Genomic DNA, 143,122 nt, shown 5'->3' with positions numbered 1-143,122 from the left:
GGTGTAGTCATTTCACAATAAAGAGATATCTAGGCTACCTTTCCATATATGCAGCGCATCAAAGCGAGGCTGAAGGTATAAGCTCTAAAACTGGGGTGCTCGCGGGGATGAAGATGTTCGCTGGTACATTTCACCGTGTTGTTGCTGGGCAGTGTCAATCCCCATTGGCGTACCCTTGACCGCTACTGGGGTTCAACGGTCCAACCGCAGGGGAAGGCTATTGTGCTGTGAAAATGTGAAAGAGTGACGAACATCAGTTCTGCGCCACCCCAGCTCAATATTCCGTAAACATCACAAATAACCAAATGCTAATTGTTACCAAAATGGAGGACCATGAGTGACAGTTTATGGATCCTGGATATTTCCTCTATGGACCCATCGTACTTGGCAGCGATTCCCATTCCAAAGGCATGCACTTGCCACAGTTCTTAGGCAGCCATTTAGTCACCTCGAAGAGGTTGTCTTAGCCCCAATGAGCGCAATACTTTGGGTTCATAAGCTCCAGGGAGGTTGACAGAGTACGGCTCGGGCGTACGGCAACTACGAAAATCTTAGGTGAAGCCTGAAATTGTTCCTACCTAAGAGCAGGCAAGCATTGAACCCAGGGACAGAAGATGGGAGCACACTAGTTCCTTTAGGTGCCAATAAGGCATGGACCCAGAAGTCACCGGAACTCGGGGCTTAGACTAGGAATCAACCTAGACAATGAATTGACGCTTGCGTGGGCGGCATGGACTATGTGAACTAGAGACCCTGCTTTGTCCACAAGAGTCATGCCTCGACTGGGAACCCAGCCGCACGAGTGGTAATGCTAATGTGGTCACTTTACTGGGCGTGACTTGGTGCGATGCCTTGCTTAAGCAAGACAACATGCGCGCAAGTGCACCAACCCAGGCCACTATTTCACCGGCATTTACACCTTGATCATCCCCGACTCCTCTTTTTGGGTCTGTTCGGGCCAACGCTCTTGAACTCCCACTGCCTTGTTTTATAATGCCATCACAGTGTTTCTGGGCGTGACGACCTCATTTCTGCAGGGCAGGCAACGATACATGTGAAACTGTTTGCTCTCTTTCCTTTTGCAGGTGATCAACATTCTTTCTTTAATGCCCGTTATTGATGCAGAAATATGAAGGTACGTATCAAAACGTCCGACCTGATTATTAATCCCTACTAGACTTGTTTCATTGCACCAAGTTGGCCAAAAGCCGGCTACCAGCCACTACCTCAAGAAATCCCCTACTGGTATATGATAAGGTATGCGTTCGGTCTTAACAGCCTTGCAAGTTAGGTACGAAGAAATACAAAAATCGAAGTCATCCTGGTCGCAAACGTAGAAGTCTGGTTTTGATGCCCGGAATGATTAGCGTCAGAGCCACACTACAGGTTTAACCAAGGCATACTTGCACCAAAGTTCCACGTCTTTTGTGATATCAACACTTAATCTATTGCAGGTTGTGACACCTTTGAAGTAGAAAGTTTTACTTCTTAAACTCTAATGCAGGATGGTGGTCATTGAGGAGGTTATGAAGCACGATACGCAACGCCTGCCAGATGAAGCTGGCGTGCTTCGGGTTTGAACAACGACTGCCACTAGCATAGCACGAGTAGCAGATTTCAAAACCGTCTCCGTCGCAGTTGCAGCAGTCTATAGTGAGATGTGTCAGGATAACGGCATTATCCAAAGGGCCAAGGTAGACCTGACGAAGGGGGAGGGGGCGACTTGCGGTAAAATTCTCCTTGAGTGATTATTTGACGACATTCGCCGCAGGAAATATTTCCAACCACTCCAAGTTGTAATAACCGACAGTCATTGACGATCCGGGGGTTTGCAACGCAGTCTAGAGCCGATGGTATATTCAACAGTATGTGATCTCCATTGCGGGACTCGCCCCTTGTAGAAGCAGCTTTCGCAAAGATCAAAGTCACTACAAAGCGAGCAGTCTGAATGCAGTCTTAGTACGGAGTACAAAGGCTGGTTCGAATCTGGGTAGCAACTCAGATTAGCTCAACCCATGGAAGAAGATACTTCCGCGTCTGTCGCAGCAGAATAGCGGATAATGCTGGTCTGAGCTTTAACTTGATATGGTCAACTTGGTTTTGGTGACTGCCCATTGGTCATATATCCGATTTTCCCACTTCGGCAGGGATTATTATTTACAGGTTTCTCATCCGATGGGTTGATTCACCACAACGCCCTCCCTCGTCGTAGCATTTGCTGCAATAATGGTAATTATCATTACACCCACAGCAGTTTTAAATGACCAACAGTTTAGGTTAGAACCACACCCACATCCAGGGAACTTAAAAGCCACATGACCAAAGCTCACTCCAACATTTTCCTGACCGGATCACGCTCCCGCAAGCATCGCAGCACACATTCCTCCCCAGGCCACGAAGATATTGCCCCCTGTAGACCGCCCCTGATGGTGTCAAATACCCTCTACTACCATCCACGCCATCTGGCTGGACGCAAGTTTGATTGAAACCTCCTCGCTCGACGCATTAAGCATCGTGCCTTGGTAAAACCCCATACGTCTCAGGCAACGAATGTCCCTCTAGCCAAGCCACGTCTTGGTGCAAATTAAGGCATTCCAAACCCGTCCATGGGGGCCCAAAAACTTTTGAAAAGCCCACGGGCCAACAGCCCATGAGTCCGCTGCTTTTTTTCACTGTGGAATTTGTATTTGTTAAAGCTAAAATACATATTAAGGTGCATGCCCCACAACATGCAAATAAGACGGGGGCCCGTGGGTTCCGGTACTTTTTGGCCCATGGGCCCCCGTGGGCGCCCGCAACGGGTTTTGGAATGCGCCGAAAAGTCTTACCTCCCTGAGCTGCTCACACACCCCGTCAAGAGCGCCCTCGACAATCGTGTAAATCGCACGGCCTGGATTTGCGATGGCTTACTGTGCCAGCTGTTCGTTGGCGTCTAACGGAAGCTGGCTGTGGAGTGGCACTGCGCTGGTAGTCGAGGAGATGACATCCTGAACGCCAAAACCCAGCCCGGCGCCTATCAAACGAGACATAAAGGGTATCAAGCAATCCCGATTGTGTAATTAGTGCACATGTTGCGCTTCGTAAGCTCATCCTCAATCATTTTGAGCATTGTTTGGGGTTTCGGCAACCCAGGGCGGCCACACCCAAAGACCCCCGGAATTTTGAAAGTTACGGCGGCAATGCCAGCTGAAATTGTGCAAGAGGTGAAGAATAGCTGCTGGGTCTTTCTTATCTCACGGTCTTTGACTTGGGGTATTTTGTGTGGCGTTGTGGCTTCGAAATTTCCTGTGTATCGGTGGTTATTTGCACTGTAAAAGTATCCATATGGCCGTAAATTAGTCAAACCGTGGCGGTGAAATAACCACACCGTTATCGTTTTTAACTTTGGACAAATACGGAAGCTTATTTGTAAATGACATGTTCAACACAGCAGGATCTCTACATAGCATTACACGATATATTAACAGCCTTTTCCTGAAAATAAATATGATTATGTACCCAGTCGCCTTTAAAGGGCTTTACGCCCATGACTTATATTTTAAACGAGTAAAGCAGTTTATTACGCGGGGGATCCATGGCCATTAAGCTCCGTTTCCTAATGTATGGAGAAAAGAAAGTTTAAAAATATATAGTAATAAACAAGGGACTATTTATTTTTATTTTTAAAAAGGATAAAAGAAAGTCTACAAATCTATAATAATAAACAAGGGATTATTTATTTCAAAAAGGATAAAATAATACCGCAATGTGTGGCTGAAAAGTTTCTTCTTTACGCAAGATTTTCATAGCGGCGCTTTTGGGAAATATTACGATTTAAAACTTGTTTAATTATAAAAGCGAGGGGAAATTAAATTGTAACTACCTGGACTTTTAGCCAGAACTTGGGGTAATACTTTTTATTTTTAACTAAACTGGCGCGCTAGCAGTTTGATTTTAAAAATCTAATTATGTTCAATTTTTAAAGGAAATTTCGATATTGGTTCCAATTTTCGGAGGCGAAAGAAAAACCCTATTTATTTCTCAACTCATAAAAATAATGTTGGTTTTTCTAATCCAGTAAACATTTTCTCACTATTAAATATGAGATAGAATAGATCTGTTTACTTAATCTTGGATAAAAGTTTATATTAATATTTGTTTTAATATAAACTTTTCATGTCGAAAGGTTAAATGATAATAGTGTTCGAGTTATTTATTTAAATTTAATGTGAGGGAAATATATACTATTTTTAAGATACTTGATAAACTTATAAATCAGCTAAATATAAGTACTACTATATTTAGCCTTTACTATCATGCGTCTTGTATCGGCAACCCGTGTCGGGGATATATAATGGTGCATATTTAAAGGGAAATTTCTTATATATAAAGCAATAACCATTTTGTCTATTATATGCCGATCCTTCAAACAGTAGCTAAGCACCACTCACTTTTCTTACACTATTAACTCCGACTTTCTTTTAAGGTACACATTATTTGCTAGACATATTTTCCAATTACAGGCTTCGCCGCCATGCAGCTAGGAACTACCGCGTTTATTATCGCTTCACTTGCTGTGCAAGTTACTACCGCTTCTCCTGTCGCCGATAAGCCAGGGGCCTATTTTGATGCTTGCGAAGTTAGGCTTAAAGATCCAGGCGTACGTGGCGCTGACTGGGACGGCCAGCCTAGATATCCTACGCCCGGGGAAAACGCTGTTTTTCGCACGACCTTTTACTCATTCGAGATTCAGACAGCGGCGGATTGTGAAAGTTACACCATTTTGAAATCTTGGGTCGACGAGAGGGATAATCAATACAGGAATCGGGAATGGGTTATTACGATCAAGCCAACTATTGTAAATCCCTATGATCGCGTTGCGTATCGTGGCAGGTCTTCGGCCCATTAAGCAAACTCAGCGTCTGTCAAACGGCAAACAACCATCGAAATCTTTTGTTTTGTTTTGTACAGAAAGACAATATTAGGGAATTGGAAAATAAACAGCGGAACTTGAAAATCACATATACATAGGGGAAACTCGAGTTAACAGCCTTGCATAATGCATATTTGGATTTTTCCGGGGTTATATAACATTCCACAATAACGAGGAGTTTTCTTATACTATTCCTTTGTTGGTTCTCATTCTCGATTGGGTTTGTGTAACCAATTTAAATTATTGGTTTGGTGACTTTTTCTTTTCTTTTCCTCGTCCCCCCCCCNNCTCCCCCCCCTCCTTTCCTTTTTCCCCTTTTTTCCCTTGCTTTTTCTTATCGTATATTATTTTCGGGCTTATTATTTCTCTTATTTTTACGTTTTATTATATTATGTTGCTTTGGGTTACTCACTTTCGGTTAATTTAGTAAAATTTAGGCAAATAAAAATGCGCATTTGCATTAAAACCAGGCGCCTCACCCCGTAAGTCAAAAGGTCCAACTGGCACGCTACTATTAATTGTTTCGTGGAACAACTGTGCGCAACCTCCGCCAATCAATTTACGACGCAAATTTATTAAACGCCACCGATAGCCCGTTTTATAAAATTGTTTACTTAACCCAGGAGACATGTGTTACGACCAGGGTTGGGACCGACACGATTGGGCAAGGACGGAGGAAATGTCGGAAACCCAGGTTAAAATTATTAGGAATTATGGACCAAAAACAAAAAAGGGAAAACACGAAGGTCACGTAACGATAAAATAAGGAACCTTAACCCGATTATTAAAACAAAAATAACCACAATCATTGCCAAAAAAGTAATTAAACCAGCGGTAATTACCCTAAAATAATTATAATTATTTATACGAAAATAATTACATTTGGAATATAATTTATATAAAATACGTTTATTACCATGTAAATAAATTTAATTTTAAAATTGTTTAATAATAATCAAATTTTAATTAATTTTAATATTTATTTAAAACCGATTATAATTTTACCCCAATTATTAAAAATATCTAATTCCCAATTAAATATTGAATTATTTTAACCCATTGTATTTTATTATAAAAAAAATTACCCCAATATTTTAATCGTAATATTTTAATTATTTTTATTTAATATTTTATTTTAAAATATACCAAATAATACCGCCAAAATAATATTTTCCAATAAAACCATTTTTTAAATTTTTTTATTATTAACGTTTCGGCCAAGGTTAACGTTTTACGTTAAATAATTATAACGTTCCAAACCGAAAATCGATAATTCCAAAAATAAATAACCAAATAAATTAACCGAATTAATAAAAATAATATTAAATATTTTTTATTTGCGTTTTTCGACGGTATTATCAATATCTTATAGGGATTTTTCACGGAAACCCGGGCTTATTTATATTTTAACAAAAATAATTTCGACAATAATATAAATAAAACTATTTACGCAATTTTACTTTTAAAAAACGACGCGTTCGTTTAATTTAAACCCATATTGCGAAATTATTTGGACCATAAAAAAAAACCGTAAAATTAAAATTAACCGTATTTTCGATAATTACGATAATTATAAAAACTATTTTGAAAAAATATTTGGCAATTTAAACGAAAAACGCACGGTTAAATATAAATTAATACGTTTTATCCAAACCAAATCGGTATTTAAATATATTAATAAATTTCGATAAATTACCGCTAAATTATTATAAGGCCCCAAAACCTTAATAATACGTTTTTATACGGAATTTAAGACAAAAATTAAAAACGAATTTATTAAAAAAACGACCCAACACCCTAATTAAATACGTAAAATTAATGATTAAAATTAATAACCGATAATACGAAAAAAAATTGGAACGACGCGAAAAACGTAATATATAAGGACTAATTTTGCGATAAACCAATACCGGACGTAAATACCAATATTTTAAACCGTTTTATTAATATAATATTTTATATGGAACGTATAACGGATTTATAAATTTTAACGCGATATAATATAAAAAACCTCGCAAAAATTTTAAAAATGGTAAATATTTTAAATATAATAAAATAGGGTATATGGCCAAAAATTGCCTTCAAAGTTAAAATAATATTCCCGATTTTATTTTTAATTTTAGGGATAAATTCGAAAAAATACGAAAATTTGACGTTATAAATTATTAATAAATATAATTTAATTAATATAGTTTAATAAATTGGACCATTTATTATAACGATAATTATATAGTTTATAATATTTTTAAAATAAACGTTAAATAATAACTTTAAAAATTAAAAAACACCCAAATATTAACAATGGAAAACCAAATATCTATAAAAATAAAATCACCAACCAATTTATACCGATAAAACGTTATACTACCCGAATTTACAAATTCGAACGTTTTAAAAAAATCCAATACGAAATTATTGGAATAAACCCACCGTATTAAGATAACCAACCAATTTTTAACGAAAAAGTTTTTTAATAACGTTTTAAAAAAAGATTTAAACGACGAAAATTTTTTTTTTAAACCGTTATAACGCGGAAAAAACCAACGATTTTTACAAATACGTTAAAAAATAAATCGATTTATACCAAAACGACCAATTAATCCAATTCCCAAAATATAATTCGGTATAATAAAAATAAATTTTTTTAAAAAATCCGGATTTTACGTTTAAAAACCATCCAATATTTAATGTTAAATATCCGGAATACCCACGTGTTTTTTGGGCCGAATATTTCCAAAATAATTACGAAATTTATATAATCAAAAAATTACCCAATTGGGAAATTAAAATTTAAATTACGGAACGAATTAGCAATTGTTTTTACGCTATATAACGAATATTTTATAATATATTGCAACCAATTAAATTTCCTATAATACAAATATATTCGTAATATATATAAAATTTATATATTAACCAAAATATAAAATTAACACGTACGGAAATAACGATATTAAATATTTACATTTATAACTAAAATTATATGAAATCCGAAAACGAGAAATAAATAAACGCCCACAAACGTACGTAAAATATTTACACCAACCAAATATTTATTTAACGAAATTAAAATAAAAAATAATTTTACACCCAAAAATAAAAAAATAAAAATCCCCTACGCGAATTTAATAAACCAAAAAATTAAAATAATTAAACGGTATAAAATACCAAATGACGACGATAAAAACGGAATAAAAAACCTTAAACGTTACGTAAAATACGGTAATAAAATATAAATATATATTTTTTAACGTACGATTTAATAAAAAACCCATACGAATATTTTTCGATAATAAAATATAAAATAATCATATATCACCAAAAATTATAACGGAACGATAAATATTTTAATAATAAAAAGAAAACCATATTAATTGCAAACCGTGGAAAAAAAGGCAATTTTATACAGGAACGGTGTAACGGATTCGTGCTAAATACACGTATCTGTGAAGGGGTAGGCCAACGGCCCTGCAACTGTTGGGTTCCCAAATGGAGTTATTATTAAAGCTGAAGGGTAAAGGTGTAAGACCGTTGTTTGTTCGTGCTGGGAGGGTGTTTATATAAGGGAGGGTCACGTGTGTCCCCGTCGTTCTAACACGTCATGTGATACGTGCATTCAGCACGAATCCGTTACAATATCATATAACCTTTTTGTGTTAAAACAAGGGGAATATATGTAACCCCCCCTTATATAAACACCTTCCTAACGCGAATAAATAACGGTTTTATATTTTTACCTTTTAATTTTAATAATAATTCCATTTGGAAACCCAATAATTATAGGGCCGTTAACCTACCCTTTTATATTTATTAAAATTCGTTTTTTTTCAATTATTTATAAATTTACTATTAATAACTAAAAATACCGTCCCAATAATGGAAATCGCCCTTTAAAAATATGGCGGATAATTAATAAATTACAAAAAAAAATCCAATTTTTTTAATTAAACGTTCCAATAATATTAACCGCGGTTAAAATTCTTTAAACCGCGTTACCGCCTCGACGGAAATTTTTTCGAAATCCCTTATTATACGACGGTTTACCAACGTTATTTTCGGTTTAATATTATATTATAAAATATAAATTACGGCGGAACGCGGATTTTATCGGTAATTACCGAAATTAATATAAATATTTTTGGGCAAATTTGGAATTCGCCGTTTAAAAAATCGTCCGTTTTTATTATAAAATCGGCGGTAAAAATAAAATTTATAATTACGTCGATTTTTTAAAAGATATAAAACGTATATATAATAATTTTTATAAATATACCCAAATTTTCGCCAAATTTAAATTATTAAAAATAAAATTAAATCAGTTTTTTTGTCCAATTTATTATAATTTTCGAAAAATCTTAATAATAACGGGCGGGTTTTTTTGGTCGCACGAAATACGAATAAATCTTTTGCGTTTTAAAATTTCGGCCCAAATTAAAAAAAATATATATAAAATAGAATATTGTAAATAATTTATATCTTAATACGGTGGCGATTTATCGCCGTATAGCCCAAAATTTGAAGGTTTTTGATTTGGAAAAACGGTATATTTAATACCGTATTTAAATAATTTCGATCCCAAAATTTGCAAATAATAAAAATATTCCAATAATAAACGTTAACGTTTTAAAAATAAACAAATATAATTTGCCTAAAGATAAACGCCAATACGAACGTTTTCCGGTTTTAATAATAACGGAAAACGAAATAAAATAACGCGTTTTTTGGATTTTATAGAAAAAATACCAACGGCGGTGTAAATTAAAAATATATTTCCGTTACGGAAACGTTATTTACCAAATAATAAATTATAAATTCGCAACGGTATTACGCCCAAATACGACGGTTATTATAATATTATTTAAAGTTTTTTAATAAAAAAACAAATAACCCCTAATATAAAATTCAATTAAAGGTTTAAACCGGATAATATAAAAAAAATAAAACCGTAAAAACGGCAAAAATAATAATCGACGGCGGCGAGGAGAAAATTTACCAAATTATAAATAATTTACCCTTTTTTATTTCCGTTTTTTTAAATAATTAATTATTCGTTAATATATAAATAAATTTAGGTTATAAATATTACGCGGCGATAAACGAAAAATACGCGATTTGGTTACGGGTCGACAAATTTCCGTTACCCGTTCCGCGTTAATTAAATACCGTATTAAATCGCGCGTTTCCAATAATACAGAAAATTACGAAATATAAAACAAACGTAAATAAACAAATAACGCTAATATTATTTTATATTATTCCGGATTTAATCCGGAACGTAATATTAGGTTTTTTTTTGGATAATATATAAAAAAAGTTTTTTTAAAACCGACCATAATAAATTTTATATTGGGGTAATAAAAGAAATATTGGTCCGCAAATTATCGGCGCGACGAATTTAAAATAAATCCACCGTAATTATCGGTAACGTATTTTTAACAACCTGTAAAAAAATAAAACGAAATATCCCCGAACAAATGGAATTTATAATAATTTTTTTACGTAAAATGGCCCAAATTTTAAAAATAAATACCATCACCACGGGTAATTCCGGACCGACCAAATTATTTAAAAAATTGGCCGGTTTTAAAAACCTGTTCGACCAAATTAAAACGTCCGAATTCCTCCTATATAAAGGGTAATTTAACCATTATATCCAATTATAAAAAAATAATTAAAAACGTATCCCGGTATTATTTTAAAAACGTTTATATTATATATTTAAAAATTAATTATTGGAATTAGGGAAATAATTTGTAAATATAATGGATAAAAATCAAATCCGAGCAAATTTTTTTTTCGGCGGCGGTATTAATATTAATAATCCGTAGAACGTCGGAAAATTGGCGTTTTTATTTTAATTACCGAATATTTAATAATATTATAATATAAAACCGTTATCCGTTACCGTTAATTAAAAGAATAATCCATTTTTTTGGTAAAAACCAAATAATTTACAAAAATAAACGTGCGCGCCGTTTTTTATAAAATAAAAATAATAAAAAACGACGAATATTTAACGGCGTTTTAAATACGGTTTAAATTTTTTAAATAATTGGTATATTTTTTTAGCCTAACCGGGGCGTTTATAATTTTCCAACGTTATATTAACGGAATATTGGAAATTATTTTGGGTAATTTTACGTCGACGTATTTAAATGATATATTAATTTATTTATTAAATTTTGAAAATAATTATTGGCGGAAAGTTTATTTAATTCTTTAAAAATTAAACAACGCCGGATTAAATTTGGATTTAAAAAAAAACGTATTCGCGGTAAAAAAATAAAATATTTGGAATTTATTATTAAAAAAAAAAAAGTTTAAGCGGACCCGGAAAAAATCCGAATAATATAAAAATAAAAAATACCCACCCGGTTAAAAAATTTGCAAAAATTTCTAAAATTTGCCAATTTTTACCGAAATTTTATTTGAAATCATTCCATTTTAACCAAACCATTATTATCGTTAATAAAAAAAAAGTATTTTTCCGTTAAATTCCAAAAATTAATAACGTGTTCGAAAAATTAAAAAAACCTTTTTCCAAACCCTAATTTTCGCCCAATAAAACGATATAATAAAAATTAAAATCGAAATAAATTGTTCCAATTTGGTTTTAAACGGTTATTTATTTAAAAAAAAAACGGACGAATTATAAAAATTAATAACCTTTTATTCGGCGAAATTATTTCCAATATAAAAAAATTATACGATCCACGATAAAAGATTTTTGGCGGTAATAATATATTTAAAAGTTTGGAACGTAAAATTATAAAATATCCGTTAACCGTTTTTAATTTTAACGGATTATAAAATATTAAAATATTTTTTCAAATTAAAAATAATATCCGAAAAACAAATACGGTGGATAAAAATATTCGCCAAATTTTATTATTATTTTTGTTTTCGTTTTAAATAATTTATAATAATTTTTAATACGTTTACCAAAAAAAAGTAAAACAAATATTATAAACTAAAATTAACTACCGTATTACGTTTTTCCTACCCGGTAATAATATTAATATTAAATTAAACCAATTTTCGGATCCAAATTAATATATTACCCATTATTCCGTTTTTATAACCGTATTTGGCCGTTTTTTGGTAAAAAACGTTGCGGAAAAACTATATATATTACGTACGTTTAAAAACGGTTAATAATAATACGTACCGTTTCCCCCCAAAAACCGAAATAAAAACGTAAATTATAAATTACGCGGTTAATGCGTTAGGTATATTTTTATATTGGAAACGTTTATAATTATTAAATTAAAAATTTTTAACCACCGTTATCCTTTAAAAAACTTATAAATCCCCTATTGTAGGCCATATAGGCCGGAATAATATTTTCGCCATTTTGGTAACAAATTACCATTGGAACGGGATGGTAAAATACGTAAAACGATTTATCCGTAATTATAATATATACCGAAAATCGAAACCTTTCCAACGTTTTCGATAAAAATTATTATAACCCTTACTAACGCCGGATAAATATTAAAAATAAATTTTTATAAATTTTATAATAAATTTACCCAAATACGACGAAACCGCCCCCCGGTATTTAATAATTATAACCGATAAATTATTTAAATACGTATAATTAAAGGTAATATATTCGATAAAAATAAAAAATTACGTTATAAAATTTAAAATAATATAATAGCGATTTCAGGGTTTTTCCGACCAAATTATTTTAAATAAAAAATTAAATTAAATGGGCGGATTTTGGACGGAATTATACAAATAAATAAAAATTAAATAATTTTTTTTTACAATATATTATCCCAAAATTAACGGCGGTATAAAATAAACAAATTAAAAAATGTAATATTATTTACGAATTTACGTGGCGTTTAACCAGGGGAATTGGCCCGAATATTTAAATATAATCCAATTAATTTTTTATAATAAATTTCTTTTAATTACGGGTATTAACCCGAATAAATTATTATTGGGGTTTAATATTAAAATTACTTTGTTCCGGTAACCCCCGTCACCCGTTTTTTTTATAAATTTAAAAAAACGCGTAACCCATTTTATCGAATATTTACGCCAAAATACGGATATTATCCAAATTATTATAATATATATATAATAACGATGAAAAATTAGGGCGAATTCGTTTTAACGCCCAATAAAAATATTTAAAATAAACGATAAAATATATTTTAGTTTCCGTAATATTTGTAATAACCGCCCGTACCGCAAATTTAATTATATTTATAAAAAATATATAATAATCGCAATATTTACGTTATTAATAATTACGTTAAACGTACCGGGGGGTATTTACCCGATTTTTTACGTAAAATTAATCAAACGCGTAGTTACCGACCCGTTTTTTTTTTAATTACGTACCAATAATAAACCAGGGCCGGTAATAACGGCGGACGGGAAAAAAAAAATAAAAAAAACGAATAAAAAATGGAAAAAATTTTATCCGTAAAAAACCGCAGGGGAAAAAATTACGACCATATAATATTGGTTAAATAAATAAATTATAATAATTTTATATGGAAATTTTTAAAATATTTCGAAAACGTATAAACCGTTAACCGATTCGAAATATAATAAAATAATATATATATAAATAACGGTCCGGGGGGTAAATAATTCCGACAAATTATTATAAAAAGCCAAAAAATCCAGAAATATATATATAATGTTAAAATTACGCGAATTACGTATTTCGTAATATAAATATTAAAAAAAATAAAATAATTTTTAAATTTTTGGTGGGGCGAATATATATTATATTGGTCCGAAAACCGGGTAAAATCCCTTATTAAAAAATTGGCGATAATATAAAAACATATAAAACGTAATAAAAAAACTAATTTTACCCACCCACCTATTTACGGAACGGAAAAAAACCCATTTATTTATCCAATAATTAAATTATTATAAAAACCCTACCACGGATATATATTAACGACGGCCGTATTCGTCCACTTTTCGGTCCAATTTCCGGTCGTTTAAATAATAATCCGGAAATAAATTAAATTTAAAATTATTTAAAAAATCGCCTTAAAAAAACCCGTTTCCGGGGCGGAAATTTGCCAAAAATAAAAAAGAATTGCGATAAAACGGTTACAGAAAACGTTAAATCGGTTATAAAAACCGCGGTAACGAAAATTACCAAACGTACCGGTATTAAAACGGCGGAAAAAATTACGGCCGAAATTATTTTTAACGGATTCGAAAATTTTAATATAATAATAATATTGGAAAAAATCGCGGAAATAAATTAACGAACGCGAAACGGATTATAATTACCGGATAAAAACCGGCGTTTAATTTTATTATTAAATAATGGTAAAAATAAAAATAACCGTATTAATTTCGCGTTAAATAATAATAATTTTACGCGTGTAACGCGCGTATATTTTAAAATTTTTAAAATAACGTTAATAATTATATTTTTAAACGCCGATACGTTAACGCGGCGAAATAAACAATTAAAAAAAACGGGATTTATTTCGAAATAATTTATATTTTAAATAAACCCACGGACAAATTATTACGTAATTTTATTACCATTATTATTATTATAAATAATAATTATATTATTATTATTATAATTACCGTTTAAAACGGTTACGTTTTCGGTATTACGTAAACGATAATATTTTTTTATATACGCCGCGTAAATAATATAAAATTTATCCGTTATATAAACGCGACGGCCTAATTTTATAATACGGCCTCCTTTTTTTCGTAAAATATAATAATGGCGGCGATATATTAATTATAATATATAATTTTTTATAGTTTACGAAATTTGCGGCAGAAAAACGGATTTTTGGTATATAAAAATTTTTTATAATTATAAACCGATTTTTCATTTTTGCGGTATTTATTATAAACCGTACCGTTAAAACGGGGGGCGTAATGGAAAATACCAATAATTTTCGCCGCGTTAATATATGGAAAATAAAACGGAAATTATTATTTAAATATAATAAATAATTCGTCGTTAAAATTATTTTTAACGATAACTACGTTTATAATACGGCGAAGTTTTTATACGATATATTAACGGAAAAAAATAAACGAAAAGAATATACCGGTATAAATTTATTACGGAAATATTGGAATTATTATAATTATTCGATAAACCAAAAAAACGTTAAAAAAATTTGCCTTTTTTTCCAAAAATATTAACCATTTTACCATTTAATTAAATAATAAATATGATATAATAAAAATAAACGGCGGCGTAATAATAAATATAAATAAAAAACGTATAAAAAATAAATAAAAATTAAATCGAGGTCGAAAAAAGAATTATCGCCGAATTAAAAAATAAATTGTGAAAAACAAAACGTAACGGTGAAATTACGCGAAAATAAAAAATCGTAATTTAAACAAAAGAAATAATGGAGAAAAAATTAACCGAAAAAAAAACAGAAACGCGGAAAAAATAAATAAAATAAAAAATTTATTCGCGGTTATAATAATAAATAAAAAATACGAAAAAAATAAATAACGGGCGGGTAAATAAAAAACCTGCTTATTACCAAACCGAAAACGGAATAATAAAAGGAAATTTGCGTCCCGAATTAATTTAAAATACACACAAATATAAGCGCGGATTAAAAATAAAATAAAAACGAAATAAAAACGAAATAAAAACGAAATAAAAACGAAATAAAAACGAAATAAAAACGAAATAAAAACGAAATAAAAACGAAATAAAAACGAAATAAAAACGAAATAAAAACGAAATAAAAACGAAATAAAANTTTTATTTCGTTTTTATTTCGTTTTTATTTCGTTTTTATTTCGTTTTTATTTCGTTTTTATTTCGTTTTTATTTCGTTTTTATTTCGTTTTTATTTCGTTTTTATTTCGTTTTTATTTCGTTTTTATTTCGTTTTTATTTTATTTTTAATCCGCGCTTATATTTGTGTGTATTTTAAATTAATTCGGGACGCAAATTTCCTTTTATTATTCCGTTTTCGGTTTGGTAATAAGCAGGTTTTTTATTTACCCGCCCGTTATTTATTTTTTTCGTATTTTTTATTTATTATTATAACCGCGAATAAATTTTTTATTTTATTTATTTTTTCCGCGTTTCTGTTTTTTTTTCGGTTAATTTTTTCTCCATTATTTCTTTTGTTTAAATTACGATTTTTTATTTTCGCGTAATTTCACCGTTACGTTTTGTTTTTCACAATTTATTTTTTAATTCGGCGATAATTCTTTTTTCGACCTCGATTTAATTTTTATTTATTTTTTATACGTTTTTTATTTATATTTATTATTACGCCGCCGTTTATTTTTATTATATCATATTTATTATTTAATTAAATGGTAAAATGGTTAATATTTTTGGAAAAAAAGGCAAATTTTTTTAACGTTTTTTTGGTTTATCGAATAATTATAATAATTCCAATATTTCCGTAATAAATTTATACCGGTATATTCTTTTCGTTTATTTTTTTCCGTTAATATATCGTATAAAAACTTCGCCGTATTATAAACGTAGTTATCGTTAAAAATAATTTTAACGACGAATTATTTATTATATTTAAATAATAATTTCCGTTTTATTTTCCATATATTAACGCGGCGAAAATTATTGGTATTTTCCATTACGCCCCCCGTTTTAACGGTACGGTTTATAATAAATACCGCAAAAATGAAAAATCGGTTTATAATTATAAAAAATTTTTATATACCAAAAATCCGTTTTTCTGCCGCAAATTTCGTAAACTATAAAAAATTATATATTATAATTAATATATCGCCGCCATTATTATATTTTACGAAAAAAAGGAGGCCGTATTATAAAATTAGGCCGTCGCGTTTATATAACGGATAAATTTTATATTATTTACGCGGCGTATATAAAAAAATATTATCGTTTACGTAATACCGAAAACGTAACCGTTTTAAACGGTAATTATAATAATAATAATATAATTATTATTTATAATAATAATAATGGTAATAAAATTACGTAATAATTTGTCCGTGGGTTTATTTAAAATATAAATTATTTCGAAATAAATCCCGTTTTTTTTAATTGTTTATTTCGCCGCGTTAACGTATCGGCGTTTAAAAATATAATTATTAACGTTATTTTAAAAATTTTAAAATATACGCGCGTTACACGCGTAAAATTATTATTATTTAACGCGAAATTAATACGGTTATTTTTATTTTTACCATTATTTAATAATAAAATTAAACGCCGGTTTTTATCCGGTAATTATAATCCGTTTCGCGTTCGTTAATTTATTTCCGCGATTTTTTCCAATATTATTATTATATTAAAATTTTCGAATCCGTTAAAAATAATTTCGGCCGTAATTTTTTCCGCCGTTTTAATACCGGTACGTTTGGTAATTTTCGTTACCGCGGTTTTTATAACCGATTTAACGTTTTCTGTAACCGTTTTATCGCAATTCTTTTTTATTTTTGGCAAATTTCCGCCCCGGAAACGGGTTTTTTTAAGGCGATTTTTTAAATAATTTTAAATTTAATTTATTTCCGGATTATTATTTAAACGACCGGAAATTGGACCGAAAAGTGGACGAATACGGCCGTCGTTAATATATATCCGTGGTAGGGTTTTTATAATAATTTAATTATTGGATAAATAAATGGGTTTTTTTCCGTTCCGTAAATAGGTGGGTGGGTAAAATTAGTTTTTTTATTACGTTTTATATGTTTTTATATTATCGCCAATTTTTTAATAAGGGATTTTACCCGGTTTTCGGACCAATATAATATATATTCGCCCCACCAAAAATTTAAAAATTATTTTATTTTTTTTAATATTTATATTACGAAATACGTAATTCGCGTAATTTTAACATTATATATATATTTCTGGATTTTTTGGCTTTTTATAATAATTTGTCGGAATTATTTACCCCCCGGACCGTTATTTATATATATATTATTTTATTATATTTCGAATCGGTTAACGGTTTATACGTTTTCGAAATATTTTAAAAATTTCCATATAAAATTATTATAATTTATTTATTTAACCAATATTATATGGTCGTAATTTTTTCCCCTGCGGTTTTTTACGGATAAAATTTTTTCCATTTTTTATTCGTTTTTTTTATTTTTTTTTTCCCGTCCGCCGTTATTACCGGCCCTGGTTTATTATTGGTACGTAATTAAAAAAAAAACGGGTCGGTAACTACGCGTTTGATTAATTTTACGTAAAAAATCGGGTAAATACCCCCCGGTACGTTTAACGTAATTATTAATAACGTAAATATTGCGATTATTATATATTTTTTATAAATATAATTAAATTTGCGGTACGGGCGGTTATTACAAATATTACGGAAACTAAAATATATTTTATCGTTTATTTTAAATATTTTTATTGGGCGTTAAAACGAATTCGCCCTAATTTTTCATCGTTATTATATATATATTATAATAATTTGGATAATATCCGTATTTTGGCGTAAATATTCGATAAAATGGGTTACGCGTTTTTTTAAATTTATAAAAAAAACGGGTGACGGGGGTTACCGGAACAAAGTAATTTTAATATTAAACCCCAATAATAATTTATTCGGGTTAATACCCGTAATTAAAAGAAATTTATTATAAAAAATTAATTGGATTATATTTAAATATTCGGGCCAATTCCCCTGGTTAAACGCCACGTAAATTCGTAAATAATATTACATTTTTTAATTTGTTTATTTTATACCGCCGTTAATTTTGGGATAATATATTGTAAAAAAAAATTATTTAATTTTTATTTATTTGTATAATTCCGTCCAAAATCCGCCCATTTAATTTAATTTTTTATTTAAAATAATTTGGTCGGAAAAACCCTGAAATCGCTATTATATTATTTTAAATTTTATAACGTAATTTTTTATTTTTATCGAATATATTACCTTTAATTATACGTATTTAAATAATTTATCGGTTATAATTATTAAATACCGGGGGGCGGTTTCGTCGTATTTGGGTAAATTTATTATAAAATTTATAAAAATTTATTTTTAATATTTATCCGGCGTTAGTAAGGGTTATAATAATTTTTATCGAAAACGTTGGAAAGGTTTCGATTTTCGGTATATATTATAATTACGGATAAATCGTTTTACGTATTTTACCATCCCGTTCCAATGGTAATTTGTTACCAAAATGGCGAAAATATTATTCCGGCCTATATGGCCTACAATAGGGGATTTATAAGTTTTTTAAAGGATAACGGTGGTTAAAAATTTTTAATTTAATAATTATAAACGTTTCCAATATAAAAATATACCTAACGCATTAACCGCGTAATTTATAATTTACGTTTTTATTTCGGTTTTTGGGGGGAAACGGTACGTATTATTATTAACCGTTTTTAAACGTACGTAATATATATAGTTTTTCCGCAACGTTTTTTACCAAAAAACGGCCAAATACGGTTATAAAAACGGAATAATGGGTAATATATTAATTTGGATCCGAAAATTGGTTTAATTTAATATTAATATTATTACCGGGTAGGAAAAACGTAATACGGTAGTTAATTTTAGTTTATAATATTTGTTTTACTTTTTTTTGGTAAACGTATTAAAAATTATTATAAATTATTTAAAACGAAAACAAAAATAATAATAAAATTTGGCGAATATTTTTATCCACCGTATTTGTTTTTCGGATATTATTTTTAATTTGAAAAAATATTTTAATATTTTATAATCCGTTAAAATTAAAAACGGTTAACGGATATTTTATAATTTTACGTTCCAAACTTTTAAATATATTATTACCGCCAAAAATCTTTTATCGTGGATCGTATAATTTTTTTATATTGGAAATAATTTCGCCGAATAAAAGGTTATTAATTTTTATAATTCGTCCGTTTTTTTTTTAAATAAATAACCGTTTAAAACCAAATTGGAACAATTTATTTCGATTTTAATTTTTATTATATCGTTTTATTGGGCGAAAATTAGGGTTTGGAAAAAGGTTTTTTTAATTTTTCGAACACGTTATTAATTTTTGGAATTTAACGGAAAAATACTTTTTTTTTATTAACGATAATAATGGTTTGGTTAAAATGGAATGATTTCAAATAAAATTTCGGTAAAAATTGGCAAATTTTAGAAATTTTTGCAAATTTTTTAACCGGGTGGGTATTTTTTATTTTTATATTATTCGGATTTTTTCCGGGTCCGCTTAAACTTTTTTTTTTTTAATAATAAATTCCAAATATTTTATTTTTTTACCGCGAATACGTTTTTTTTTAAATCCAAATTTAATCCGGCGTTGTTTAATTTTTAAAGAATTAAATAAACTTTCCGCCAATAATTATTTTCAAAATTTAATAAATAAATTAATATATCATTTAAATACGTCGACGTAAAATTACCCAAAATAATTTCCAATATTCCGTTAATATAACGTTGGAAAATTATAAACGCCCCGGTTAGGCTAAAAAAATATACCAATTATTTAAAAAATTTAAACCGTATTTAAAACGCCGTTAAATATTCGTCGTTTTTTATTATTTTTATTTTATAAAAAACGGCGCGCACGTTTATTTTTGTAAATTATTTGGTTTTTACCAAAAAAATGGATTATTCTTTTAATTAACGGTAACGGATAACGGTTTTATATTATAATATTATTAAATATTCGGTAATTAAAATAAAAACGCCAATTTTCCGACGTTCTACGGATTATTAATATTAATACCGCCGCCGAAAAAAAAATTTGCTCGGATTTGATTTTTATCCATTATATTTACAAATTATTTCCCTAATTCCAATAATTAATTTTTAAATATATAATATAAACGTTTTTAAAATAATACCGGGATACGTTTTTAATTATTTTTTTATAATTGGATATAATGGTTAAATTACCCTTTATATAGGAGGAATTCGGACGTTTTAATTTGGTCGAACAGGTTTTTAAAACCGGCCAATTTTTTAAATAATTTGGTCGGTCCGGAATTACCCGTGGTGATGGTATTTATTTTTAAAATTTGGGCCATTTTACGTAAAAAAATTATTATAAATTCCATTTGTTCGGGGATATTTCGTTTTATTTTTTTACAGGTTGTTAAAAATACGTTACCGATAATTACGGTGGATTTATTTTAAATTCGTCGCGCCGATAATTTGCGGACCAATATTTCTTTTATTACCCCAATATAAAATTTATTATGGTCGGTTTTAAAAAAACTTTTTTTATATATTATCCAAAAAAAAACCTAATATTACGTTCCGGATTAAATCCGGAATAATATAAAATAATATTAGCGTTATTTGTTTATTTACGTTTGTTTTATATTTCGTAATTTTCTGTATTATTGGAAACGCGCGATTTAATACGGTATTTAATTAACGCGGAACGGGTAACGGAAATTTGTCGACCCGTAACCAAATCGCGTATTTTTCGTTTATCGCCGCGTAATATTTATAACCTAAATTTATTTATATATTAACGAATAATTAATTATTTAAAAAAACGGAAATAAAAAAGGGTAAATTATTTATAATTTGGTAAATTTTCTCCTCGCCGCCGTCGATTATTATTTTTGCCGTTTTTACGGTTTTATTTTTTTTATATTATCCGGTTTAAACCTTTAATTGAATTTTATATTAGGGGTTATTTGTTTTTTTATTAAAAAACTTTAAATAATATTATAATAACCGTCGTATTTGGGCGTAATACCGTTGCGAATTTATAATTTATTATTTGGTAAATAACGTTTCCGTAACGGAAATATATTTTTAATTTACACCGCCGTTGGTATTTTTTCTATAAAATCCAAAAAACGCGTTATTTTATTTCGTTTTCCGTTATTATTAAAACCGGAAAACGTTCGTATTGGCGTTTATCTTTAGGCAAATTATATTTGTTTATTTTTAAAACGTTAACGTTTATTATTGGAATATTTTTATTATTTGCAAATTTTGGGATCGAAATTATTTAAATACGGTATTAAATATACCGTTTTTCCAAATCAAAAACCTTCAAATTTTGGGCTATACGGCGATAAATCGCCACCGTATTAAGATATAAATTATTTACAATATTCTATTTTATATATATTTTTTTTAATTTGGGCCGAAATTTTAAAACGCAAAAGATTTATTCGTATTTCGTGCGACCAAAAAAACCCGCCCGTTATTATTAAGATTTTTCGAAAATTATAATAAATTGGACAAAAAAACTGATTTAATTTTATTTTTAATAATTTAAATTTGGCGAAAATTTGGGTATATTTATAAAAATTATTATATATACGTTTTATATCTTTTAAAAAATCGACGTAATTATAAATTTTATTTTTACCGCCGATTTTATAATAAAAACGGACGATTTTTTAAACGGCGAATTCCAAATTTGCCCAAAAATATTTATATTAATTTCGGTAATTACCGATAAAATCCGCGTTCCGCCGTAATTTATATTTTATAATATAATATTAAACCGAAAATAACGTTGGTAAACCGTCGTATAATAAGGGATTTCGAAAAAATTTCCGTCGAGGCGGTAACGCGGTTTAAAGAATTTTAACCGCGGTTAATATTATTGGAACGTTTAATTAAAAAAATTGGATTTTTTTTTGTAATTTATTAATTATCCGCCATATTTTTAAAGGGCGATTTCCATTATTGGGACGGTATTTTTAGTTATTAATAGTAAATTTATAAATAATTGAAAAAAAACGAATTTTAATAAATATAAAAGGGTAGGTTAACGGCCCTATAATTATTGGGTTTCCAAATGGAATTATTATTAAAATTAAAAGGTAAAAATATAAAACCGTTATTTATTCGCGTTAGGAAGGTGTTTATATAAGGGGGGGTTACATATATTCCCCTTGTTTTAACACGTTATATGATACTGTAACGGATTCGTGCTGAATGCACGTATCACATGACGTGTTAGAACGACGGGGACACACGTGACCCTCCCTTATATAAACACCCTCCCAGCACGAACAAACAACGGTCTTACACCTTTACCCTTCAGCTTTAATAATAACTCCATTTGGGAACCCAACAGTTGCAGGGCCGTTGGCCTACCCCTTCACATTACGGGCCGATAAATAAATAAACGAGCTACGATAATTATATAAACAATTCCAGCAAAAATTAAAATCGTACGAAAAAAAATAATAAAATATGCCAATTAATATCGGATAAAGGAGTTATCCTTTAAAAAGGAAAGTAACGTTTATTTTATTTAACGTAATATCAAAATATAACGACCAAACAACAAATTAAATTTTAAAAAATTGGGACCTTTTAAAATTAATAAAAGAATTAACGACATTAATTACCGATTATCGTTACCAAATATTATAAAAGTTTATCCAATATTTTATATATTATTATTGGAATTAATATTATACGGCACCATTATATAAAAAATAATCGAAATCGACGTATAAAAAACCTACGAAATAAAATAAATATTCGACCATAAACGCAACCACGATAAAATAAAATACCTTATTAAATAAAAAAATTATAGACACGAAAAAAAATTTTAAGAAATTTTTAACCATTTTTAAAATTACCAAAAACCGCTCCGCCAATATTGCCGAAAATTAAAATTACGAAAAAATTAACCAAAAAAAAACAACCAAAAAAAACATTATTTACCATTTTTAAAAATTAAATTTGCAAACACCCAATTTTGCGAATTAATACCCAATATTAAAAACCAACTAATAATATTAATATAATCCAAAAAACGTAATTTCGGGATAAGGCCAAATTTAAAAGGACCATTAAAAAGCAATTTATCAATTCCCAAGCAATTCTTTTTTACAATATTTTTTACCGATAATTCCGTATTTAAACAAATAATTTTAACCTCGTTGCGAAATTAAAAAAACGTTTTTATTTGCGTAAATATAATAACCGATTAAATTTTTCGGACGATTTTCGCTGCAAACGCGCAATTTTTTATTATATACGGAAAATATCGGTTTTAATTTTAAATTTTTACAATTCCAATTTTTTTTTTTTCAATTTAATCGACCTATTGGGAAAATAAATTAAATTAAAATCCTATATACGATAAAAAAACCATTTATACTTAATAATAAAAACGGAAATAATATTATATTTTTAACCACGATGGATATATTTATTATATTGAAAATTCGATAAAATTATACAATACGAATAACCGCGGACTTTATAAAAAAAATACGGCATAATTTCGAAATTTTCGAAAATAATGGTTTTAACCAAATATTCGCGGCGAACGAAAAACGCGGAAATTAGGCGGACGAATTACGACCATTTTTTAATTCGAAATAATATTACGGTTAACGGAAAAAAACGAAAAAAAATTTGGAAAAAAATAATAAAAAAATAACCTATTTATAAGGCCACGGAATTTGGTTTTGGGAAAAAAAACCTAATATTACGACCAGGGTTAAAACCAACACGATTAGGCAAAAACGGAAAAAATATCGGAAACCCAGGCTAAAATTATTAAAAATTACGGACCAAAAACAAAAAAAAACACGAAAATTACGTAACAATAAAATAAAAAACCCTAACCCAATTATTAAAATAAAAATAACCACGATTATTACCAAAAAAGTAATTAAACCAGCGATAATTATTTTGGAATAATTATAATTATTTATACGAAAATAATTATATTTGGAATATAATTTATATAAAATACGCTTATTATTATATAAATAAATTCGATTTTAAAATTGTTTAATAATAATTAAACTTTAATTAACCTTAATATTTATTTAAAACCGATTATAATTTCACCCCAGTCATTGAGAATACCCAGTTCCCAGTCAAACGCTCAATTGCTTCAACCCACTATACTTTACCATAAGAACAGGTTACCCCGATACCTTGATCGTAACAACATGCAAATATGGATATATTCGGAGCGCCGAATGTTTGGAAAATGGCCGGTCGAGCAGGCTATTATATCACATTAATATTTTAAAACTGTCGGCGTTAGCGGTTTGCTAGGCCACGTGGCCCGGCAGTGGGCACCGCCCGAAGAACGAATATAAAATTTTCAAACATGTAGTTGATTATTTTTTGGTTGTAAAACCCCATAAACCCTGTATTTACGTATTTGTACCAAATTTCTTTCTATTATAAGCTAATAAGGAAGTTGTAAACTTGGGTCCGTAATTTCAAATTTGGTTTTTTTCCCCGGATATTAACCTTAATAACCTCCCTTTTTAATCCAGGGCGTAAATTGCACCCTTTATATGTGCAAATTAATACAAAGAGTTTTAAGCTCTACGATGTGCGCTTTTTGTAAAACGAGTTTGTAAATATTACGATTAAAATATCCGGGTAACTTAAAAGTGTGCGGGTGACCTTGTCCAACATATTTTAATGGATTACCCAATGGGATTATAAAAGCTTTCCTAAAAAGAAAGAAAAAGGCTTATAAGTTGCAAAAAAGCATTGGTAAAGTATGTTTACGGTATATATATTGGATAAATTTAAGCGAGTATAATATAACGAGTAAGTGTTCTAAATTATGCGATAAATTGGTAGGAAATGCTGGGATATTAAAGTAAATAAGTTTAAAATATATAATATATAATTACTTATGATTTAAAGTTTAGTAGCAGATTTTTAATTTAAAAGACATAAAACAGTATATAAAGGGTGTTTTAATCTGCTTTTAATTAAACTTAATTTAATCCTTTTACTTTATCACCTTTAAAAAAGAACCATTTTCCCTTTAATTTACACCCACCTTTACCTTATTTTTAAACATTATTACGATTAAAGAGCTGGGTAATTTAAAGACTTATCCCTTAACTATAAAGCTTCATTAATTAAACCGTGGATTAATTCGTGGCTTTGCTTATACCTGTGGGTTTAAACCAAAGATTACTTGGGTTTTAATCTAAGGATAATTTGTAAATTTTCGTCGTTTATAGCGATATTTTCGATAATTCGACGATAAATATCCCGTTATAATTAATTAAATAAACGCTGCAAAAACAAATAATTTGCACATTAAATAAAGGGGCTAATAAGATAATTAACAGCAATTTAAATTATATTTTCAATATACGAATTGGTCTAATTAAAATATAAGTCGGTTTAATTTATTTACAACGGTATATTTTTATTAAAGAATTTAATTTTCTAACTTTACTTAATGATTATTTTGACTTTAAAATACGTTTAAACGCTCTTACACGTGGGGGTAATATACGCTATATATTTAAAATTATAAATACTGGTTATAATATTATATAATATAACTTATAAAATATATAAAATAGAGAAAAGATTAAATATATTTTACAATTAAAACGGGTGTGCATTTTTACCAATTTTAATAATAATAAGCCCGAAACTTTACCGATTATATATTGGTTATAAACAAGTATTCTCGTAAAACGTTTATATAAATATAATTTAAATTGGCCGTTTTATTTACGAAATTATATATATAAATTTTAATAAACTTTTTTATTTTTATTTTTATTAATTTTAAAAGTTTAAATAATAATAACGCTATTTTATATTTATAATGAAAAGTGTTTAAGTTTATAATTTATATATATTAGTTTAGTATTTTAATTATTTGTAAAAATATATATTATTATAATAAATATTAAATTTTACAATATTTATAAATGTTCATTAATAAAATAGTAATAAAACGTAAAATAAATTTCTTACTATTAATATACTATTAATTTGTGGAAATTATATTATGTTCCATTTGCGGATATAATGCGCATATAATATTTACATTATCGCTATAAACGACGAAAATCGACAAATTATCCTTAAATTAAAACGGGCGCGATTTTTTTGGCCCATTGAATTAGCCAAAAACAAACACTCGGAAATAAATCCTGCCTTTCTCTCGATAAACTTAATTAACCGCGAAAACCAAAGCCGGTTTATATAACCGGTCAGGCCAAATTAGTTCGTTGGTGGTTGCCTTTAATTTGGCATAATCCCCCAACGCGGTTGGGTAAAAGTTGAATTTTTTAAAAGGTACTTTCCGTTGTATATTATTCCAATGCCCAAAGGTAATAAATAGTAATCCCCCTGAAAAACTGCATACCATTTTCCTATTAATTTATATATATTCAAAAACGGCCAGGGCGAGGAATTTTGCAAAATGCAAATCCATTTAAAAGTACCCCAGTTAAATGCCGGAACATTACGCCGAAATTACCCTAAAGGCTCCGCGGGGGCAAAAGCCAATAGGAACGAGCCCGTCACAAAACGCACAGCTGACGGCCAGTATTATTGCACCCCCAATTTTTCGTTATACCTGCTTAAACCTCCCTGTTTAAAACCAAATGGTTTAAATATTTCGCAAATAGTCGCCTGTTGGAGGTAGGAAATAACGGCGGGGAGCCCGGGTCTTTGAAAATACTCCTGCAAATTGTAAGTGAGGTGCCCAGACGTTGTAGCTCCCTTTGTTGTTAATGGGGGAATGGCGCAGTGGTTAAGCGCCATAATTGTTACTTGTGTAACGTAGGTTCGAATGCTGCTCCCTCCACATCCTTTACATTTAACGTGACAAGGATAACCGGCTGTTTATCGACAACAATTAAACCCTTAAATAGGGCCAGGCACGAACCCGGCCAGGCTCGATTCGTGTCTATCTCCTTGTTTTCCGCTGTGTAAATAGAGAAGATAGAAAACGCGTCAAGATACCTTTCAGGAGGTTGCTACCTGCTGGTTAATAAGCCGGGCCGAGCCCAGCATTAAATAATACTACTGCCGTTGATAGAAATAAAATAATCGCTGCGATCGGTAAAAATAATAAAGCAAATTTACTATGGTGTCGTGCGAAAAAATACCCTCCCCTGCCACCGTACGTGTATGCGTGGGCCTTTACCAGTTTTACTGTTTGCGGGAGGAATCGAGTACCTAAATTATTTTTTTCTCCAAAATTATTACCAAAGTCGGCAACGCCCACAAGGCCCACATCACTGGACGACAATGCCAGGGGAGGGATTTTTACCCTCACCACCATAGTATTACGGGTGCAGGCACAAAAAGACCACCCCTTGCCACCGTATGTAATATGCGTGGGCCTTTACCAACCTAACTGTCCGCGGGGAGTTTCAAGTACCTACCGCATAATAAATTTTTTCTTTTTTTAAAAACATTCCCAAAATCGGGAACACCCACAAGGTCCACAGCGCTGTGTTAACTGTTCAGGAATGTGGACTTTTACCCCTACCACAATAGTACTGGTATTTTTGTACATGGTATTTATTTATTAGTAGCTAAGTATGATCTTGTAGAGGTTCGGTAAAATTTATGCTACGTGTTTTAAAATTACATATCTCGACACGTAATTTACCCACTCGTATATTTGCCCATAAACAAATAAATATTACTATTATTACAATTATTTATATAAAGAAATTTTAATTAGTTTTAATATTAGCTTTATGCTTATAATTTATTTTTAACTTGCATTAATATTTATGCAACTAGTCGTTCCTTTATTAATATATTAATATTAGCATAAGTATTAAAATAATATTATAATATATGGTGACGTATATTAATTTATATCGTAAAAGTTGGTATATTACGGGATTAGGCGCATTGCAAACCCCTTATTACCGTATATATAAATATATACGTGGGCCGTGCTAACCTAATTGTCCGCGGGAGTTTTAAATATATACCATATAATAAATTTATTTTTTGCCAAAAAGCTATTACCAAAGTCGGGAACTCCCACAAGTTTTACAACGCTTTATTAACTATTTGAAAATGAGGGCCTTTACTCCTATTATTATAATATTAATATTTTTAATTTATATTTATTTGTATATATAATATATCGCCACGATAAGGAATAAATAAATAATTAACCGGGCAAATATAACCTTCAATTATTTTAACTTATTATACTCTTATTTTTAAAAATAGGCTACCCCGATCTTTAAGTCGTAATACCGGGATTCTTACTTTTATTATTTACAAATAAATGCCCTTTATATTATTTAATTAGGGTATTAAATGTAAATATTTACCAGCTTAGTCAAGGTATATTCAAACTTTTAATAAGAATAATAACTTACTTACATATTTATTATAAAAACTCGTTTTTCTCACCCGTTTAACTTACCTTAACTTTGTTTTCCTCACGTTCCAATATTATATTTTCATATCTCTTTTGGATAAAAATGCACTTTTCAATTATTATTTACGCCTTAGTTGCGACTGTTGCAACCTCCCCAGTACCGGACGAAAAAGCGAATTTAGCGTCCCGGGATGTTTTGAATCGGTTGGAAACCCGAGGTCTTTGCGGAAAAACAGATGATGCATGCGTTTGGTACACATTTTGCTGCCCTGGCTATTATTGCCGGAGTGGTTATTGCGCCCCAATGTTCAAACATCCAGTGGTTCCTTTTCCCCCTAGGTGAATAAACAATCCCAAATAATATGTATGTGAAATTAAAGCCCAATAATTAAATTTGTTAAAAAAAGACTCGAGGGTTAAATGTATTTTATACGCCTCACGAATTTCAACCGTTATAAAAGCGCTGCTAACCTCGCGTTATTTAAACACCGATAGGTTGTTAAAAAAGTCAATGCGGAAATTGGATATATCTTGCCGTCCGTATTTATTCATGGGCAAATATACGAGTGGGTAGATTATGTGCGGAGCCACCTAATCTTAGAACACGTAGCAGATATTTCAACATATCGCTGCAGAATCGTGATTAGTTACAAATAAATAGTTACCATAAATGAGAATACCGTTGTTTTGTTTAATTGTTTTTACCCATCGCAGCGATTGCTTTGTTCCTATTAATAGTCGGCCCGAAATTGGCGAAAAAGGGCCTAACGGACGTGTTTCGGCCGCAGTCCTCGGGGTAATAACCTCCGGGTAATAGCCTTTGGGGTTGGATGTGGCTGCCTTTCCTTCTCCATTAAACGCTTGGTCTTAAATTTGCCATATTTGTTGGTTTATGGGCAGATATGCGCGCGGGCAAATTACGTGTGGGAACACGTGATTTTAAAACACGTAATAGAGATTTTAATGGATTTTTACAGGATTGTAAATAGTTATAGAGAGATAAATAGCATGTATGAGAATACCGTTAATTTTGTTTTATTGTTTTTACCGATCGCAGTGATTATTTTATTCCTATTAACAACATTTGGATATAATTTAAAAAAAGTCTCGACAGGTCAACCATATTGCGTGTTACGGCCGGGTATATATTGGAGAACTTTGGTGTATTAGGCGCTATTAACGAAAATTCTAAATTGAAAATGTCACGAAAGCGATTTTAAAGAGATAATGTTCCAATATAGGGGCGATTTTTATTCGAAGATTTAAAGTTAAATGTGAAAAAAAAAGCACGCAGTACTAATCGCGTAAGCGCGCCTAAGCGAACAAACAACAAACGAACCCTAGCCCCATATCACGTAAGGTGGAACTAGTCACGGTTGGCAATCGCCCAGGCACGCCACTCCGTAATACCGATAATATTCCTTTGGGCTCGTTGTTTAAATATTTCAAAATGTAAAAAAACATTTATTGCAGCCTAAGAATTTATTATACAAAAGTAAATGTGCTATATATTGTTTGGGCCACGTTAAAGATCACCCACGATTCCTTAGCCAGCACCCTTTTTTGATCCACACAGCAGATGTCTGCACTGGGTACGTTTTGGGTGGGGTTTTCGGCCAAACTGGACAGAATGCATGAATCAACAACAGCGGGCCTGGCCAACAGGGATTAAAATCAAGAACAAGGGTTAAGATTAGGGTGGTTACGTGATTTGAATCAATTGGCAGAATTTTAAAGGGGTAAATGGTGCGGTCGGTGGTAGGTATTGCGGTAGGTGGTAGGTGGTAGGTATTGCAGTAGGTGGGTGTAATAAATGGTGTGGTTTGGGAGTTGGGAATAGCTTCATGTAATTGTTGGCCGAAAAAACGGGTTTACCGCCTTCGGCAAAATTTTCACCGCCTAGTGGCAGAATTCGATCCACAGGTGCAACATGGGGTCGGACGGGGTTGGGTGGGTTTTGGGTGGGTAAAAGTCTCGAAACCGTATCTACCAGTGTTCACGCTGTGTGGATCAAAAAAGGGTGCTGGATAAGGAATCGTGGGTGATCTTTAACGTGGCCCTATTGTTTAACTAACAAATTAAATTTAATATTTATATATTTGTAAAAAGTAAACCAAAGCTTTTGTTAATAGGATTAAAGTAATCGCTGCGATCGGTGAAAAGCATTAAAACAAAATGACGGTATTTTTATATATAACAGTTGTTAATTTGTAACTATTTACAATTAAAGCCTGCCAAAGCCCGAAAAGCTGGGGGGCCGGCCCGGCCTATTCACCCGTGGGTATGGTATCAGGGCCCGTGAGGGCCCGTGGGTTTTCTTAGCGGGTTAATGGGGGCCCGCGGGCTTTGGGGCTTAACCCGAATTGGGTAACCCGCGGGCTAATTAATTTGGTTTTGGTGATTACCAAGCAGTTATATATCCTATTTCCCGTTTCGGTAGGGATTATTTTTTGCAGGTTTTTTATCCGTTGGGTTAGTCCACCATAATACCCTTTTTCGATATAATATTTTGTTACAATAATCGTAATTATTTATATAATTATAATAATATAAACGATTAATAATTTGGTTAACACCATATACAAATTTTGGGAATTTGATAATTATATAACCAAAATTTACTCCAATATTATTTTTAATTTAATTACGTCCCCGCGAAAATCGTATCACATATTAATTCCCCAGGCCAAAAAAACATTGCCTTTTATGGGCCGCTTTTAATGGAATTAAAATACCTTCGGTACCATCCGCGCCATTTGGTTGGATATAAGGCTAATCAAAACCTCCTCGCCTTATACGGCAACCGCCATATCTTGGTAAAACCCCATTATCTCGGGTAACGAGTGCTCCCGTGCCCATACAGGTTTTAATGCAAAACCGCGACGCTTTATTTAAACCGAGGCACCACCCCCTTCGTAGCAGCCGAGCCAAAAATATCACTTCCTTAAACTGCTGGCACACCGCGTTAAAAGCGCCCTCGACAATGGTGTAAATCGCATCGCGTGGATTTGCGATGGCATACGGGTTCGGCTTTTCGTAAACGTTTATCGGAAATTAACTTTGGAGTGGTATTGCGCAAATAGTTGAGGAGATGTTATGAACCTTAAAGCCGAGGGCGGCGCTTATAAAATAAAATATGAAAAATGTCAAATAATCCAAATTGTGTAATTGGTGCATATGTTACGTTTCGTAAATTTATTTTCAGTTATTTTGAGCTTTCTTTGCGCGATATAATAGTTACGATAACCCAAGGCGACCACACCTAAGGATGCCCAGAATTCAAATGCTGCGGCGGTAATGCCAGTTGAAATCGTGTGCGAGGTGGAGAAAAGCTGCGGGGGTTTTTTTACAGCTCACCGTGTTTAACTTGTGCATCTGTTTTGCGGGCCACGTGCTCGGCGTACTCCCACTTGCTAAAGTCAAATAAGTCACCGTAGCTCATACTCGTAAGGGGAAAGCTTGCTGGGAGTTGAATGTGATCAGGCTGTATGGGACCAATATAATTAGAGCTCCATCTTCAAATTTGTGAGGAGAAATCCGCAATGCCTTAGGAACTTGCTTTTGGAAAGTCCGCCATCCGGTTTAACGTAGATACAAACCAGTTTATCACGACATTGCAGATAAGTTCTTTTTCAGCCGGGGCTGAAGGAACATTCAGATACTTGAAGAAGAGTGTGGGTAAGTAGCCACCACGAGTATACCAGCACGTCGATACTTTAAACAATACAAACAAATATCGGTACATCAACGCCAGAAAAGAATTCTACACTTGTAACCGTCACCTTTGGTACCACTTTTAGCCTACTTTATAATCGATCCATTCTATGCACAACTGGCAGGAAGCGTCTCTCATTGGGGGAAATATTGCCTGCCGCCTAATCGGCTTGGTTACACTTTCTCAACCAGGCTTGGGCTGAATCCTGATAGGCATTTGGAACCGAGCACAAAGACTAAGGCAAGCCACACTTGAGCCACGGAGCGCTGCCTCAGCACAATGCAACTTATGGCTTGTGCCAGTATTTAAAGGGTGTGGTTATTTCACTAGGTACCACCCCTGCTGGCGGCCCAAATGGCAAAAGCAAAGTTGAAGGAGATCCTGTGTTTTGTCACAACTATTTGGGCTAGTATAATATTCTTATGAAACCCCAAATTTTGAAAACTCAAACTTCTATCAGTTGGGAGGTTGGTGGCTTTTGGCTGGCGTAGTCCGAGCGGCCGTATTGGGAGTGTGGGGGGCTGGAAGCCCAGCTCGAGGGCGAGGAAAACGACGTGGAACGTTGTCGAAATTGGCTAACGACGAATTTTATAAAAATTTAAAACGGGTTATTTGAAAACATTTAGAAAGATTCGCCAAATTGATTTGGTTTTTTGACCAAGATTAACATTTAACAAAGTATAATTATATATTTACCTAGCTGGAAGGTGGACCTGGTGGCATAAAGCTTGCATGAGCTAAGTAATAAGGCCATGCTGAAGATCATTGCAGTGTATTGCACTGTGTGCCTGGGCTAAACCTTTGAACCACTATCCTTCTCAGAACCCATTCCTTACTCACTTATTTTCTACCAATCCCATGAAAGGCCTCAGGGGCTAGGAGTAAGCGGCGAGCAATCCGATTGATTTGTCGGCATGGGACGACAGATTGCCGGTTCCGCCTTTTGGTGCAGACTAGAGAAAGTNGGGGGGGGCAGCAGGCTGGCAGCTCAGAAAGAGAATAGAGGATAGGACTTTACAGGGCGCCTGTGTGCGTGTATGTGTAAGGTAACTTAGGTACCTATGTTGTGTTACACTGCATTCACGTCCCAAACAACATCACCCCGCTCCTTTGTACCAAAATCCTTCCTACAAAACAATTTCACTCACAGAAAAAGTACTCATCAATACGGCAGCACATCGCCCACATCCAGGAAAGCAATTTCCTCGACCTGATTACAACCCCAAATCTTGGGACTAGAGCTTTCGCCATGGCATACAAGGTACATATCCCGTATTTCTTTTCAAGTCTCATCATCCTTTCCACTTCCCTCTTCCTACCGAACCTTTATGGATTTAAATCCAAGGTCCAATCATCTTTAGCCAAAGGTTGATTTCGAAAGTATAATGCCACCAGATCTTTTAATTAAACCGACCTCTTATATACCGGCGTCAAACTTTGCACGCCTCACATATCGTGCAATTTGTGGGTACGATCCTTAACCTGTAATAAAATTAAAAGGTGGAAAAAGCGTGCATGCTAATAACTTAAAATACGCCATCAGAACGTCTTTAATCAAGGTCGACCTGATAAATTATATGGGGAAATGGTGCTTACGGTGCCAAAATTTTGTTGAAAGCGTCAGTGTACGGAAAACAGGAACCGCATTAATTTAGAAGGCGGGTTACCAAAACAAATGGTTATAAAAGCGTGTCGCTGAGGAGAAACTTCAAAACTTATCCGTCTAGTTCGACCTGGAGCATAAAAACCCCTCATTGACATCCAAAGGGGGAAATAAAACATCTTAAAGTCTAGTTGTCTAAGTGAAGCATCTGCAGGACCATTTTAGATTAGGTTATTGCCCACCAGAAATAGGCGCCTCATGATTTCCATTGCATTTGTGGCCCTGAGAAGCACTCTTCCATTATCTTCCATCATAGAATAACGCTCGTTTATCTCGTAAGTGCCCTTCTAGACTTCAAAATCTAACTAGGTGCAGATTAAATGTAGATAACTGAGTCTTGCTAATGCTTTATTGAACCTTGTTTTGCGGTTGTGCGTATTAGTGCCTAATGGTGGAATTGGAGAAGATTTGACAGGCCTTCTTTTAGTTTGCTCCTAATGCGTACTACGGTTTCTGACTTTTGCTGATTGTGATCCAGTCAAAGTACTACAGGCTGCATTTTTCAAGGCCGCACTTGCGTCCAATCGATATCTATTAGAGATATGAAGGAATAGTCTGTGGTCACCTTTGACAAATAATGTCTGGTGCACTTAATTACTTACTTGTTCTTGTCTTTATTCATGGGTGCGCTGATGGCGAGCTATCCGCTACTTGCCATAATTTAACTCTTATACTATCTGGTAATTTTACGTGACTAGAAACAGGTGAATAATAAAAAGATCATCATCGAATAATAAAATCTGTTTATTTCCTAAATTTCACTTTTAACCCCGGACTACGATTATTAATTTTCCACACCCATGAATTACTTATTAAAGAGTAGCTATAATGATTGAACTACTGGGCTGTATAACCGGCTGATTAAGTACTGTGGTTTAAACAGTCGAGCGGGTAGTTGATAACAGGAGTTTTAACTGGAGTTGAAGGTAGAATCGAACTTAGTATATAACAAATATCGAGGTTTATGGGATTTTATTGCTGCTAATAAACCTCAAAGTAACTCTATCTACATGGTAACGAGCGTGCTTTATATAAACAAAATTCCAAGTCCTTTTTTTGTCGTTTTTACTTTTTTTCCAAATCCGCTTAACTTGTAATTCTCAGTTGAGATTTGACAAGTTAGAACAGGTGATCCTTCTGGCAGTTACGTAAGGCTGCGTAGCTGCGTCCTTATACAATCCTGGCTTTGTCCGTCGGTATTTTCTTTTGGGTATATGTCGTTCCAACAGGTGTAACCCCGCCTGGTTTCCTTGGTACTGGCTTAACACTCTGGTCGTGATAATTTGCCATAATTACTGTTCGTCTTTAACGTATACGCCCTTATAATAAATTTTGCCTTTCTTCTCCCAATCCGACCTGACCACCTGGTAATCATTACTCGGTTTAGAACATTCATCTTCACAGAACTTTTTGAGAGTGTTAAAATCCAGGCCTAAACCCTGGAGAGATTGTTTACAATTCTCAACACACTGATTATAAAGGCTTGTTTGATAACTTTGAGGGCCTCCTCTGACTTTGGCATCGGGTTTGGCAGACGAACTACTAGCCGAAACGGCGGTAATCGTTGCAAGGATGGTAAAAAAAGCGGCTTTTATTTTAAAAAAGTGTAAAGTAAGAAAGTAAAATCGAAGACTGGAGTAAATAACAGGTGAAGATTCAAATTATTATTCGGTATTTTTATAAAAGATAATCGTGTGGCGGGATACATAATATTTACTAAATAAATTGGCGGGAGTTTGTTCACCTAATATATTTGTTTAGTAATTTATATTTCTTAATATATTAGGTAGGAAGTATTAACTTTTCCCGCCGTGTTGCATATTTGGTTTTCTTTCCCCAAAATAGCTCGTTGTAAAATTAAACGTATAAATTAATAAATAACTAATACAAATAATAAATAGCCATAATAATATAAAGAGTTAATACTTTTATTTAATTTATAGTACTTATATTATTGATGTAATATTAGAATATTATTTGAATATATTTTTGCAAAAAGCTTTCCTTAATTACAGGGTGTTTTAATAATAATTATACTTTTAAAATAATATAATATAAGGCTAAAAAAGTTTTTCAAATTACCAAATATATACGTCGTTTTGTAATAATTTAATTATTTATTAAAGTTCATATTAAAATCGGTCAAGTTTATAAAACTTATACGAGGGAATCTTATTTAACGGGATTAACTTGTACGCTTAACATTATAAGTGTGGTTATTTTACCGCCACGGTTCGATTAATTTACGGCCGTATATATATTTTACGGGGTAACTAAGTAACTAATATTTATAGGAAATTTAAAAGTTAAAGTAACGCCATATAAAATTCGCACAACACGTGATTATACGTGCGTAAACCCAAATTTAAAAACTTTGCTGCATTATTATTTGCACTATTTATATTATTTACTATTTACACCACTTACTCCACCTACATTATTTACCGCCTATATAACCTGTATTATTTACATTATATGCAGTATTTGCGCCACTTCCGCCACCTTGCTTACATATATTAGTTGCAATTTTTTATACAAATAAGAAAGAATACCAATGGTGTAAATGGTGCATGTGGTAAATAATGTAAATAGGAGTGCGGCAAAACTTTTAACTTTGGGTTTGCGCACGTATAATTACGTATATTGCGGATTTGATGTGGTGTTCGCACCGGAAAAATACAATATTGTAGAAGTATCCATATGGCCGTAAATTAGGCGAACCGTGGCGGTGAAATAACCACACCCATTATTATATTAAATATAATATTGTTTTATTTCCGGGACAAGATTATAATTCCTCCAAATTCGAGTACTAATTGAAAGTTGCTTAAGTTTAATGTTTATCGAATAATATTAATATAAACCCCGAATTGCTTTTTTATAATTATAACAAAATGACAATTATAAAATATAATATTAAATTTTACAATGTTTTAACAATATAAGCGCATGCCTAGTGTTAATTTATTATCTTTTGTAAATTTGAATACTAAATATAAATTAATTCGCTTTACCGCGTATCGCACGATATATACTTTAATAATAGGGATATAATACCCCGTTTTAAATAATCAATACAGGGCTATAAACTTTATAAATAGTTCCGACTTTGCTAATTATTCCTTACAAAAAGCTAAATTCATCATACGATAAGTATTTAGGGTTTTCTTAGATAATTAGGTTGGTAAAGGCCCACGCATATATACGGTGGCAAGGGGAGATTTTAATTAATTGCACGCGTAGTAAACAACACCAGGATTAATTTATGCAATTATTTTCAAACTTGAAAGTTAAAAATATCATTATTTTAATATAATATATATTCGCGATATGGAAATAAATCGCGGTTATACTCTAATCCGTATATATAATAGCGTTTAAACAATTTAAATTCTATGCGTAACTTTCAAATCACGTTCTTTTACACCTCGTATTATATTAGAGAATATAAGGCCGCATTACTGGCAATTAAACTTTTGCACATTATATTAATGCATTAATGGTGCGTTAACTTGCTATTTAATTAGATTCACCTCAATTGATATGTTTTGCCATTTTTATAACATAATTAGTTCCCTTTTAATTTTCACGTGTCTGTACCTTTTTCAAAAAAAAAAATTTCAAAGGACTTGAAACTTGCTTCCAATATAGATTCCTCTTTTTCTACGCTGTTGCCTTAGACTGCATGGCTAATACCATCTGGCACATTTTTTATCTTATTTCGAACTGCGGTCAATGTACCGCTCGCTTAAGGCCTGCCAAAACCCGCCTATGGGGGCCCGCGCCGGCCCAAATAAGTGGGTCGGGGGGCCCGCGCCGGCCCAAATAAGTGGGTCGGGGGGCCCGCGGGTAGACTGTGATATTTATGGGGGGGCCCAACCCGGCCCAAATTTGAACGCGGGTTTTTTTGGCAGCCCGCGGGCCCCCGTGGGAAAAACCCGTAAATACGTAAATATTTTAAAATTAATGTTTGTAAAATTCCGAAGGAAATTATACCAAAATAAACGTAATATAAAATAATATATTTTCCAATATAATTATTATTGTTATTATTATTATTATTATTATTATTATTATTATTATTATTATTATTATTATTATTATTATTATTATTATTATTATTATTATTATTATTAATTCTTGTTTTTTCGTATATAATAAATTAAATTATAATAAAATTAAAAATAACAAATATTAATTATAATATTTTTGTTTTATTAACGGAATATAAAATACGAAAAAAAACAATTTATTTAACAGTATTTTATATTTAAACTTTTTTAAATTACGTTTATACAATATATTATTCCGTACCCGTTTTAACGCCCTGGTTAAAATTTCCATAAAAATTTTATTATATTTTAATCCAATTTAAATAAAAATAAATAATATAAATATATGGTTAATATTAGCCCGGATTGGGGTATTATTAACGTTTATTTCGATAATATTATTTTTATCGGAATTAAAATTATTATTTAATTTACCTAAATTGTGGATAAAATCGACGAGTTCCGTAAATTTATCGTATTTAATTTTTTCGTTTTCCGGGTTTAAATATTCGTTTTCCACAATGGTAATTTTAATACCGATTAAAAAAATAAATTGTTTTTTAATCGAAATATAAATAATAACACGATCACCAATGGTAAATAAATTTAAAAAAACATTAATTAACCCCGATAAAATTATTTGACCATAATTATAAATATTCGATAAAAATTAAAATAATAAATATAATCAAAATATCGCGGGTAATTTGGACGAATTTTGGGAATTTTATTTTATATATAACCTATTAATTAAAAATATTATTATCGTTTTTAATAATTGAATATAAATAAAGATTAATATATATAATTATCCGTATAACCATTTATATTTTAAATTATAATAAAATTAATATATTACGTATTTTATATTAAAAATATTTTAATTTTTAACCGGATATTTTTTTCGACGGATTAATCGATAAAATATAAAAATTTTATCGGGTTTAAATTTTAATTATTTACATATTTGGATTTTTTCGAATTTGGTTTACGTTATCAAATAAATAAAACCGGATTAATACCCGGTTAAATTAATTTTTTTTTCGAATAGAAATTCGGATTTCGTTTTTTCCAATATGATTCGGTTAAACGTTTAATTTTTTTGGCGATTAAATTTTCCACGTATTAATTAATATATTTTATATAATACCGTAAACGGTTTTTCCGGGAATCCGTACGCGTTGGGGAAATTAAAATAACGATTAAAAAATATAATCTTTAATCGTAATAATATTAAATTAAATCGATATATTTATCTAATTTTATTTGCACCGTTAAAATTGCGGTTTCTAAATTGGTGTATTATCCCGTTCGTGGATATTTTTGAATTTTTAATTAAAATTTGCGTTCGAAATTGGTAAAAATTATACCGATAATTTTTAATTTAAATAATACGTATATAATTATTTCCATTTTATTTATTTTAAAAACGTTACTAAAAACCGCTACAATTTTAATCGTCGTTAATGAATATTTCAAAATAATCCCATTTTCGTTAAAAATTCGAAAATTAATTTAAATGGTAATAACCGAATTGTTTTAACCATTTAACGAAATAAAATATTATTATAGAAATATTTTTATAATTTAATAAAATTAAAAAATATACGTAATAATTAAAATGGTCGAATTTTATTTAATTTGGATATTTTTAATTAATAATCGAAAATTTCTAAATTTATATTTACCGGTAAATTATTACAAGTTGCAAAAAATATTATCTGTTTAGGGCTTTAATAAAATAAAACCGCCAAATATTTTAACTAATATAAAATATTGGTATTATTTATTTAAACGATAATATATTTTGGAAAAATATTCCACGTTGTATTTTTATCCATATTATTAATAATTAAATTTTCGTCGTTATAAAAATTAACCAAAAAAACGCGGAAATTTATTTTGGTAATATGGAAATTTTAATATATAATCTTTTCCACAAATTGTAAAACGTGGATTATATAAAATAATTGGAAAATTTTTAATTATATTTATAACTGGAAATTATAAACCCGAGATTCCGCCATTATATTATTGGCGCGAAAATTGGATATATTATCGGCCGTAATAACCAATATTTTATTTTTTAATTTATATTTTACAATAATTTGGACCGTAAATTTTTGCCAATTATTTTTTCGTTTTGTTAGCGTTAATTATAATAGAATTTAAAATAATATAACGGCGTATTTAGTTATTATTTACGTAAACGGCCATAATATTTTAAAAAACGTGTTTTAAATTTAAATTGGTCCATCCGTTAATAATTTAAAATATTTTTCCTTTTCGGAAAATATTAACCAACGTTTAAATAATAGTATTTTTAACCATTATTTTGTATTTTTTGGTAAATATTTGTGGCGAAAAACTTTTTTATCGGTTATTTTGGGTTTATACGAATAATTTAAATTCCGAATTATATATAATATTAAATTCTTTCCGCAGCGAAATATAAAATCGGACGTAAAATTTTTCGATTTTATTTTTCGAATATTATTATACGTTTTTGGCCTATACGAATATATAATATTTTATTAACAATACGTAAATAAAATAATAAAATATAAAATAAATAAGTTTAAATTATAATGGATGGTTATATAAATAACTATATAACTGGTTATATTTTTTTAAAAAGAATAATTTACCAGCCGAAAATCGACGTTAATTAATATAATATTACCGGACGTCGTTTAAATTTCCAATTTTTTTCGGGTATAGGCAATAATATTATAATACCGTGTAAAAATATTTATTTCGTTATATTATTATTGGTTTTTTTTATTAAATTGGGGATATTTTAATATTTATATATATATTATTTGTAGATAATATATAATTCGCCGTTATTTCGGGAAAATTTTTATTGGTAAAATTTCCAAATTTTTGCCAATTTGGGTTTTTAAAACGTTTTTAAAATTAAATCGATTTTTTTTTAAAATCCAACGGCGAAATTAAAAATTAATAATAGATAAATTAAAAAAATTATTTTATAATTTAAAAATATATAAGTAATAAATATTGTTTTTTCCGCCGTTTATTATAAATTTATCATAATCGGTAAATTTATAATTTGTAAATAACGTAATAATAAATTCCGTTTCGGTATTTTGGTTAAAATTTAAAAGGAAATTATTTTCGTTTTAATTTACGTTAAATTAACGTTATACGGGCGTTTTTACATTCGTAATTTTATTATAAAATTCGTTAATAAATTTAACATTTAAAAAAGTTCAATTTTCGATTAATTTCCCCAAAATATTTATTAATTTATTTATTATAATTATACGGTTAAAAATTGAGAAAAAAAAATAACGATCGGTTTATAATATAAAGGGTTAAAAAATTATTTATCGATTTAATTCGTTTGTTTAAAATTTAATATGAAATTGTAAATAATCGATATTGGATTTATTTCGGTTAACCTTTTTTTTTTAAAAAAAAAAACAAAAATTAAAATTTGGAAAATTGAAAAATTGACAAATTCTTTTTCCCCAAATTATCGCCATTATTTGTATAATAAATTATAACACGAATAAAATAAAAATATCGCGGACAATTACCGGTTTTTAAACAAAAATTTCCAAATATTTAATAAATTTTTATTTATTTAATTTTTATTTTATATTGATTAATCGAAATTGAATTTTTTATACTTATTAATCGTATCCAATTTATACCGTTCAACCCGACTAAATAATTAAATTTTCAATTATCCGTTCGACCACAAAAAATACCAAAAATACAACCCCCAAATATAATTTTATTCCAAAATCCAATTATAAAACGAGGTCGAACGGAAAAAATTGCGAAAAAAACGACGGAAAACAAACCGCCAATTCAAAAAAATGGCCGTTTTAATAACCGAATAGCAAAAAAAGGATAACGGACGAAAAATTGTGCAAAACGGTTTAAATTTAAAGATAAATATAAATTATAATAATTATATTAAATGGTTATATATTAATATACTGTTTTAATTATTACATTAAAAAATATTTGCCGTTTATAATCGAATACGGATTTATTAATATTTAAAATCGTTTTTTAACGTAAAATAAAAAATCTAATAAAAACGGTTGCGTTTTACGTTTATTTATATATTTAAATTAAAATTTTAATGGCTTTATAAAAAACCGGGAAAATATTTTTAATATAATTATATACGGTTTCGAATTTGGTTATTATTTACGCTAAACGGGTTCCGGTATTTACCAAAAATATATTTTTATCCAATTCATTTTACAAATAATGGGGTATAAAATAAAATTTTAATAAATAATATTTACCTATTTTTATATTTATTTATTTGTTGATTTTTTTATTTATTTAAATTATATTCGTTTTATTTATTTTATTGGTTTAAATTGGTTAAAATATATTAATTTATTTAACGTAAAACTAGAAATAAAAAAGATTTTAATTTAAATCTTTTTTACTAATTTTAAAAAAGGTTAAAAAATAAAAACCCTTTTTACCGTTATAATTATATTATATCAATTTTAATAATTATTATAATTTAATTTTTTATATTTTAATTTTAAAATTTAAAAAAATCCCGTAATTATTTATTATAACCGTATTTAGGTATAATTTTATATTATAAACAAAAACTTTCTGTTGGAATAGCCTCACTCGCGCGCGCAGCGGAAAGGAGGTAAAGCCGGGCCGGAGCTGCGGCCCCGGCGATTGGGTGACTAAGCAAGGAGCACGGACCGCATGAAAGACTTTTCATCCGGCCGTGAATAATCAAATGCAGTCGCACGACTTAGGTAGAAGACAGACCGAATATACCCAAATTGCAGAGGTATAACGTTCTCACCCATTGATTAAGTCTACCACGCAATGCATTGTTAGTAGACCTGCGAGTCTACGAACACTGATCAGTGAGTAGAAGTACGGCAACCAGTCGTACGACGCTCACAGATTGGCTACGTGAAGAGATAAGCCGCGCGCACGAAGGCCCAACCCATTGGTTGTTTAAACGCCGGAGTCCGGTTTATGCTACTGCCCGAGATTTAGATTGGATGCTTTCCCATTGGAAAAACCAGAGATCTAAGGACCGGACGAATCTAGCGCCCTTGTACTAAAGAACTAGATTGCACGCTGTCGTGCGAAGACTATTTAGCTTCTATCCAAGCAACCAACCATTGCAAAGATGGCATCAACAAGCAACACACCAGAGACGCGCGACGAGGATCACCACGAACTCGAGGAACAACAGCTACCTATCGCTAGGTTGCTGCGCACGCCAGCCTGGATGAAAATGATCGAAACGAGCGGGATCAGCGATACACAATGGCTAAGATATATCGATCCGCACGCCTGGGATCAACCACCACCCGACCTCACGCAACCACTGGAACCAAAAGTGGCATCTACATACTTCATGCAGTCATACTATGAAGCAGTAATCAGCGTGCGCAAGGCACAAGCAGCGGGGAGAACAACCCCAAAGCAACGGTTGCGCGAACGCTTCCAAGAAGAGCTTGAGGGATGGACAAGTTACCAGTTCGACCAAGTATCGCGCGAGATCCGCAAGGCATACGTCGATTTGTTAGAAGAAGTGTGCGGACCTTTACAAGGAAGGAGAATCAACGATAAACTCGTGCGATTCCTCCAGGATGAGGAGGAACAAGCGGGAGAAGGCCAACGCGCGATGCCCACAACACCGCAAGTTGTGCTCCAGTCTGTGGAACACAACGGATACCAAAGTCCACCCGCAGAGCCGCAACGCGCACAAAGCATACCTTACCCAGGGCCGAATCCAGGTATTGCTTATGCGCACGAACCAGGAAGAGGCACAACAGCCATGCCCGGAAGCAGGTTAACACGGGAAGTGCAAACATACCCGCAGTTTGACCCGGAAAGGGGCCGAAACGCGACCTACGCTCATCGCGCGACCAGTGAAGGGCCAGGAGTACCAAAGTACGAATTACCACCCGTGCGACCCGTACCAAGCGAGCCCATAGACCCTATAGTTGCAGACCGCTTTATTAAGACATGGAAGCAGGCAGATAATTATACGGGAAGGCCGTACGACATACTCCTGGATAGAACTAAGATTTTCGTCCAGACGTGCGATAGGCGAGGAATCTCGGTAAACCAATATCATGCAGTTTTCCCTGAGATTTTGGCAGACCGCGCGCGCGACTATTGGACCAATTTCTCATGGTTAGGCATGCGATGGGATGAAATGTACACCATGCTGGACAAGCACTTTAACACCGAGTTGAACCATGCGCAATATTATACAGATTGGACGGCAACCACCTTCGCGCGTATGAGACAAGATAATACAGACAAAGGCGCCCAAGAAGTACTGGAATTATTACTGGACAAGCTAAGACTCGTGCAACGAGCACTCGGAGACGAGTACCAAGGGGAACGCCAACTGCACACGGCAGTGGTGCGAGCCTGCCGAGGAGTGCCCGAGTTTGAAAGTGCATTAATGGTCCAGAAGGGAACATGCGAAGCACTATTCTCTGACCTGCGCGCGTCACTACAAGTGGCACAAGATAGAGCTGGAAGACAACACCTACTGCAGGAAAAGGCGCACGATGCCCATTTCACTGACAGGAGATACCACCGTAACCAGCAAGACCCAAGGCCAGGGCGCGCGCACGCACCAAAATGGAAACCCAACCTTATCCCCAGAGGCAATACAAGATCACCAGGGCCAAGGAATGGCATGCGCACGCATGCAAGTCCAACCACACTCCAGGATAAAAGGGCAGACTATTGCTTCGTATGCAAGAAGCAAGGCTGCAAATCCTGGAAGCACACCAAGGAAGAAAAGGAGAGCGCACGCCAAAGATACCACCAAGCGTGCGAAACCTTGGGGGAGGAACACGAGGACTTTGACCAATTCCTTACCAATTGGGAGGCAAGCAGACCTCAGCCGCACGACGACACCAGCGAGGCTGACGACGAGGAGGAGAATGAAGACGAAAAGTACCAGATCGCACAATTTCTCCAAAGCCAAGCATACCTCCATCGCGCGACAGGAGAAGATGTGTATTCTGTAAAGCCCAAACAGCAAGCGGATCAATTCGTGTTACATAACCAATATAGCACGACATATCAAGGAGAGCTATGGGATACAGGAGCCGCGCGTGTGTCCACAGTAGGAAAGTGCCAGGTGTTAGCATACCTGAGAGAAAACCCGCGCGCGCGTATAGATTGGACACCGGGATCGACGGAAGTGCGATTCGGAGGAGGCAAGGCAGAACAGGCTATCGGCACAATGACCATGGAAAACGCACTGGGAACCATTACCTACCACGTCCTAAACGCACAAACACCATTCCTCTTTTGTTTGCACGACGCAGACAAAATGAAGGCGTATTTTAACAATGTTAAAAACGTTATCGTGCGCAAGGATGGCATCATGATACCAGTGGTGAGGAAATGGGGACACCCATTTTTCAATGTTAGTCGCACGGAGGCGGCAACATTCTTTACTGAGCAAGAACTTCGAAGGCTGCATAGGAGGTTTGGACACCCTCGCACGGAAAGGTTATATAAACTCCTACACGAAGCAGGCCACCGAGAAGTGCGACAAGATATATTGGAGAAAATAACCAAGATTTGCCACCAATGCCAGACGCACGACCCAGCTCCCCAACGATTCAAATTCTCCATTAAGGACGAGTGCGAGTTTAACTATGAGATTATCGTGGACGTACTATGGCTGGATGGCAAGCCAGTACTACACGTTATCGATAGTGCGACGGGATTCCAAGCTGCAACATTCCTGAAGGATATGTCGGCACACACGACTTGGAACGCACTATGCAGGATTTGGATCCATGTTTACCTCGGTCCACCAGATGTTATTACGCACGACCCAGGGAAGAACTTTGCATCAGAGGAGTTCCACAGCAACGCCAGGATAGTAGGAGCTGCGTGCAAAGAGATGCCTGTGGAAGCACATTGGGCATTAGGAAAGGTAGAACGCGCGCATGCCCCGTTAAGGCGTGCGTTCGACATCCTATCCCAGGAGTTAAAGGGTAGTGCGGATAAAGAAACCATCCTGCAAATGACAGTTAAAGCACTAAACGACACGGCTGGACCAAACGGACTAGTTCCAACCTTGCTAGTATTCGGAGCGTACCCCAGGATTAACGAAGATTCTGCACCATCAGCAACTATCGCGCAACGCGCGATGGCGATGTCAAAGGCAAGGAAGGCATTGGCCAAACATCGTGCGGAAATAGCTATCAGCCGCGCGCTTAACACAAGAAACGGACCGCGCGCGCAAGAAATGTTGGAAAGCACGATTGGGAGCGAAGTGTTAGTGTGGAGAGAGGGTAAAGGATGGCAAGGACCATACCAGATTCAAGCTGTGGATCAGACGAATACCACGGTAACCATTAACAACACTCCAAAGACCTTCCGCACGACACATTGCAAACCGTTCCACCGCGACCCAGCCGAAACACAGGAACCGCACGACCTAGACAGGACGACGACCAAGGACCAAGCTGACCCGGACCGGGATAAGACGCAAGACCAACCCGACCCGGACCTGGACGCGCACGACAGGCCATGGACACAAGCAGACCTAGATCGAGCTTTGCAAAAGGAGAAACTTGTGATCCAATTACTGCAAGGAGATGCGTACGTCACAGAAAAAGAGAAAACAGCGTGGGACCTAGCTATCGCACTACGAGCCAAAGGCAAAATCAACACACCCGGACCGCCGTTCGAAACGTCAGACGACCAGGAGATTAATAGCCTGATAGCAAAGGGTGCGATCGAGATGATAAAATATAGTCCGACTCTCCATAATGGCCGGCTGTGGAAGACAAGGCTAGTGCGAGAAATTAAAGGACAGACCTCCGCGCAACCATATGAGAAATCCAGGATGGTGCTACAAGGTTATAATGACCCAGAAAAGGAAGAACTGTTGACGCAAGCACCAACCATCCAACGTATGAGCCAAAGGTTGCTACTGGCGATCGGAGCCGGGTTAATCGCGCGATTAGACATGAGGTTCGAACTGCGGGATATCACACAAGCATATGTGCAATCCGAGGATTTCCTGCAGCGCACGATTATCGCACAGCTACCAAAGGAGATTCGCCATCGCTACCCACCTGACACGGTGCTATGGATTAAAAAGTCGTTGTATGGATTAGCGGAGTCGGGAACATATTGGTGGAAGACATACCACGCGCACCACCGCAACGCCTTAGGAATGAGGCCATCGACGTACGACCCATGTTTACTGCATACAATAGGGGAACCAGACTGTTTTGGTATTACGGGTATGCAGACAGACGACACGCTTACAGTTGCAACTCCGAGTTTTTCAAATCTGGAGGAGGAGAAGTTGCACGCAGCAGGATTCCAGGCAAAGGAGAAACAATTCCTTACGCACGACAACCATTTGGAATTTAACGGATGCAAAATCCAACTGCAGGAAAAGAGCGTGCACATCACCCAAAAAGGGCAACTAGCGCAGCTAAAACTAATCGACCACAAGGCACCAGACGCAGCACAACAATTCATCGCGCAACGAGCCAGAGGAGCATACATCGCTACTATCTGCCAACCAGAGGCTGCGTACGACTTGTCAGTGGCAGCACAAAGCAGCCAACAGCCAACCAAAGAGGCGATAACCGCTTTAAACAAGCGGTTAGCATGGCAGATGGAAAACCCGAACAGGGGGCTTGTGTACCTGCCCATCAACCTGGAGCGCGCGAAGCTGTACATTTTTACGGATGGATCGTTCGCCAATAACAAGGACATGACCTCACAGCTAGGTTATGTTATTGTGTTGGGGGAAGAGATCGCGCGCAGCAAGGAACAATTCCAACTACAGGGGAATATCGTGCACTGGTCCTCTACCAAATGCAAAAGGGTGACAAGAAGTGTGTTAGCAAGCGAGTTATATGGTATGTCCACAGGATTCGACCATGGTTTTGTCCTTTCAACAACGATCGCACGCATCGCAAATGCTTTGGGACAACCACATATCCAAACTATCGTTTGCACAGATTCCAAGTCCTTGTACGACTGTTTAGTGAAACTAGGTAGCACGACAGAGAAAAGGCTGATGATAGATGTAATGTCGTTGCGCGAGTCGTACGAAGCAAGGGAGATAACAGAGATCTGCTGGATAGACGGACACGATAACCCAGCAGATGCCATGACAAAGAAGGATCCCAACGATGCACTCACCAAGCTGATCTCGACCAACAAAGCAACGGTTAGGATCGAAGGTTACGTCGAAAGGCGCACGACTGGGTAACAACATAATCACATCACAACACAAAAGGGAGGTGAACGAGAAAGAGTGTATAATCCTTTGTATTTATCGAAAAAGAAAAATCCAGCGCACGCGGGCGCGCGCAACAAAAACAAGCAGAAAACCCATTAAAGAGGAAAACCCAGCGCACGCAGGCGCGCGAAACAAAAACAAGCGGAAAACCCCATTAAAAAGAAAAGAACCAAACCCCGATTCCCCAGTATAGGAATGTCGCACGCGCGCGACAGTTACTCCAAAAAGATAGGCATGCCAGCCGAACCCAGCGCGCGACCACCATGTTGAGAACCGCCATGCTGAGAACCGCCGTGCTGAGAACCGCCATGGTGCGAGCCGCCGTGCGAGCTACCGCCATCAGACTCGGCCGGAGGGACATTGCCGGCGTGGTGGTGCGAGCATTGAGCAGCACGGCTTTGCCAGACGCACTCAGCACAAGCACCGTTGTGGTAAGGAGGGAGGCGCACGCAATGCCGGAACTTGGGAGAGGCATTGGGGTTGCCACACTTGGAGGGACAACGGACAGCGGTGCGTCCGCGCGACTGGATCAGAACAGCGCGGAAGTAGCTCTCGCGACGAATGATGGTCGCAAACAGGTGCCGGATTTCCTCAGCCGAGCCAGTAGAGACCTTGATCTCGATGTCGCGCGACGGCAAAGCGGCGAGCGCGCGTTCAGAATCCTATAAGACGTGACGTTAGCTTTAGCGCGCGATAAGAAAAGAGAGTCAGGGAATATTTACATTGATGGCCAGGTTGCGGAAGAAAGCACGATTATTTGCGGACGCAGTGGGCAAAGTGATCCAGATCTCATTCTGGGTCCTGCGCACGACAACGGGACCGGCGATGGAATCGACGGTCGAAACAGCAGGGCCAGCAGGGACGAGAGACATGACGACGATCTCGAGTGCGCGCGCGCAAGATGTTGACGACGAAGATCGAGAGAGAGAGAGATGCGGGCGACAGAGAGTGAGAGAGAGAAGTGAAGATTGTTGATGATGAGGAAGAACTGAGCGTGCGACCGATTGTTGATGGAAAGTTGATAAAAGTGAGGATGAGGAGGGAAGAAGTTGAGGGCCGAATCGAGGGAAGGAAGGGCCGTTAATATAGACGGGAAAAGGTGAATCACCTCGAGCGGTTAACTGATCGCACGCGCCTTACAACAAAGATTCGTCAGCAACAAAGAACGAATCACCTCCAGTAATCAAAAGAGGTGCGCAACAATCACGACCAACAAAAGGTGATTCACAGGTCGTTGGTTGAGCGCACAACGGATGATAATGAGAGGCATCTAGCCGTGATTCACGGCGGGAGAATAAGGCACGCGCGCACACGCGCGGTCACGGGACTATTTGGAAACGACATCCCATTTGCATTATTTTCCTTATTTAATATCCCAACCATTACCTGTTGCCGGATACAATAAAAGCGATGCGCGCGCACCCAAAAAGAAAAATTGCCAGTGTTGGAATAGCCTCACTCGCGCGCGCAGCGGAAAGGAGGTAAAGCCGGGCCGGAGCTGCGGCCCCGGCGATTGGGTGACTAAGCAAGGAGCACGGACCGCATGAAAGACTTTTCATCCGGCCGTGAATAATCAAATGCAGTCGCACGACTTAGGTAGAAGACAGACCGAATATACCCAAATTGCAGAGGTATAACGTTCTCACCCATTGATTAAGTCTACCACGCAATGCATTGTTAGTAGACCTGCGAGTCTACGAACACTTTCCTTTAAATTTTTCAAATATTTTATTATAAACAGGTTTTATAACCAATATTCATAATCTTTTTATTCTTTTTATTTATTATTTCGCCAAAATATTTGTATATATTTTATAAAATGTTTATTTGGCCCAAATGCGGCGTATAAGGGTTTTGCAATTAAATATTTTATATAAATTTTACGCGCGGAATTTGGCGGTATTTATAATATAAATATAATTTATAATTAAAAATTTGGGCACGTTATAACAAATAAAAACGCGTAATAAAGTTTTTTAATAAAAATAAAAAATTAAATAAACGTAAAATAAACCGTTTTATATTATAATTATTAGATTTGGGGAATATTTATTTTATTTTATTTTCGAATATTTGGTATATTTGGTTTATATTATAATTATAAACCGTAATATTCTTTGCCCAGTAATATATTTTGGTAGCTAAACACGCAATTAAAAAATATTAACACTAATATATAATATAATAAACGGAATTACGTATTATTTAATATTGTTAATTGAAAAAAATAGTAATTATTTTATATAATTATTAATTATTTACTAATTTAGCCATTTCTGCTTGGAAAAACGTTAATATATTATTAAATGGTGATTTTATGGCGAATTTGGCGTATTATTTTACCAATTTTTATAATATTAATAAACGAAATACCTTTAAAAAAGTTGTGAAAAATTTGGCGGACCAATTTATTTATTTTATTTTGGTAATTGGCCTATTATAATAATAAAATAACGACCTTTTTTTTATTTAAATATTTTTTTTTCAATTTTTTTAATAGGGATTTCAAAAAAGGTCTCGAAAACGTTTTTTAAATTGTTAAAATTGTCCACGTTTTCCCACTATTCGTTATTAATTGGGGTGGGGGTGCGTATTTTTAAACCAAATTTGGATTATAAATTTTATTAATATTAATTTTAACGTTTTTTAAATAATTATAAAAAATGGTTAGTATAGTTTTATTATTTTAAATAATTATATGGAATAATTATTTATTTTCCATTTATTTTTAGTTAAATTTAATTAATATTATATATTTATAACCAACGCGCAATTTCGATTTTTGCCGCGATAATATTATATTAAATTGTTTACGCGCGCGGTTTATAAATAATTTAATTTTATCACCATTATTTGCTTATTTTTAAAAATTTTCACTACGGTTTTGTAAATTTTGGGCTTTACGACCGATATTGTTATTTATTTTACGTTTAAATATTATTTTTGGTTAATTTTCAATTATAATTAAAATTATTGTGGAAAATATAAATTTTTATTTATATTTATTAACGATATTTATTTTTGCAAATAATGGTTTTTCCAATATAAAATAAAACCGCGATTAAATTATAAAATTGTAAAATTTGTAAAAATTTGAAATTTTTATTATTGCAATTAAATTCCAAAATTCGGAAATTTTTTTACAAACGGTATTTTTTAATTGGGTTGGCCCCATATCCACCCCGCATTTTATTTAATTAAAAAAACTTTATTGTTTAAAAAAATTTTACGTTAATTTTAATCGGGTTTAATTTCGTTTCCCCATAATTTTTATTTTTTTTTGGTAATTCCGCAATAATTTTCGGTTTTTCACCCGATTATTTATCCAATTTTAATTATTACCAATTTAAATTACTTATTTGGTAATTATTTTTTATGATTATTTTATTATTTAATTTTAATTAATTATAATATTCTCATTTTTTATCATTTATTTTCGTTAAAACGTTTTGTCAAAATTTTAAAATAAAAATAATACGCAAATTTTATACGGGTAAAATATCCAAAACATTTTTTAAAACCGCGGATAAAAAAAATATTGTTAAAAAACGTAAAAATATACGTTTTAAATCCGGTGATATATTTTTATTTTTTTATTATGTATTTAATTTATTTATTTAATTTTATTTTAATTATTATTTTGTAAAAAATTCAAAAAATGCAACAAATTCTCGAATTAATTATCCCTAAAACACCTTTTTAACCTTTAATCCAAAAAATTATTTATAAATATTTATTTAATTATAAACTTTTCACGTTTATTATCGCGGTTTTGTGAAAAACTATTAAAACGTTTTTTATTAATTTTTTTATTGGTAAATTGTTTTATTTTTTTACGTTATAACCATCCATTATAATTATTTTAATACAAAATAATTTCCAATTTTTACGTTATATATATTTACCGTATTATTATCCAAATTAAAAATATAAATTTCGTTAAGTTTATTTTGAATATTATAAATAATGGGACGTATTCGCACGTTAATATATAATTTAAGTTTATATTTTATAATATTATACCCGTTAAAAATAGCCCCAAATTTAAAAATAAAACCAATCGCCCATTTTAATATAAATAAGTTTTTTGGTCAAAGATTATTATGGCTTTTTATTACGTAATATCCGCTAATAAACGGAAAAATAAATAATAAAATTTTTATTGTTGGAAAACGTATTATTTTGGAAATTTCTTTTAAATTTTTCCTTAACTTTTCGTTTAAAAACCTATTTCCGGTCCAAAAAAAACGAATTAAATATTTTACCGTTTAAATTATTTAATTTTATTTTTTATATTATTAAAAATTTTTTTGGCAATAACAAAATTTCTTTTGGCGATAAAACCAAATCCGACGAAAATAAAAAAAAATTAATTTATTATTATATTCGAAAAAAATAATAATATATTTTTATTTTAATTAAATAATTTAATATAATATATAATAATTATAAAAAATAATTACAATTTTTTAAAATTTGCGTTATTTTATTTAATTAAATATATAAATATTTTATTTTTTCCAATAATTTTTTCGTAAATTTTAATTTTGTATAAAACCCGCGGGTTACCCAATTCGGGCCAAATCCGCGAGCCCGCGGGCCCCCATTAACCCGCCAAAAAAACCTATGGGCCCTTACGGGCCCCCATTCCATTCCCATGGGTTAATGGGCCGGGCCGGGCCCCCAAGCTTTTCGGGCTTTGGCAGGCCTTACGCTCGCTCATGCTTTCGAGCATCTCCCAACTTACTGCAGCGACTTTTTAACTTCTTCCAAAACCTAGGCTGAAATTTATACATTGACCTTACCTTACCAGAAAAGGGAAACTCTTGGTACTATTAACATGAAAGAAATAACAGGTATATTCGAGACTTAAACCAGAGCCGTGACCAGTGGCTGGCGTGCGGTCGAAAATGTTCCTTGGAAGAATGTTGTAGCCAGAACTCCAAATTAGAGATGCAGTGCGCCGTACTGCATAGAATTATCATTTTCTGCTGTTATATACACTCCTTAGCATACCATGGATAGGAATATTTAACTTTTTTCTTTGTTTGAGCCTATATATGGTGAAGTGAAGCAATCTCCTCTGGGGCAGCATTTACTAACCTTTTTTCATGCTCTAGTAACATGCATTTTCGAATCTGGTTCGAACAGAGTATACTTGAGGCGTCGTAACTCGTTCACCAGTTTCCTTTGTTTATTTCCGACACCAATAATACTCGAGAAACTTGACACAGTTGTCGAGAAAGGTGGGAAACGTGTACACAGACGGGTCTTTGGTGGCGGCGGTTTGGTCAAACCGCTCGTGTCTTATGCATCGGTTTGTCGTCAAATGATATTCTATACTGTGAATTCGTATCTTTTTTGAACACAAAGAAAAACCAAAGGTTTGCTCGTGTAACTAATGGGAGAGTTGGGGGCACCTGTGAAAACCTTAGCTACTGATGATATTCAATCGCTGTAGGTCGAACTTTACCGGTTTCTTTTTTTTTGGCAGTTTTGCTGTTCAACTTTAAGAGGTTTGAATTGACAGGCGATTGTGGAAAGTAGTTGAGCAAATGTAAAAGACAGACTGGCGGAGGATATGTTAACGAAAGGTGTCAAGACAAATGGTCCCAAAAAGTGGGTTTCATACGAATTCCATCTGTTTAGTGGATAAAATGGGTAGAGTAAAGAAGGATAATCCCGGATGCCTAGTTTTGGTTCATAATGGTGACAGGCTTTCCCCTTATTTTGGAGGGCCCATATTAGGGACTAACGTGCCCGACCGAAGGAATTGCTGAACTATTGAAAATAGATGATTAACCTTGAACAGAATGAGAAACACTTGAGCAAAAGTAGATAGTGCCTGAGCAGCTTGAACAAAAGTGAGACAGATTATGTGGTAGATTCTAGTAATGCAGTCGTCCAGATTCGTCGCCTATAACAGGATTTGTGTCCAATATCAACAAAGTTTCATGTCGAATTATAAATGTTCACTTTCTAATATTAGATTTGATAGTTGCTATATCCATCCAAAGTGTGTATTGTTGTGCTAAAGCACGCTCACATCGTACATGGCGATTTCAAGTTCCCACCTCGGCAACACATAGTAACCAAAGCAGACTTTGATGCTAGTCTGCTCTCCACGAACCCCCAAACAAATGTTTTGCGAGGGCCCCATCGGGTATACTTCCGTCATTAGTACTGCCTGAATGTGACTGTCCCATCCCAAACCCATCAATGGGCAGAACAAGTACATCATGGAACAATCTTGGGGGACCAAGGGATGACAGGTTCCTGATGTCCGTTAAGGTGTTGTCGGTTTCTTGCAAGTATTCCCACACAACATCCGTCCATGCTGCTGGGCCGGTGGAGTTCATAACTTCGAAGCTTGTCAATTTCCAAGACGGGTCTTCGCCGACGGTGTTGATGTTGTGCTTTTGCTTCAGCTCTTGCCAAGATTGAATCACTCGGGATATCATCATCTGGAAAATACGGTGGCCAGGTGCGGCAGCAATAGTCCACTGGCAAAACTGAAGAGCGTGAGGGATGTCCGCCCATCTACCTCCGTCACGTTGGTCGAATTCAATACCGACAACAAGACGGGTCTCGTTGCGGAATGGCTTCGGTATCCAGTCGTCAATCGGTCTCAATGCGACAGTGTCCGTGTCTGTATAAACACCACCTTCAATATAAAGAATGAGATATCGAAGCAAATCGGACTTCATGCCGACATTAGGCAAAGAGTTGAATGTGGAGACGATAGTCTTGTTGTATCCAAAGTGGCGGTTGACGAAATCGTTTCCACCATCCTGGCCCACCAAAGTACTAAACAATAATTAGTTAAAACACTAGCAACCAAGTAAGCTTGTAGCATGGCTGGGTGTTGCGATAAGGGTTGACTGTACTTACTATACATAATCTGGGTTCATGGCCAACCAGGTAGCCGTCTGCCTCAGGGCATCTGACTTAACCAGAGACTTCTCACCAAAAACTTTGGGGAGCATAATCTGCCAAATGCTCGCAGGAATACGGTGGCCTGAGTGTGCTTTGACCCAGTCCGACCTTGCTGAAGCTGAAGCATCGTCCAAGGAGCCGTAATCTTTCGGACTAGTGAAGTCATGGTTGCGACGTTGACCAGTTTGGTGCAGATTTGACTTGCCATACAGTAGCCAGCAGATTGACAGTATCACCAAGGCGAGAACCGCCAAAAGGCGGGTGCGGTATCTTGGCCGTAAGAAATGCTGGACGGCTTGATCGCATTGCGAGAGTATAGTGTTTGGATTGGCAAGCCTGATCGCCATTTAATGTGGAAAAAGAGAGGTAAAAGTGAAGTATGGATATGTGGAACCAGCAAAGCAACGTGTGTCCTCTTCTTTTTTGCTTTTTTATATGAAGACGGATGTGAGTCTTGCGCGAGAAAGAACGTAAATACGGAGCAAATATGGGTAAAGGAAGAGAAAGCGGCGGGCCAATCGGTCGGTTTGGCGGAAACAATCAAAAAAGATAAAAAAAAACAAAAAATTAGACATGGAACATGGAATGATAGTTGACTGGAATGATAAGAAAGGCTTCCTTACGCATGAACACGTGAACACGATGGAAATTCCACCGTCTGGTGGTGATGGCGGTTGGTGGTGGTTCAATACTTAGGTTAAAAAGAATCCAGACCAGAGGTGGACAATTGACAATGGGACCTTGACAATTAACCAACATGACAAGGGTACAAACCACCTTGCCACGTAGTGAGGAAGACAGGGTAGATGGTATTCTTCTGCAAGGGCTGGCTGGGGTTCACAGTGGCGAGCCAAGGAATGTTTCGTATTTTCTCCGTACCAAAATTTCTTTATTCAGTGGGGTTTGCTGCACTACTATTGGTATGTGCGAAGTAATTGTCCATATATTCGATTAAGTCGCCCAAAAGCCAATTCGATCCGGCAACCTCCCAAGCTTCCCTCCCTACCTGCACCCGCAAGATACACTGTATTGCTTCGAAGTACATACCAACATACTGCGTAGAGCTGACCTTAAATTAGGTGCTGGTGTCGGTTCACTGCATGCCATGGGCGGCAACAAGATTAGAACGGCTTAACCGGCAAGCCGGCAAGCAAACGACATGGTTAAGGCGACATGCCACCTTCCTCATTGGTCTTCATGTTGGTCATCACGCCACTTTTTGCGTTCTTGGCGGGTAAGGGTTCGGCGACAAAAATAGTTTCTTATTGGCTTAAAGAGATGATAGTCTCTCCACTATGGAGTCTCGGTAAGGCTAAAGCAATTACACGACGAGGTACGAAAAAATAAGAACCCCCACCCCTTAATGAACAGTCCGGCGCTTGCCGCTTCGTAGACCGTGGTCATATTTATCTCCATCGAATCCAGATCGAAAGATGAACAAGCAGGCAAGGCTGGGCTACGTATACTATGTATGTTATTGCATTTTACTGACGGAGCCTACAGTGTTTAACCCCCTGCGTGCCCCTATGGCCTTTCCAACAGGCCCACTCCAATGTGAAGGGGGAAATTTTGGACCAATCAGCTTTGGGGTGTATGGACGACATCTTGGCTGTTGGTGCAGGGAACCAAATGAATTGCATGAGTACCTACATAATTATCGCTCTCGCGCTTGTAGTTTTATTTGAGCATCATCTCGGTCGTTTTCCATCCTTCCTAACAGTTCCGCTCGTGTAACTCGAAAAGGAAGCAAAGACAAAGCCCACCAACCATGGCACTCATTTGGGACACGGACGCTTTACCGACGATTGCTTCAACATGGACTGCTCCAACATCATGTTTTGCCAGTACACTATACTACCGCGTCTTTTACAAAGGGAATTTCTTCAGTAACCTATACGGAACGCCGACACCTGTTTTTGAGGGCAATACGCCCACTGGCGCCTGTGTCCCCCCTTCTTTTACCATGAATGTGCCTTTTCGAACAGATGGTGGTTGTCCTACAGGATACACGACTGCATGCACCGGTACCGGTACAAGTCGGTTGGGCACACAATTGACCACGGTGACCTGCTGCCCTAGGTACGTCTGTTGCCTTTAATTCCCATATTTTAACAAGGTCTCAAGAATCGCAATGCCCTCTTCGGGTCGGCAGACAAACTCCTCTTGTCAGCTAATAAGCTCTAAAATAGTGTCACCGGCGGTGATTTCTCCTTCATGTGTAAAGATCACCAGTACGGCTGTCACGCAACAGCAACAGTTGGTGCCGTATGGACGGGGGCCATCACAAATCTCGAAAACTCGAACTTTGAGTCTGTGACACGTACACCGTCGACAAACGAGGGACTTGAAGCATGGGGGATAAGGTTGATTTCAGTTAGTCATTTCAATACTGCTTCTAAGATATTAGATGTTTCCGTACCAGTTCTGACAATAATAGATCGCTTCTTCAACAGCAACCACAACATCTCCAACCGCCTCAGCAACCACAACCCCCGTAACCACAGCTCCAGTAACCGCCACTCCAGCAACCACAGCCCTCGCAAGTCAGACACCAGCCACGACGAGCGCCACAAGCGGCGACAACAACCCTACAGATGGTATTTCTACTGGTGCTATAGCAGGCATTGCCATTGGTGCCGCTGCTGTTATTGGTATCGCTCTTGCTGCTGTCCTTATCTACCGCATAAGACGCAACCGAGGAGCTACCTACAGCAACCATGACAGCCATGAGGCAACAGGAGAGGAAGGCATGGCGTACCTACCAAACAAACACCATGATATATACGCCTACCCTAATGGTACTCTTGACGGTAGAGTACATGAAGCAGCTGTACAAATTGATAATGGAGGAGTACACGAAGCTCCTACACATCTGGGTCGGACACAGCCTTGGGAGTTACAATAATGAATTATGAAGAGTAGTCATGTCGTTTCTTCTCTGGATGACAACCAAGCGCATAATCAGACACTACAGTACATTTCCCAGCAGGTATACTTTTTGGAGCGTGTGTAGACAACAATAGAGACGGTGCTTGACAAAGCCACTCTCTAAAAGTGCGAGGGCAATACCTAGTTTCGCAGGTAACCCATTTGACGTTTGGCGCCCGTGTGGGCCAATCCAGCTTCGCCCACCATCAGCAGTAAGAGGCCATCACCCTGACCGCGATCAACGTTTTACCAAGTCCTCAAGTCTACAAGCTTAGTCAGTTTACCGCCCGCAGCGATCAAAATGGTGAAGTCCTCCCTCGCTATGTCCTACTTCCAGACTTGGTCGGTTTTCAAAGTTAGCTAAGTCCGTCAAGGAGCAGTGCTCGGACACTAGTGGTAGACATATAGAATGGGCACCGAAAAGCCCGAGAATGGCCACATCATCACCACCATCACGACTCTCAATGCGGCCTGGGCCATGTTCCCGGCCGCCGCACCAATTCATGATCAAGAGTGATGTGCGGAGTGATAAATATGTCCAGATTGTAGGGGTACAGAGTTTGAGCTTGAGATACAGCATGTGATTCATGTATGTAAACTGCAAAAATATCAAAAACATACAACACCGAGGATTCCCCAGTGGTCACCCACCTGAGTACTAGTTCGGCCCTCACTGGTTTGACTAAGGGAGAGCGGACGGGATCCCGTATATTCCAGTGGGTATGGTCGTATGTGGCAGTAACATTAAGCATTGTTGATTATACTACAAGGATACGCTTCGACATAATACGGTAGCAGATAGGTGGGCAGTGGTGGAAAACAACAGACAACTCCTCGAAAAGATAAAGAGTTCAACCCCCTTTCGGGGTGTTCAACACAGATTTCGTTCCTTGTCATGGAATCTAGGCATCTATCAGTTCAAAATCAAGAGCTGTAAATCCCTAATCCGTTTTCCCCCTTCCCGGTCCACTGAGCAAAGCAGACCATTGGGTATGCATATCTCAAATCAAGTCGAGTGTCAAGTGTGCCACAAGAAATAATATTGACGTCGGTGGTAGATTGAACAATCAAATCTGAGTCTATTTAATGCCGCAGTATGTTTAAGAGAAACAATGATGAGTGAAGAAATTAGGTAGGTTAGTGTACATACAATGCATGCATTGCCCCAATCTATAATAGTTTTCTAAATGCAACCTTCCGACAGCGCCTAAAAGCTTTGGCGTCTAACCCTCCGAAATCTAATCCTTGTGCAAATTATACAAATCCCTAAAAACGGAGCCCTCTGTGGCCAGCAGCTTCCTGGGGTTGTCGAACTCCATGACCCTGCCCGCCTCGAGGACGAGGACCTTGTCAAAGTCGAGGATGGAGTCGAGCTTGTGCGCGATGGCGAGCACCGTCCAGTCTGCGAACCACGTCTTGACCACGCTGTCCACTATGGCGCTTGTTTCCTTGTCCAGGCTGTTGCGACATTTTGTTAGTATTATTGGGTAATAATGCAATTTAGAACGAGGTGGGGCCACATACCTGCTCGTGGCCTCGTCCAAGATCAGAATCGTTCCTTTCCTCAGCATGGCCCGCGCAAGGACCAGCAGCTGCGCCTGCCCCTGGCTCAGGACGCCGTTTTCGATGGTCGCGTCCAACCCGCCGAGGGCCTCGACCCTATCCCAGAGCCGCACCTCGCGCAGCACAGTATCAATCTCATCGTCAGTAGCGGCGCCGGCCGGGTCCACGTTCAGACGCACGGTGCCGTCGAAGACGTAGGCGGACTGTGGGATGGCCACGAGCCGTGAGCGCACAAAATCCGGCGGCAGGGTTGCGGTGTCGACGCCGTCGATCAGGATGGCGCCGTCGTCCAGGTCCATCATGCGCAGCAGGCACATGGTCAGCGAGGACTTGCCGCTGCCGGTGCGCCCGCAGATGCCAACTTTTTGTCCCGGCTGGACCGACAGGCTGACGTCGTTGAGCACGCGGCCCGAGGAGGGATACGAGGCGGCCAGGCCGCGGAGCTCGATCTCGCCGCGGGCGGGCCAGGACGCACCGCTCGGCTCGGACCAGGATGCCGGGAGGTTCTCGGGCCGCTCGGTTTCGAGATCGAGCGCGAAGGAGCGGATGCGGGACACGGCGCCGAGGGAGATTTCCAGGTTCACCCACGAGGTTATGGTGGACTTCATGGTTGCGCTAAAGGCCAGGATGTTGCTCAGTGCGATGCCGATGAATCCCGGGCCGATTTGTTCGCGGAGCGTCGTCGTGAGGACGATCAGGATCAGGGCCAGAAACATGATGAGCATGTCCACCGCGAAGACCAGCCAGCGCTGCAGGCAGTAGAGGATGTACGACGGCCGCTGGGAGTCGTTCAGGATCGCCATGTTTCTCTTCACGCTGCCGTCCTCCCAGCCAAAGGCGCGGATCGTGGCCAGGCCGTCGATGGTCTCGATGAACTGAGAGTAGAGGGGCGCCTTCAGTTCGATGTCGAGGAGACGCATCTGCCGCGACGTGCGCAGGTAGAAGTGCTGCACCAAGTAGAGAGACCCGAAAAAGAAGGGGATGATGATGCCCAAGTATCGCGACGTCACGCATATCAGGAGGAACTGCGCCACGCCGAAGCAGAGCGCCAAGATGGTTCCCAGCGCGGCGACTGGGAGTTCCATATCGATGAGCTGGAGGTCCTGACTAAAACGGTTCACGGTTACACCGCTGTCCACGGTGGTGTGGAAAGACATGGGTGCGCGCGAGACCTTTTCAACCAGCACTTCATGGAAATAGAGCCCGGTGCGGTTAATAACGACGATCAAAAGCTGGTATGTGCCGACGAGGCAGGCGATGACGGCACCGATGCCAAGGGCAACGTAAACGCCGATCCACTTGCCCAGGTTGGAGAGGGGATCCGCCGACGCGGCCCACCACTCCAGCCAGATGCTCGGGAAGGCGTCGCAAAACGCAAAGATGAGCATGGCCAGGACAAAGGTGATCATGACGAACTTGCCTGCCGCCTCCGCGTAGAACTTATAGACGGCTGGGTTGCCGAGCTGCCTTGCGGCGTTGGCCGCGGCCTCGATCTCGTCAGCGTTGGCCAGAACGGGCACCATTTCCACGGCGGTCGCCTCTGCTTGCTTGGTCTCTGCACGGGGTTTGCCCGCGCTGGTCCTATCCCCAATATCGACGGTCTGCTCCATCCCCGTGGGCGCTCCGAAATATCGAACCTGTCCCTTTTCGTTCAAGACAAGTACGGCGTCGGCATCATGCACACGGTAAGCGTTGGAACTGGCGAGGACCACGGTGATTCTGGCACTGCGAAGCAATCCGTTTTCGCCAAACAGGTTGTCGAAAATCAAGTGCTCTGTGTTGGAGTCGAGGCCGCTGAAGACGTCGTCCAGGACGATGAACTCTTTCCTCGAATACACAGCCCTAGCGATGGAGATGCGCTGACTTTGGCCACCGCTGACAGACATGCCTTTGGTTCCGACGGGGGTTTGATCCCCCTGAGGCCAGTTTGCAATATCAGTCTCCAGCGCGCAGGCCTTGGTGACGGCGTCGTACCACGCCTGGTCCCACGTAGAGTGTCCGACGATAATATCACGGATCTTGAGATTCGGCAGCCATGGGTTTTGGCTGCTGTAGGCGACGCCTGAGTAGTAGGTCCGAACCGTTCCCTCGAACAGGGAAAGCTCGCCCAAGAGACCTTTAAGAAGGGTCGATTTGCCACAGCCGACGGGTCCCAGGACCAAGGTCAACGCCCGACGCGGAATGTAGAGTTCATCCTGGATGTCAATGACCGGCTCGCTGTCCTCTTTCCACGAACATTTGCCCTGGAGAGCGACGATGACGTCCGCATTGTCCGTCGATACACTGTCGCTGCCAGCCCTAATGGTTCCGGCAAGCTCGTACTGATCTTCGGGACCGTTTCCTTCCAAGAGATGCTTCGTAGACTTGGACTCGCGGGTCTGTATCCCGCTGCGGCGCCGGTTGGAATCTCGCCCTGCCGGAGTCCTCTTGTCGTTCCTCTCACTGACATTGAGGTGATCCTGAATGCGCTGACAGGAGGCCATGGCTCCGGCGAGGAGGGGAAGCGCAGAGATGATGGCTGCGAGCGGTTTGTTCAGCAGGACGATGAGGGAAAAGGCAGTAAAGGCCTGCGCGATCGTGAAGCTGCCGTCGCTCTTGGAAGCGATGCCAGCATAGGTAGAAAAGGTTACTACAGGGCCGAGTACGGGGGTGCAGATCGCCAGCATTAGGGAAGTGCTCAAAAGAACCCTGAACTGTTTCGAAATCACCAGCTCCTTGGACCTCAGCTTGGTGATGACGGAAAACGCCATGTCGTTCAGGCCGGATATCCTGAGCGATTTGATGCTCCCGAGGGTTTTGGAGGTGGCCTCGACTCGGTTCTGGGACGCCTGTATCCAAGAAGCCTGGTGCTTGCCCGTAGGCACGGCGAGGAATCCGGTGCCGACCATGACTGCGATGGAGAGAGCGATGGGCATGGCGCAAGCGGCCCCGAGCTGTCTCCAGATGAGGTACATAGACAGTGCGATTTCTACCAAGCTGGCCCAAGTTTCATGCAGTTGGACGATGCCGTTGGCGATGGTCTCTATGTCGGTACTCATTAGGGTCAAGGCGGCCGAGGGGGCGACAGTGGACGCCGTGCTGTCCAGGTGGAGAGACTTTTGGTAGATGAGCGGCACCAAGCTGCCCCTCATCATGGATGCGGCACGGTACATTCGCAATTCGTATTGTCCAGTTGTGACCTAAAAACCGTTTAGCATCCTGGGACATGGTATAGTATATTTGGTTGTGGCAAAGGGCAGGGAATTCAGTTAGGACTAACAGCTATACCGGTGTACACCAAGAAGTAAGCCCCTATCAGGCCATATCCCCTATTATTGTAGGGTTGTTCTTGAGGAGTAACCGCGAGGTCGATGGCGGCGGTGATCAAGAACGGCTGCGCATATGTGAAGCCGATCTGAAGCAACTTGGGAATGATGGCCGCCATCAACGGGCCGCCAAAAGCCGACAGCCAAGCGTTGAACAAAGCACCGGGGGCGGCCCGGTCGGGAACCTTATCCCACACCTCGACCAGGCGTCCATACAAGACTTCGGAAACCATGGCCTCGTCGAGGGGATACAGGTCATTCAGGGACAACACCTTACTGTAACCTCTAAGGAACAGCGTGGAAAGCCAAAAGAAGACGCCCCTGTTTAGCGGGCCGCTGGTCACTTCGTGCGAGCATCCCTTGAGCTCTGGCAGGAGGATGGAACGTTTCTCCGTCGACTCGAGTACTAACATGACGGACCGAATGGCCAATGATGCGGTGAAGACGGCCGGGATGGTGCTAGAGTCCCCCAGCATCCAGAGGGTACGGGCCCGGGCGCAATCAAAGAGGATGGACAGGCCGAGGTACGCCGAAAGGCAGGAGGACGGCCGGATGGACCGGCTGTGCTCAAGCCATGAGAGGATGGCGTAGGCCACAGACGATACAAACGTAAGAGCAGCGCTGGGGATGGTTGTGCTGGTTTGCATGGTGCCGGACCCCATGTCACTAGCCCATAGGCCGAGCAGGGCGGCGCTGAGGCCAAGGTAACATATTGATGCGATCTAGACACACGAAGCAAAGGAAGAAAAAAAAAGAGAAGAGGAAGAGAAACGTCAGTCAAAAGATATTTATTGCAGGATTCGTAGAACACACCTTTTTTTGCCAGCCCAAGAGGCCGTCAGATACTTTAATAGGCTGGGCAATCAGGCGAATTAATTCGGTGGGTAAGAAACACAGCAAAAAGATGCCCGACACAGGTATCGAGAGTATGCTTTCTTCAAAGAGAAGCGTAAAGTCAAAGCCTCCGCGGCAGTCCGGCCCGGCCCAGGGGCCAAAGGATCGGTCAATGGAGACTGGGCAGGCCGTCTCGGGACCGAATGCCGACATGATCGGCGCGATTGATCAGCGACGGCGAACCTGACAAAAGAGAAACGGCAGGCAAAGTCCGCCGGAAATAGATTAGCGTGGGACTACTCGCTCCGGATAAGCACTAGAGAAGCAGAGAGAGGAAGACGAGTACCTGCACCGACTATTGTGAGGCAGGCCAAGGAGACAAGTGAATGGTCAGGGGAGGATGTTGTGGGGATGCGGATAGTAAGCCAGACAGTAAGCCAGTCAGTCATGCTTCTCCACCTTGAGAGAAGACTAATTTAACTTCTGTGCGTAAGGACCCCGTTTATATCGAAGCGACCCAATAAGAGCATTACGTGTGGGTGTTGGTTATCGTTTGCATAGACAGAAAAAAAAAAAAAAAAAAAAACAGAAAGAAACGAAACGACATGAGCTAGCCCCTCGGCATGGTTCGGGATGGTTACTTCCGGGTTTATGACACGCCCTGCAAACGAAATACACCACCCACATATGGGCGCCCTACCAATTGCATGATTGTTCTTCATTGATGCTGTGCGTACAATGACCGCCACACTGGGTCTTTGCATTTACTCCAACATATTGTACTCAATTGAACGCCCTCCTTGCCGTATCACGTGATGCCCCCTTTTCACTACATCCGGCCGGCGCTAGTTGGCCGCGCCGGGCTTAGACTGCAGGTGCCGGTTTCGATACCGAGCCGATTTTCGACCGGACTGCAGCCGAGTCTATCGGCGCGTGCACGCCCGAGCCGTGGTGTGCGCTTCGCCTCAACGTCCGAGGCTCCTCCCGCCGGCAAGACCGTACCCGTCGACAAGGGCGAGAAGAAATGGCACGAGAAGCTGTCGGAATGGAACAAAAAGCTCAAGTGGTACCACCACGCCGCCATAATTTTCGTGGAGCTGGCCATATGCGACTACTACTTTGACAAATGGGTCCTGGGCAGCTCCACCATCCGCACCGCCGACGCCTACGCCACGTTGGCGCTAGTTGGGGTGGATTACAGGCTCAATTTCGGCCGAGACTCTTGGATCGGCGGCTCACATTACGCCAGCGGCTCCCCGGCGGAGAGGGAAGCCCACGAGACCGCCCTGCACCGCCGCAACGCCGAGCGCGTCGTCGCCATGCTGAAGCGAAACGGCGGCCTGTATACCAAATTCGGCCAGGCCCTCGCCATGCAGGGCGGCGTACTACCCGAGGAGTACCAGCGGCTCTTCGGCGAGATGTTTGACGACGCACCGCAGGCTTCCTGGAAGGACGTGGAAAAGGTTGTGCGCCGGGACTTTGACGGCCGGGGAGTCGAGGAGGTCTTTGGCGTGCAAATAGTCGAGGAGGGCGATGTCAGCAACGCGCCACCTGGACCGATGGCCTTCTTTGAAAAGTCCCCCAAGGCGTCGGCGTCTATTGCACAAGTGCACTACGCACGGTTGGCCGACGGTAGAGAGGTTGCAGTCAAGGTGCAGAAACCCGAGGTGGCGAAGCAGGTCTCGTGGGACCTCTGGGCGCTCAGTGTTATGGCCAAGTGGACGGCGTGGTCGACCGGCCTGCCCGTGACCACCATCGGCGATTTCGTGGCCCAGAGGGTTATGGAGGAGACCGACTTCCGAAACGAGGCCGCCAACGCAGAGCGCATGGCCGAGCTGCTCGCTACGGATCCGAGCCTCGGAGACCGTGTGCACATCCCCAAAGTCTATCGCGACCTAACTACCGAGCACGTCTACACAACCGAGTGGATCCACGGCGTCACCCTTTGGGACAAGGACAAGATGACCGCCGCGCCTGCCCCACCTCCTCCCCCGGGAGCTGAACACAAGGGTGGCTTAGGCCTTCGGCTGGACGATGTGATGCGCACCGTGATAGAGCTATTCTCGGTGCAGATGTTCCGCTGGGGCTTTGTGCACTGCGACCCGCACCCGGGCAACATCCTTGTTAGGCAGCACCCATCCAAGCGCGGCCGGGCGCAGGTGGTGCTGCTCGACCATGGGCTGTATTTAACGCTATCCGACGACCTCCGGCGGCAGTACGCGCGATTCTGGGAAGCCATGGTGACGGGAGACGAGGCGGGGCTTAACAAAGTGTCAGCCGAGTGGGGCATGGATAATGTCGATGCGTGGGCGGAGGCGTCCATGTACCGTCCGCTGAAGAAGACCGAAGGGCAGGACGGTGCGGGAAAGAAACGGTCTCAGGAGACGGCCAAGGAGCGCCAGGACCGCATAACGCGGGAGGCGGGCGCCTACTTTGGCGAAGAGGGCAAGTTCCCCCGCGAACTGCTATTCCTGGAGCGTAACATCGCGCTGGTGCAGGGCAGCAATCGCTTCCTCGGCGACCCCGTGAACCGCATCAAGCTGATTGGGCTTTGTGCCATGCGTGCCCTGCGGAAGGACGAGCTGGAGCGCGGCAGCGGCCACGTCGGCGTGACCGGCTTCGTCGGAGCCACTTTGCGGACGATGCGCGGCAGGTTCACCCTGGCGATGCTGGACGTGGCGTACAGCTGGAGCCGGATCAGACAGTATTTCGGCTACGGCGACGGCTTCGAAGCCGATTTGAAAGAAGCCGAGGAGAGGCAGCTGAGGGAGATGAAAGATACCGTTGCGGAGCTTTTCGGTGTCACTGTTGACTGAGACCCGATAGTAGGCTTTTATTTGGTTTTTTATGTTTTGATTTTGTTTTGTTTTAGTATTGAAATCTCTCTACTGGGTTGTGGTCCTCATCTCATTTGGATAGAATGTGTAAAGCAATATAATAGAATGTCATGTTTTTTTTAAAAGTCTCTCCAGCAATAGCCGTAAATAGAACCATATTGAGAAAACAACAAACACCCTCAAGACTTCACGACATCGACGTGCATGTTCTCCAACCCAGCGGAAATAACCTCTCCGGCCATCACGATCTCATACTCAATATCGTTTTGCGCCTCGACGTACAGCCAATTCTTCTCGCCAGCCATTCGGAAGTTGGACAAGGCCAACTCGTCCGGAACGATGCATTTTTTCATGTCGGGATTCGCAGCACAAGCCGCCTCCACCCGCAGCTGGATGTCGCAGCTGCGATCCAAAAGTCCAAACAGGAAGTGCGCCTCGTCGACCGTGTGCCCCACGCTGATCAGGCCGTGGTTGAGCAGGACGGCGGCCTTGCCGCGCGGGCCCAGCACCGAGGCCAGACGCCGCCCTTCCGCCTCGGCGGTCACGATGCCGCCGTAGCTTGTGTCGGTCGCCAGGGCGTCGCCATACAAATCGCATATGTCCTGGGTGAGCATCTCGAGCGGCCTCCCCAGCGCGGCCCAGGCGCGTCCCGCGATTGTGTGCGCGTGGCAGATTGCGTGGACGTCAGCGCGGGCTTTGTGGATTTCGGCGTGGATGTGGAAGCCAGGTTTGTTTGCGGGGCGGGCCTGTTGTGAGTTTTAGTGTCAGCATGGTTTTGCTCCAGGTGTGACCAAAAAAGAAAAGAAGAAGAAAATAGATGAAATGAGTACAAAGAAAACAGGAAAAGAAACAAAGAGCTCTTACACGGTTCCCACCAACAACAACACCGGAATCAATATCAAAACACAGCATATCATTCGCGTTCAACAGCCCAAAGTGCTTTCCTATCGGGTTCATCCATATGTAGTTGGGAAACTCCGGGTCGCGCACACTGATGTGGCCCGAGATGCCCTCAGTGAAGCCAACCCGCGCCCAGTTACGGAACGCGGCGGCCATGTGCACCAGTATGTGCTCCCTGTGCTTCTGGTGGCTGTCAAAGTTTGGGATACCTGCGCTCATCAGTTTCACATTTCTCCAAGCGCTTGGCTCCCCACAGACCGGTTTTAATTTGGACGTACCTGTCAGCGGATTGGGTCCCAGGCTGAGCTCGTGAAGTTGACACTCCATCTCCGGCTCGCCGCTGGCCATCTTGGCATCTTTTAGTGGGATTTCTTCCGGTAGGTTTGCGGACGGTGTCATTTTACGTATTTTCTCTTTTCTTTTCAAAAAAAAAATAAAAAAATAGCGGTAATCCTTGGTTGCTCAGAAGATGATAGAAGGTTGAAGCGGCTTTACTCAAAGGTAATGCCAACACCTAGGTACTGGCAGTTGGTTGTTGGTTACAGAAATGTAACCATAATGTCACCTCCAAGTCCCAAACCAGACTACGCGAATCCAGCGCTTACTTCTAGAATGTCGGTAACCCACCCCATTTTTGGATGGTTCATCATTAAAAGGACTGATAATGTTTTTGCTCCTGCTTCCACAGATAGCCAGATAAAACCTGACGAAGCTTACAAAAGATAATAATACATCTAAGGTGGAGCATGGACAGTAAGCCACCTTACACACGGACTCAGTAATTCACACGACCGATCGGATTGTAGTAAGAATCTCTAAAGCGTTACTGACACTCGCAGTCACATGCGCAACCTCCACAAATATTCAAAGTTAGTGTCTTGCTTAATCCCAGCATACAGCAAACAAGGACCCCACTTACATTTTCCTGATTGAACAGACCATAGTGATGCGACGGCGTATCAATGACAGCTTTGATGAAGGACAGGTGTTTGTGATCCCACCCCAGCATCGTCTCATCTCGGAACACGTCCACACGGCAGGGAACACCCTTGTCGCCGCCCTTGGGGGGTGCGCGATCCACGCTCCGCAGCAAGACCCCCGGCGGTAGTATCGCCCTGCCTGCTGCCTGCTGCGAGTCTGTCCCTTCAAAGCTCCCGGTCTCTACCGAGGTCCACTCCCCGCCCAGCGGCTTGTACATGGCCGACCTGCTGGGGACCAAGAAGCTCTTTGCGCGCTTCTCCGTCGTGAAGCGCACGCTCTTGCCGCCGCACGCTGCCCCACCCCACGTGGGGAGCTCCCAGTCGTGCAGCATGTCGTGGCAGTTGTCCAGGGACTTTTGCACGAGCTCCGGCAGCTGCACGTCCGGTGGTGGCGTGTCGCTGGGCAGCTTCGCGCCGCACACGAGGAAGGGAGAGTCCATGAGCAGGATGCCCGCTACGCGTATGCGTGAACTGGGTTCGGTGGCGAGGGCCCGGGCGATGGCCATGGAGAGGTAGCCGCCGAGTGACCAACCTTTTTGTTGTATAGGGATTTCTGCATTAGTCCGATACTGTTGTTTATATAGGCGTCAAGTGGTGGAGGTAGTTTGACGAACCGCCTAGGAAGATGGTACCGCGAATGCCGGCACCCTTGATCAGGTCAATGTAGTGCTTCACCATCTCGTCGATGCCGCCGTCCCATCGCTCCGAGGTGAAGTACTTGGGGTTGTGGAGAGCCCAGACATCGCGACCCAGGCTGCCGAGGGAGAAATAGCTAAAGGTTGTACCGCCGCCGTCGTGGATAAGCACGAGAGGCGTCGGGCGGATTGCCTGGCCTCGCGGTGCGGTTTGCACCTTCATGGGATTCTTGTCGTTCAACATGGCTGGGACGGGATGGAGGAAGATGTTGACGACAAGTGTAAGCTACAGCCGTTCAAGACAGAGGATAACAACGGATGCGGCTTTGATTATAAGGTCCGGTGGGAACTAGAAAAAGAACAAATAAACAAAAGGACAATATACTTGACAGAAAGCGGGTACCTATACAACACCTGGGACCAATAAACAAGGTACAAATGTATTACATGATGCACACACAACCGATATTATCAGCAAACAGCCTCCTACTGTCCGCCCACCGGCCCCACCGGAACCACAACCGTCTCCCCCAGCTTACACACGTCAAACAGACCCTCAGCGGGCATTCCCTTCCTGGCAAGGGCCAACCGAAGCCGCCTCGGCGGGTCTCGCACGTCCTCGTCGCCCATGACCCACGTGCCCCAATGCATGGCCAGGCCGCGCCCGCACCGCGTGTCCCGGAAGATCTCCACGGCGTCCGCGGGGCTGGCGTGGATGCTCGCCATCAGCCCTCGCGGCTCGTAGGCGCCGATGGGCAGCAGACCCAGCGCGAAGGGCCCGTGGAGCTTGCCGATCTGCGCAAACGCCGGACAAGCGGGAGGCAGCTCGTCCACGTGGGAATCGTAGTACTCGTCCTCAAAGTCGGCGTCGACTTCGGTTTTGCCCTGGGCCTCCGTCTCGGCGATGCGTGCGGCTTCGGCGGCGGCGGCGGCCACGGCGTGAGGGATGGCTCGGTAGCCGGTGTCGCCGGCGAAGAACACTTTTCCTCCACCTGATTCGACCGCCCACGAGGCCCACAGGGTCCGGTCCGTGTTGAAGGGCGTACGGCCCGAGTTGTGCTGTGCAGGGAGGCAGGTCAGGCGCGCCGAGATGCCGGCCCCGTCGAGCGACTGCCCGGCGATGACCACGTCGGCTTCTCGCCACCAGTCTAGCTCCGTCACGGCGGTAATTCCACAGGACCTGAACCAGTCGGCGTTGCCGAGGGGTGCAAAGAAATGCGCGTTGGGGTGGTGTTTTTGGATCTCTGCGATGGTCGGGTAGCTCATCTAATTTGATTGTAAGCGGTGGATTGGTTGTGGGAAGAATCAAAAAAAGAAAGAAAAAAAGAAAAAAGAAAAAAACAAAGGACGAAATACGCAGCACACGCCGCAGACACATACATGGTCATAATGATTGTGAGAAATGACAACAATGTCAACAATTGGTATGTCGCTGATCGTGCACGGCGCCTCGGTGAACCTTTTCGGGCCAAGGAAGCTCACTGGCGAACAGCGGTCCGTCATGACTGGATCGAACAATACCCGCAGACCGGATGGGAACTCGACCAGGTAGCATGCGTGGCCGAGCCAAGTGGTGCGCAGCTCGCCGTCGACTGCCGCCGTTCGTTGCTTGCCTAGGTTTGGGCGCATCACCGGCATATCTGCATGTGCTACAGATGGACTTTTGGGATTGGTTGGAGGAGTCAGCTTCACCGTTCTACTTTCGCTGCTTCTTGGGGTATTCCTTGATCAAGTATGCAGTATGCAAAACCTACTGCGTCCAAGTGCTTCCCCATTTCCGTCTGTTTGTGCGTTAGCATAATCATGTTTTGCCGGGTGAACAGGAATGGTTAAGATGTCTGTATACTTCATCAAATGAGCTTTGACTGCTTCGGGATCCCAAGGCAGCCAGCTAGCCCAGGGGTTTTGAAAAGTTCCATTCTTTTGGTGGTGTTTGCCGATTTCGACCCCTTCCGGAATCGGACTATCCGATACAAGCTTCACTGAAATGCTAATTTCAGTCATGTTGAACTAACAGTTTAGCGTGGGTTGCTGCTGTAATTGTGAATTGAGATGCCTTTCAGTGGCTGTCTGAACTTTTCTTTAAGGGTGTTGGTGTTGCGATTACGTGGTGAGTGGATTATTTCTTATACCTAATTAGGAACTGGGGTATTACTCCGAGCCTTAGTAAGTCCAATCAAAGGGCGGGATTTTGGGGAGCAAACCCTGAACATGTAAGTGCAACAAGCAGTTTTACTCAAATAATTAATTCATATTTCACATACAACTTTACAATATACGCCCTACAGGTAAACACGTTGAAAAGCGCGCCTCATCCACAGGCCCCACATGTTACTCTATACTGTACGAAACCCTACTGTTCCCTTTGGACCTCGAAATTTTCTTCACCGTAACCCTGCCCACGAGCCCCGTGTCCCGCACATGCGTCCCACCACACGGGTACGCCCCAGCGCCCTCGATATCCACGGCCCGCACCAGCCCGCCGTCGCTGGGCATGACAACCGCCTGTGGGACGGTGGCACACCTCGCTCTAAGTTCCTCCTCTGTCCAAAAGTAGACCTTGACCGGCAGCGCGGCCGCGACGAACTCGTCGACCTTGCGCTGCACTACGTCCTTGCACGACCCGTCGATGGTGCCCTCAAAGTTCACAAAGGCGCTCTCGGGTGCGTGCGAAGCCCCCAGCTCCACCACCGGCGCGGGCATGCTGTCGGCCATGTGCCGCACCGCGAGCGCGACCAAGTGTCCGGCCGTGTGCACTCGCGAGTGTAGAGTGCGGCGCGCGTCGTCGACTACCTGCTCGACGGCCTCCTCGCCGTCCACAAACTGCGTGAGGCCGGCGAAGCTGCCCAGGTGGAGGATCTCGCCGCCGTCGACGGCGTTGCGCACGGCAGTGACGCGGAACTCGGCCCCGGTGCTGCCTCGCATGACGCCCGTGTCGTAGGGTTGGCCGCCGCCCTGGGCGTAGAAGATGGTCTCGGCCGTCACTACCACCAGGTCTTGGGCGGTAGCCTGTTTGAACAGCAGCTTGTTCTCGTCAGAGAGGGCCGACACGGGTCGCACCGACCTCACTTTGGTGATGTGGCTCCGTAGCGACTCGTCCCGTTGGTAAAGCGGTATGGTGCCTGTCTGGGTTGTGCGTCAGTTTCTTGCTTGAGGTCGACAAGCGTAATTCTCGTGCGTGATGCTATCGAAGAGTTCTTACCATTTTGCTGACGAAACGTGTTGATATGAAATGCGATGATGCAAGGAACTGATGTCTGAGTTTGAAAATGTGTCTTGCCAGCGTGAATGCCGGGGACTTCGCGAGCTATTTTGTTATGTTCGAATGCCGTGATTCAAATTACTACCGCCCGCAGGCTTCTTTTGAATGGCCTGGTCAATTGATGTCTTGGGAACTTGACACTTTTACCTGTCATTCCACCCCACTGTCTCAGTCCGGCCCCTGTCCTGGTCTGACCAGCCTTTGGCCCCAGAGTATTAGTAAATCAAAGCCCCTCTGACATGAAGCTCATCAGCAATTACCGGCGGGGCATAATTCACTTGCACCCTTAAAAGCAGGGGCACCAGTGAAATACTAGTCTTGAACTAATGGGGACACCGGTAAATATCATAGGCGAGGCCCGTCAACTGTCGAAACTTTGTCCGCACCGAATTCCGAATTTTCCTGAATTATAGTGATAAAATTTTCAACCATTTTGTTCTTAGCTACAATGGGTTGGAACGCTGCTTCATCATCTTCCCTAATTCTTAGCCCTGTATTAACAATACTTCGCGTCGAAAAATAAAGATGGCACAGACAGCGGTTTCGAGATTACATTAAATGGTAAAGTAAAAAGCAAACATAACTTGTAAAATTTTAAGCCAAATAGTAAATAAGATATAAAGATTGATTGGGTACATAAGAAAAAATCCCGAGCATTTTGTCTGCAGATATGCTTTGTAGCAAAACCGATGAAAACCAAAACAAGTATCGCAACAAGCAGATTAACAAAAAGGGAAATCATGAGGATGAGTTTAGACAATAAACAAGGAAAAAAAGAAGGGAAGAAAAGAGAAAAACACAAGCCGATACACCAGACCGTTGCGTCTACAGCCCTGACCGGCCAATGACACGCGCTCCCACACCGTTCTCGAGATTTCCGGGTTTGCCAATGAAGCCAACACTTTGCAGGTACCTCACGTTGCTGACAATAGCCCTTTCAACTGCCGAGGCATCCACGGCGCGTCTCGAACGGCCACACCTCTCCCGCCCGGACACCGACACGCCGAGACCCCCTCCGGTCATGAAATGCTGCACCGCCCAGAGCGGATGCTTCGCACCCACGGCCTCGACATCCACCAGCACCTTCTTGGTCCACTCCTCCCAGGACAAAGGCACGAGGCGCTCCGACACATCCAGGGCAGAGTTGACAGAGGCCCAAAACAGGGGGACCGAGACTCCGTCCTGGAGGTCCACGAACGGCTCGACCGCGCCGGGCGAAAACACCTGCGCCAGCACGGTGCGCGCCACGGCCTCCGAGTCGGCCGCGTACATCCAGTGCGTGTCTGGCTCGATCGGGTACGCGCCGATGGCGCACGCGCCCGCCACGACCCTCCAGACGAGGTCGTCCGTGTTGGCGACGCCCCCGCCGGCCTCGGACCCGATGACCAGGCCGGGCTTGACGACCGAGACGCGGTTCTGCGCCGCGCCCAGGCGCGACGCCACCTCGCAGACGGCGCTCTCGGCCACGAACTTGGACCTCATGTAGCCCGTCACGCCGTCGGAGGAGAGCAGGCCGGCGACGGCGGCGCGGTCCGCCTGCGTGTCCAGACCCTTGGGGCCGCCCGAGACGAAGACCATCTTGGCGCGGGAGTGGAGGGCGGCGCGGAGGAGAGCAGAGGTGGAGGAGACGTTTGGAGCGCGCAGCGTGGCGAGGTCGGCGTTCCAGTTGACTGTGGCGCCGTTGTGGATGATGGCGTCGACGTTGGTCTCGAGTGCGTCCCACTGGGTGGTGGACAGGCCGAGGCGTTGGCGGCCCAGGTCACCGGTCCAGACCTCGAGCTTGGCGAGGAGGTCGGGAGTGGTTGACGTCCACCACCCGGCGATTTGTGCTGTTTGTGTAACGCGCTCGAGGCCCTTTTCGCAAGAGGCCGCGCGTACGAGGGTGATAATGTGTTTGGTTCGGGGAGAGAAGAGTAGTTGACGTAGTATCTCGGTGCCCAGGAACCCTGTGGCTCCTGTTAAGAATACAGTAGCTTGGGTTGGGAGCCATGTGATGGGCTCGATGGTAGGAGGGCCGCAAGAAGAAAGTGAAGAAGTGGCCTTGTCTGTTTGACGCCAGGCCATCTTGACGGCTTCATCGACCTCAGTCATGAGGTCAACTTTGCTTGTGATGCTCGCTGCGTTGCTTCCACTGCCAAAATCCCGGATAGTCGTAGCCAGCAGCTGAATAGTGACGCCGCTGCTGTTGAGTCGAGCGAGGTTGAGCCTCACCTGGTACTTTTCGCGCACTTTCTTGGCCATGGTGACGATCCTGATCGAGTCTCCACCGAGATGGTAGAAATTGTCATTAACCCCAATAGTTTCGGCCTTCAGACCGAGGACTAGTGACCAGATGTCCCGGAGTTCCGACTCTATCAGGCTCGACGGTTCCTTGAACTCGGCGCCCAAAGTCTTGCCACCTATTTCCTCACTCCTGGCAGCGATAGCGTCTTGTTCATTGGTCCACGCAGGAACCTCAAGCTCACCCACTGGCCGAACCTCCTCCACCCTTGTGCTTCCATCATCTCCCATCACCAACTGGCTTGTAATTCTCTCGAAATCCTTGCAGAGGGCTTGCATCTGCGCCTCAGACAGGACGCGGTCGTCATAAGTCGCACGGATCTCGACTTTCCCACTGCTACCCAGCATGCACTGGAGCACGAGCGGGTAGACGTGATAGTTTTGATTCTCGGTCGTCCCGTCGACAAAGCGAAGTCCGTTGCTCAGCTCCTCCTCCGCACCTGACACGTCCGTGTCGACACTGCTGAGCAGGTTCATGGCCGGTTGTATAATCAAAAGACTGTGAAAGTTGCACGCGTCCCGGGCCTCGGCGCTCAGCCTGGCGATGGTCTGCAGACCCGTGTGCTCGTAGGGGATCATGGAGTTGGACTGCTTCTGCATGTTTGTCAAGAACTCGGAGATGGTGCCGCTCTTGTTCCCATTGGTCTCGTCGCCACCACCACAACCGACTCGTACACGCACCGGCAGAGTGCCGATGGTGGGGCCGAGCATCTTGGCGATGCCTTTGACCGGCGCGTTGCGGCCAGACACGGTGGTGCCGAAGACGACGTCGTCTGCGTCAAGGTACCTGGCCAACAAGATGGCCCAGGCGCCGCGGAGAACGGTGGGCACAGTGCAGTCAGACCCGTTGTTCGCTCGACCAGCCACGTCGAACCGGTACGTCATGGACTTGTCGGGGCGCACACCGCTGGCGCGCACGCTCGCCGGCACCGCTGGGAACTTGGCGGGATTGGCGCCTGCGAGCTGCGACCGCCAAAAGTTCTCGGTGGCATCTCGAGGGGTGCGCAGCGTATACCGGACGTAATTGGCAAAGGAAGTCGGCAGCTCAATGTGCTGGCCGGCAAAGGCGCGCTGGAAAATATCCATCATGGACATCAGCGACCACGCGTCAAAGACGGAGTGGTGCATGTCCCAGACCAGATATCTCTTGCTTTCCGGGCCCGCGTTGGTCAGCGCGAAGAAGGACAGCGGTCCGCCGTAGCTGACGCGAGGAACGGGGTGGTTGTTGAGCACGTCTGAAAGGCATGGGCCGCTCAGCTCCGTCCAGCGGATGGGCTCGTCCACCACCACCTGCACGTGTGACTCGCCGGCGATGACGACGCGCGTGCGCAGGTTGTCGCAGGCGGCCACCATGGTCGCCATGGCGTCTCTGAAGCGGGTCACATCCAGGATCGGCGCCACTTCGAGTATGAAGCGCGCCATGTAGGATCCAGGCTGCGTTTGCGAGATGGCGACCAGTCCCTCCTGAAGCGGCGTGCAGGGGAAGACATGCTCGACCTGCTCACTGCTGATTTGGCACTGCACAGCGGCCTCCTCGCGGAGTTCATCTTCGATCGCATCTTGATCCTCCGTAGCTGCAAGCTCGGTGAGTTCTGAGCCCACAGCTTGCTCTTGCTGCTCTACGGCGGCAGCCATGCGCCAGAGGACAGGGCTCTCGAAAGCGACTGCGGCACTGAGGTTGAGGCCTTGCTGATGAGCCAGTTGGACCAGCTGGATGATAGCGATGGAATCACCACCGAGTTGCAAGAAGCTGTCGTTTTTGCTAATCATGTCCGGCGAGACACCCAAAACGCGCGCCCAAAGATCGCAGAGAGTCAACTCCACCCGAGTGGTCGGGGGCTCGAACGCGGCCCGGCTCCCGCGCAAACGTGACGTGCACGAATATTCAGCCAGCTGCTCAAACGACAAGCCCTGGGCGAGAGCCTGGAGCCTTTTACGATCGAGCTTCTCAGAGCTGTTGAACGGCATCTGCCGAAAGGCGAGGAAGACGGTCGGGACCATGTAGGACGGCAATTTGGTCCCGAGGTCGTCGACCAGCGCCTCAAAGATGCGCCGCGTGGAATCCTCTACTGGCAAGATGCTCTTCAAGCCCTCGAAGCGACCCTGCTTGTCTGCGGAACCGGCAAAAGAGACAAAAGCGACCAACGCCTCACGGGAGTCCCTGCGCACGACGCTGACGCCGACGTGCTCCACGGCGTCGCCGGCCAGAGCCTTGATGTGATGCTCGATCTCGCCGACCTCGAGGCGCTGCCCGCGGAGCTTGGCCTGCCCGTCGCGGCGGCCGAGGTACTCGACGGTGCCGTCCGGGTTCCGAACCACCAGGTCGCCCGTCTTGTACAGTCTCGGCTCGACTTTGTGGCCTGCAAACGCACTCTGCGGGTGCGCGGGCAACCAGTCGGCGCTTTCGATAAACGAGCTCTTGGTCTTGCCGTCGTCGTTCAGGTAGCCCCTGGCCAGGGCGTGCGACTGCATCACGAGCTCGCCGACGCACCCGATGGGGGCAAGTTTGTTGTGGTTGTCCGGGTCGACCACCCAGAGGAGGCCGCTCGAGCCGCGCCCGCGCGCGATGGTGGTGGGTGGTTGGTCGGCCGACTCGAAGACGTGCGTTGAGCAGTAGATGACGGCCTCGGCAGGACCGTAGCCGTTGACGAGGCGCCGGATCCGGCCGTGCCAGGTTTGGAGGTTATCCCTGGTCGGGGCCTCGCCGCCGAGCACGAGGGTCTGGAGCTCGGGAACCTCGTCGGGGTCGATGGTCCGCGCAAAAGACGGAGTCAACATGGCGGTGTTGACGCGGGCCTGCCGCATAAAGGCGGCCACGTCGTCGAGTCTTTCCTCGTCCGACGGCACGCACACCGTCCCGCCGGCGACCAGGGTGGCGAGGATCTCACCCAGGCTGACGTCAAAGACAAAGTTGGAGAACTGCAAAGTCCTGGTGTTTTTAGTAAGAGCGTATGCGTTCTCGTCGGACATGGCCAGGACGCTGGTGCAGACGGCTTGGTGCTCGACAACAACGCCCTTTGGTGTTCCGCTCGAACCCGAAGTGAAGATGACGTAGGCGGTATTGCGAGGTGAAGGGCTTTGTGTTGGCGATTTCGGTCCGGCATCTGTCTGTTGGGTCTGTTTTTGGAAAAATTCACGAGATAGAGAAATGATGTTTGGTGCCATTGTCTGGCAAGATGAGACGGAGTGGGGGGATGTGATGATAATATTTGCCTCGAGGTGATTGCGGATAATTTCCCGCCGACGACCCTCGGGGTGGGTGGGATCCAGTGGAACAAAGGCACCGCCTGCTCTCATAATACCCACCATTGCGACGACTGCCCACACTGACTTCTCGAGGCAGATGGGGACCTTGCTCTCTGGACGGACACCCATATCCACCAGCAAACCAGCGAGTGTTTGCGAGAAGCGGTCGAGCTCCTCGTAGCTGAGGCACTCTTCTGTAGAGTAGAGTGCCTCCCGCTGCGGCATGCGCGAAGCCTGCTCCAAGATCAAATCATGCACGCAGTTGTCAAGCGGCGCGGGGAGGGCGGGTGAATTCCAGGCCATGAGCTGGTCGAGGTCGCGTGGGCTGCACATGTTTATATCAGACAGGCGCATGGCCCCATCTGCCGTGGCGAGCTGTTGGATCAAGTGCTCGAACTGGCCGCATATGGCGGCGGCGCGGGCGTCGGACAAGACCCGCGGGTCGTACGCAGCGCTGACGTCGACGCGTCCCTCACGGCCGAGCAGGCACTGGAAGACGAGCGGGTAAGTGTGGTAGCTCTTGTTGTTGTTGGTAAGGTCTGATATTTCAAACTCGTGGCCCTGCTCCTCATCTTGGACAGCGTTTGCACCCGAGAGGCCGGGCTGGATGATGAGGAGGTTGTGGAAATTGCACGCCTCCTTGGCCTCATCGCTCAATTTGGCAATGTGCTGAAGGCCGAGGTGCTCGAAAGGTATCATGGCATTGGACTGCTCTTGAACCTGGGCCAAGAAGGCGAAAACCGTCTTCTGCCGGGCCTGAATCTTGACCGAGAACGGAACCGTGGCGATGGTAGGGCCAACGACGTCTTCGATGCCCGCGATGGGGGCGCTGCGTCCAGAGACGGTGTTTCCAAACACGACGTCTTCGGTGTCGAGGTAGCACGCCAGCGTTAGCGCCCAGGCGCTCCGGATGAGATTGGCCGCTGTGATGCCCGAGTGGGAGGCTCCGTCGACTTGTATCTGGCGGGTGAGCTCGCCGTCGCATCGAACGTCGGACATGTTACTCCCGCGCAGCTCTGGGAACTTGGCCGGGCTGACATCGGTGAGCTGCGAACGCCAAAAGTCGCATGCATGCTGCTTGGTAGATATGGTATATTGTAGATAGTGTGCAAAAGGCACAGGGGTAGGTAGTTCTTGATCCAGGGCGGCCTGGCGCAGGATGTTGAAAATGTATCCGACGGTCCAGCCATCATACACACTGTGGTGGAGATTCCAGACGAGATAGTGGCTCCCGTCATCGTCGGAAACAAAAGCATATTTGAAAAGTGGAGAGCCGTAGTCAATATCTAATATAGTTTGGCTTTTGATTCCAGCCAAGGTGGCGTCGGATAAGTGCAGGACGGAAGCGGCATCTTCAGAGAGAACGATCTGGAAAGAACCTCGAGATGTCATGATGATGCGCGTCCGAAGGTTGGGGCAAATCGAAACCGTCTTGACCATGGCCTCCTGGAAACGATGCACATCAATGGACTCGGGCAGCTTGATGAGGAAGCGGGCGGTGTAAGAGCCAGCCTGCTTCTTGGAAAGCGCCATAAGGCCTGACTGAAGAGGAGTGGTAGGCAGGACATCCACGATGCTATCCACGTTGACATTGCACCTGCGAGCAGCATCGTCAACGATGTCAGAATTGTCGTCCGCAGGTAGCAAGCTGAAGTGATGGTACGCGTCGACTTTGGAAGATTCGGTCTCTGGCACCAATGTACGAGCAACGGCCGCCATCTGAGCCAGCCGAGGATTTTTGAAAATGTCCGCCACCGTCAGCTCCATATTGTTTCTCCTAGCCAGGCTGACAAGGTGGATGGCGCGGACCGAGTCGCCTCCAACATCCAAAAAGTTGTCGTATTTTCCGATGCGATGTTCACCTAGACCAAGGACCTGAGCCCACAGCTTTCGAAGCTCGACCTCTAGCCCGCCGGAAGCTGAAAAGTCGGTGGCGTTTTCCGTCTTGTCGACTCTGTAGGCAGACAGCTGTTCGACCGTCATGGTGGTCAACCTCATGGTGAGTGTGTGGCAAGAGACGCCGTGCAGAGGAATGAAATAATGCGGCATGGTAACAATGGGCAGCTCGCTGGCCGCAATGCCCGCGGCCAACTTGGCGACTCTTTTTTTCAAGCTATCAGGTTGCTCCCCGATTTGCAGGTCAAAGTCCACCAGGGCGACGACCTCCCCATTCGAGAGGATTAGCAACCTCGAAGTCGTCACCGACGGGTCGATCTCCTTGGCGCGTATGTGAAACTCGGTCGAGTATGGGCTGTGCCCTACACCCTTGGGCCCCAGATACTCCACGGACCCATCTGCACAGAGTCTGGCCATGTATCCTGTCTTGAAGACGCGTGCCACGAACTGACTTGACGGCATCCAAGGGGTCTTGTCGCCGATGAATGGGCTCCCCGTGGCATGCTCCTCTTCAAAATACCCGCGCGCAACGGTCGGGCCCTGAACCAGAAGTTCTCCGGCGCAGCCGACTGGGGCCAGGCGCTCGTGGTCGTCTCTCTCGACGACGAAGAGGTTGGTGCCGCGGCGACGCTTGCCGTCCGAGCTGCTTATGGCCCTCCAGATGCCACATGAAGTTTCGAGCGAGGCCCAGCAGCCGAACATGTTGGCGCTTCCGAGCCACCTGTCGCAGCCGCTGTAGGCGGTCGAGAGTGGCTCCTCGTCCACTAGGAGCAGCGTCCCAATTTCGGGAGCATCTTGCGGGGAAAAGGCTGACGCAGAGAGGGGAGAGAGGATCACGGCATTGATGCCCGCGGTGTTGATGAAGTCGACCATTCCATCCATGTCAAGGTCTGGCGGGGGGACGCAAAGAACCGCGCCAGAAAGCAGCGGCATCAACGTCGGGAGGATGTGGGCAGGGTCTTGTGGGGAGAAAGGCAAGACGCGGTGAGATTGGTCGAGGCTCACGAGGTCAGCGGCAGCGAGGTGGCCGGAGCAAATGTTTTGATGCTCGACGACCACGCCCTTGGTCTGATCGTCAGAGAACAAGACGCACGCGGTATCGTCCGGGCTTGCGCTGGAGTGCCGAGGAACCTCAGAGTTTAGCGATTGGTGAAGCTCGCGACAAACCTTGACGATGTTTCTTGCCGAGCTGCGCATTTTGTCGGCCGTCCGAGAGCAGCAGAGCACAACAGTGGCGGCAGAACGAGCGATGATAGATTCCCAATGCAGTTCTGCAGTGACGTTCTGAGACGGCGTGCCTAGTAGTACCCAGGCGGCACCTAATCTGTTAACGGCAATCATGGCAACGTACTGCCAGGCTGATCGGTCGAAGCAGATGGGGATCAGGCTGCCGGGCTTGATTGCGTAGCGTAAAGCCAGATAATGTGCCAACCTATCGGCGGCATCGATCAGCTCTTTGTATGTCAATGAACCGTCGTGAGCCTCGATAGCCTTGAAATCTGGTTTGTAAGCTGCCTGTTCCTCAATGAGCCCATGTAAAGTGATGGAGGGCATCTGAGCAGGCTCCGTTTCATTAGACTTGAGGACAACTTCAAGGTCCCACGCGCCAACCAGAGACACTTGACCGAGCAACTGCTGCTCAGCGGGGGCTAGGAGCTGATTGATAACCTGCTCCAAATGTATCGACATTGCTTGAATCTGTGCCTCATTAAGAACACTCGAGTCGTACATCAAGTTGAGATCAACATGGTCCTGGTACAAAAGCCCCTGGACCGCAAGGGGATAAGTGAGGTAGTTGTCCAGGCTTTGGCCCTCCCCAGCGGCAGTCTCGGGAGTGATGGGCGTCAATATGGCCTCGGTGAGCGAGTCCGCCGTGACGATATGCGCAGGTTGGATGACCAGCAGGCTGGAAAAGTCGCAAGCGGCCTTGGCGTCGGGACCGAGCCGAGAGATTGTTTGCAAGCCGGTCTGCTCGTAGGGGACCATATCTTGTGCCTGTTTCTGAACGTCACTCAGGAACGATAAGACGGTCGCCTCGCGGTCCAGACGGATGCGAACGGGTACGGTGGCCAGCACCGGTCCACAAATGTTTGCGATGCCTCTGACGGAGCCCTGTCGTCCCGATACAGTGGTGCCGAAACATATGTCGCCGGTGTTGGAGTAGCGTGCGAGTACCAGGGCCCAGGCTGCACGCAAAACTGTGGCCCTGACAATTGATGTGTCGGTAGAGGATGGGAGAGAGGAAGGGAAGTGAATGGTGCGGGCGAGGGAGCGGGTTACGTTTCCGTTGTTTTCCGTATTGGGCGACGACTTGCTGCTGCTGCTGCTTGTGCGAGCTGGGAATGAGGCGCGCTTGGCTTGGTGAAGCTGAATCCTCCAGTATTCCCGGATTTCTTCCTCGCTCTGCTCCCCAAGGTACTCGATCAACCTCCAATAAGGCTCAACCGCTGGCATTTCATCCCCATGGTAGGCACGGTTGAGTGCGTCCAGCATGACCTGCATGCTGAAACCGTCGTAAATCGAGTGATGCAGGGCCCAAATAAAAATGTAACCTTGTTCAGTCTCCCGGATCTCGTAATGGCAGAGACGTGTTCCGTAGCCCATGAAAACCTGCTCATCGTCCGTGCTGCTAGACCATTCAACGTCGTCCCTGAGGACGGCCTGGATGGTGGTCGTCCCGTTGATCAAAACGATTCGAGTCCGCAGGTTTGGGCAGTGGTACACCACGTCCTCAAAGGCTTGTTTGAACACCTCGACGTCTACTCCAGACGAGAGACGGTACGAAAACCGAGCCATGTACGAACCCGGCTGTTTGGCAGCCAGTGCCATAAGACCCTCTTGGAGTTGCGTGCAGGGATACGCATCCTCCACCTCTTGGTCATGGGTCAGACCGCACTGCTCGAGGATCTGCTCAGTAATCGCCTGGCGCTCCTCATCATCGATCCCCAACAGGTCCCACCCGGCTGCCACTCCCAGCTCATCCTCGTCGTCGTCTGCCAATGGCTGCGCGGCAGTCGCCACGGCAGCCAGTCTGGGATCTCCAAAGATCTGGCCAACGTTGATGAAGAAGCCTTGCTCCTGCGCTGCTGTGGTGAGTCTGATGGCAGCGATGGAATCACCACCAAGAGCGATGAAGCTGTCGTCCCGGCCAATGGACTCCCTAGGCACACCTAGAATATCGCTCCACAACCCCTGGAACAGAACCTCGACAGGAGATTCGGGAGCGCGCTTCACCGAGGCGACGAGCGAGTATTCCATCCACTCCTGCTGCGAAAGAGCCAGGGTCTTTTCGCGAAGCCGCTTCCGGTCGAGCTTCGTAGACGTGATGAAGGGCATGTACCCACACGGGATAAAAGTCGTTGGGATCATGTACCGAGGCAGGGCCACCTGCATCTTTCCGAGCATGACCGCCAGTTCACCCTGCAGGTCGGACGTGACGGGCAGGAAAACCCCAGCGAGGTCGGCGTCGAGATCGACGCCGGCGGTGCGCGAATCGTTGAGGAAGGAGAAATATGCAACGAGACGGGCGCCGCCAGCCGCCTGGACGATGTCGACGGCGACCTGCTGGACGCCCGCGAGGGAGGAGCGGATGCTGTGTTCGATCTCGCCCAGCTCCACGCGCAGGCCGCGGATCTTGACCATGTTGTCCTTGCGGCCGACGTATTCGATCGTGCCGTCGGCGTTGTAAAGGCACAGGTCGCCTGACTTGTAGAACCGGTTCCAGTGTTGCTCGGTCCGGCGGGGAGCCCAGTCGGGAAGGCTCGAGGCTTGGAGCGTGGTGGCTTTTGTTTTGGCGGGGTCCGCCAGGTATTCGCGCGTAGTGGTCGGGCCCTGGATGACGACTTCGCCCACGCACCCGGCGGGCACGAGGCGGCAGGGGTCTTCGGGGTCGACAATCCAGCAAAAGCCACCGACGGGCCGGCCTACGGTGACGGAAGACTCGGCCAGGGACTGCCACTCGTGCAGCGTGCTAAAGACGCACGTTTCCGCAGGTCCCCATCCGTTGACGAGCCTGACCTTGCCGAACCAGCTGTCCAGGATATCCTGACCGACCGCTTCACCAGCGAGCAGCAGCAGTTCCAACCCGGGAAAGTCTTGGGGCTGCATGGTCCGGACAAAGGCGGGCGTGAGGAAGGCCCAGTTTACCTCCATCTCGCGGATGAAGTCTGCCAGGTCGGCCAGGCTCATACGCGTCTTTTCCGGCGGCACGTTGACGCACGCACCAGTAATCAAAGGAGCGACAATCTCACCGATACATAAATCAAAAACGTACGAGGCAAACTGGAGGATCTTGACATCGGGAGTAAGACGCAGCCTCTTGGCGATGGCGGTCTGGCTGGTGCACACCGATGCGTGCTCCATCACAAAGCCCTTGGGGACGCCCGTGCTGCCCGAAGTAAAAAGCGCATATACCGCATTGGACGGCTTGACCGCCGACTTGAGCACCTGGGCAGCCGCCTGGGGTATGCTGGAGGCCAGCTCCTCGTCAAATGCCGGGCTGATGTGGATGACGGTCTCCACCAAGCCGTTGCAGACGGCCGCGGTGGCTGGGGAGGTCAAGGCAAGCCTGGCCTTGGTCTGACCGACGACCATCTGCTGGCGAGCCGCAGGGTGCGAGGGGTCGAGAGGGACCCAGGCACCACCGGCCTTGTTGATGGCCAGGATCGAGACGAAAAACCACGCCGACTTGTCGAAGCACACATGCACCAGCTCGTCCGGATGCACGTCGAACTTGTGCGACAGATGGTAGGCGAGGCGGTTGGCCTTGTCGTTGAGCTCGGCGTATGTAAACTCACCGTCCCACGCACGAATCGCAAGGGCGTCTGGCCGAAGACGAGCCTGTTTTTCAAACAGCTCATGGAAGCACGCGTCCACAATCTCCGGGTCGTCTGCGTTCCAGGCTTTGAACTGGTCCAGCTCGGCGGCGCTGACAAGATTCAAGTCCGCAAGAGTATCAGAACGACCGTTCTGGGCACGCTCGATCAATTGGTCGACGGCCTGCTCAAACTGGCCGACGAGGCGAGCAATCTGGGACGCGTGGAGAATGGACGAGTCGTACGTGACAGTCACGCCAACGTCCTCGCCGCCATCGGTGAGATGCGTCTGGAAGACCAAGGCGTACGTGAAGAAGGCCTTTTCCATATCGGTCTGCATCTCATCGACGGGGCGCAACAGGTGGTCGAGCTCGCGGTTCTGCACCGCCGCGACCAGGGTGGGTGGGTGCACGACCAACAGGGTCTGGAACTCGCATCCTTCGCGCGCGTCGTCCGAGAGGCCGATTATATTCTGCAGGCCGAACTGCTCGTGCGCGATTAGTTCGGCCGCCTGGGTCTGCGTCTCGAGGAGGAACTCGGACACGGGCCGGGTGGAATCGAGACGCATGCGGAGGGGGAACGTCGCCACCACCGGACCCACCATCTCCTCGATGCCCTCGACGGGGGCGCTGCGACCAGAGACCGATGTGCCGTAGACTATGTCGTCGGATCCGGCATAGCTGGAAACGATCACGCCCCAGGCCGCCCTCATGAGGGATGCTTGGGTCACGGTGACTTTCAGCTTGTTCCAAGCAGAGGGAAGCTTGATTGTAAAGTGGCCGGCCTCGTCGGTGCGAGGTTTCTTGGCCAGGGTGGTGAGACGGGGAAAGTCAGTCCTCTTCGATCCCTGAAAAGCCTTGCGCCAGTACTCTGCACCGAAGGGTCGATCGACGAGGGTTTGTGCGATAAAGTCACTGTAGGGGGGCGGTTGGGACAATGATTGATTCTGGTAGGCACGGCGGAGCTTGTCAAAGACAAGTTCCAGACTCCAGCCGTCGTAGACGCTATGATGCACCGACCATACGAAAAACGTAGAGTCGCCTTCACTTATCAAGGCGTAGCGAGACAACGGACAGCCATACCCCATTGGTTTGGTGAGATCCGAATCCTGGTACTCTTTCAGCGAAGAGTGCGCCTCCCATTCCGGAGTATGCCGCAGCACAACCTGGATAGACTGTCCGTTGTGAGGAGGGAGGATGCGCGTCCTCAGGATCGGGAGGTTCTCAACCACGGCCTCCCAGGCCTTCCTGAACCTGTCGACGTCGGCATCGGGACTGAGGCGGAACGTGTTGCGCGCAATGTATGTGCCAATCTCCTTTTCGGTCATGGCCACCAAACCTTCCTGGAACGACGTGCAGGGGTATGCATCTTGAACATGATCCACGCGGACCGAGGGACAGAAATTCCGAACCATTTGGTCAAGGGCGTCTTTGGAGAGGATCCCATCCAAGAGACGGAAAGGTCCGTTGTTGTTGCGACCGATGACACCCTCCGTCTCTTCCTCAGTCCGGAGCATCACTGCAGCTTTAGCCATGTCCTCAAGACGTAGGTGAGCAAACACGGTCGCTACATCAATGCCGAAGTTTGCGGCGCGCGCGTTGGTGACCAAGCGGATGGCCGAGACGGAGTCACCACCGACGGCCAGGAAGTTGTCGTCGAGCCCAATATCCCGGAGCGGCACTCCGAGCGTTAAAGACCACAGCCCCTGCAGGCGCGCCTCCATCTCAGTGACGGGCGGCCGCTTCTCCACATCGGCCGAGGAAAGCGAGTACTGTGCAAGCTTGTCCCGCTTCAGGGTCGACGCGGTCTGCTGGAGGCGCCGGACGTCCATCTTGCCGGACGTGTTGAGCGGCATGGCCAGAACCGGGAGGTACAGAGTAGGCACCATGTATTCGGGAAGCACAGCGCCCAGGCCCCGGGCCAGCTCGCTCAGCCTGTCCGACGTGACAGGGTCGACCGACAGCAAAAGATCCACCGACGGGTCGATGGGTGCAGTTTCTGCGGAGCGATGCAGACATACAAACGCCGCAAGGTGGGTCTTGCCCGGTGCAGCACCCTCGACAGCGCCGACGCTCTTGAGCAGGGTCACCAAAACCTGTGCGTCTGGGCCGAGGAGCTGCTTGATGTGGTACTCAATCTCACCGGCTTCCAGACGCTGTCCACGCAGTTTGATCTGCGTGTCGCTGCCGATGCGGCCCATGTACTCGATCGCGCCGGACGAGTTGTACCGGACCAGGTCACCGGTTCGGTAGGCTCGCTCGCCGAGAAAATCGGGTATGCAGAAAGCGGCATCGGTCTTGGGTTTGTCGTTGAGGTACCCTAGCGCGAGGCCGGGTCCTTGGATGAGAAGCTCACCCGGGCACCCCACCGGCGCCAGCGTGTTGGGATCCTCGACGTTGGTGATCCAGGTTCTGCACCCGACGGCGCGGCCGATCACGGACACGTCGTCCATGCATGTGATGCGGTTGTAGACGGTGGCGACGCAAGCCTCGGTCGGGCCGTACGCATTGAAAAGCGCCACGTCGTCGCGGAGCCAAGTGTCAATGTTCTCCTTGCGGACGGCTTCACCGCCAAGCACCAGCACCGAAAGGGTCGGGACGTCGGCGGAGGTTAAAGTGGTTGCAAAGGTGGGTGTGAAGAGGGCCCATCCGGTTCCGGTGGCTCGCAAAAAGTCGGCCAGGCCGTTGACGCGGATGGTTTCGGACGGGACGGCGACACAACCTCCGCAGATGAGGGTGCCGAATATTTCAAGAATCGAGGCGTCGAAGACGAAAGAGGCGAAGTTTACAGCTCTCGTGTTGGAGTCTATAAGTAGCGCCTTGGTTTCGGCTACCATGGCCGAGCAGATGGCACGGTGCTGGATGACGACTCCTTTTGCGTTGCCAGTGGAACCGGAAGTGAAATAGACATAAGCAGCTTGCTCCGGCTTGCCAAATGGCAGGCTGGCCTCACCAACGGTTTCAAGCTGGAGAGAATCCATAAACGAGGTGGAAATTTTAATTAGTCTGATGCCCTCACCCAGCCGAGCTTCAAACGCGTCTACCGTGATGGGATCGACCATGAGGACCTTGGCTGAGATGTCGTCAATTATCTGGCACCGACGATCGATAGGATGGCTCGGGTCCAGCGGGACAAAGGCAGCTCCGGCCTCCATGACTGCCAGCATGGCGACCAATGCCCAAGTCGACTTTTCCATGCAGATAGGAACGAGGTCACCGACTTGAACGCCCGCGTCATTCCCCAGATGAATGGCCAGGCGGCGGACCGCCTTGCCCAGCTGGGCATATGTGAGCGAGTGGTCCCACCCGCAGATGGCTTCGGCTTCTGGACGCTCCACGACGTGACGTCTGACCATGTCGTGGAGGCACTCGTCGACCTGCTGCGGGGCCGGGTCGGTGCTGTTCCAGCTGTGAATCGCCTCCTTGTCTTCAGCGGAGCAGAGGTCCATACTGGCAATGGTCTTTGTGTTTTCCACTCCCATCGGGATGAGTAGAGTCAGGGCTTGACGGAAGTGTGCAATGACGGTCTCCATCATGGGCTGGCTGATGCTGGCAGCGTCGAAGTGGCAGTCCACAACAACGTTATCCCCACGCACACTGCACTCCATAGTGATGGGGTAGGACTCGAAGACGTGGCCAGCTGCCGCCGACAGGTCGGGCTGGCTTTGCAAGATGTCATCATCGCCTTTGTCTCCTGCGTTGTCGTGACCAGGCCCCGCTGTCTGTATCACAAGAAGGGTCTGGAAGGCACACATGTTGCGAGCATTCGGTCCCAACTGGCGGATATTAAGCAGTCCGTACTGCTGGTGGTTGGTAGCATCAACCGCCGCCTGCTGCACCGTCTTGAGGAAGTTGCCCACCGCTAGCTCGGGCGAAATCGCGAGGTGAACCGGGACCGTGGCAAATGTCGGACCTGGGATGCGCTCAATGTCCCTGACGGGCACATTTCTGCCAGACACGGTGACGCCAAACACCACGTGCGCCGAGTCCGCGTGGCGAGCGAGCGAGATTGCCCACGCAGAACGCAGAAGCGTGTCCATGGTGACGTCTCTGTTGCCGGTTGAAGGCGGCAGAGCAAGCGTCTGGTGGATCCGGGTCCACGAGGGCTTGGGGGTTTGAGCAGCAGTAGCCGCTCGAGGGAACGACATGAGCTCGGCACCGGCACTCTGCTGCTTCCAGAACTCTGCCGAAGCCTCTGCATCCTGTTTCTGTATGTAATTGATAAAACGGGCGAACCGAGCGGGTATGGGCTCTTTTCTGCCGTGGTAAGCAGCCTGGAAGGACTGCATAATCAGACCGGCGCTCCAACCGTCGTAAATGACGTGGTGGAGGGTGAGGACCATGTATCTGCGGGAATCGCTCTCCGTTATGATGGCGTACCGCACCAGCGGCTTGCCATAGCCCATGGGGGTGGTCTTGCACTTTTGAATATAATTGTTCAAGTCGTGCTCGAAATGCCACTCGATCTCATCGGCGACGACGGCTTGCACAGTGTCAGTGCTAAGGGCAACCACGCGTGTGCGGAGAATCTCATGTCTCGCGTGCGTCTCGTCCCAAGCCCTCCGCAAACGGTCCAGGTCGACGGCCGCCGGAATGGTAAAGATGTTGCGAGCCACGTAACTCTCTTGGTTCTTGACCGAAAGGCTGAAAATGCCTTCCTGCAGAGCGGTGAGGGGATACGCATCCTCGACGCTGCCAACGTCAACGAGACATTGCCGGGCCACTTGGGCCTTAACGTCGTCGGCGTCTAGGAGGGGCAGGAGCGCAAAAGGCGCGAGGGGCTCTTCATTTTGTTGTGGCTCCATCTTAGTTGCGACCTCGGCCATACGGGCCAGCTGAGGGTGCTCAAAGATGGACGAGACCGTGAGCGAAACTCCCTGTTCAGCAGCCGCGCCGACTAGTCTCATGGCAGCGATCGAGTCTCCGCCGAGGCGGAAGAAGCTGCTTTCCAACCCGATAAAGCCAGGGTCAAGGTGCAGGACGTCGGCCCACATGTCCCGCAGGACGACCTGAATTTCCGTCTCGGGCGGGGTTACGGTCTCTTTATCGAGGGTGTAGCAGTGCAGCTGCTCTGGCGAAAGGGCGGCGACTCGGGTCCGGAGCAGTTTGCGGTCGGCCTTGGTGCTGCTGGAGACGGGTATGAAAGAGAGTGGGAAAAAGTGGGATGGGATCATGTAGTTGGGCAAATGCGCCTCGAGGTCGGCGACCGCCTTGGCCAGCCGTCGCTCCAGGGAAGGATCCAGATTCAGGAGCATGCCGGTGCTGGTGCTGGTGTTTTCGGTGTCGGCGGAGCGCAGGTCGTTGGCTTGGCAAAAGAACATGGCCAGTATGTCGCCGGAACCGCAGCTCAGCACGTCCACAACGACGTGGGCAATCTCCTTCATGATGGCGCGTACGTGCTGTTCAATGTCGCCGAGTTCGACTCGCTGTCCGTTCATTTTGACCATATTGTCCTTGCGACCTATATATTCAATTAGACCACCTTCGGTGTACCTGACCAGATCACCTGTGCGATACAGACGACCATTGCTGGCATTATCAGACGTGGCCCAAGACGGTGCTTCAATAAAAGCTGCTTTTGTTTTGGCATTATCGCCGAGATACCCAACTGCCAAACAGGGGCCCTGCGCCAAAAGCTCTCCGACACATCCAATCGGCGTCAGGACGTCGGGCTGGTCGGGCTCAACAATCCAGGTACGGTAGCCAACGCCACGGCCGATCAAAGGTGCATCACGCGGGGCCTGGATTACATTGCTCGTAATGACGATACAGGCTTCCGTGGGGCCGTATGCGTTAACAACGTGGACGCCAGCCTCCAGCCAAGGCGTCACCGAATCCACTGTTACCGCCTCACCTCCCAGCACCAACGTCTGCAAAGTGGGTGTCTGCTCCGGGCGCATTAACTGGGCAACTGTCGGGGTGAACAAAGTCCACTCGACCCTGGCGTTGGTCATGAAACGTGCCAGCGCGGGAGGGTCCATCCGGTCCGCCTCGGACGGCACGCACACAGTCCCACCATTGAGGAGGGTCGTGATGATTTCGGATATACTGGCGTCAAAGACGTGTGATGCGAACTGCAAGACGCGACCGCCTTTCGTCCTCGCGAAGCCAAGCGCATCCCAGTGGTTCCTGCTGGCGGTGCAAACGGCTTCTTGCTGCAGGACGACGCCCTTTGGCGTTCCAGTGCTGCCGGAAGTGAAAATGACATAGGCTGCGTCGCCTGGTGTGCAAATAGCATTCCAGTCCGTGACCTGGGGCGGAGGACAACGCTGCAGTCTCTGGTCCAGCTCAGCATCTACTATAACGAGAATCATGGTCGAGGCCAGCTCGGCGGAGCTTTCGATGCCCGAGAACGTGCCAAGAAGAATGGTCGAGGTGAGCTGCTCAATGACCTCACGTCGGCGGCGCAGAGGATGCTGCGGGTGCAGTGGCACAAAGGCCGCGCCGGCCTTGAGTACTGCCAGCACGGCCACGATGTACCAAGCGGTGTGGCCGAAGCACAAGGGAACCTGCATCCCAGGCAGGACACCTAGGGCTATGAGATGGCCGGCCAGCCTATCGGACGCCGCGTTGAGTTCTGCGTATGTAAATCTACCGTCGAAAGAGTATACTGCTTCGGCTTCGGGATTCTTGCCAACCACCTCGGAGAAGACTTGCTGAATCGTAGCAGACTGGATGGCTTCCGTATTGCTGGCGGCATTCCATTCGGAAATCAAATACTGATCATAACTGCCAAAGAGCGGAACGTTTTGAACGGACAGCTCTCCCGCACAGCCGACAAGCTGAGCGACGACGTGCTGGAACTGGTGGCATATCGCCTGTGCATCATGGGGCGGCAAAACGGCCGGATCAAAAGTCACTCTCAGCGAGACTTGATCGCCAGCCCCAAGCAGGCACTCGACAACCAGCGGGTACACGTGGTAGCCGCTGTGCTCCTCGATGGTGTGCACGACTTCAATGCCTAGGGCGTTGTCGAAGCCGTGCGCAGGCTGGACGACGAGCAGATTCTGAAAATCACATGCGGCACGCGCCCCGGCACCCAGCCGCGCGATGTTGTGCACTCCGACGTGCTCGTGCGGCAGCATGGCGTCTGCCTGGGCCTGCACGTCTGAAAGCAGCGTTTGGACGGACGTGGCGCCGTCGTGCCGGACGCGGATCGGGACCGTCGACAGCGTGGGGCCCCATATTGTTTCAATACCGGGGACGGGGGCACTGCGGCCTGACACTACCGTTCCAAATACAACTTCTTGGGATTCGGTCCAGCGGGAGAGGACCAATGCCCACGCGGTTCGGAGGACGGTTGACGTGGTCACGTCGGAGCTTGCGCGGCGGGCCGGGCCGACGTTATGATGCAGGACCTGGTGGATCTTGGGAGCTTTGGTTTCGGCTGTCTTTTTGGAGCTCGGTGTTGGGAAGTGCTTCATTTGAGTGTTGTCTAGCTCCTCACGCCAAAAATCCCGACTATCCTCCTCGCCGCAAGCCAGGATATAGCCGATGTAGTTACGGAACGGGACTGGCTTATTCACGAGATGATGTTCGCCGGACATAAATTTGTCCAACATATTAAAAAGCTGACCCAGGAACCACCCGTCATAAACGGAGTGGTGCACAGTCCAGATAAAGTAGACGCGGCCGCCGTCCTCCACGATACCATAGCGGGATAGCGGTTCGCCGTATCTGATTGGAGTCGACGCCTCGCGCTGGACAAAGGCCTTGATGCCACCGCCGGGGACCGGCTCCCGCCAGCATGTAGGCTCTTGAAGGACAACCTGAACCGCATGGCCATTGCAAACGACGATCCTTGTACGGAGGGTATCGCAGCTTTCGACAACGCTCTCCCACGATTGACGAAAATGGTCGATATGAATGCCGTTTGGCAGTTTGAAAACGTTACGCGTGGTGTAGGACTCCGGCTGCCTGTTGGCAAGGACCATCAGGCCATCCTGCAGCGCCGTGCACGGGTAGGCGTCCTGGACCACGTCAGGGGAGACCCTGCACTTGTCGGCAAATAATTGCTTAATATCATCCTCAGAAGCAATGTTGTCACCCAAACTTTCTGGCTGCAAGAGCGCAAACGGCTCTACATATTCGGGGTACTCTCCTGCCCAGTCATCCACTCCGTCATCCGCGGCTCCTTTGGCATCCGCCGTGGCAGCTATGGCCAACAGGCGAGGGTCATCAAATACCTCCTTAACACTAAGCTCCAGCCCCAGGTCACGCGCGGCGGTCACGAGCCGGATGGCTGCGATAGAATCGCCACCCAGGCGGAGGAAGTGGCTTTCTCTGCCAACGGCGTCGGGTGCGACTTTGAGAATATCTGCCCACAGCCCTGCCAGCTTTATCTCTGTTTCGGTCTGGGGAGCCTGCCTTTCTTGAGTCCCGTCCTGCAGGCTGTACATGGCCAGCTGGTTGTCGTCGAGGACGGAAGCAATGCGGGACAGCACGATGCGGTTGATCTTTTGCGATGTGACGAGCGGCATGGATCGCATGGTGATAAAGACGCTCGGAATCATGTACGGTGGCAACACGACACCGAGGCTGCTGGACAGCGATAGCATGCGCACGCGGAGGTTGTCGCCGTCTTTATTATTTTCATCAAAGGGCTGGAGCAGCTCGTTGGCGAGCTCGCCAATGTCGTCCACTCCCGCCGGGATAACCCTGGTGTTCTCCGAAAAGCAGATATAAGCAGCCAAAGTCACAGCGCCAGCCTTGTTCTTGAACGTGTCCACTGCGATCTGCAGCGGCTCGTTTGCCGACGTCGCGGACTCGCCGAGCTTAACGCGGACATGATGTTCAATCTCACTAAGTTCGATTCTGAACCCGCGGACTTTTACTTGGGTGTTGTTACGGGAGACGAAAGTCATGGTACCATCTGGGTTGAAATAAGCCAGATCTCCAGACCTGAAAAACCTGCCGTAATGTCTCGACTCTGCCGGCGCCCAAGACGGCAGGTCGGTGATTATCGCGGCGGCCGTCTTGCCCGGGTCGCCGAGGTACTCGCGCGTCACTGTCGGGCCCTGGATCATGACCTCGCCGACGCAACCGATGGGGGCTAGCCGGGAGGGGTCGTCAGGGCGCACGATCCACAGGCGCGCTGCTACGGGGTGGCCTACATTGAGGGGTGACGAGCCTGGGAGCGTCGTCCACTCTTGCAGACTGCTGAATAGGCACGTCTCGGACGGACCCCAGCCGTTGAGCAGGCGCACCTTGCCTACCCAGGTCTGCAGGTGGTCCATACCAACCGCCTCGCCCGCCAGCAGGAGGAGCTTGACAGACGGGACCTGCTCCGGCTTGAAAAGACGCGAGTATGACGGTGTAAGGAACGCCCAATTCACATTTTGTTCACGGATAAACCGGACGATATCATCGGCTCTATCGTCATCGGACGGCACGCAGACGCAAGCCCCCGACACGAGCGGCAGCAGGATTTCGCCGATGCAAAGATCAAAGACGTACGACGCGAACTGCAGAATGCGGACCGATGGGTCAATACCCGTCCGTTCTCTAATGGCCGTCATGGCCGTGCTGACGCCGCCATGCGTCATAACCATACCCTTGGGCAGACCCGTCGACCCAGATGTGAAAAGCACGTAGACTGCGTGGTGTGGCCCAACCCCGGAGACTGGGCAGGGAGGGTCCCTGCCGAAGGTGGCCATCAGCGCATTGTCCAGCTCGGCTGACACCTCGACGACGTCGGCGTGCAGGGAAAAGGCGCGCTTCGCCTGCGCGGGGGAGCAGAGTACAACGCACGTGCGGGTCTGTTCGACGATGGACTTGTGCCGTTGCTGAGGATGCGAGGGGTCAAGGGTAACCCAAGCGCCGCCGGCTTTATTAACGGCCAGCATGGCGACGAAAACCCAGGCGGACTTTTCAAAGCAGATGGGAACCAGAACGTCGGGTCCCAAGGCCGGGAATCGGGGGACGAGGTAGTTCGCCAAACGGTTGGCCGCCTGATCGAGCTCAGCGTAGGTGAAGCTAGCGTCCCAGGCCGAGATGGCGGGCGCGTGGGGTCGGAGCTCGACCTGCTTGACGAACAAGTCGTGGATGCACTGCTCAACGAGCTCGGGCGTCGCTGCATTATTCCAGGCTTGAAGCTGCGTCAGGTCGTTGGCGGAAACGGCGTGAATATCACCGACCTTTATCTCGGGATCATCAAATGATGAAGTGAGCTGCTGTATTACAGCCTCGAACTGATAACCCAGATTCGCAACCTCTGCCTCCTCCAGCAGACCAGTGTCGTAAGTAATAGTAACCTGGACCTCATCGCCCTCACCCAGGTGAGCCTGGAAGACCAAGGGGTAGGTGAAGAAGCCGCTTCCGTCCGCCACGGTGAGATCGGCACGAGGCTGAATGTCGAGCATGGCCTTGCCCTGCTTCTGGGCCGTCAGGCGCGGCGGGTGCACAACAAGAAGGCACTGGAAGCCGCAAGACTCTCGCGCATGGCTGCTGACCTTGGCGATGTTCTGCAGGCCCAGCTGTTCGTGCGGCACCATGGCGTTGGTCTGCCTCTGCACGTCGGCGACGAACTCCCCGGCCGCCTGCTCCGGGTCCAGCCGGACGCGGATCGGCATCGTGGCGATGGCGGGGCCGACCATGTTCTCGATGCCGGGCACCGGTGCGCTGCGGCCCGAAACCGTGGCGCCAAAGACGACATCGTCCGCGTCGGCGTAGCGAGAGACGAGGATGGCAAAGGCCGCCCGCACCAAAGAGGCTCTGGTGGTTGTAACCTGTGTGGTGGCCGCTTGCTGCACGTGGAACAGCCGCTGCCAGATCTCGCCCTGGCCAGACTTGTGCTTGTGCTGCGCGGGCCGGGGAAACGGCGTCGTGGACGGGGCCTTGTCGAGCTGCTCGCGCCACCAGTCGGCCGACTCTTCAGTGTCTATACCCGAAGTGTAGCGGATAAAGCGCGTGTAGGGCACTATTAAATTGGCGGCGGCGTCCACAGCTTCTTTGTCCTGGTAAATACGATGGAACTCTTCGAGCAGGATCCGCAAGCTCCATCCATCGTACACGGCGTGGTGCATGGTCCAGACAAAAAACTTGTGCCCGGTGGAGGCGTCGTTGATTAGGGCCCAGCGGACAAGCGGCGAGCCGAAGTGCATCGTCGCCCGCCTGTCCGAGTCGATGTAGCCGTCGAGGTCGGACCCGTATACCCACTGCTGTGCCTCATCCAAAACAACCTGTATAAAGTCGTCCTCCCCGAGGCAGACTATCCGCGTACGCAGGATGTCAGCGCTCGCCTCGATAACCTTCCAGGCGGTTTCAAACCGAGCGTCGTCGATATCGGGCGGCAGCTGAAACACGGTCTGCATTATATACGCGCCGGCCTGCTTCTCCGTCATGGTCACCATGCCGACCTGCAGCGGCGTGCAAGGGTAAGCGTCCTGGATCCTGTCGGGTGTTGCGCCGCAAACCTTTTCGACCTGCGCCTCGACCGCCTCGACCGGGACCGAGGCCGGGAGGAGCGCAAACGCACACCCGTCATCCTCGTACTCGTCGCCTCCCGCGCCGCCCTCGACTAGTGTAGCGACCTGGGCCATGTCGCACAGGCGCGGCGAGTCAAAGACGTCGCCGACGGTGATGCGCACGCCCTCGGCCAGCGCGGCGCTGATCAGCCGCATGGCCGCGATGGAATCGCCGCCCAGGTGCAGGAAGCCGTCGTCGAGCCCGACGTCCTCCTCCGCGAGGCCGAGGACACCTGCCCACAGTTTTCGCATGCAATGCTCCATGGCGGTGGTCGGGGCCCGCTTTTCCGTGTTCCCGGCCAGCGAATACATGGAAAAGCCATCCTTGCCGAGACCGCTGACAAAAGCCCGCAGGAGTTTCCTGTCCGTCTTGCCCGATGGCACTGTCGGGACCCGGCGGAAAGGCACGAAAAGCGCGGGGATCATGTAGTGCGGCAGTCGCTCTCTCAGTGCCGAAACGAGCCCGGTCAGACGCTGGCGCATTGCTTCGTTGATGCGCAGGGGGTCCGTGGGCTCTGCTTCTTGGGCGGCGTCGTTGTCGTGAAGCAAGTCCGAGTCGGGCTTAAGTGCGAGGAAGGCGGCCAAGATTGCACTGTTCGGATCGTCCGTCACAGGAACCACATCCGCGACGACGCCGTCGACGTCCTGGCAGCTGTTAAGTATGTGGTGCTCGACTTCGCTGAGCTCTATACGGAGGCCGCGGAGCTTGACCTGCGTATCCTTGCGACCGAGACACTCGAGAAGACCCTCGGGCGTGTATCGGACCAGGTCGCCCGTCTTGTACAGTCGGCGCGGGTAGTCGGGACCCTGGTCCGGCAGCCAGCTCGGACCGTCGATAAAGGCCGCGGCCGTCTTTTCCGGGTCGCCGAGATAATGGCGCGCCATAAGGGGTCCCTGCACGAGGAGCTCTCCGATGCAGCCCCACGGCACGAGTTTATCGTGGTCGTTCTGGTCCGCAATCCAAAAGATGGTGCCGATGGCGTCGCCGATGATGGTGGGCGAGTCGGCGGCCGACTTAACCTTGTAGGCTGAGCATACAATGGTCGTCTCCGTGGGACCGTAGGCCAGGATCAGCCGGGGTGATTCGGCTGTTCCGTGCCACGCTTCGACGTTGTCGGTCCGCACGGGCTCGCCTCCGAGGCAGATTGTTTTGATTCCCGGGACAGTCTTGGGTGTGATAAGTCGGCCAACGGAGGGGGTGAGCAGTGTCCAGTTGACGTTCATGGCGTTCATAACGCCGACGAGGTCGTTAATACGACCCTCTTCGGACGGAATGCAAACGGTACCGCCGTGGCTGAGGGTCACGACCGTTTCAATCAGGCTGGCGTCGAAGACGTAGGAGCAGAACTGCATCACACGGGACGAAGAGTCGAGGTTGAGGCTTGGACCAAAGGCCTGGGCGGCCGTCACCAAAGCCTTGTGCTCCATGACTACACCCTTTGGCAATCCAGTGCTTCCGGAAGTAAAAATGGCGTAGACTGCATTTTCCGGCTTTGTATCTGGCCTGGCTGTTAATGCCTGGGGCATGTCGGCCACGCTCGCGGTTGACAACTCGACCAGGTGCTCCACGTCGGCATCTAAACACATCGCCTTGGTGGAAGGACCCACCAGGAGGACACGAGCTCCGGCCTGGGAGATGATGGTTTGTCGACGCGCCGCTGGGTGGGAGGGATCAAGCGGGACGAACGCAGCCCCGGCCTTCATTATAGAAACCATGGCTATGATGGCCCAGGCGGACTTTTCGATGCAAAAGGGCACCAGCGACTCTGGCCCAACACCGAGGGAAGTCAAATGGGCAGCGATCCTACTCGATATATCGTCTACCTGCGAGTAGGTGAAGCTGCCGTCCCAGGCGCAAATGGCCTCATGCTCGGGTCTCTCTGCAAAGTGGCGAGCGATCAGGTCGTGGAAGAGACCCGGTTTGGCCTGTGGGAGATTGGCGTTTAGCTCTTCGATGCGCTGGCGGTCGTAAGCGCTCAGCATGTCCACCTCCTTCAGCGGAGCCATGTCCTCGGCCGCCGCGAGCTGAGTGATAACATGGGCGTACTGGTTTAGTATCGTCTGCACCTGGCCTGCGGATATTATCCTGTCGTCAAAGCGGCAGATGATTCGCACGTTCACCGTAGTACCCGCATCGCCCTCGCCAGGGGGAACCACGCACTCCAAAATGAGCGGGTAGCTGTAGAAGCCCTCGTTAAGAGCCTCGGTAACGCTGTCCATGCCGAGCAGCTCGGCGCGGTTGACGCCGGGCTGGACGACCAGCAGAGTTCGGAACCTCGTTGCCTCGCGGGCGTCGGCGCCCAGGCGTGCGATGTTCTGCAGACCCTTTTGCTCAAACTCGATCATTGCCACGCCCTGCTGCTGCACGGCACGCAGGTAGTCGCGCCGTGGGCCGGATAGTGTTTCCTCGTCGATCCTGACACGCACGGGCACTGTGGCGATGGTGGGGCCGATCATCTCGTCGATGCCGCTCAACGGCGCGTTGCGGCCAGATAGCGTGGCCCCGAACACGACGTCCTGCGAGTCCGTGTAGCGAGCCAGCACCACAGCCCAGGCGGCGCGGAGGGTGGTGGCGACGGTGATTTCGGAACCGGCGGCACGCCTGTATGGCAGCGAGAGTTTCAAGTCGTTGTTGGCGCTGTGGGATGCGGGTGCGTTCTTGGGCAGGCGCGGGAAGTCGGTTACGCTGGCCCCCTGGGTCTGGGCTCGCCAGTACTCGTCTGACGCCCCTTGACTGTTCGCCCCGGACAGGTAGTCGACGAAAAGGTTGTAGGGGAGATTCCGGAGTGGCTTCTGGCCGTGGTAGCACCTCTCAACGTCCTTGAATATCAGCGGAAGACTCCCGCCGTCGTAAACAACGTGGTGGATGGTTATAACCAGGTTCCAGTGCCCGTCCTTGGGCGCAACGGCGAAGCGGAGAAGAGGAGCACCGTAGCGTATGAGACTTCGCGAGTCTTGCGCGAGGTACTCGTCCAGGTCTTTGACGGTCTCCCACTGGAACGAATCATGGAGGACAACCTGGACGGCAGAAGGCTGCCCCGAAGGCAGCTGCACGATTCGGGTTCGCAGGATGCGCTGGTTTCTAACGACAGACTCCCAGGCTCCGCGAAGCCTCTCTATATTGATCGATGACTGGATTCGTAGCACATTCCGCGCCACATAGCTTCCTGGTTGTTTTAGGGACATGGCCATGAGACCTTCCTGAAGGGCCGTGCAAGGATAAATATCCTCGACGTCGCTGTCGAAATCGGCTGAGCACTGCTCCTTGACCGATTTTGCCAGATCTGTAAAGTCGACCGAATCGGGGAGTAGCGCAAAGGGAGAAATCTCCTTGTGTTCTTGGCTTTCACGAACAGCCAGCAGAGAGAGCTTGCAGAGCTGGGGATGTTGGAAAATGTTGGCTACGGTCAGAGTGATACCGACCTGCCTAGCAGCCGAAACCAGGCGCATGGCCCCAATAGAATCACCGCCGAGCTGCAGGAAGCTGTCGTCCGCGCCGATTGACGCGGGGTCTTTTTCAAGCACCAAGGCCCAGAGATCACGAAGCTCCAATTCTATGGACGTGCTGGGGAGTCGCTTTTTAGAGTTGTCGGTCAGAGACAAAGAGTACTCCTGTATCTGGCTTGCGGTCAGTCTCTCGGCCATGGCGACAAGTTGCTTTCTGTCTGCCTTTCCCGACAAACTGAGAGGGACCTTGTCGATGGGGACCCAGAGGCTGGGAATCATGTGTCGAGGCAGCACAGAGGCCAAATTACTTGTTGACTCGGCAATGGCTGTGTACATTGCTTGGTCGATAGGAAGGCAGCGTGGCTTTGTTGCTGCGTCTCCCTCCGCGCAGGTGACAGGGAAGAAGGCTGCTATCAGATCACTCTGAAAGTGTCGAGCAGAGCCCTTCTTGATGACCACAACCGTGACTTGCTTAATGTCCTTGGAGGCTAGCTCGATATGGTGTTCAATCTCACCCGTTTCTGTCCTCTGACCATTGACCTTGACCTGCGACGAATCCACTCGCCCAATGTACTCCAGGTTACCGTCCACATGCCGGCGGACTAGATCTCCAGTGCGGTAGGCACGCTTCGAAAAACCACCACAGTCAACCACGTCGGCGAGAAACGGCGGGTCCAGAAGGAACGCGGACGCCGTCCTCTCCTCGTCGCCAAGATAACCCCTGGCCAGGGACGGACCCGTGGCAAAGAGCTCACCCACGCACCCAACCGGGGCGAGCCTGGACAGGTCAGAGGGGTCGACGACCCAGCATAGGCTGGCTGTGTTCTTTCCGATCGTGGCTGCTGGCGCTCGCGAGCCGGCGCTCATCTTGTGGACCGAGATGATAACGGCGGCCTCGGCAGGACCGTAGGCATTGAAGACGTCCACGCCCGCAGCCAACCACGGCGCAGCGCTCTCGTGCGTGACGGCCTCGCCACCCAGCACCAGCGTCTCGAGGCTGGGGATCTCGTCAGGCCGCACGAGGCGCGCGAACGAGGGCGTGAAGAGTGCCCAGTTGGCGCGCATCTCGCGCGCGGCGCGGGCGGCGTCGTTCATACGCTGTGCTTCCGTCAGCACGCACACGCAGCCGCCGGCCATGAGGGTCGTGAGGATCTCGATAATGCTGGCGTCGAAGCCGTGCGAGGAGAACTGCAGAGACCGGGTGTGGCGGCCCATTCCGAGGGCCCTGCCGTGGTTGTGTGCGCTGGAGCAGAGGGCTGCGTGCTCGACGACGACGGCTTTCGGCTTTCCTGTCGACCCGGAGGTGAAAATGGCGTATGCTGCTGAGGAGGGGGTGGCAAGCGCGGTCAGGCGATGAGCCTTGGGGAGTTGAGTGATGAAGTCGTTTGACACCTCGATGACAGCCGAGGCTACGTCTTTGAGCGAGGACTCGGAAAAGACCTGCACCGTTGTCGGCGTGACTAGAAGGACCTTGACAGCACCACTATCTCCCCCCAGCTGCCGGATGATATCAAGTCGTCGAGCTTCGGGATGCGAAGGTTCGACCGGGACAAACGCGCCTCCAGCCTTCATAACGGCTAGCTGGGCGACGACATAGAGTGGAGACTTTTCAAAACAACACGGCACAAAGCTGTCGGCTCCCACACCCAAAGACCTAAGATGCACAGCCAGACGGCCGGCAGCGCGATCCAGTTGTTGGAACGTAAACTCAACCCCTCCTTCGGTCGAAACGACGGCGGCATCGTCAGGGTTCTCTTCGGCGCGGCGTTCAATCACCTCGTGGGCACACTCCATCACTGCCACAGGGAAGTTTGATCCGTCACCGGGGGAGTTCCACGCGAGAAGCCGCGTGCGTTCCTCCTCTGACACGAGTCTGAGATCGGCGAGCTTCGTCCTCCGCCTGAGGCCTGAGGGTGATACCGCTTGCATAATCTGTCCCAGCACATGTTCAAACTGGACACCGATGGCCTGTACGAGCTGTTCCGAGAGCAGGTTGGCGTCGAAAGCAAGACTGACCAGCACCGTATCGTCATCATCGTCCTTGGCCATTCGACACTCGACCACAAGAGTGTGCGTGTGGAACCCAACACCAGACATGCTGGGGTTTTCCAACCCGATCAGCTTTAGCTGCGCCTCCGTTTCTGCGTCGGTCTCGTCGCCCTCCGAGCTCTGCACGACCAACAGCGACTGTATGGACGAGACGTTCTCAGCCCCTCCGCCCAGCTTGGCCATGTTCTGCAGCCCAAACTGCTCAAACGGTATGGTACTGGTGCTAAGATCCTGCATCTGTCTCAGCACCTGAGCGACGGGCTGGTCGGGCTGGAGGCGCAGGCGGAGAGGGATGGTCGCTATGGTCGGCCCGACGACCTTGTCGATGCCCGGAACCGGTGCACCACGGCCAGTCACGACGGAGCCATAGAGCACATCGTCGGTCGAGTTGTGCGCGGCAAGCACGACGGCCCACGCCAAACGCATGATGGTGGTGGCCGAGATGTCTGCAAAGTTCGGGGCCCTGACCCGGGAGAGGTGCATCTTACGATGAACCTCGCCGTCTGTCCTAGCACCGCCATGAGGAGGAGGGGCCGGTGGGAAGGACAGCCTCGGCGCCTCAGCAAGCTGGTGGCTCCAGAATTCACCCGCTTCCGACGTGCTGCCGCTCTGCTGCACGTGGCGGATGAAGGTGGAGAAGGGCACCGCCTCAACCCCGTCATAATCACCATGGTATGCTTTGGCGACCTGCTTCACAATCAGAGGCACGCAAAGGGCGTCGTAAAGAGCGTGGTGTGCAGTCCAGACGAAGAACTCGTCCCGGCCATCCTTGACAATGTCGAAGCGGCTGAACGGACGGCCCATGCGGATAACTATCTGGGACTCGTTGTTCAAAAAGGACTGCAGGTCTGTGCAGGTTTCGTGCCACTGCATCTCCTCATCCGCCAGAACGACCTGGACAAGGCCCGCCGTCTTCGAATCGATGATCCGCGTGCGCAGCATATCGTTGCTGCGCTGAACGGTCTTCCAAGCATCCTTGAAGCGGGCCGTTTCCAGGCTCTGAGGCAGCCGGAACGCAATCCTGGCCGTGTACGAGGATGCATGCCGGTAGGTGAGCGCAACGAGACCGAGCTGCATCGGGGTGCAGGGGTAGACGTCGACAATGTCGAGCGGACGCACGTCACAGAGCGCGGAGGCCTCTGCGCGGATATCGTCGACGTCTGCTTCGTCCTGAAGGAGAGAGAAGGGCGCAGGTCGGGACACGGGGCGGGTGTCCGGGCTGGTTGGCTTGGCGGCCATGTCGCGTAACGTAGGAGACCTTAGGATGGTGGCCATGTCGAGGAAGAACCCCCGCGCTGAAGCCGCCGTGGAGAGCTTCATGGCGCGAATCGAGTCTCCACCGAGTCGGAAGAAGTTGCTGTTTCGACCAATAAGCGCCTTTTCGAGTCCGAGGATGGCTGACCAGACCTCACGGAGCACCGTCTCCTGCGTCGTTATGGGCTCTTCCACTGCCTCGATCACCTCTGGAGAGAAACGCAGACGGTCCTCAACCGTAGCAGCGCTTGCCATGGCCACTAGCTCACGTCTGTCAACCTTGCCGGATGTAGTCTGCTTGGGGTTCCCGGAAAATATGAGATAGAACGAAGGTACCATGTACAGCGGGAGGAGCTCGACAAGGCATGAGTGTACACTGGAGATGGTTGTGCGCATGTCATCCGAAAGGGTGTCCACCAGCCGTGCCGGTTCGCCGGGCTTCAGATCTGGTCCCTGCGTGTACCAAAGCAGCGCCACGAGCTTGTCGTCCTCACCCTCCGATTTTAACACGCTGGCCATTCCACTCATCTCTCGGGGCAGGAGCTCGTCGATATGGGATTCAATCTCGCCGAGCTCGACCCTCTGACCGTGGATCTTGACCTGCGTATCCTTGCGACCAATATATTCAAAAGCTCCGTCCTCCCTCTGACGGACGAGGTCACCAGTACGGTAGACGCGGGTGGTGGGATCGACTCCCGGAAGCCAGTCGACCCCGTGAAGCCAGTTCGCCATCTCCTTCGCGCTGGCCCCCGGCAGGTAACCACGGGCGAGCATCGGGCCCTGGACCAGCAGCTCACCGATAACACCCAGGGGCACGAGCTGCTTGGTATTGGAGGGGTTCACTACCCAAAAGGCGCTGGAAAGGGCCCTCCCGAGGTTCGTGGGCTTCATACCGCGGGCGCCGAGGTCCGGGTTCACCGCACAGATGGACGCCTCGGCGGGACCGTACACACCCTGTAGGGAAATCCGACCTCCCCACCGGTCGATGGTCTTGCGCCCGACTGCCTCGCCACCCGCGCCCAGGATCTTGAGAGACGGCACGTCGGCCGGGTCGATCAGGTCTGCCACTGTCGGGGTGAGGAAGACCCAGTTCGCCTGGGTGGCGCGGATGGCACCCGCGATGTCGCTCATCCTTTGCGCGTCTGATGGGATGCAGACGGTGCCGCCGCGCATCAGCGTCACGATCGAGTCGAGTATGCCCACGTCGAACGTGTATGCGCTGAACTGGAAGACGCGCGTGCCGGGCCCAATGTTCATCAGCGAGCCGTACGCCGCCGCCGTCGCGCACGTTCCGCGGTGCTCCATCACCATGGCTTTGGCCTGTCCCGTGCTACCCGAGGTGAAAATGACAAAGCTGGCGTTGTGGGGGCCGACGGTGGACTTCACACCGGCACTCGACGGTGCTGGGAGGGTCGATAGCATTTCCTCGTTGATCGCGAGGACGCTAAGCCGCTGCGCCGTGTCCATGTTTCGAATGGTTGCCTCGAAACTCCCGGGTGCCGTCAACACGACAGTGGCTCGTGTGTCTTTGAGGATCCCCTGCAGTCGGGCAGCTGGGGCTTTTGGATCCAGGGGAACAAAAGCACCACCAGCCATTAGTACGGCAACCATGGCGACCACGGCGTATGTAGATTTAGGGAAACACAGCGGGACGAGAACTTCGGGTCCAACGCCCAGCTCACGCTGGAGTACGCTGGCCAGCCGAATTGCCAAGGCATGGAACTCGGCATAGGTTAGGTTGTTGTCCCAGGACGCGATGGCCTGATCGCTAGGACGGACGCGGACCTGTTCCGCGATGAGCATGTGGACACACGTCTCGGCAGCTGCACTAGTAATACCATTAGTAGAAATATCAGGGAAGGGGTTTGGAGGCAGCAGTACGGACTGCTGTTGCTCCTTGCGAATGCGCTCTAGATCAAATGCACTGATCACATCCGCCTCTTGCGGAGCCGAGGAGGTACTTTTGGTGATCAGTTGCAGGATCTGAGCAAAAGAACCAGAGAGGGCCGTGGCGGCTGCTGGGGACATGACGCTATTTTGATAGATGAAGGATATAGCAATGTTCTTGGACCAGGGCGAGAAGTCGATGCTCAGAGTCACATCATACTATTTTGAATTTTTGAGACATTGTGGTGAGGTCGAGTTAGCTCGTGGCCGTGATTATCCAACATTGTCAACCGTAATTAGCCAGGTGGTACGAAAAGTGACTAACCTCGCTCGTGGCAACTGTTGTAATCTTGTCCAGCATGATGCTGGACTCTGTATTCGGCTGTCCCAGGGGGGTCTGGGAGTATATCATGGAAACGAGGGTATTGAAAAAGGAACCTCCGATCGCCACATCTCCTAGAGAGTTCTGAATCTCGGCCAAGCTGCTGTACTGGTTTTGCAGAGCAGGACCGAGCTCTCCCTGCAGCCGCTGCAGCAACCCAATGAAAGAGTGGTTTTGCTCGTCCTCAAAACGAACCCGACAAACCAGAAGATGAATCAAGCTGCCGATCATGTCTTGCACACCAATAATTGCCGGCTCGTCACGGCCCGAGGCCAGATATCCAAAGCAGACATCTTCGGTTTGAGTATAGGTGCGGAGGACCGTGGCCCAGGCGGCCTGCATCAATGTCGGGATGGTGACGCCGTTGGTTTTGCAGAATCCCTGCAGAGGCGCTGCTTCCACTTCGAGGAGGACCGAGGACATTGTAGCGTGTCCGTCGGATCGAGGATCTTCATCGAGAAGCCTGGGGAAGTGACAAGGCTTCACGCCTGTCAGATATGTCTTCCAGTATTGCAGCGCTGCCTGCTTGTCCTGCTGCTGAGCGAATGCAACATAGTCGGCAAACGACGCAGCCCCAGGCGGGCCAGCATGAGGAAGCTGCTGGTTGCTGTACTGCAAGACAAGCTGTTGTACCAGCATCCCGGCGGACAGACCATCCAAAGCGGCATGGCTGAGTTCCAGCTTGGCAAAGGTACGGCCATCGGCCGTGACGTGAGTTGTAAGCCGGTGACCGGGCTCGTTAGCTTTGAACTCTGCAGGCCCGAGAGATTCGAGCAACGCGATGCCGTCTTCCAAGCTTGAATCCCTAGCAGATGCTCGGCGGATCTGGATCTGAGGCTCTGTGAAGTCGGCCGACAAGACGAGCTGGCTGAATGCCGATCCACTGCCACCTCCGGGAACAAAGATAGTTCGGCACGGGTATATTATAAGGAAAGACTTTATTTTTATAAATGAATCAAACAAAATTGAAAGTATTTGTTATTTATAATCCCATAATATTATAATAAGTAATAAGATTTTTTTTTTTTTTTTACTTTACTAATAAAATTGGAAATCAAATGTTATAAGTTTGGTATATCTATTTGGAATTTTTAATGACGCCCGACATGTTAAAATGCCAAAGTTAATTTGTTCGACTTAATTTTATATAACGTTGCGTACCCCCTGTTCGGCACCCCCCCTGTTCGGCACCCAAAAATAACAACACTTTTATTTTTATCCTCCAACTTCTATTATAAATATCTCGATGAATCTTTCACTTTTGGATTTACTTTTTTCTAATCTTGATTCTCCATTTTCCAATGAAGCAATATACTGAAAAACAGCTTATATCTGCAATTAACGACGTCAATAATGGCAATCCAATTGCAAAAACCTCCCGAAAATGGGGAATACCTAGGTCTACACTTCAAAGTCGACTTAAAGGTTCTCAAGCTTATAAAAAAGCACAAAGCCCTTTTCAAAGGCTTTCTACGGAACAGGAAAAGCATTTGGCTGATTGGGTATTTACCCAAACAGCTTTAGGGCTTCCGCCAACGCATCAAGAATTACGCTTTTTTGCCGAACGAATTCTTCAAGCCGCCGGAGAGACAAAAGGCCTTGGAAAACGTTGGATAACTCGTTTTTTGGCTCGTTATCCAATCTTTAAGACCCAAAGGCCCCGTCGAATAGATAACGCCCGGGTTAATGGCGCTATTACGGAGGTAATTAAATCTTGGTGGCTTTATATTACGAACCCGGTTATTAACGCTATTAAACCGGAAAACCGTTGGAATATGGACGAAACCGGCATAATGGAAGGTAAAGGATTTAACGGCCTGGTATTAGGGTTTAACGGGATCCGGCCGTTGCAACGGAAAGAGCCCGGAACGCGGGGTTGGACGACTATAATCGAATGTATATCGGCTACGGGCGTTGCCCTCCCTCCCCTTGTTATATTTAAGGGAAAAAACGTACAACAACAATGGTTTCCGACGGATTTAAGCCTTTTCGATAATTGGAAATTTCACGTAACCGAAAACGGGTGGACAAATAACGAAACGGCTATCGAATGGTTAAAAAAAGTGTTTATTCCGTATATTTAACCTTTAACCCCTGAAAAGCGGTTATTAGTTTTGGATGGCCATGGATCACATATAACGGACGAATTTATACTTTTTTGTTTGCAAAACAATATTCAACTCCTATATTTACCCCCTCATTCGTCACACGTTCTCCAACCATTGGATCTATCGGTTTTTGGGCCGTTAAAAAAAGCTTATCGACGTCAACTTGGATTTGTTAGCCAATTTTGCTGTTCAACAATTATTGGAAAACGAAATTTCCTATTTTGTTATCGAAAAGCCAGATTAAAAGCATTTATAGCAAAAACCATTCAATCTGGTTGGCGTACAACGGGGTTATGGCCGGTAAACTTGGTTAAACCACTTTTAAGCCCTTTTTTGTTAGAAAATAGCAATGCCAACGTTATAAAAGATAAAAACAACGGTTTGCAAAGGGATAAAATACCGGAAAGCCCAGCCCAAAAAATTAACGACCCGTCTTTACTTATTTGGAAAACCCCTAAAACGACCCGAGATATCCGATTTCAACTGCAAAAACTTTTCCAATCTAACAAAACCAACGCTACTTTACGTCTTTTATTTGCAAAAGTCCAAAAAAGCTTCGAAGCTAAAGATACCCTTTTGGCTAGCGCCCAGCAAAAAATCAGCTTATTGGAAGTATAATTGGAGGCAATACGGCCGGTTAAAAGGAGGAGGGTGGTTCCGGATCCAAACGAGCTTTTGGTTAACAAACAGAACATTATTGGATTGCAGGAAAAGGATATAGAAAATTTGGAACCTTTAGCTGATGAAGAAGAGGTTAATGAACCGGAGAAGCGTGAAAACGATTGTATTTTTGTCCGTTGATAATTTTATATTTAAATCAGCTTATAAAAGTAGGCATTTCGTTGTTAGATTTTCAGGGTGCCGAACAGGGGGGGTGCCGAACAGGGGGTACGCAACGTTAGTTCGGACTCATCCAGGATACTTACAGACAGTAAGCCACCTGTGGATGGATCCCGATAATCCACAGGGCTAATTTACGATCCTCAATAAGAGTTCATTATGGCGATTGTGAAGATCTTATCAGCCAGGATCATCAATTTTTAAGTTTCGCCTTTCTCAACCGAGCCTGTCCCAGGGCTTCTGGAAGCCCAAGCGGTTTTCTACCGGTTCCATTAGCCTCGGTGGGGTCGTTCAAAGTAGAGTTCAGGGACTTTAGAATTCATATAGGTAGTCTGCCAACGTAGCAATACCAAGCATTTGGAAGAGTGTTTGACACGTACCTCAGTCTTGCCTTTTTATTTTTTTTTTACTTTTTTTGTATCGATTAACCGGGAATAGCACCAATCCCTTCGTCATGAATTCCCTCAGGCCACTGGCACGCCTCGCAAGAGCCACTGCCAAACCTACATTTATCCCATCAAACGCCATTTCTCTTCCGTTCCACGCCGTCGCCGACAAATGCCACATTCACAACTCTTCCAAAAACAGATTAGCAGCAGTTGCAGAGGCAGTTCCAACACATGGCTTCCCACAACCACTCAACCATGCACCACCCTTGGCGACGCCCCGGCTTAACATCTGGGAGCACGCACACAAACCAACCTTTTACAGAGCCATAGGCGACATCATGGAGCTGCGAGACCGGTATCTGGAGGAGCGCAACATATTCGTCGACAGCCGCCGCATGCTGCCGCTGCTCCGGGCACTGGGTGCGCGTGAGGAGGACTTTGAGTTGCTCCAGCTGGTCAGCGACAATCTCTACCATGACCCGACGCTCCCGTTCCGGCGGTCGCGCAACGGTCGGTTCTGTTTTGATTTTGGTACCAGCACGGTCCGTCGGCTCGAGTTCCAGCCGTTTGCGCTGTCACTTGAGGAGGATTTCAAGCGGCACGACAGCGGACAGGTTCGCATATTCGACGAGGTCCAGGACGAGCTCCAGCTCAACACGGCCTTCCAAGCGCTCATGGTCTTCAAGGCTCTGATCTGCCACGGCGTGTCGACGGTCCCGCGGCCGCAGCTCAACTACGAGTCGGAGAAATGGGTATGCACGCTTTTCAACCTCCGGACCGTAACTACGCCTTCCATGCTGGGTGAGCCGGCGCTAGAGGGCGTGCACACCGACGGGGTGGACCACACCATGACTACGTACCTGGGATCGCGCAACATGGCTCCTGGCAGTGCCATGACGCTTGTCCATGACATGCGCGAAACGACGGGGACCAAATTCACCGAGACCAAGCACGAACTGCTGCGGGGGCGCGCCCAGCACTGCCGTTTCTTGGACACGCTCCTCGTAGCCGACAATGAGCGCAAGCACAGCCTGTCACCCGTCTACGCTGTCGATCCGGAGAGGGAGGCTACGAGGGACATGCTCATCTTCTTCACGAGGCGGCCGGTCAGGAGGGACACGGGCCACATCTCAAGAGATATCGACTCATTCAGGCCGCATGCAGAGCTGCCTATGGAGGTGCCGCTCTTTGTCCCTGGCCTAGGGAGGTTTTGATTCTCTTGTTATCTGATTTCTGTTAATATGTAGCATTTTCACGCTAGCTTCCTAAGGCGATATGATATCTATGTCGAGTTGCAATCTTTGCAGTATAAAATTATGCAGTGATGTACATGCCGCCGTTCCAAGTCCTTGCACCTTCATGTCAGTTTCCGTCGACCCAGTATTGTAAAAGTCAGCTTTGCTTCTAAACTCGAGTCTCTCTTCAGATAAGACCCCAGACAATTTGTTCTCAGGCTAAAGACGCAAGGGCCATCAAGGCCAAAGTCCAAAAAGGGTGAAATTTGAACTGGGGCACGGCTATACGTGGACTAGTCAGGCCAGACAGTAAGCCGCTGCAGGTGAATACGATAGGCCAAACCAGAGTGTATTTTTTGGGTCCGTGCTGGGCTTCCGTAACCATACTCGGCTCTTGAGATTAATACTCTAGATAAAATCAGACCAAAGAGAAACGCAAAATTTCAACAAATCTGCCGGTACTGTGAAGATCAGAGTCCTTTGACTACGGCACTCACTCCAGACCAGACCAAGACTAACCTCTGCTCGATAATCGTATTGGATTCCAGACATGGTGAGAGCGGGCAGTACTTGACAGCAAACGATACGTACGTGATCCCACATCTACTTAGGATAAACTCGTCGAAAGAAATACAAGAGATCACGAAAAAGAAAGTCGAAAGAAAAAATATTCAGAGAAATCACAAACGACCAGCACCCACGAAAACAAAATGATTTACACCTCTCCACCAAGCATGCCGAGGTTGCCCTCAGATGCTCTAGATTCAACCACAATCCATGAATTCCTATTCTCCGAAAAGGGCAGCAACCGACACCCGTTAGCCGTGTCAAAACCTGCTTTCACCTGCGGCATCACGGGGAACTCCTACACGACAGCTGAAGTGTCGACACGCATTGACTTACTGGCGAGGTCACTGGCTGCCCGCCTGCAGTGGCATGTTAACGATGGTGAGCCGCTGGATAAGGTGGTGGGCGTTTTTAGTCTCAACGCTGTAAGTGTTTGTCCGGGTTGGGCGGTCTATACAGTAGATTGGGCCTTGGATGGATGTATTGACCAGTTATGCAGATGGATGGCTTAATCGCCTCATGGGCCACCCACAGACTGAACGGTGTCTCCTGCCCTCTGAGTGCTATGTATTCAACATCGGAGCTTACTCACCAGCTACTCGAAGTACGATGCAAAGCAATTTTCACCTGCGTCCCACTCCTCGAAGTGGCGTTAGCAGCCGCTTCGGCGTCCGGCATCCCTCGCGAGCGCGTTTACCTCCTCGAAGTTCCCAAATGCGTCATGAACAGCAAAGTTGGCCCGAAAGACCTGGTTACAACGGAACAGATGATCATCGAAGGCCACCACCTCCCTCCTCTAGAAGCCATTTGCTGGGTCCAAGGCCAGGGCGCCCGCCAGCCCGCCTTCTTATGTGCTTCGAGCGGCACTTCCGGCCCGCCCAAGTCCGTCATGACGAGCCACCACAATGTTATCGCCAATATGGTCATGATGGCGACGCTGTACAGCGCCAACCGAGCCGCGTCTGCCCCCCGCGTACTGTGCCTCGGCGTGCTGCCGCAAAGCCACTGCTACGGCCTTTTCGTCAACTACCACGCGACCATCTACGCCGGCGACGGGGTGGTGGTGTTGCCGCGCTTCGAGGTGGACGAGACCCTGTCGGCGGTGGAGCGCCTCGGCGTCGCGCGCCTGTGGCTTGTCCCAGCGCAGATCGTGGCCCTGGCCAAGGCTGCGGCGAACCTGTCGAGGCGGTACGACCTGAGCAGCGTGCGCGACGTATTCACTGGCGGGTCGGCGCTGACGGATGAGCTCTCGGCCGCGTTCGGCACGCTGATCCCGCGCTGCGCTTCAGTCAGGCAGCAGTACGGCCTGACCGAGACGACCGCGGTCGTGTCCTCCGACCTCCCCGACGATGCGGTGCTGGGGTCCTGCGGTGTCATCTGTCCCGGGTTTGAGGCGCGGGTGCTGGGTGGGGATGGAAGAGACGTGGGCCCCGGGCAGGCCGGGGAGTTGGTTCTCCGAGCGCCCAACGTCTCGATGGGGTATTTGGGCAACGAGGTGGCGACGAGGGAGTCGTTTACTGATGATGGGTGGTTCAGGACGGGAGATTTGGTCGAGATGAGGCCTAGTTCCAAGGGCAATTACCACTTGGTTGTGGTTGATAGGATCAAGGAGCTGATTAAAGTTATGGTAAGTGTTGTTTTTCTGTTAATCGAATCACTGGTCTGCACATCTTTGTGCGGGACAAGAAGCTGACGTACCATACAGGGAATGCAAGTCGCCCCTGTCGAGGTGGAAAACCACCTGCTCTTGCACCCGGCGGTAGCCGAGGTGTGTGTGGTCCCAATACCCGACCCAACTGCAGGGGAGCTACCTTGTGCTTACGTCGTGCGGACGACGGCGTACAGGGATGTCGACGCGCACTGGCTGAAGGAGGACATCTTTGACCACGCCGCCGACTCTCTCGCGCAGTACAAATGGCCAAAAGGGGGCATTGAGTTTGTGTATTCCTTGCCCAAGACCGCGTCGGGTAAGATTCAACGAAAAGTCGTCAAGACTATGGCGCTGGAGCATCTTCGGGCCGAGGCGGCCCGCAGGGAATTGGAGAGGAAGGTGATCAGCTTCCACAACGAGAAGGTCTATGGTTTCAAAGCTCCCGTTATTGTAGAGGTTTTCGAATTCGACTCGGATGACGACGACTACTAGAAATTAAGCAAGATGAAGAGACGCGACCAAATATTTTTTCGCCTCCTATTTCTTTCTTTTTTTTCTGTTTTTTGTAAAATGAGAGAAGGAATAGGCTCAACTACCTACGTACCATGTCCAGTCATGATATAATGGCCAACTACTTTTTCCGTGCCTCGCCAACTGCATCCGCCATTTCACCCATCGACTTGAAATGCCAAGTAAAATCGACCTGATCGCGCAGCTCCTCTAGGGTTCCACCCATCACACTGTGAACCTCCCCTTCTCCGGTTCCTCGCTCAATCCAGGCGCTGACCAGTCCGGCCTGCTTGGCCGGCACGTGGTCATGGAAAAGACTCTGCGCCGTATGGATGATCTTGTCCTTGGACACACCCAGGTCCGTTTCGCAATGGCTCGTCAGGTATTCAAAGTTGCGCAGGTCCGGCTTGTAAGAGCCAATGTCCTGCGCCGTATAGATGGCGTCAAAGGTGACGCCGGGGAACTGCTTCTCCAGCGTGCGGGAGAAGGACGCCTTATCCACGTTGGACAGGATCACGAGCTTAAACCCGTGCCCATCACCGTGCTGCAGCCGCTGCAGCGCGTCCAGCGTGTCCGGGTACGCCGGCCAGTCTGCCACGCTCGCGCCGAACCTGGCCGCAGCGGCGGCATCGGGTGACGGGAGGCCCAGCTCCCCGGCAAGACCCACGAAGGCGTCGGCCAGGATGGTGGTGTAGAGGGCGTCAGGGCGGGCGTTTTGGGCCACGCCCTCTTGCCGCACAAAGGCCTTGAGCAGACCGGCGCGGTCCGTCTTCAGAGGGTGGGTGTCGACGAGCGCGGCGGTCAGAGACGCAAGGGCGGTGTAGATGCCCCCCTCCCAGTCGACAAGGGTGCCGAAGCAGTCGAAGGTTAGGCAGGAGAAATCGGTGATTGGGCGTGACGTGCGCATTGTTGTTGTTGTTTTCAGCCTTTGTCCTTGTTTTTTTTTTTTCTTTCTCTTTCTTGCTACCTTGATTTTCTTTATCTCTGCAGACTAATCAAAAAAGCTTGCGCGGGGAAGGCAATTTCGGTGGTGGTCCACCGGCTCTCGACGTGGCCCGGCGTCTTGAGGGGCTGTTTTTGATAAGCTGGACAAGTTTTGGTACCGGCGAGGTGTCCCTGGAAGTGGCAAAGTCTCAAATTCAAGCCTCTAATGGGCTGGGGGTTCTTTCGGGATTTGAAAATCTCACCGGTCAAATGCCGCTGAGTAAAACAAAGTATAAATAGATTGCAAGTACGTGGTCATTGTCAGCTAATAAGTGGATGACGACGAGGCAGCAACTCATGCGGTCTCGTTTGAACAAAGTAATATTCCCAGTACCATGGTACGCAAAACAACCGGTCGAAGGAATTATCAAGTTACGTACTTGGGGCGGGTCTTCAGGGGTTTACTATGTAAGGTGGACATGGATGTACTCAATCCGCTCGAAATTTACTACTCAAGTACGCCAGGGGTGGTGGACCCTTGGTTTGCAATTCTCCTGAGTGCCAGTCAGCAGTTGTGGGGTTGTAGTTGTACGTGGTATGAATGGGATAAGATACCATACCCGCAGCTGGGTTAGGGGTATAAATGGATCATGCAGGGAACCTTACTAGGCTATCGGAAATGGAACCAGAAGGATTGGGAATCGTAGCCGCAGGGTCGATACCGCAGTCCGGCTTCAAACGGCCAATCGGAAGATTAAAATACTGGCTGTGTCTGGTCATACGTTAGTGACCACGTACTAGACTAGACTAGCATCAGCCTATACGAGGCCCTTCGTTTTTTGCAATAGGTAGATGGCTTGTAGCGGTTAGTCAGTATTTGGAACACGATAAAAGCTTTGCAAAGCGCTTAAGTTTACCTACCTAGACTGGGCTACCCACTCAAATACATGGCTCTGGTACCCAATAAAACACGTGTGTATGGCTGTCTGTTATTTCGTTTTTAGCGCTGCCCTTTAATACAAGATGAATAATCAAGAGTCGAAAGTGATGGGGTTGAATTACAAGATCGAGTCCAGGACTCTAAACAAGCTTTCCTTGGGCATTCTCCCCGCACAAAACAGCGTTATTATAGTTGCCAAGACCGCCTCTGACCTGTCTCGATGCCGGAGACCTTTGTCCCCAGACGTCAGCGCCATCACGAGGGCCCACAGATTAGGCATCCCACCCTGGGCTGTCAACTTTAACCCCTTGACATCTTTCTGACTCAAGGCTGCACCACCCCTGGAGTCCTGTGGGTCGCCCCCAGGGCCTGCTGCCCCAACGCCCAGGCTCTCAATCAGCCCGAGCGCTTCTCGCAACGCCTCGACGCCGCCGACCCCACCGGCCCCGCCTTCACCGCCGTCCGCCTGCTTCTCCCTTCCCTCGGAGATCAGCAACGTCTCGGCCATTTTGAATATCTCGCCAAATAATTCCCTGCGCTCCCACTCGCTCCACCCCAGTGACGACTCAAAAAGCGTGGACAAGAGCTTCGGCAACCGCCTATTCCGGCTCAAGCGACGCATGCTAGACAGGTAAGACTGGGGTTCTGTGAGGGTGCTGCTGTAATACGCCTCGACGAGGCAGTCTAGAGAGTCGAATCCGGCAGCCTCGGCGCAGTCGATCATGTACTCGAGCCGCTCGTCGATGGCCGCGGTCGGTTCTGGTGGCTGCTGCGGTGAGCTGATTGGCGTTATCTGAGAAACCGACGGTCGGGGGCTTGGGCCGTTTTCTGCATTGGTGGTGGTGTGCGCCGTTGCCCCCTGACAGTTCCCATCTGGGGCTTGAGTGCGTGGAGATGCGCTCGATCCTGACAAGTCCGAATGTAATGTGCCAGTTGACGATTCCGCGGGTTGTGAGAAGACAGTGTCGAGTGTACCATTTTGATAGGGTGGCGTTGGTTGCATTGTAGGTGCCGGGGGCTGCTGCTGTTGAGGCTGTGTCTGCTGAAATCCGTGGTCAGGACTCGGGGTTTGCTGCTGCCCGGATGTGCATTGGCCTTGTGACAAGGGCGTGTTGAGCCCCAACTGACAGTCGTCGTCAGTGGTGCCAAAGTCGAAATCTATCATGTCATTGGCGTCTGCTGCGAAGTTGGCAGCGCCATTGTTCATGTCTTGGCCAATGCCGAGGTTGTTTTGGAGCACTTTTGTCCCCAAAAATGTCAGTCATCGTCTCATTGGCAACATACTTGGATTTATCTGTAGGATAGTAGCTGCACGTACTGGTCACCAGTTGTTCTCTGTGCCTCATTAACTCCAACCGTCCTCCCTCGGGAATCTCTGCACTCATCCTGTCCAAAAGCTGCATTTGGTACCGAATTCCTTCTTGCAAGATGGCCTGGAATCCGTGCTGCTCTAACTCCGGTCGAACTTGGTTCCCTGTTGGGGGGCGTTGCCTGATGGGCTCGAGGTTTGAAAGCTGCATTATTGGCTGCCCGCAGTTCTCGAAAGTATGCCCCGGCTGAGAATACTTGCTCATCATCTTGGGATCTATGTAATCCTGTCTTGTGTGGAGGATGTGATGATGGTGTTGTTGCTGCTGTTGCGCCATCTTGAACTGTGCCACATTAGACTCGTCGTTCGGCTGTGACCTTTGCAATAGGCCGTCCGCTGTATCTGCGTGTGCCCGAGGCTGGTATGCTGTAGTCTCCCTGCCGTTCTCTGCCGCATTCGCTACGCTCCCGGCGGAAGACGCAGCGTTCTGTGAGTTTTGTTGATCAAGACGAGACTGCAATTCACCGAGCCGTTGCTTCATACGGTAGCCTGTTGAAGATGTTTTCTGCTTAGCATGGAACTGCCCCCCAACTCTGTTGCCTAGATTGTCTTAAACAACAAGTCAGCGCCAAGGCCGAACGGAGCCCCTACTCACGGTAAGTTCGTTGTGCTACCCGATTTTGCATTCGCTTCTTCTCCTTCCGGTCTTTGACACGAGTCCAGTCGTCCTCGTCGCAAAGTTCGATCTCGCCGTTCGCCGGCAAAGCATAGGGTTGGCTCCTATTGGTTGTCATGGCGGTCATGGTGCTAGACGTGGGATCAAGAGACAACAAGTTCCAACGTGTGGTACTTAACGAGGTCATTGTATTCTCTGACTCGGTCTCCATCTATGCTAAACTTTAATCTGGATCGATAATGCCAAGTCGAAAGAATTTACAGGATCGATTTTGTTGTTCGGTACCGATGGGGGCTGCTCCTCTCGCATGTTTTCATTGCGAGATTATTCTAGACTCATTGGTAAGAGAACGAGGCGAAATCCCTGTTTCGAAGCTCTCGTCGCCGTATGATGTCTTGTCATACTAGGTAGAAAAAATAGTTTTGTCCGCAGGGTCCATGAGTCAAACACCATACCAGTGAGAGGCAGCCTTACCCCGTAAATACAGTAGCTTGGGTCGACTAGACCCTGCCAAGTGAGGGGAAAACATCCTGGAGAGCAAAAACTGGGCCAATCTCTCCTACTCAAACAAAAGGTTCATTATGTAAGTGAATGAGGTTCAACGGTTCATTTTTAATTCTAATCTTACAAATATTTCCCCAATCTCACCATCGTTTCAAACTAGTTCTGGATATAGAAGAACCGCAACTTGCTTCCCAAAGGATGCTTTGACTGTGAAGAGGTTCAATCATCAATCTATTCCGGGTTGCATTCTGGTGTCACTGTTCATTGTTCCGCTTTGTTGAGCGGGTTCATGGTAGTCTGTCTCACTCGCCTACCAAGCTGGCGAAGCCGTAGATTATGCGTAGGTGTTATATTCCGTCCCACTATACCAACACCTCGCGGGCCCAGCCGACCGCAAAACACCTCTTTAGGCAAGGCGTGGATCCGCCTCGATGCGACCCTTCCATCAGCTCCAGATGTCCCTGCACCAGAAGCAGGTTTCGATGGTTCCAAAAACGATAAGGAGCTTGAATTCACTACCCAGTCGAGAAGGCCAGTGATCCCCGTAGATTCAAAAAGGTAATTTTGTGGAGCTGCGGATTCGCCGACTCGTCTGTCGATAGCTTATCATCCCTATTGCGAAGCGAGATTTGGATGGAGATGGGTCGCGCTTTGAAACACGTTGACCGGCGCAGCATTATGAGCCTGGAGGTCAACCCTTCTTCTGGAAATATTTTCGTGTGTTACACCGAGTGGAGCCAGAGGACCAGAGGATGTGAGTTCCAAGTGAGGATGGCGATAAACGCGCTTGGGGATGAGCCGATGCCCACGTGGGCGATTAGCGCATGGCGAGAGGAGGGCACATGGCGGCTGCCTAAGATGGTGATTGATCAACGGTGCTGGTGAAATTTCATGGATGTAAACCCGTGTTTGGGTTGCTTTTCGAAAGAAGGAAGGAAATAGGGCGAAGAGCCGCCCCTCGGACATTACAGGGTCAGATTTCATTTGCCAAGAAGGGTTAGAAAGAGAAAAGAGGAGCTATTTTACGTAATTCATCTCCATCGCATCCGTATTGAGTGATGATGCCGCGACTGCACATTCAACTGTACCTTCCCAACTTGGAATACGCCATGCATTAATTGTATGAAAGTAGCACACATCTTATGCTCTCCGTGATGCTCCCACGTATTCAATTTAACACAATGTGTTCAAGCTGGAAAGCGCTTCTGGAGGCTGACTTTTTTGTTATAGGCCAAGTTCAACCCTATAGACTTGGCTCAGTTACCTATAGTTTTGGCACAATTACCGCAGTGTCAATAGCTTGAGCTTGAGTAGAACTAGTGTGGTAATCAAAAATATGCTTTGTTGTTCGAGATGCCTTCCTCTACTCTGTCATCTAGTTCTGTGGGCCTTCTAGGCACTGAGTATATTACAAGCCTGCAACGGCTGCTGGTAGATCTGCGCCGGTTCCCGCTGGGCATCAGGTTTTTGCGCGTAATGATGGTGAGCAAGCGCGCGCCTCGCGCGCTTGCTGTTAGGAGAAGTCTTTGCAGTCTCTACTACGTACTTCAACAAACTTGGGGTTATTTGTAGCAACTTACCGGTACCTTGAAGATTATATGATAAATATCATGACTAGTACCCAATCGCCCGCACTTACCAGTAGTGCCTGCCTGCCTTCCTGAAACGTCGTATTTGTATAAGTAGTGGGTATAAGCAGCTTTAAACTTCAGCGACATTGAAAATAAAACGAATATAATATTTCCTTGTTACAATACAGAAAAGTCGTTGCAAATTCTAACCCCGCTAGTTTTTCTGGTTTGCCTAAGCCATTTTTTCGGATATATACCTCCCGAACGTCGAACCTTCCAGCTACGCCAAATAGCGTCAGGATTCCACTTGAATTTTTATTTCGACTTAAAGTCGAGGATCAGCTATATACTGCTCTTTTCAGGCCGCTGCGGCGGCCAAGGGTGACCAACGAGAAATGGTTGTTTTAACCGTCCAAGTGCTGGGCCACTGACCGCCCTCTTTACATTGCCTGGTAGGTTTGACGATGATATTTATGCCGCCCAGAGTTATAGGCAGCTGCTTGTCGGCATAAATTTCAAGATTATCAACAATCAGAAGGCCAGTTTCGTCCCAAATATTAAGCCAACATGTTTGAGGATAGGCGTGCACCAGAACAACCCAAACTGCCGTGGTAAAGATAGTAGCCAAAAGTAATTTAACAGGCATTTTGACAGTAGAATCAGGTAACGGATTTGAAATGTTAAATTCGAAATAGAGGTTCCACAAAGAGGTTCAGATTTAATAAATACGAGAAAATAGTTGAAAACGGGAAATAATTGTAGATTATGGTACTGGTTTTATAATAAATAAATCCGTAAATGTTCTCCCGATAAGTATAAAACATGCTATCACACGCCAGGGCTAAAATCGCCCAGTTTAACCTTTAACCCCTGGTGAGGTTAACCAGGATCAGCGATCTGTCATTACGGCCGCGGTCGGTGACTTTACGCTACATTTAATTAAATAAGATTTCTCAAAGGTATTTATATACGTCCGAGTCCGTTTACTTAATTGCATAATATATAACAAGGCCCATGTTTATTATATTATGTTAATCGGTAGTCTCAGTGCTCAGACTAGACCCCCCTGCGTTGCAGGGTGAACCGGGCGCTCCATGTACCTTTCAGCCATATGGCTTTTCGACCAATCAAATCGGCCGAAAAAATCGCGCCCGTTCTAGTCTAAGGACATTTTGTCGATTATCGTCGCAAACGACGGAAATTATACAATGTGCGAACTGTTTATCTACTATATGTGTAACGGCGATATAGTTTTTTTAACTGTCTATTTATTATTTACGAATATTTATTTGAATAAAAATAGTAAAAATATAATAAATGTATCGTTATAAAGCGCTTAATTAAGGCTTTTTACTAGGCTATAAAATTTATTATTATTCGTTATGTAGAAAAGAATATACAAATAAGTAATATTATTATTATTTTTAACGCCCTATTTAAAAATTTATATAAAGATAATAAAATATATAAATGTTTTATTTTTATACAATAATAAATATACTTTTACTAACATATATGTATAAAAATATTTTAAAAATTATTATTGGTTATTTTTTATTTATATAAATATATAATAATTAATTAATATATTTAATAATATACGCTTTGATAAAATAATATTAATATCCATTTAACTTTTATATTAAATATTTATAATAATAAAACCACTTGTATTATTTTAATTTATTTATAATAAATATAAAGTAAAATTTAAAAATATATAAACTTTGTTAAATTTATATATATAATACGCAATTTTTGCAAAATTGGAAAAGAGAATTTACATTAACGTTTGTTTATACCGATTATTTAATCGTTGAAATTTTGGGTTTAATATCGTTAAAACTCGGAAAAATATAAACTCGTTTCGATTACAAATTTAATTAAAAGTATTTATTATTTTACCTACTCAAATATTCAACTCCTTATACTATATAATATTTATATAAAAAGTTATATATATATATATATATATATATATATATATATATATATATATATATATATATATATATTTATTATATTAACTGATATTAACCACCCCTTGCCAACCTTTTTAAATTATATTTAGAAATAAAAACAAAATTAAAAAAAGTCGGAAAATTCCAAAATTTATTAAAAAACCAACCACCATTTGCGAATTAAAACCACCCATATTTAAATTTAACCAGTATAATAATTAAAATATATAATAAATTATTATTAATTATTTTATTAATTATTATATTTAACGTTTAAACCGTTTATTATTGCGACTTTTATTTGTTTAATTATAATGGAATATTAGTCGCCGATTGGTAAAATCACCTTTGTTTTAACCGAAAATCGACAAATTATCCTTGAATTTAAACCAAAATAATTTTTGGTTAGTCCCACAAATATAAACAAAGCCATAAATTAAGCCACGGCTTAATTAATGGAGCTCTATTTTAGGGATGAGCCCTGAAATTCCGTTATTATAGGATAACGTTGATATATTATGCATATTTTATTTAACAGTTTAAAAAGAGCTTTTAAATGTTCTTTTCGTTTTATACCATTATTTGAGTAAAAGAGCCACGTGTAATTAGCCCGTGTGTCCATTCCCGTGACTCACCATTTAATAAATAAATTAAACGCATAAATCCCTTTCCAACAATTATTATAATGTTACTCTAAGCTTTACCCGCTGCGCCACGTTTATTTTATTTAAGAGATATAAAATTTGATTTTATTATCGTGTATGGACGGCGTTGTTATAAGTATTATAAAAACTTATATTCTTATATAATTTAACCGCGTAAAAATAAATAAATAAATAATTGAAATATTTTTGAAATTGGAAGTTTATTTTAATATACGAGGGTTCACCACTATATAATAAGAACTTTACGTACCGATTATGCTTTATATTTACCAGATCGTGAATATTAAATAGTTTTATTATCCGGCTTTATTTGCATTTTATATTTCCCTTTTAAACTATCGTCCAATTCCGATGTATGTTTTCCTTTCTTCATTATATATTTGCCACCTAATTATAAGGCCTGCCAAAACCCGCCCATGGGGGCCCGCGCCGGCCCAAATAAGTGGGTCGGGGGGCCCGCGGGTAAACTGTAATATTTATGGGGGGGCCTAATCCGGCCCAAATTTGAACGCGGGTTTTTTTGGCAGCCCGCGGGCCCCCGTGGGTAAAACCCGTAAATACGTAAATATTTTAAAATTAACATTTATAAAATTCCGAAGGAAATTATACCAAAATAAACGTAATATAAAATAATATATTTTCCAATATAATTATTATTATTATTATTATTATTATTATTATTATTATTATTATTATTATTATTATTATTATTATTATTATTATTATTATTATTATTATTATTATTATTATTATTATTATTATTATTATTATTATTATTATTATTATTATTAATTCTTGTTTTTTTTCGTATATAATAAATTAAATTATAATAAAAATAAAAATAACAAATATTAATTGTAATGTTTTTTTTTATTAACCGAATATAAAATACGAAAAAAAACAATTTATTTAACAGTATTTTACATTTAAAAATTCCTTAAATTACGCCCATACGATATATTGCTCCGTACCCGTTTTAACGCCCTGGTTGGAATTTTTATAAAAATTCTGCTATATTTTAATCCAATTTAAATGGAAATAGGTAATATAGGTATACGGTTAATATTAGCCCGAATTGGGGTATTATTAACGGTTATTTCGATAATATTATTTTTATCGGAATTAAAATTATTATTTAATTTACCCAAATTATAAATAAAGCCGACAAATTCCGTAAACCTATCGTATTTAATTTTTTCGTTTTCCGGGTTTAAATATTCGTTTTTTACAATGGTAATTTTAATACCGATTAAAAAAATAAATTTTTTTTTAATCGAAATATAAATAATAGCACGATTACGAATGGCAGATAAATTTAGGGAATATTAATTAAAACCGATGGAATTGTTTAATTATAATTATAAACGTTCGATAAAAATTAAAACAATAGGTATAACTAAAATATTGCGGGTAATTTGGGCGAATTTTGGGAATTTTATTTTATATATAACCTACCAGTTGAAAATATTATTATCGTTTTCTATAATTAAATATAAATAAAGATTAATATATATAATTATCCGTATGATTATTCGTATAATTATCCACATTTTGGATTATAATAAAATTAATATATTACGTATTTTATATTAAAAACATTTTAATTTTTAACCGGATATTTTTTTCGACGGATTAATCGATAGGGTATGGAAATTTTATCGGGTTTAAATTTTAATTGTTTATATATTTGGATTTTTTCGGATTCGGTTTACGTTATAAAATAAATAAAACCGGGTTAATGCCCGGTTAAATTAATTTTTTTTTCGAATGGAAATTTGGATTTCGTTTTTTCGAATATAATTTGGTTAAACGTTTAATCCTTTTGGCGATTAAATTTTTTACGCGTTAATTGGTATATTTTATATAATACCGTAAACGGTTTTTTCGGAAATCCGTACGCGTCGGGAAAATTAAAATAACGGCCAAAAAATATAATTTTTTAACGTAATAACGTTAAATTAAATTAATATATTTATCCAATTTTATTCGCGCCGTTAAAATTACGGTTTTTAAATTGGTATATTATTCCGTTTATGGATATTTTCGAACTTTTAATTAAAATTTACGTTTGAAATTGGTAAAAATTATACCGATAACTTTTAATTTAAATAATACGTATATAATTATTTCCATTTTATTTATTTTAAAAACGTTGGTAAAAACCGTTATAATTTTAATCGTCGTTAATAAATATTCCAAAATAATCCAATTTTCGTTAAAAATTTAAAATTTAATTAAAATGGTATTAACCGGATTATTTTAACCATTTAACGAAATAGGATATTATTAAATAAATATTTTTATGGTTTGACGAAATTAAAAGGTACGCGTAATAGTTAAAATAGTCGAATTCCATTTAGTTTGGATATTTTTAATTAATAATTAAAAACTTTTAAATTTATCTTTACCGGTAAATTATTACAAATTACAAAAAATTTTTATCCGTTTGGGGCTTTAATAAAATAAAACCGCCAAATATTTTAATTAATATAAAATATTGGGTTAAATAATATTCGAATTATTTAATATATTGGTATTATTTATTTAAACGATAATATATTTTGGAAAAATGTCCCACGTTTTATTTTCGTCCGTATTATTAATAATTAAATTTTCGTCGTTATAAAAATTAACCAAAAAAACGCGGAAATTTATTTTGGTAATATAAAAATTTTAATATATAACCCTTTTTACAAATTGTAAAACGTAGGCCATATAAAATAATTGGGAAATTTTTAATTGTATTTGTAATTAGGAATTATAAACCCGAAATTCCGCCGCCACGTTATTGGCGCGAAAATTGGATATATTATCGGCCGTAATAACCAATATTTTATTTTTTAATTTATATTTTACAATGGTTTGGGCCGTAAATTTTACCAATCGTTTTTTCGTTTTATTGGCGTTGGTTGCAATAAAATTTAAAATAATGTAACGGCGTATTTAATTATTATTTACGTAAACGGTTATAATATTCCAAAAAACGTATTTTAAATTTGGGCTGGTTTACCCGTTAATAATTAAAAATATTTTCCCTTTTCGGGGAATATTAACCAACGTTTGGGTAATAATATTTTCAGTTATTATTTTATATTTTTTGGTAAATATTTATAACGAAAGGATTTTTTATCGGTCGTTTCGGGTTTATACGAATAATTTAAATTCCGAATCGTATATAATATTAAATCCTTTGCGTAACGAAATATAAAATCGGACGTAAAATTTTTCGATTTTATTTTTCGAATATTGTTATACGTTTTTGGCCTATACAAATATATAATATTTTATTAATATTACGTAAATAAAAAAATAATATATAAAATAAATAAATTTAAATTATAATAAATAATTATATAAATGGTTATATAAATGGTTACATTTTTTTAAAAAAAAATAATTTACCAGCCGAAAATTAACGTTGGTTAATATAATATTACCGGACGTCGTTTAAATTTCCGATCCCTTTCGGGTATAGGCGATAATATTATAATACCGTATAAAGGTATTTATTCCGTTATATTATTATTGGCCCTTTTTACTAAATTGGGGGTATTTTAATATTTATATATATCGTTTGTAAATAACGTATAATTCGCCGTTATTTCGGGAAAACTTTTATTAGTAAAATTTCCAAATTTTTGCCAATTTGGGTTTTTGGAACGTTTTTAAAATTAAATCGATTTTATTTTTTTTTGGAATTTAGCGGCGAAATTAGAAATTAATAACGAATAAATTAAAAAATTTATTCCATAATTTAAAAATATATAAATAATAAACGTTATTTTTTCCGCCGTTTATTATAAATTTATTATAATCCGTAAATTCGTAATTTGTATATAATATAACGATAGATTCCGTTTCGGTATTTTGGTTAAAATTTAAAGGGAAATTATCTTCGTTCGAATTTACGTTAAATCGACGTTGTACGGGCGTTTTTACGTTCGAAATTTTATCGTAAAATTCGTTAATAAATTTAACATTTGGGGAAAATAATTTTTCGATTAACTCCCTTAAAAGATTTGTTAATTTATTTATTATAATTATATGGTTAAATATTAAAAAGAAAAAAAAGAAAAAAAAATAACGATCGGTTTATAATATAAAACGTTTGAAAATTTTTTATCGATTTAATTCGTTCGTTTAAAATTTAATATAAAATTTTAAATAATCAATATCGGATTTATTTCGATTAACCCCTTTTTTTTTAAAATAAAAAAAAAAAAATTTGGAAAATTAACGAATTTTTTTTTTTTTTTCCCAAATTATCGCCACTATTTGTATAATAAATTATGGTACGAATAAAATAAAAATATCGCGGGCAATTACCGGTTTTTAAACAAAAATTTCCAAATATTAAATAAATTTTTACCTGTTTAATTTTTATTTTATATTGGTTAATCGAAATTAGATTTTTTATTTTTATTAATTATGCCTAATTTATACCGTTAAACCCGATCGAATAATTAAATTTTCGATTACCCGTTCGATTACGAAAAATACCAAAAATATTACCCCCGGATATAATTTTATCCCAAAATCCAATTATAAAACGAAATCGAACGAAAAAAATTGCGAAAAAAACGACGGAAAATAAACCACCAATTCGAAAAAATGGCCGTATTAATAACCGAATAGTAAAAAAGGAATAACGGACGAAAAATTGTACAAAACGATTTAAACCTGGAAGTAAATATAAATTATAATGGTTATATTGGATAATTATATATTAATATATTATTTTAATTATTATATTAAAAAATATTCGCCGTTTATAATCCAATACGGATTTATTAATACCTAAAATCGTTTTCCAACGTATAATAAGGGATTTAATAAATACGGTTGCGTTTTACGTTCGTTTATATATTTAAATTAAAATTTTAATCATTTTATAAAAAACCGGGGAAATGTTTTTAATATAATTATTTACGGTTTCGAATTTGGCTGCTATTTACGCCAAACGGGTTACGGTATTTATTAAAAATATATCCCTTATCCGATTTATTTTACAAATAATAGGGTATAAAATAAAATTTTAATAAATAATATTTACCTATTTTTATATTTATTTACCTATATATTTCCTTATTTATTTAAATTATATTCGTTTTATTTATTTTATTTGTTTAAATTGGTTAAAATATATTAATTTATTTAACGTAGAATTATAAATAAAAAAAACTTTTAATTTTAATTTTTTTTACTAGTTTTAAAAGGGGTTGGAAAATAAAAACCCTTTTTACCGTTAAAATTATATTATATTAATTTTAATAATTATTATAATTTAATTTTCCATATTTTAATTTTAAAATATAAAAAAATCCCGTAATTATCCATTATAACCGTATTTGGGTATAATTTTACATTATAGGCAAAAAATCTTTTTTAAATTTTTTAGGTATTTTATTATAAATAGGTTTTATAACCAGTATTTATAACCTTTTTATTTTTTTATCTATTATTTCGCCAAAATCGGGTATTCCAACCTAATTGGCGGTAATAAATGGAAATGTAATTTATTTTTGGGTATTTTTTTAAATAACCATTCGGTAAATTGTTCCAATCGATTTGTTAAATATATTTGTATATATTTTATAAAGCGTTTATTTGGCTTAAATGCGGCGTATAGGGGCTTTGCGACTAAATACTTTATATAATTTTTGCGCGCGGAATTTGGCGGTATTTATAATATAAATATAATTTACAATTAAAGGTTTAAGTACGCTATAATAAATAAAAACGCGTAATAGGGTTTTTTTAACAAAGGTAAAAAATTAAATAAACGTAAAATAAACCGTTTTATATTATAACTATTAAATTTAATATTATAATTTTTAATTTGGGGAATATTTATTTTGTTTTATTTTCGAATATGTGGTATATTTAATTTATATTATGGTTATAAACCGTAATATTTTTTACCCAATAATATATTTTGGTAACCAAATACGTAACCAGGGAATACTAATACCGATATATAATATAATAAACGGAACTACGTATTATTTAATATTATTAGTTAAAAAAAATAATAACCATTTTATATAATTATTAATTATTTACCAATTTAGCTATTTTTTTTTGGGAAAACGTTAATATATTACCAAAATAGGTAATTTTATGGCGAATTTAGCGTATTATTTTACCAATTTTTATAATATTAATAGGCGAAACGCCTTTAAAAAAGCTGTAAAAAATTTGGCGGACGAATTTACTTGCCTTATTTTGGTAATTGGCCTATTATAATAATAAAACAGCGACTATTTTTTCCTATTTAAATATTATTTTTTTAACCTTTTTAATAAAAATTTGAAAAAAGGTTTCGAAAACGTTTTCCAAATCGTTAAAATTATTTACGTTTTCCCAATATTCGTTATTAATTGGGGCGGGGGTACGTACCTTTAAACCAAATTTGGATTATAAATTTTTCCAATATTAATTTTAACGTTTTTTAAATAATTATAGGAAATGGTTATTATAATTTTATTATTTTAAATAATTATATAGGATAATTATTTATTTTTTAACAATAAATTCTATTTTAAATTTATTTTCCATTTATTTTTGTTTAAATTTAATCGACGTTATATATTTGTAACCAACGCGCAATTTCGATTTTTACCGCGATAATATTATATTAAATCGTTTACGCGCGCGGTTTACGAATAATTTAACTTTATCGCCATTATTTGTTTATTTTGTCACGGCCAGGCATACATTGGAGAACCTCAGTGTATTAGGCGCTATCGACGAAAATTCTAAACTGAAGAGAAGAGAGAAATTACAATCGACGACGCGCTCAAGAGACGCGCTTAAATCCGGAGGTAGTGGATCCTTGTCCGATCCCTGGCTCGGTGTGGAGCCGAGTCGTGATTCTGAGGGTAGGTCTAGGGGCCTGATCCTCACATTACCCCCCTCTAAGGCCTGATCGACGTAGGCGGTCAGAGTCTTGAGTTTGTCACGTGTGTCTCCTCGGGGCCTTCCTCCGCTCTCGTGTCTTTTTCGCATCGTGCTCGGCAACATTGTCCTCGGGTCCGTCCTCCGCAAAAACATCCTCTGCTGCGCTCCTGATCCACTGTTGCAAATTTACCGGAGGTCCTGCTGCGTCCGGGTACTCCCTGTGAAAGGTATCCAGCAGTACTGGTGAATTTTTCAAGTCGCGGGCCTCATACCATGTCTCATCAGGGTCGAGTCCGACCCACGATACCTGATATTGCAACGTCTTCTTTCGTCCGAATAGACGTGAGGCCAACACTTGCTCCACCTCCCACTCCGGTTCTCCGTTAATTTCGACCGGTGGTTCCGGCTTTTGATACTGCTGAGGTAATGGATCCGTTCCTGCCTTGCGCAGTCGGCTGGCGTGGAACAGCTTACTACCTTTATACCAGGCAGGGGTGTCGAGAATGAAGCTGTGGCCCTTTTCCTCGAGAATCGTCCATGGTCCTGCATTTTGCGAGTCCAACTTGGTCGTAGGAGCTTCGGTGGAAAAACCCTTTTTGCTAACGTAAACCGCATCTCCCACCGTAAAGTCGACCGGTCGCCGCTTCTTATTAGCCTGCCTCTGTTGCTCTATCTGCGCTCCGAGTCCATTGTTGCGGGCCAGTTCCTGGGCTTGCCGGGCTTGGCGGACCATTTCCAGCGCCTTTTGTTGCTGACCGGTCTCCAGGTCTTCTTCGGGTAAAGGTAGAGAGAGCGGGTCTCTAGGGCGAGCTCCTGTTTCTGCTTCGATCGGTGCCATGCCGATAGAGGCGTGAACGGACGAGTTGTGGCCGAAGTCGAAAGCGGGAATATGCCGTCGCCAGTTCGTTTGGTATTTGTCTACATAAAAGCGCATTTTCTGATCCAATTCAGCGTTGGTAATTTCGACGCTGCCCTGACTTTGAGGGTGGCGGGCGCTTCCATGTTTATGCTTTGTTCCTGTCAACTCGTTTAAAGTGTTTAGGAACTCGGATATAAACGGTCCGGCGTTGTCGGAAAGCCATAAGTCGGGGACGCCTTTCCAACGGTACACAGTCTGATAATACCGCATGGCCAAGGTTTCCGCGGTGTCTGTCTTTTTTCCCGGTAGGGTGGCCAAAAGTTTGGTCAGTCGGCAGATGAAGACCCAGACGTAATCGTAGCCTTCTTTATCCTTGGGCATAGTTTTGCCGTCCACCACCACGTGCTGCCAACACCGTCTAGGGATCTCCAGTGGGTGCAGCAGCCCAGGCGTCTTGTCATGTCGTACCTTGTTGCGCTGACATTCGCGACAATTTTTGATGTAGCGTTTGACGTCTCGATTTCGGTCGGGCCACCAGTAATCTCTTTTCAGGCGGCTCAGGGTTTTGTTCTGGCCTCCATGGCCGAAGATCTTGGGCTCATGAGCTTCGCGGATGAGAGCCGTTCTTAAGAAAATCTTGCCATCCTGGGTAGTCTCGGGTACCGTTAACAGATTATCATGGCGACCTAGGTTCTGTTTTAGGTTCTCTTCCAGGATAAGGGCCACCAGGTCAACTCCTTGCGGTGCGGAGGGTTCCAAGCTGCTAATGGTTGGAAGAGGTTCGCCGGGTCGGGAGTCGATCTTTTCTGGAGGAATTAGTGCAATGGTGCGGTCTAACACAGCTCGGGCTTTAACCGTAGGGTTGTCGATGGTTTTGCGCGAAAGGGCATCGGCTGCCACATTATCCTTGCCGGGACGGTATTTAAAGGTGAGGTCGAAGTTGGCCAGGTAGTCAGCCCATCGTATCTGGCGAGCGGACAAAAGTTTCTTGGTCGACCAATAAATTAGGGCCTGGTGATCGGTGAAAACACAGAACTTGGTACCCAACAGGGCTGGTTCGAAGTCCTTTAGCGTATTAATCACAGCCAATAGCTCCTGGTCCTGGATCGGATAGTTTTGTTCAGCAGGGGACATGGTTTTGGACGAATAGCCGATTGGCTTCCAGCTGCCATCGTCCTGTTGCTGCCACACGACACCGGCGGTGGCCCTGCCACTGGCGTCGGTGTCCATCCTAACAGGCATACCGGGTTTGAAGAAACTCATCACGGGGGCGGTGATCACCAGCTGTTTCAGCGCTTCAAAGGCAGATTTCTGCTCGGGGCCTCTTTCGAACGGGACTCCCTTTTTCAATAATCGGGTCAGAGGTTCTGCTTGTTCGCTGGCGTGATGGCAGAACGTCCGAACGAAATTGCATAAGCCTAGGAAGGATCGTACTGCGGAAACGGAGGTGACATCGTCCCATTGCCAGCTGGTGATGGCTTCGACCTTTTTGGGGTCGATGCGGATACCTTTACCGATCTCTAGAAGTAAACCCAGGTACTCGATTTCGAAAACGCCGAAACTTGACTTTTTGATATCGCCTTGGAGTCCGGCTTTGTGCAACCTGTAAATAACCTCCTCGGTTTGCTCAAAGTGGACTTGCTCCGATTTATCCTCGGTATAAATTAACACGTCGTCTGCGTAGGCGCTCGCGAAAGCGTCCAGCAGTTCATTAAGCTGAGCGTTGATAAAAGCTTGGAACCAGGCGGGTCCGACCTTCAGTCCAAAGGGTAGGACCTTCCACTGAAATGTGCCTTGTCGCGTTTTGAACGCCGTTAAATACCGTGACTTCGGATCCATTAGCAATCTGTTAAAAGCTCGAATAATGTCGATCTTGGTCATCCTCCGGGCTTTTCCACATTTGCTCAACGTCCCGGCCACGTCGGGGGCAAGTACTTGTCGTCCTTTGATGAATTTGTTTACCCATCTGTAATCCACACAAAAACGTTGCTCCTTCGATTGCGGTTTAGGAACGAACAAAGTTGAAGCTGCGGTCTCCTCCATGGTCCGTTCAATGAAATCGATCCTCAGAAGTTCGTCGATGGTTTCTTTTTCCAACTCCATCATCGCGAAAGGGGTCGAATAACGGGCTGGCCTCCCCTCCAAAGGTTTCTCGAGTTCAAAAACCACGTCGAAACCGGGTCGGCTAGGCGGGAGAATCGTCGACGCCTTTTTGGAAAAGAAGCCCTCAAGGTGGGCAAGTGCTTTGGGCAACTTGGCTCGTACTTGCGCGATGTGCTCCGGGTCTTCCTCTGCAGGGAATGGAATGGGATGTCCATCGTGAGTCTTGTTCCATTGCAGGGCTGATACCGCATTGAGGCTGGTTGTAGGCGTATCGTTTACTGGTACCAGCGGTATAGGCTCCGTGGGTAACGGGGATCGCTTCCATCGATCTTGACGTGGGTCGTTAAGAAGGGCACAAATATTTGCTGGCAGGGCTTTGTTGGAAACGGTCTTTGGGATAGTCGGAAAGGCGCTAATTTCTGCGATCTGAGCCTGGTTTCCGTGTTGGCGTTTAGGGCCTTGAAGTATCTTGCGGACCTGGATGCGACGGTCTTCTTGTTCCATCTTGCGGTCCCGGCGGACTGCGTCAGCTTGGGCCTCGAGGTCCAGAGGCGGATTTGAACGTTGTACAACGATTGCGGGTGAGTATTGGGCCATGGCGGGCAGGTCGTTGGGCCAAACGAAGCTGCGGGTAGCTGGGAATAAGCCTACTCGATGCTTCGTCCACCATTCTTGTCCGATAAACACATCGTGTGCCGTCTCGAGGAGGATAAATTTCTGCCGTGGGAATTGTCGTCCGTCGATTTGCAAAGCGAGCCGAAGGTATTCGGTGGCTCTTGCGGTAACCTTCCCGTTAAAATCTCCAAAGTCCAAAGGTTTGGGGAGCTTTTTGATAGGTAGCTCTAAACGTTGGGCGACCTTTTTCGCGAGGCTCGGTCGAATGGATAAGTACACATCTGCTCCGGTGTCACAGAGAGCTTGGGCGTTGAGACCACGACCTTTGTCTTGCAATTGAATGGGAGCAAGGAAGGTGTTTAATTTGGGTGATCTATCGATTTTGGCTATCTGAGGCATGCAGACTGCCGAGGAGACTTCCGGCAGCCTTAGCAGTTTTCCGAATCCGACGAAGATGAGCTGTGGCCGGATCGTTCACCAGCTTCTCGATCGCCTTCGTGTTGAAGGGCGAGAACGGCGGCGATGTGAGCGGCCTTTTCGGGGCAATTGCGTGCCAGGTGCCCGGCTTCTTTGCAAAGGAAGCATCTACCCTCAGTGACCAATTTGGCGTTTTCTCTGCTGGGCGACTTCGGGGCGTCAATGGTCTGTGTGCGGGTTTGGTTCTTGGCTTCCTGGCTGTGCCGGCGATTCTCGTGTCGACGCTGTTTGCGTTCGGCGCTGGCTGAACGCTCACGGCGCTCTTCCCTCTTTTTGCGGTTCTCGCGGAGCTCCTCCCAAGCGCGTTGTTGGGCCAGCGCCGAGTTCGCAACTTCTCCGGCAAAGGTCTCGTACGAGATATTTGGGTCTTTGGATAGGCTGAGAAGCTGGGGGTTCAGGTTGGCAGGAATGTGCTCATAGAGAACCAACTTGCGTTCCGTTTTGGCAATGTTGGCTTTATCGGCTAGGCTGTTAACCTTGCCAATAAACTGGTGGATGTCTGTTGACTTGTCCGACAGACTAAACTTCAGGTGACGAAGCTCCTCACGGGCTTTGGAGGCTTGATTGTCATCGTGGTAAACAGCGGCTAGGGTCGCGACCATTTCGGCCGCGCTGCTGAAAGGCATAATGGTGGATTCATAGCGGCCTTGGATAAGGTCGTTGGCAAGCCCTTCAGTGAGGGAATTGATCACCGCCATGCGGCTTCTTTCTGTTTTATAAGTTTCGTCGTCCTCTACAAATTTATCTGCGATTTTGGTGATCCATTTATCAAAACGATCCTTATCACCATCAAACATGCCGGGGTCGATGCCGGCTTTACGTGCCGTCCTGTCGTAGGCAGGGTTTTTAGCATTTTGGTTACTTCCGTAAGGCTCAAATGCTGTCCGGGCAGCGATACCATGGGGCTTAAACTCAGCCCCTCCAAAGGCGCTGTTCAAAGGCGTAATACCGCGGGTTTGACGGGTGGCATTGTTACTCCGGGTGGCAAGCTGGTCTTTAAGTTGGGCAATGGTGGCCAAAAGATCTTGCAGCTGTGATTGAGTGATGGTAGCCTGGCCGGTTGTGCTTTCGCTTTCGTCTGCCATTTCGCTTCTCATTTGGGCGGCAGGCGAGGGCGCTCTGCTTGGAGATTTCGGAATTTCGTTCCTGCCGTCTGACGTTTTGGCAGAAGGTTGGTGGGGAGGGCTTCGCGCCTCTCCTGGGTGCTCAGAAACTGACTCGTACTCGTACGATCCGTCAACTTCGATGCTGTCGACTGGCTGATCTTGCTCTGTGTCGGATTGGGGCTCAACGGGCTCTTCAGGCTCTGTGTTGGCGCTGGTAGGAGCGGGCTCTACTGGCTCTGGGCTCACTGGGGCAAATGTAATCTCTCCGTTTTGATCCGAACCTTCGGTGTTGGGAGTAGCAGTGCCTGAAGCCAAATTATCTGGCTTTGCTGAGTTTGCGTTTGTCACGCGTTGGGATTGGCGAATCGGTGGGCCGTAATTCTTACGCGGCGACATTGATTTCGCGAATGGTGTCTTCTGTGGCCTAGTTTACCGTCGTGCACAGCCGACGTGGTGAACGATTGAATGAAGGGATTGAACGATATATTTTAATTGCTTCACCAGCAAATCATAGTGAGTTTAGAATTATGTCACGGCCAGGCATACATTGGAGAACCTCAGTGTATTAGGCGCTATCGACGAAAATTCTAAACTGAAGAGAAGAGAGAAATTACAATCGACGACGCGCTCAAGAGACGCGCTTAAATCCGGAGGTAGTGGATCCTTGTCCGATCCCTGGCTCGGTGTGGAGCCGAGTCGTGATTCTGAGGGTAGGTCTAGGGGCCTGATCCTCACATATTTTTTAAGTTTTTTATTGCGGTTTCGTAAATTTTGGGCCTTATAACCGATATTATTATTTATTTTACATTTGGGTATTATTTTTAATTAATTTTCAATTATAATTAAAACCATTGTGGAAAATATAGGTTTTTACCCATATTTGCTAGCGATATTTATTCTTATAAATGGTGGCTTTTCCAACATAAAATAAAACCGCAATTAAATTATAAAATTGTAAAATTTGTAAAAATTTGAAATTTTTATTATTATAATTAAATTCCAAAATTCGGAAATCTTTTTACAGGCGGTACCTTTTTAATTAGGTTGGCCCTATACCCACCCCGTATTTCATTTAATTAAAAAGGCGTTATTATTTAAAAAAAATTTTACGCTAATCCTAATCGGATTTAATTTCGTCCCCCTATAACTTTTACTTTTTTTTTTAATAATCGCGTAATAATTTTCGATTTTCCGCCCGACCATTTATTTAACCCTAATTATTACCGATTTAAATCGTTTATTTGGTAATTATCCCTTATAACCATTTTATTATTTAATTTTAATTAATTATAATATTTTCCCCTTTATATTTTATTTTCGTTAAAACGTTTCGCAAAATTTTTAAAATAAAAATAATACGTAAATTTTATACGGGTAAAACGCCCAAAATACCTTTTAAAACCGCGGACAAAGGAAATATCGCCAAAAAACGCAAAAATATACGTTTTAAACCCGGTAATATATTTTTACTTTCCTATTATATATTTAATTTATTTATTTAATTTTATTTTAGTTATTATTTTGCGGAAAATTCGAAAAATATAGCGAATTTTCGATTTAATTATCCCCAAAATACCTTTTTAACGTTTAGTCCGAAAAATTACCTACAAATATTTACCTAATTGCAAATTTTTTACGTTTATTATCGCGGTTTTGTAAAAAATTATTAAAACGTTTTTTACCAATTTTTTTACTGGTAAATTTTTTTATTTTTTTACATTATAACCATTTATTATAACCATTTTAATATAAAATAATTTTTAATTTTTACGTTATATACGTTCGCCGTATTACTATCCAGGTTAAAAATATAAACCTCGTTAAATTTATTTTTAATATTATAAATAATTGGACGTACCCGTACATTAATATATAATTTAAATTTATATTTTATAACGTTATACCCGTTATAAATGGCCCCAAACTTAAAAAAAAAAATAAACAAACCGCCCGTTTTAATATAAATAAACCTTTTGGTTAAAAATTATTATGGTTTTTTATTACGCGACGCCCGCGAATAAACAAAAAAATAAATAATAAAATTTTTATTATTAAATAACGTATTACCCCGGAAAAAATTTCTAAATTTAACCCTAAATTTTCGGTTAAAAACCTATTTCCGGTCCAAAAAAAGGATAAATTAAACATTTCGCCGTTTAAATTATTTAATTTTATCCCTTATATCGTTAAAAGTTTTTTTAACGATAACGAAAAATCTTTTAATAATAACGCCGAATCCGACCAAAAAAAAAAAAAAACTAATTTATTATTATACCTAAAAAAAATAATAATACGTTTTATTTTAATTTAATAATTTAATATAATATAAAATAATTATAAAAAATAATTACAATTTTTTAAAATTTGCGTTATTTTATTTAATTAAATATACAAATATTTTATTTTTTCCAATAATTTTTTCGTAAATTTTAAATCTGTATAAAACCCGCGGGTTACCCAATTCGGGCCAAGCCCGCGAGCCCGCGGGCCCTTATTAACCCGCCAAAAAAACCTATGGGCTTTTACGGGCCCCTATTCCAGTCCTATGGGTTAATGGGCCGGGCCGGGCCCCCAAGCTTTTCGGGCTTTGGCAGGCCTTACCTAATTATATAATACGCAATATTTAACCTTTGCATTCTCGCCCAAAATGTGCTGTCGTTTATGTCGCCCGTGGGATGCAAGGCAGCTATAATTGGATAATTGCCCGACAATTATGCGCTCCTAATATCCAGCCGGGATGGTGTCTTGAATTATGCCTATAAACACGGATATGCCACTATGCAAACTAATACCGGTTGGTACCCCTCGCGGGCGGATTTGGAGCGCTCCGGACTTCATTCGGGTCCACCTAAACAATTTGTCCCACTTCCAGCTACGGCCATATAACACACCTGGGTCCTATTTAAGACCTAATTAGGTCCTAAGATATTTATCAACTGGCGCCTATTTTCAAAACCGTATTATTTTTTAAGTTTGGTACTTTGATTGGAGGGGTTTTTTTCAAATCGGTTGGAATTATTTGTTTGAAGGTGATCTTGTGTACATCGATTTGTACAACATATTTAAATATATTAAGCTGCGCCAACTCACCTTTAAAACCAAATTAATTAGAAAGTAAAATAAAATGGAATAGTCTTTCGTCGAACTGACTCCGTTCATTGGTAAGAGAGCCTTAAAATTAAATTTAAAGAAAAAATACCGTGGGTAAAACGAGGATTACATGAGAAAAAGGCTATTTAAATAACGTAAGCACCAAAATTGTAATTTAAACAATATAGCGGAGAATTATTAAAATGGACAAATAAATTAGGCAAATTTCAAATAGAAAATATATTATATAATAAGCGTCCCGAAATTAAAATAATCACGTCCCTAATAAAAAGGAACAATAATTTTTAAATATTTATATATTTATAAGTTCCAGATTAGTGCTTTTAATTAACTATTAAGAATATTTTATTAGTGACAACGTTAAAGGGTATTTATTTTTAACTGGCGCTATTATAATATTTTTAAAGCCTAAATTCGAGCAAAGAATTATTAATATTATTAATATTATTATTATGTTATTTTTATTATTAGAGGATTAAATAAAAATAATACCAGCTGATTAAAATTATATAGGATAGTAAGAAATCCAACTTGAACTTTTCAAGAAAAGTTAAAAATATATTCACTAATATTAACACCTGTTGGTTAAATATATATAAAAGTAATAGGGGTTAAAATTACCATTCCTGGACAGTTAATACAGCATTTTGGGCCTCGTGAATATTTCCAAACTAAATAAGAATTTATGCGAAAAAATAAATTTATTATGCGGTAAATACCTAAAGCTCCCCAGGGGTAATTAGGTTTGTAAAGCCCCACGATATATATATAATAGTAGGGGCTACCTTCTCTTTTGCCCGTACAAATAATATTTAACGGCGTTTAATATATGAATAAAATATAATTTTAATTTGAAATTTAATATTATAAATAAATTATCCACTGTTAATAGGTTTAATCCTATTAATATGAAACTTCGATTATATTTACATTTTTTTATTTTGGTATTAGGCGAAAATACCACCCCATGTGACCGTACGAATAATTGTTGGATTATATTCATTTAACTGTTCGCGGGAGCTATTAAATATATAATAATTTAATTTTCTTTTATTTATAATTATAACGTATATTAAAGCACCTGTTTAAAAATAACGCAACGCGATAGGGATTAACCCCAACCATTATTTGCAACGCTTAACTTTGGTGAAAATTTAAACAATTAATTTTAAATTAACAAATATTATAATATATTAAAATATAATTATTATAAGATTTAAACCATGGGATTACCGGACCCTAACCCTAACCCCTAACCGCCGACCCACCAGGGTAATACTTTTATTTACGTCGCGTTAAATTTGAAATTTTATTAATTTCCTTTTTTATCCTTAGAGTAAAATCTTCGTTAATAAGTCCCAATATACTAGGTTCCGTGCTATATTTAGCACGGCCGTGATAATTATTCCGGTGTATTTTAATATTTAATGTACCAACCCTTAATATTACGTATGGTTTATACCCTGCGGGGTTTAAATTTAAATAAATAATTAATTTTAATTTAATCCAACCCATTTCACGCCGCCTTCGTTAAAATAGTAAACTCCTTAATCACAGCTTTATTTTCACTTAAATTAACAAAGTAAAAGTATTTCTTATTCTAATATTTGTTTAACAATTTTTATACTAGTTTTATAAAATTAATATTTGGGTTGTAAAACGGTTAATTAATTAATTTAACCGCGGTATTAAAAGTTTACATATACGGGCTATATTTTGTTAAAATAGCCGAGTTCCGTTATAAATAAAAATAAACCTTTTTCCAACGCGTTAATATAAATTTGCGACGAAAAGTCTTCTTTTGCCTTATTTTTCGTTCCGGCGAATAAAAATAAAATAAAACTTAACTTTTTCCAAATATAGGCCAGAATATAATAATGATTAAAAGTTTATTATACGTGTTTTTATATATATATTTTTTAGCTTATAACGCTCGTTTAAAAAATTCAAGTACTTATATTATACCTGTTCGTAGCCTCGTAAACCTACTACGCAATGCATTACGTGGTAATTTTAATTAATATGTGAGAACGTTATACCTTTGCAATTCGGGTATATTCGGTCTATCTTCTATTTAAGTCGTGCGAGTACATTTTAATATTCACCGCCAGGTGAAAAGTCTTCATGCGGTCCGTGCTCCCTGCTTAGTCACCCAATCGCCGGGAGCAAAACTCCGGCCCGTCCTTTCCTCCTTTCCTGCGCGCGCGCGAGTGAGGTTATTCCAATAATACCTTTTAAATAAATATTATACATTAAATATTTATTATTATAAATAATCTGTAAGTGACGCGCTATTAATTACTGGGAATTATTTTATATAAAATTTAACCGTTTCTTGTAAACCGTTTAATTAATTAAATATGTTTTTCAAACCCTCCAATATTATAATTTTTGTGTTTTTAAAATATTTACAGTAAATAAAACGGTTGTTTATATTTTTTATTATTTAATGAAGTAACATTAATTAATTTTAAATATACTTTACACTATCCCTATTAATTTACAAATGTTTTTATCGGTTAATACCGGTGGCTGCTTGAATTTGGGTGAATATAAAAAAGTACGGTGTTCGTTTTATTTACGTTCGGTACGTAAAATAATATATTTTGTGGTTTGGAACGCGTCGGCCACTTTTTAACAATTTTGCCGTAGTCTTTTCATTTACATTATTAGCGCACGTATATCCGGTTTAAATTTATTATATTTTTGTCAGTTTTTGGTAGTCTCAGGGCTTATCCCTGAACGCGAACTCCACCAATTAAGCCGCGTGGCTTAATTCGTGGCTTTGCTTGTACCTGTGGGTCCAACCAAAGATTACTCTGGTTCAGGTTTAAGGACAACTTATTCATTTTGGGCTCAAGTGGAAGTAATTTCGGCAATTCGGCGACCGACACTCCGTTATAATTAATTAAATAAAAATCGCAAAAATAAACGGTTTGTACGTTAGATATAGGAATTAACGAAATAATTAACAACGATTTAATTTATATTTTTAATGGTTATATTGGTCGAATTGGGATATGGGTGCCCTTGATTTTCAAGTGGAGGTTGGTTTTTTAATAAGTATTGGAATTTTTCGATTTTTTTTAATTATATTTTTAATTTAATATATAATTTAAAGATTTTTGCACGTGGAAGGTGGTATATACGTATATATTATATATATAATTTTTGGTTAATATATTATGTAATATAAGGTGTTAAATATTCGAATAGGTTAAATATTAAATAATTTTAATAAACTTTACAATCGAAATGGGTTTATATTTTTACCAATTTTAACGATATTAAAACCAAAATTTTAACGATTATATAACCGATATAAACAAACGTCCACGTAAAGAAAATTTGTAAATATTATTAAAATTGCGTATTTTATATATAGATTTAATAAAATTTATATTTTTCAAATTTTATTTTATATTTATTTTAAATTAAATAAAAAAATAAACGTCATTATATTATTATATATAATAAATTTAAAGGTTTATTATATCGAATTTATTTATTATAAAACCTTTTATTAATAAATATATTAATTATTAAATATTTATATAAATTATTAAATATTTATATAAATTATTAAATTTAACGTATATTTATATAAATAAAAGATTAACGGACGATAATTTGGTAAAAAAATTATACGTGGGTGTTAATATAAATATATTTATTATTATTTAAAAATAAAAGGTTTATATTAATTATTATTTATATATAAATTTTTAAATAGGGCGTTAAATATAATAATATTATTATTTATTTTTATTTTTATTTTATTATAATAATTACAAATACATCGTTTTAACCGTTGAAAAGCCCTAAATTTAAACTTTATAGCGATATTTTTATTATATTTTTACCATTTTTATTTGATTAAATATTCGTAAATAAAAAAATACACAGTATTTTAACTGTATCGCTATTGCGCATACAGTGTGTGCACAGTGCGTATACCGTGCAATTCCGTCGCTTGCGACGAAAATTAACAACATGTCCTCAGACTAGAACGGGCGCGATTTTTTTGGCCAATTTGATTGGCCGAAAAGCCATGTGGCTGAAAGGTACATGGAGCGCCCGGTCCACCCTGCAACGCAGGGGGGTCTAGTCTGAGCACTGAGACTATAAATTTGTTGGGAGGTAAACAAAATTAGAAACGCAGTGTACAAATTAGTGGTTCGCGTTGCGTTATTCTTGGGCGGGTGTTGTATTAAAGTCGGTAATGCGCACAAAGCCCTCACCAGCCGACACTGTACAGGGGGATGGCTTTTTATTCTTACCACTATAATATACGATAACCTTCAAACTTTTTAATTCCACCACCAAATTTATCTTCACATTCTTTAATTAAGTAAACTATTGTCCGGAAATACACGGTTATTTTAAAAGTAACCCACATTTTATAAACATTTGACCACCACTCTTTTAAATAAGGCCTGCCAAAGTCCGAAAAGCTTGGGGGCCCGGCCCGGCCCATTAACCCATGGGATTGGGATGGGGGCCCGTAAAGGCCCATGGGTTTTCTTAGCGGGTTAATAAGGGCCCGCGGGTTCGCGGGTTTGGCCCGAATTAAATAACCCGCGAGCTTTATACAAATTTAAAATTTACGAAAAAATTATTAAAAAAAATAAAATATTTGTATATTTAATTAAATAAAATAACGCAAATTTTAAAAAATTGTAATTATTTTTTATAATTATTTTATATTATATTAAATTATTAAATTAAAATAAAATATATTATTATTTTTTTTAAATATAATAATAAATTAAATTTTTATTTTATTTTGGTCGGATTCGGCGTTATCGTTAAAAAAATTTTCGTTATTGTTAAAAATTTTTTTAACGATATAAAAAATAAAATTAAATAATTTAAACGGCGAAATATTTAATTCGTTTTTTTTTTGGACCGGAAATAGGTTTTTAACCGAAAATTTAGGGTTAAATTTGGGAATTTTTTCCGGAATAATACGTTATTTAATAATAAAAATTTTACCATTTATTTTTCCGTTTATTTACGGGCGTCGCGTAGTAAAAAACCATAATAATTTTTAATTAAAAAATTTATTTATATTAAAACGGGCGATTCGTTTATTTTTTTTTTTGGATTTGGGGCTATTTATAACGGATATAACTTTATAAAATATAAATTTAAATTATATATTAACGTACGGGTACGTTTAATTATTTATAATATTAAAAATAAATTTAACGAGGTTTATATTTTTAATTTGGATAATAATACGGCGAACGTATATAACGTAAAAATTGGAAATTACTTTATATTTAAATAATTATAATAAATGGTTATAACGTAAAAAAATAAAAAAATTTACCAATAAAAAAATTAATAAAAAACGTTTTAATAATCTTTTACAAAACCGCGATAATAAACGTAAAAAACCTGCAATTAAATAAATATTTGTGGGTAATTTTTCGGACCAAACGTTAAAAAGGTATTTTAGGGATAATTAAATCGAAAATTCGCTATATTTTTTAAATTTTCCGCAAAATAATAATTAAAATAAAATTAAATAAATAAATTAAATATATAATAGGAAAATAAAAATAAATTACCGGGTTTAAAACGTATATTTTTACGTTTTTTAGCGATATTTTTTTTATCCGCGGTTTTAAAAAATGTTTTGGGCGTTTTACCCGTATAAAATTTACGTATTATTTTTATTTTAAAAATTTTACAAAACGTTTTGGCGGAAATAAAATATAAAAAGGGAAATATTATAATTAATTAAAATTAAATAATAAAATAATTATAAAAAATGGTTACCAAATAAACGATTTAAATCGGTAATAATTAGGATTGGATAAATAATCGGGTAAAAAGCCGAAAATTTTTGCGCAATTACCAAAAAAAAAAAAAAAATTATAGGGGAACGAGGTTAAATCCGATTAAAATTAGCGTAAAATTTTTTTTAAACAATAACTTTTTTTTTAATTGGATAAAATACGGGGTAGGTATGGGGTTAACCCAATTAAAAAAATACCGTTTACAAAAGAATATCCGAATTTTGGAATTTAATTATAATAATAAAAATTTCAAATTTTTACAAATTTTACAACCTTACAATTTAATCGCGGTTTTACTTTATATTGGAAAAACCACTATTTGCAAAAATAAATATCGCTAACAAATATAGGTAAAAATCTGTATTTTTTACAATAATTTTAATTATAATTAAAAATTAATTAAAAATAATACCCAAACGTAAAATAAATAATAATATCGGTCGTAAGGCCTAAAATTTACGGAACCGTAATAAAAAATTTAAAAAGTAAATAAATAATGGCGATAAAATTAAATTATTCGTAAACCGCGCGCGCAAACGATTTAATATAATATTATCGCGGTAAAAATCGAAATTACGCGTTAATTATAAATATATAACGTCGATTAAATTTAAACAAAAATAAATAAAAAATAAATTTAAAATAAAATTTATTGTTAAAAAATAAATAACCATTTTATATAATTATTTAAAATAATAAAATTATAATAATTATTTCCTATAATTA

At 43.2% G+C, this 143,122-nt stretch overlaps 23 protein-coding genes across 23 annotated transcripts; 7 read left to right on the top strand and 16 right to left on the bottom strand.

The window, feature by feature from the left end:
• Nucleotides 1-1,677: 1,677 nt before the first annotated feature.
• Nucleotides 1,678-2,115, bottom strand: PgNI_08026 (uncharacterized protein; the record flags this gene model as incomplete). Its single annotated transcript, XM_031128027.1, has 2 exons — nt 1,678-1,944; nt 2,014-2,115. The coding sequence occupies 2 exons, from the start codon at nt 2,113-2,115 to the stop codon at nt 1,678-1,680; spliced, it is 369 nt and encodes a 122-aa protein (XP_030979210.1).
• A 29,608-nt stretch (nt 2,116-31,723) lies between these two features.
• On the bottom strand, nt 31,724-32,326 carry PgNI_08024 (uncharacterized protein; the record flags this gene model as incomplete). The annotated part of the gene is made up of 4 exons (XM_031128026.1): nt 31,724-31,981; nt 32,011-32,072; nt 32,136-32,283; nt 32,309-32,326. The coding sequence occupies 4 exons, from the start codon at nt 32,324-32,326 to the stop codon at nt 31,724-31,726; spliced, it is 486 nt and encodes a 161-aa protein (XP_030979260.1).
• A 22,453-nt stretch (nt 32,327-54,779) lies between these two features.
• PgNI_08023 (uncharacterized protein) lies at nt 54,780-56,426 on the bottom strand (the record flags this gene model as incomplete). The annotated part of the gene is made up of 2 exons (XM_031128025.1): nt 55,561-56,426; nt 54,780-55,476 (listed from the first exon to the last, which is right to left on the bottom strand). The coding sequence occupies exons 1-2, from the start codon at nt 55,950-55,952 to the stop codon at nt 54,780-54,782; spliced, it is 1,089 nt and encodes a 362-aa protein (XP_030979263.1). The 5' UTR covers nt 55,953-56,426.
• An 898-nt stretch (nt 56,427-57,324) lies between these two features.
• PgNI_08022 (uncharacterized protein) lies at nt 57,325-58,621 on the top strand. Its single transcript, XM_031128024.1, has 3 exons — nt 57,325-57,684; nt 57,795-57,978; nt 58,043-58,621. Exons 1-3 carry the CDS (start codon nt 57,374-57,376, stop codon nt 58,508-58,510), a joined length of 963 nt encoding a protein of 320 aa, XP_030979264.1. The 5' UTR covers nt 57,325-57,373; the 3' UTR covers nt 58,511-58,621.
• A 373-nt stretch (nt 58,622-58,994) lies between these two features.
• PgNI_08021 (uncharacterized protein) lies at nt 58,995-59,278 on the bottom strand (the record flags this gene model as incomplete). Its single annotated transcript, XM_031128023.1, has 2 exons — nt 58,995-59,184; nt 59,232-59,278. The coding sequence occupies 2 exons, from the start codon at nt 59,276-59,278 to the stop codon at nt 58,995-58,997; spliced, it is 237 nt and encodes a 78-aa protein (XP_030979261.1).
• Nucleotides 59,279-59,608: 330 nt separating this feature from the next.
• On the bottom strand, nt 59,609-64,448 carry PgNI_08020 (uncharacterized protein; the record flags this gene model as incomplete). The annotated part of the gene is made up of 4 exons (XM_031128022.1): nt 59,609-59,991; nt 60,058-63,275; nt 63,356-64,123; nt 64,215-64,448. The coding sequence occupies 4 exons, from the start codon at nt 64,446-64,448 to the stop codon at nt 59,772-59,774; spliced, it is 4,440 nt and encodes a 1,479-aa protein (XP_030979262.1). The 3' UTR covers nt 59,609-59,771.
• A 602-nt stretch (nt 64,449-65,050) lies between these two features.
• Nucleotides 65,051-67,051, top strand: PgNI_08019 (uncharacterized protein; the record flags this gene model as incomplete). The annotated part of the gene is made up of 1 exon (XM_031128021.1): nt 65,051-67,051. The coding sequence occupies one exon, from the start codon at nt 65,051-65,053 to the stop codon at nt 67,049-67,051; it is 2,001 nt and encodes a 666-aa protein (XP_030978719.1).
• Nucleotides 67,052-67,251: 200 nt separating this feature from the next.
• On the bottom strand, nt 67,252-68,320 carry PgNI_08018 (uncharacterized protein; the record flags this gene model as incomplete). The annotated part of the gene is made up of 3 exons (XM_031128020.1): nt 67,252-67,818; nt 67,937-68,181; nt 68,251-68,320. The coding sequence occupies 3 exons, from the start codon at nt 68,318-68,320 to the stop codon at nt 67,252-67,254; spliced, it is 882 nt and encodes a 293-aa protein (XP_030978718.1).
• Nucleotides 68,321-68,795: 475 nt separating this feature from the next.
• On the bottom strand, nt 68,796-71,225 carry PgNI_08017 (uncharacterized protein; the record flags this gene model as incomplete). Its single annotated transcript, XM_031128019.1, has 5 exons — nt 68,796-68,798; nt 68,892-69,484; nt 69,567-69,833; nt 70,127-70,853; nt 70,968-71,225. The coding sequence occupies 5 exons, from the start codon at nt 71,223-71,225 to the stop codon at nt 68,796-68,798; spliced, it is 1,848 nt and encodes a 615-aa protein (XP_030979426.1).
• A 693-nt stretch (nt 71,226-71,918) lies between these two features.
• On the bottom strand, nt 71,919-72,936 carry PgNI_08016 (uncharacterized protein; the record flags this gene model as incomplete). Its single annotated transcript, XM_031128018.1, has 2 exons — nt 72,790-72,936; nt 71,919-72,713 (listed from the first exon to the last, which is right to left on the bottom strand). The coding sequence occupies exons 1-2, from the start codon at nt 72,790-72,792 to the stop codon at nt 71,919-71,921; spliced, it is 798 nt and encodes a 265-aa protein (XP_030979424.1). The 5' UTR covers nt 72,793-72,936.
• A 738-nt stretch (nt 72,937-73,674) lies between these two features.
• PgNI_08015 (uncharacterized protein) lies at nt 73,675-85,425 on the bottom strand (the record flags this gene model as incomplete). Its single annotated transcript, XM_031128017.1, has 6 exons — nt 73,675-75,569; nt 76,035-76,364; nt 76,998-77,232; nt 78,121-79,044; nt 79,366-82,638; nt 83,506-85,425. The coding sequence occupies 6 exons, from the start codon at nt 85,423-85,425 to the stop codon at nt 73,675-73,677; spliced, it is 8,577 nt and encodes a 2,858-aa protein (XP_030979305.1).
• Nucleotides 84,596-85,994, top strand: PgNI_08014 (uncharacterized protein; the record flags this gene model as incomplete). The annotated part of the gene is made up of 3 exons (XM_031128016.1): nt 84,596-84,734; nt 84,806-85,389; nt 85,941-85,994. The coding sequence occupies 3 exons, from the start codon at nt 84,596-84,598 to the stop codon at nt 85,992-85,994; spliced, it is 777 nt and encodes a 258-aa protein (XP_030979304.1).
• Nucleotides 85,995-88,045: 2,051 nt separating this feature from the next.
• Nucleotides 88,046-88,839, bottom strand: PgNI_08013 (uncharacterized protein; the record flags this gene model as incomplete). Its single annotated transcript, XM_031128015.1, has 2 exons — nt 88,046-88,050; nt 88,104-88,839. 2 exons carry the CDS (start codon nt 88,837-88,839, stop codon nt 88,046-88,048), a joined length of 741 nt encoding a protein of 246 aa, XP_030979302.1.
• PgNI_08012 (uncharacterized protein) lies at nt 88,198-91,617 on the top strand (the record flags this gene model as incomplete). The annotated part of the gene is made up of 4 exons (XM_031128014.1): nt 88,198-88,527; nt 88,579-88,893; nt 90,166-90,410; nt 91,269-91,617. 4 exons carry the CDS (start codon nt 88,198-88,200, stop codon nt 91,615-91,617), a joined length of 1,239 nt encoding a protein of 412 aa, XP_030979300.1.
• Nucleotides 90,330-95,445, bottom strand: PgNI_08011 (uncharacterized protein; the record flags this gene model as incomplete). The annotated part of the gene is made up of 4 exons (XM_031128013.1): nt 90,330-90,389; nt 91,231-91,902; nt 92,443-93,956; nt 94,638-95,445. 4 exons carry the CDS (start codon nt 95,443-95,445, stop codon nt 90,330-90,332), a joined length of 3,054 nt encoding a protein of 1,017 aa, XP_030979298.1.
• Nucleotides 94,876-98,383, top strand: PgNI_08010 (uncharacterized protein; the record flags this gene model as incomplete). Its single annotated transcript, XM_031128012.1, has 4 exons — nt 94,876-95,205; nt 95,287-95,481; nt 96,904-97,191; nt 98,027-98,383. The coding sequence occupies 4 exons, from the start codon at nt 94,876-94,878 to the stop codon at nt 98,381-98,383; spliced, it is 1,170 nt and encodes a 389-aa protein (XP_030979296.1).
• PgNI_08009 (uncharacterized protein) lies at nt 97,980-98,556 on the bottom strand (the record flags this gene model as incomplete). The annotated part of the gene is made up of 2 exons (XM_031128011.1): nt 97,980-98,057; nt 98,158-98,556. 2 exons carry the CDS (start codon nt 98,554-98,556, stop codon nt 97,980-97,982), a joined length of 477 nt encoding a protein of 158 aa, XP_030979290.1.
• A 2,786-nt stretch (nt 98,557-101,342) lies between these two features.
• On the bottom strand, nt 101,343-102,093 carry PgNI_08008 (uncharacterized protein; the record flags this gene model as incomplete). The annotated part of the gene is made up of 2 exons (XM_031128010.1): nt 101,343-101,355; nt 101,387-102,093. The coding sequence occupies 2 exons, from the start codon at nt 102,091-102,093 to the stop codon at nt 101,343-101,345; spliced, it is 720 nt and encodes a 239-aa protein (XP_030979404.1).
• Nucleotides 102,094-103,696: 1,603 nt separating this feature from the next.
• PgNI_08007 (uncharacterized protein) lies at nt 103,697-106,207 on the bottom strand (the record flags this gene model as incomplete). Its single annotated transcript, XM_031128009.1, has 3 exons — nt 103,697-103,752; nt 104,688-105,405; nt 105,512-106,207. The coding sequence occupies 3 exons, from the start codon at nt 106,205-106,207 to the stop codon at nt 103,697-103,699; spliced, it is 1,470 nt and encodes a 489-aa protein (XP_030979398.1).
• A 2,763-nt stretch (nt 106,208-108,970) lies between these two features.
• PgNI_08006 (uncharacterized protein) lies at nt 108,971-110,119 on the top strand (the record flags this gene model as incomplete). Its single annotated transcript, XM_031128008.1, has 1 exon — nt 108,971-110,119. One exon carries the CDS (start codon nt 108,971-108,973, stop codon nt 110,117-110,119), a length of 1,149 nt encoding a protein of 382 aa, XP_030978852.1.
• Nucleotides 110,120-110,850: 731 nt separating this feature from the next.
• PgNI_08005 (uncharacterized protein) lies at nt 110,851-112,850 on the top strand (the record flags this gene model as incomplete). Its single annotated transcript, XM_031128007.1, has 3 exons — nt 110,851-111,132; nt 111,207-112,334; nt 112,413-112,850. 3 exons carry the CDS (start codon nt 110,851-110,853, stop codon nt 112,848-112,850), a joined length of 1,848 nt encoding a protein of 615 aa, XP_030978390.1.
• A 139-nt stretch (nt 112,851-112,989) lies between these two features.
• PgNI_08004 (uncharacterized protein) lies at nt 112,990-113,775 on the bottom strand (the record flags this gene model as incomplete). Its single annotated transcript, XM_031128006.1, has 1 exon — nt 112,990-113,775. The coding sequence occupies one exon, from the start codon at nt 113,773-113,775 to the stop codon at nt 112,990-112,992; it is 786 nt and encodes a 261-aa protein (XP_030978853.1).
• A 1,075-nt stretch (nt 113,776-114,850) lies between these two features.
• Nucleotides 114,851-116,844, bottom strand: PgNI_08003 (uncharacterized protein; the record flags this gene model as incomplete). The annotated part of the gene is made up of 3 exons (XM_031128005.1): nt 114,851-115,971; nt 116,051-116,590; nt 116,697-116,844. The coding sequence occupies 3 exons, from the start codon at nt 116,842-116,844 to the stop codon at nt 114,851-114,853; spliced, it is 1,809 nt and encodes a 602-aa protein (XP_030978854.1).
• Nucleotides 116,845-143,122: the final 26,278 nt, after the last annotated feature.

This window comes from Pyricularia grisea, assembly GCF_004355905.1.
Source record: "Pyricularia grisea strain NI907 chromosome V map unlocalized Pyricularia_grisea_NI907_Scaffold_6, whole genome shotgun sequence".
Classification (NCBI taxonomy): Eukaryota; Fungi; Ascomycota; class Sordariomycetes; order Magnaporthales; family Pyriculariaceae; genus Pyricularia; species Pyricularia grisea.
The sequence above is the reverse complement of the archived record's forward strand: the minus strand, read 5'-3'. Positions and strand labels throughout refer to the sequence as shown.

What these genes read in the sequence shown, in the direction of transcription:
- PgNI_08022 (XM_031128024.1), top strand. Translation starts at nt 57,374, where the DNA reads ATGGCACTCATTTGGGACACGGACGCTTTACCGACGATTGCTTCAACA. An exon ending in ACGGTGACCTGCTGCCCTAG is followed by an intron (nt 57,685 to 57,794) that starts GTACGTCTGTTG and finishes GCTCTAAAATAG; the next exon opens with TGTCACCGGCGGTGATTTCT. An exon ending in GGGGGATAAGGTTGATTTCA is followed by an intron (nt 57,979 to 58,042) that starts GTTAGTCATTTC and finishes TGACAATAATAG; the next exon opens with ATCGCTTCTTCAACAGCAAC.